Source organism: Chiroxiphia lanceolata, chromosome Z (assembly GCF_009829145.1).
Source record: "Chiroxiphia lanceolata isolate bChiLan1 chromosome Z, bChiLan1.pri, whole genome shotgun sequence".
NCBI classification, from domain to species: Eukaryota; Metazoa; Chordata; class Aves; order Passeriformes; family Pipridae; genus Chiroxiphia; species Chiroxiphia lanceolata.
The window spans coordinates 17,257,691-17,379,586 of record NC_045671.1 but is presented as its reverse complement, the minus strand read 5'-3'; the positions used below and the strand labels follow the sequence as shown (position 1 = coordinate 17,379,586).

At 38.7% G+C, this 121,896-nt stretch overlaps 2 protein-coding genes across 4 annotated transcripts; both read left to right on the top strand.

Moving 5' to 3' along the window:
* Positions 1–4,097: 4,097 nt before the first annotated feature.
* ELOVL7 (ELOVL fatty acid elongase 7) lies at positions 4,098–34,048 on the top strand. 3 transcript variants are annotated; one of them, XM_032676726.1, is made up of 9 exons: positions 4,157–4,172; positions 4,354–4,484; positions 22,795–22,888; positions 24,811–25,001; positions 26,572–26,652; positions 27,206–27,262; positions 28,966–29,071; positions 31,376–31,512; positions 32,926–34,048. In XM_032676726.1, the coding sequence occupies exons 3-9, from the start codon at positions 22,825–22,827 to the stop codon at positions 33,127–33,129; spliced, it is 840 nt and encodes a 279-aa protein (XP_032532617.1). In that variant the 5' UTR covers positions 4,157–4,172; positions 4,354–4,484; positions 22,795–22,824; the 3' UTR covers positions 33,130–34,048. The 3 variants fall into 3 exon arrangements, with proteins under 3 accessions (XP_032532615.1, XP_032532616.1, XP_032532617.1); XM_032676724.1 differs by lacking the exon at positions 4,354–4,484 and having other exon boundaries at positions 4,098–4,172; XM_032676725.1 differs by lacking the exons at positions 4,157–4,172; positions 4,354–4,484 and adding an exon at positions 4,119–4,151.
* A 2,396-nt stretch (positions 34,049–36,444) lies between these two features.
* On the top strand, positions 36,445–55,261 carry DEPDC1B (DEP domain containing 1B). Its single transcript, XM_032676682.1, has 11 exons — positions 36,445–36,533; positions 36,993–37,258; positions 41,890–42,025; positions 43,896–44,023; positions 46,130–46,260; positions 47,337–47,384; positions 47,831–47,971; positions 51,118–51,284; positions 52,695–52,871; positions 53,530–53,715; positions 54,029–55,261. Exons 1-11 carry the CDS (start codon positions 36,486–36,488, stop codon positions 54,188–54,190), a joined length of 1,590 nt encoding a protein of 529 aa, XP_032532573.1. The 5' UTR covers positions 36,445–36,485; the 3' UTR covers positions 54,191–55,261.
* The last annotated feature ends 66,635 nt before the right edge of the window (positions 55,262–121,896 follow it).

The window sequence follows — 121,896 nt, the reverse complement described above, 5'->3', positions numbered from 1 at the left end:
ATATGCACTATACAGAAACTTTAAAATATATACATACATAACAGAAAGTATATATTTATCACATATGTATATCATATATATATATATGACACCATGACACTCTGTTAAACATCCCCTTTAATGACATTTTTCATACACTTCAGATTATTGCTTCTACTTTTGCAATAGACATTTTTCACTCTACTTTTGGGATAGCTTCTTCCTTTACTCCTGCCTAGAACCAGTCTCAGATGCATAACAGTAAAACAATTGTTTTATGGACCTAATGGTTTTAATACTGTTAATCGAGATAGATGAGTTTATATAGAAAGTTCCCTATCTGAAAAGCTTTGTCATACTTCCAAGAGTTTATCAATTTCACTATTATTCAAATGGCAAAACTGGAACTCAACATGCAGGTAAACATGTAGCTATTGAAACAGGCTGACTTGACAATACTGCAGTAGTTTGTGGTGGGCTTGTGGTGTCCAGAAGCCATGCAAAACCAGCAGTGACTACTCACTTCTGTACAGTTACCTCTAGTGTATGTCCATAGAGGGAGGGCGAAACCTCTTTGCAAAACTCAGCTCATCTGTAGAAAGATGAGCAGGACTGAGTCATCTTCTCACCTTGTCCCACAGCAAAATTGATGATACATGTCTTAGGAGGAATTCGTCTGCCATGTGGAAACTGTTTCTGGAAGGTCACTGCCAGCATTACACAAGGGCCCATGCATGTTTTTCTGGAACAGACCCAGGCAGGGAAATGAGCAGAATGCTTCAGCTACACAAAAGGCTCTGTTCTGGCTCAGAGGACTAGGCAGAAAAAGCAAATTTTTCTGCAATAAGCAGTAAGCCAAGTCTGAAAGTAACTCCAACTGGAAAATGAGAAAGGGCCTAGAGGTCCCTTTTGTCACCAGTCCAGCTGCCAAACACAGGAGCCCTCTGTGCTATGGCAGCTATGGGAGACAGGCCACTTGCAGCAGAACCTGTCTGAGACAGGTTTGGCAGTTGTCACAACCAATACTGGTGCACAGGCAAACTGGATGTTCTCCAGAAAATCAAAGCTTGCAAACAAGATTTGGGTTACACTTGCATCTCCTCAAGATTTGTGTGCAGATATCTGTTGGTGTTCTTGGGATGATTACCTTGTACTGTGTAAGCAAAAGAACCCAACACTTTTGCTGGACTAGGGAGTGGCTCCTGTGATTCTCCTGCCAGTCAGTGGTTCAAGGCTTCAAATACAGTCCTAGAGAAGAGTACTTATCTCTCTAAAAGACTCAAAGCATATGAGCTACCTGGATTCTAATAAGGCCACAAAAAAGAAAAGAAAAAGCAGTATTCATGGCAAGCACAGTGCTTTGTAGACCACTAGTTAAGTATTTACCATCTTGTAAAATCCGATGAGCTGTCTTCAGTGTCTATGTTCCTTTATTGCTTGCCCTGTTATTGGATGGGGAATGTAGGGAACTTTAAAGATAACTTAAATTCACAGTAAATATCATATGCAGCTTTCACATGCTAAGCACTGAAAAAACCTGTTTGCTTCTAGCTCTGTCTTTTACAATGTAAATGCCTCTGACTTGCTGTGTGCCTCTGTTTTCTTTGTGTGCAGGGCACAGCTGTCTCCTTCACGCTGCCTTTCCCCTGATGCATATTAATCATTTACCTGCCCTGAACTGGTCAACCATTATTTCTGTTCTCTCCCAACCTTCACAGACTTGCTTGATGATTCAAATTACCTTTGCTCCTGAAGTGCATGGAAAGCAAGGACTCTTACTCTCTTTACAGACTCCAAAGAGAGAAAATCTGTTGATGCAAACGCTGTTGGCATCAAATGTGTTAGAGCTGTTAGCTTGCATCTCATTATTATTGTTTTATTTGGTTATTTTTCTTTTTTTTTTGCCCATTAATGACAACAGTCTTGTATTTTGAAGTGTACAGGTAACCTACTTACTTTTTATTGTTATGCACCCCAGTGTCCCATTTTGTCTCAGCCAAGGCAGCCCTATCAGGTATGGCAAAATAGATTTTGCAACACATGAGGAATATTAGTTGCTGGCTGAGCCACATAGCCACATCCCTGTGGATGACTTATTACTCTTAAGGCTCACAAGGACTCTGCCTGAGCAGGGATGTGCTGGTTCCTAAGGTCTGTTTGTAATTTTTCTTGGCTAATGTTTTGGAAAAAAATGGCTTTGAACTAAGAATTAAAAGAAAATGTTCTCTTCCAAAAGCTGAAGGGAGATGGGGCTGGTTTGATTTTTTTTTTTTTTGGTGATTTTCCCCTCCTACGTGAGACATACAGTATTGCTCAATGGTTTATCATATTTTGACATATCCCTTTTGGCCAAACCCAGTGATCTCATTAAGATGCTCTTTCAAAACCCCCAGGATTTCTTCACCTGTCATATTCCTAGCAATTCCAATAGAAGCATGAAACAAATCCCAAAGGACAAGGTCCTCTTCCTAATCCCCACCCTAATCAAGTGATATATGGAGGTTCTACAGATTCCCTGTTATATACTATGTTTCTGCATCCCACCATCTGTCTGTCAGCCTCTCATAATGTTTCCACACTTATAACAAGCTTTCTATGCTGGTTATGCCTCTTGTAATCTCAAACTTCAAATCTAATCTTCTTGCTGTCCTCCTGTTCAGAAACCCCTTCTGCCCCTCCACATTGACCATGTGTTCATTTTACAGCATCAGTTCACAGTTCTTTCATCTTGTGTCTCTATACATCATTGAGTTTGCCTCTTTTCTTCAATTTGCCTTCATATCCTCTCCCTACTGCTTGTTTTTGCCAATTCTTTTGACTTGAGCTATCCTCTCCATGCTAGCCACCTCAAAAAGCTGTAATTTCTAGCCTTCTGTGGACTACATGGAGCACCTGTTTATACACTAGGAATTCCCCATCACCTTTCTTTGTGCCCCATACTTCTCTAGATGGGAGTCACTGGAGACTGTTACTTTCATCTTAAACATCTTCTAAGAGAGGAGTACGGCTGTCTTTTTGGGGTGGAAGTGTGCCTTAAAGCATTGAGCCAAAGCTGACCAGTTGTGCTTTGTTTTTTAAACAAGGAATTATTAAATTTTTCTGGTGTTGCCTAGAGTGACATTTAGTTGCCACCAATCCTGGAGCAGTGTCAAGAAGCCACATTGCAATTTGTCCTCCTGCAAGCTGGCAGAAAGCACTAGTGAGTTCAAAATCTAGGGTCATCTGGAGGAACCCCTGAACACTACAGCAGGGGGTATTGTAACAGGTAAAAAACAGTTGTCTTTTCCCTAGTCATAGGATCACAGAATGGTTTAGGCTGGGAGGGACCTCGAAGAGCACCTAGTTTCAATCACCCTGCCGTGGACAGGGACACCTTCCACTAAACCAGGTTGCTCAAAGCTCCATCCAACCTGGCCTTGAACACTTCCAGAGATGGGGCATCCACAACTTCTCTGGGCAACCTGCGCCAGTGCCTCACCACCCTCACAGCGGAGAATTTCTTCCTGATATCTAATCTAAACCTTCTGTCTTCCAGTTTAAAGCCATTCCCCCTTGTCGTATCACTACATGTCCTTGCTAAAAGCCCCTCTCCATCTTTCCTGTAGCCCCCTTTAGGCACTGGAATGCACTATAGGGTCTCCTCGAAGCCTTCTCTTCTCCAGGCTTAACAGCCACAACTTTCTCAGCCTTTTCTGATAGAGGGGTGTTCCAGCCCTCGGATCATCCTCGAGGCCTTCTCTGGACTTGCTCACGAAGGTCTGTAACTCTTAGCCCTGACACCCGGCGGCAGGAGAGGACGTTCCAGGCCCCGGGGGCAGTGGCATCCCGCGGAGCAGGAGCGACACGGGCCTCCCGCCACGGACTGCTACGTGTGGTGTCCCGGCGGGCCCGAGCCCCGTCTGATCCTTTCAGGAGGACGGCAGGGCCGGGGCCGGCGACTTGGTGCCTCCGGAGCGTACTCCCCGCGCGGTCGGTGTGCGAGCTGGGCGGCGGCGGTGCGGGACAACCTGGAGAGCAGCCCGGGGCGCGAGCGGGGCGGGGCGGGAGCGGGGCGGGCAGAACGGGGGGCAGTCCGGACTGCGGGGCGGGGCGGTCCGTCCCGCCCCGGTCCGCGCCTTCCCGTCGCCCGGGCGGAGTTGCCGCGCAGTTGGCGCCTGGCGGTGCGGCGATAGGTGCGGTCGCGCGGCTGCCGCGTGAGTGCACCCGGTGGGAGTGGGGAGCGGGAGCGCGGGACGCCACGGGGCGGCGGGGCGCTCTTGGGAAGGGGTGGGATGGGGATGGGGATGGGGCTCGGGGTGCCTCCTTCCCACCTTCCTTTCAAACTCCGTGATTGCGCCCGCTTTCCTTTTGCCCCCTCCCCCTCCCCCCCCGCAGATCCTCCGCTGTGCCGCGCTGAGCTTCTTCCCTCCCCACCTTCGTCTTCTGGCTGCACCTGCATCCCTAGTCCCTGTCCCCGTCTGCGCACTACTGTGCCTTACCTCCAGACCCTGAGGCAGTGCCCTGTGGTGCGTGTCCCCCCAACTCCCCTGAGTGTACCTCACACCCTACAAGTGCCTGGCCTCCAAGCTTTCTGTCTGTGCCGTACACCCCACGGTGTCTGTTTCCCTAAACCCCCTGACTGTATCTGGCACCCCGCGGTACTTTTCCCCCAAACCCTCTGGCTGTGCATCACACCTCATGGTTCCTATCTCTCAAGGCCCTCTGGCTATGCCTCACACGCACTGAGCTTATCTTCCTGTCGTGAAGAGCAAGTCGCACCATGGCATGTGCATGGCCTCACTTCATCATGGACTTTATTGTTGAAAAATGCCTTTTTCCTCCCCCACCCTTTGCTCTCAGAGAGAAGAGTGGTCCCAGGCATCAGGAAATGAAGGCTTCTTTCTCTCCAAGGGTGAAGGCTGGAGACAGCCGGGGGAGAGGTGTGGCCCACGGTGATATTAAAATGTAGGGCTGGAGGGGCAATGTCTAGCCAGGGGTTTTCTGGCAAGTCGTAAGGGTGGCTGTCTGGCTTGCTGCCTTCCTCCTCTTTGGAGACAGGTCACCTCTGCTGCCACATGTGGCAGGTCCATTCTTGAGGGCAGGCTGTATTGCCAGCGAGGCCATGAGCTGAGGAAGCAGGTCAATGCCAGCTTGTGTAGCTGATAAGGCTACATTGCACCAGTCTCTTAGACTTGTCCTTTGCAACTGTAGATGTCATGTAGGTTGTTTGAGAATTGTAAGTATGTTGATATTGAATTTGTAAATATGTTTTAAGTGACTTGAAACTTTGGTTGGGTTTTGGGCATTGCTGCTACCAAGATAGAATTGTGTGATGCTTGAAAAGGCATAATGAAGCTGCAGACCAGCTCTTCCTGATTTCTTTGCTTTTATAGGAAAGCAAGATATGTTAATTGAAGCTGTTCAGACAAACCAGAAAACTTACAGCCATGTATGGATACTCTCTTCCTTACTTCATTCTAATTCACTTCTTCCCAGATCCATGTGTAGGTCTATATTGCACATTGCCATGTGGGAGAAGTTTGAACAAGTTTTTCTAGTTGTTGGGAGCAGCCTGGGAGCAGCGTACTGCCTGATTTATTCTGCTTCTCAACACTTTGGGTGCGTCCCAGGATGAATTCAGGCTGCCTTGGAGCTACCTCAGGTAGAAGTAGAGTGGTGGTATATTGACATGGCATTAAGCAGTGTGGACATACCCTGAAAATGCTTCAGTAAGGAATGGATGCACTTGTACTTACGTGTTTACTTGAAGAAAGTGTACAAAGACCTAGGATTTGAAAACCTAGATAAGCGTAGGCTTAAAGTGAGGCACTGGAACAGGTTGCCCAGAGAAGTTGTGGATGCCCCATCTCTCAAGGTGTTCTAGGCCAGGTTGGATGGAGCTCTGAAAAAGCTGGTCTTGTGAAAGGTGTCCCTGCCTATGCCAGGGCAGTTGAAACTAGATGGTCTTCAAGGTCTCTTCCAATCCAGGCCATTCCTTGATCCTGTGAAAGTCTTCCTAGGCAGCACTTCTGTTGCGAATGTGGGGAATAATGCAAGTTCACGGTGTTTCATTATAATGTGTATATCTTTCTATTAAGTAGTATTTATTTATTGGTAGAGTGAGACAAGTTATGGTACAGGAAGCAATATTCATGGAATGTGTTGGGAAAGATGCCACAGTGTTAATCAAGTAATACATGCCAAATAGAATTTAACTAATTATGAAGCTCACCAAATACCATGAAATACCTGTGAGCTAATTACATACCAGTAAAAGAATTAATCAAGTACGTTTCTATATCCTGACTTAACTTGATAGCTTCTGCTGCATATGCTGTCCTTACCATGCTGTGCCCTTCCTGGCTTTGTTTCCCTCTGCTGCAATAAACTGGGAAACTGTTTTTTATTTTTCCCTGCCTTGGACTCCTGCTCTTCCTCTTGAAGCTGCTTATACTCAATGCATCTGGTTTAATGCTTATCTTATCTCTTTTTCTGGCCTGCCCCTGTCTGGGTACTTAACACACAGATTTCTGGAGGTGTGGGGAAATGTGGAGCAAGGCAGAAGGTCAAGCAGTGCATGAGATGGGCACGGGAGGTGCGTGTGGGGTGAGGAAAGTGGGAAAGTGAGGGAAGTCACCTTTGTGCTGTGTTCAAGGGCAGGAGGTGAAAGGGAGCCAGGATCTCTTCCTGGATCTTCATCAGCTGCTTGTGAAATTGTCTTTGTCGTATTCTGGATCTAACTTGGCAGACTTCATGTGGCATCTCTCCCTGCCTGATGACTCTGCCTCAGCATGGCTGTGAGAGGTTGCTGCCCAGTAATTCTCCTAGTGAAGGCTGGTGTGAGCTCCCTGGTCTACCTCAGCTGAAATGAGATAGTTTAGCTCCCAACTGTGGGTTATGCCAAGCTGCTTCACTCTGAAGTGGATCAAAGTTGATAGGTAGAGCTATAGTACATAGGAAAGTATAAATAGGTGGGGTGTTGTCGTGTTCAGTGGCACAGCATACCTTATAAAAATATTATAGCTCAACACTCATATTCGCTTCAGGCTAATGGATTTCTGAAACTTACTTCTCAAAGCTTGGGTAGCTGGAAAGGAAGAAATACTCATTTCACTCACTATTCTGTCCCTCACTGCAGATCTTCACTATTCTGGTTTTCTTTCCTGAAGCCACAGCAGGTAGGACACACAGGTGCAGTATTTTTATCAGTTTCTCATTACCCAAGTACATATCACGTTCAAGAACTGGCAGATTTGATTATGTTTTTCTCAGCTGCAATTTATGGATGCTCCAAACACAGTTTTGGTAGGCCAGTCCAAGTATTTAGAAGGAAACTGGTCTATACTTCTGCCTCAATGTGAAAAGGGACGGGAGCTAAGCACCAGGAAACTAGAGCAGAGGCTATTCCAACTTTAAGAATAATTGTTTCCATAAAATAGATTTAAAGCATGCCACAAAAGCTTCAGGATTGTCTTAGGTTTTATTTTAGGATCTTTCTTCACGTTTAAAATTGCTTTACATGTTATTTAAAAGTTGGATAGTTACTCTGCATTGTTGTACTGTCCTAGGGAGCAAGTCCCACGTGCTTTCTCAGGGACGGACTCTGTGCAGTACCCAGGCTCAATGTTGCATCTAGAGGGCAAATGCAGCCTAAATGGCGAAAACTAAACTTTTTACTCCATAAAATGTTAGATTATTAGAAAGAGGACAAAGCATTAACAAAACAAATAGTTACTTTTGTAAGCCTGATTGTACTTTTTTTAAACAGTTCCTTTTAAAAGGTTCCTTTAAAAGGCAAGAACATGAAAGCTAAAGGGCCATGCAATAGTGTTAGTTTCTGTAGGCTGTTGTGACGTGTTCAATTTGCTAAAAGTTTTACGAAGTCACAAGTGATGTAGCAGTTAACTTTTTTCAATACGTATGCTACTTAGTTGAAATCCAAAAAGTAAAAAATTATTTCAGCCGAAATTAAATACGTACGTTTACACTGAAGTTTACCAGAACAACTCAAGTGTCTCTTTTCTTTACTTGTCTTTGGTTTCAGTGTTTAATGCTGAGAATTGACATGGAAATACTGAATAAGGTTCTTTTATTTTTAGTCTATTTTTACTGAATTCATATAGTAAAATGCTTTCAACGTGTCTGTCAATGTATATCTTTTTTCTTCTGTGTGTATTTTGCTATTTTTGCTCTATCTTCTTATGATGGTTACACAAAGCAATTTTTCACTGAAGATGTTGACTAGAAAAGACCTTCAAGTAGTTCATGAATACAGTGATATGAGAAGAATACTCAGCTTACAGCAGCACAGATTTAAGTGTCTTGTTGTTCTCTTGGGTCTGAATGAGAGTCTGAGGAACTGGATTTCAGTAGCATTTAACTTCAAAATCCTGAGGTAGCACACAAATCTAGTCTCTTAAAAACTACTTGTAAAGCCTATCCAGCTCAAAGCAAACTCCGAGTTTCACCTGTGGAGAGGCACAGGTGTCACAAGGAAGACACATATAGGTGTCAGCAAACTCTATGAATCATCTTATTTGCTAGGAGCAATTGTATTCAGATTGCCCCTTTTAACTGTCAGGACTATATTACTTGTCACAGTAAAAGCAATGAACATCGACTCTTATCTCCTGTGATACCAGCTTAGGCTGATGTTTTATTTTCACTGGCATTTCTTTTATTCCACATGCTTTTTGTGTCACTTTTCTTTTGTGTTGGCATAAGTCTTGGTGAAGGCTGCTGCTGAAAAGCACTGAGGAACTGATGTAAGTTAAAAAATACCTTAGCATTTCTGTGAGGCTGCCTCTCTCACCCTGTGTTTGTTTCCCAATTTGTTTTATTATGCAGCCAGAAAAGTGGTTGTTTCAGCTGGAGTCAAGGGTGACATAGGAGCAGATATGAGTAGTGGGGAGAGAGGTTGATTAAAATTACATTGCTGCTATTGAAAGTGCTCTTATAATTGCAAACTTACCCTGTAAACAGCCAGACTTGCTCTGCTTGAGCAGGCTATGCTCAAGAGAAGCTGCTTGTAGCAGCTTTATGAAATCCTACCTGCTGCCTGCCTGTGTTTAACTGTATTGTGAATTCTTTTTAATTTGGATTATCTTTTATATTGATACGGTGCCTTGCACATTGGACCTGATGCCTGGAGCCTCTATTCAAAGTCTTTAAAGCAGTGCCTCACTGACTGTGTGAATGTGAGCATGACTTCGTATAGTGCTCTGCAAAACCTTGTGCGAAGAAATAGCATGTAGAGTGCAAAAAGCTGCTAAGTTTCAACAGGCATCTCATGGACTGGAATTCAAGAGAATGCTCCTATCCCAGTGATGGCTTTCAGGGTTTATTACTGTGCCTGAGATAAAAATATAGCTTACTCTATTCCTTTTATTCTTTGTTTTCTAACAAAAGAAGAGAGCGACTCTTGCTGCAGTCTGACTCACAAAGATCAGTTTGTTGATTTGGAAATAATTTGCATTGTATCATCAGTCCTGAAACGACTTAAAGCAAAGTCACAAAAATCTGATTCAGTAGTTCTCTGTAAGCTTTTAGAGTATGGGAATGGTTCACTGTGTTCTTTCTTTCAGGAAAGTTAGTTGAGGTGGAAAGTACATTTTTTTTTCTTAAGTTTGGTTTTGCCTGATCTGTTAGAAATTGATATGCCTGGAAATTGCTTCCAGTAGTTGAAGCTGAATTTTTTGATATGTACCTGAGCAGAGTGTCAGGTGACTGGGAAGGATAAAATTCTTCATTTAGACATTTTGTCACTGGTGGAGGAGAAAAGATTTTTTTTTTTTTCTTTTTTAGTGGGCATTGGGGCATAGGAATTCTTTCTCTTTAGTTAAGTTTCAAAATGCAGTATTTATCAAATGTATCAGATTTTCTTTTTTTAAGATTTCACAGCTAGTATTTTCAACTGTTTCCTTCTGGCAAATTTTTTTGTATTGTTTTTCATGAAAAGGCATTGGCTGAAGCACCAAGATTATCAGGGTTATTGGTCAGGTATACTCACTTATTCTGCTAAGTAAATACTGCAGTATTTGTTTACCATGTGCCATGATTAAATGGGGATGGGCAGCATGGAATGACTGTAGTCTGTTCAGAGGCAGTTGGCAATGTTTCCTTCTGTACGTGTGAAAATGACTTAGATTCAGGTATATTGCAAATGAATAGTATGTTTTACAGTATTTGTGTTTAGAACATCCACTAGAATCCCTTTTGTGTTTGTTTAGACGTACAGTTAAAAAAAATCAGGATTAAATACATTATCACTTTTGTAGTTGGAGTTCTGTGGCTTGTTTGCTTAGTGCTGATATGAAAGATTCACTTTTTAATCTTTACCTGTACATTCTGTACAGGGTCTGACAAACTTAGCGAAATTATTGTGATGAACTTTGGAGGTGCTCTGTCCACCTTTGTCTCTTGTGAATGAGAACTGTAGAACATACTGTCTACAAAAGCCAAGAGGCCAATGGAGTAAACTCAAGTGTTCAATGTCAACTTTGAAATGAAACCTTTCATAAAACTACTTGTGAGGTGCACTATTCAAAAACCTTGTTATAGTTATTAATTCCTTTGGTCTCTTGCATTATTACTGTTGTGCTGACAACATTGTTTCTGTAGCACCTTTTGTTCTGTGCCATGTCAGGTTGTTAAGGAGCTTGCTTGAGTTTCTTTTTACACAAAAAAGGGATAAAACTGTAAAGCAAGGCTGTAAATAGCTTCATGCCTAGCTCTGATGTTTGGGAAATTCACTTATTTTAACTTCACTCTTAGATTTTGTAGAAGAAAGAAGGTCAGGAGGAGGGAATGCAAAACACAGGTGCTGTTGGATCTCTCTGTGCATCTCTTCAGCTAGTCCTTTAGTAACTGCTTGAAATCTTGTGGGGTGAAATATTCCCCAACTGAATTTCAGATTATCCTGAGTCTGCTTATCATAAACTGAACTGGTCCACTTGATCAATTACGGAAGCTTATCAGAAAATTTGCTCTGGAGTTTTCCCCAGTCTTTTGAAATGAGATTGCAACTTTATTTTTAAGCTGAAAAGCTTATATACCCCACTTTAATTCAAGTTAAAAGTATGGGATGGAAAATTGCCTCTTGGCGTGTGGCAATAGTGCATTCCGATGTTCTTGCTTATATCCTGTAGAGGTCCTTGGGAAGTGTGGTGTTTCATTAGTTGCTTTCATGCAAGGTGCTGAAGCATCAGACAAAACTTGATTGAATCTGTACAGACTTTTGTGATAAGCAAGGGAGTCGCTTTTATAAATGGTGAAATTATATGACCCTGGCTCATTCTTTGAGATGACTGCAGTGGGAAGAGATTTGATCTTCCATTCCAGTCACTGGGAAAGCATCACACTTTTTGGATATGGTCAGCTGGATGAACCTGCAGCTGTATAATGTATATGTAAGACAAGGAATGTGGGTGAAAGCGAACTCCTTGGTTTGTGTGAGCAATTAAGTTATCCTGAAGTGAGGTAGAGGCAAGTCATGATACTTGTGAAACATTTTGTGATGAGGGCTCCAGTGTTGCTTTAGGTTCAGAAAAAGGTGTGTGGCCTTCTAGTTTTGCGTGGTAACTGAATATTGAAGTGGCACCGAGCGCTTTGGTTTTGCTCACAACTGTGTTAACTGGTAGAAAACATGCCCCTTTTTCTCTGGGGACTGAGTGCTCCATACAAACACAGTGACCTCTTCTGCAAAGCACTGAAACCTATATATCAAAAATACTGCCTAAGACTGTTTTGATAACTTAAAGGCATAACTATATATGAGTCTAATTTTCTTTTGTCTTAGAGACAGTCCAGTTTTCTTCTGTTTTACTGCTGTTGTATGCTCAGTAGACTATTAGACACTTGTCTGTTTCTAGTATACTGGTGTTTTACAGGAACATTAGTACTGGGCTGAGTACTCTGCTGCTTGCCAAGCTTCTGCGTTGGAAGTATTATTGTCTCCTGTGTTATTCTGATGTTGCATGTCCTTTGCCTAATGCACTTTGTTGTTGCGATTTTTTTTTTTTTTCTTAGCTATTTGTATTTGGCAATCTTTCAGGATCAAAAAAAAGAAAAAGAAAATGCAATTGTCTTGGACAGACATAGCTGGTTTGTCCCTACATGCTGTCTGGATGAACTGTTCTATTTTAAACTGCAGAGATGTCTTGTGGTCTTGGGTGGTCTCTGAATGCTTGGAAAGATGGTAAAAACTACATCCTACTGTAGTAGTGGAAAATACTGATAGAAGATGGAAAATCCTGAAAACACACATATGATTAGAGCTGTGCATGAACGTGTTATTTCATTCTGCTACTATTTGAAGTTACCACTTCGTGTTTTAAGCTGATTTAAAAACGCTCTACTGTCACAAACTCACAGCCTGCATAATACTGCTTTATATGCTATTCTTGAGCTTCCAGAAAATGCAAAATAATGGAGACTTTTAAAAATTCCTATTAGCAAAGGAATTAAAGTCTAGCTAACTAAATCTGGAGCAAAAGTAAACCTTCACAACTGTTTCTTGTAATTAATGTATCTTTGCCCATAATATCAACCTCTACTTTGCATTTTGTTACGCAAACTCCTGCATGTTGATTTCTTGGAATTTGAATGAAAAACTGATATATTTTTAATGTTGGATTTTTATAACAAGATCTGGTTTAAAAAAATCTTGAAAAGCACTTTTGTTAATCAAGACAGTTAATGTTTTTAGGTGATGATGGATAGTTTTGTTTTCATGTGAACTGTTGAGATTACATTGTCCTTTGAATACTGTCCATGCAGCATTGCTCTGCCCAGGCAACCTTTTTCATTAGTCTCCATAGGCCTTTGTCTGCTCTGGGTCACCATGTCCGGATGTTTCCTCGCTCTAATGCTTAGAGGCAGCTATGAATATTCTTTTTTCATACTGTTTGTTGAGTTCTGACCCCCAGACTGTTGCAAGAACTCTTTGAAAGTCCAACACTTCTATAGTCCTTAAAAGGGTATCTGCATACAAGTGGAAAAGAGTATTTTTGGAACTGCTGCTAGTACTGTGCCAAAGCAAAGGTGCTCCCATTCTTGCGTTCATCCTGTGTGCCCAACCTCTGTCAAACTGGATCAGTCTCCAGTGGGTGAGTCATCTCAAAAGGAAATGGTACTGTAGAACCTTCAAACAAGAAGAAGTGTAAGCAACATACAAGATGGCTTGAGTGGTACTCAAAAGCTTACTCAAATTTCAAATAGAATCAAATGGGGTTTTATAATTTACTAATTTCCATGTATTTATCTCTGGATTCAAAGTATAAGCACAATGCAAGTGGCTTTGACTACAAATGACTTCACAAGTGGCTTTAACTACAGGATGAGTCTGCAGGGTCATTTCCTTCAGCTGTTCCTAAACTTCAGATGTCTCTTTGCTGTCCATTTGCCATCCCTTTGGGATTCCTCCATTGAGTACAGAGTACAACAAACACTTACTGAGGAATATCTGGCTTTTCCACCTCTTCTCAATATCTGAAACTGTAGTTCACCTCCACAGTAACTTTGGTCAAGTGTAAACTAATTACTTATAATTTTTTTAAGTGGAGATTTTCTTTGTGATGCAGGACAAAAAACTGTAGTGTCAGGAGGAGTTAGAAATATATACATGCTTTTTCTGCTCTGTTTAGTTGTTCTGACTGAGAGGCCTGAGTCTCCAAACAATGGTATTATGTACCTTTGTGGGTTGCCTAATACTCATGAATGTCTTTCATAGTGATTAACCAGACCTTTCATCATGCTGAAGAATGTTAATTTAAACAACAACAACAACAACAAAACCCCAAAACCTAAGTCCCGCGTATCTCATCGTGTATCCCTCAGTGATTTGAAACTTCCAGCTCCAGCTGTACAAATCACCAGCTCGAGACTGGAAAGATTTAGGATGTGGCAGTGCAGTTGCTTCCTGGAGTGCTCCAAAAAGCATGTGTGCCAAGACTGGACTTCGAAGCAGCAACTTTTTTAATGATATTGTCAGAATGCTTCCATGGGTAGGAGGAGTGTTCTAGGACTTTAGTTTAAAAATGCATAGAACAGATTTCCTCTAAAGTGTTTTTTGTCACCCTGAAGTTCTGCTATCACCTCTCACTGTGTGGCTGCTGCCTGTGTCACGCTTTTCAAAGTTCATGACTGTGGTGTGTGGGTCACTGCAGAAGGTGCTAGCACAGCTGGTTCCTGCTCTCTCTTGGAAGAGCCTCCTAGGGAGGGTGCAGTTGCTGATGCTTACAATACTCAGCAGCATGTCCACTATGCTGCATGGTAGCTTAAAAAGAGGGGGAGGAAGGGGAGGGTGTCAGTTCTAGGTCAGCTGCCTTTAAAATTTATGCCTGCCTACTGCAATGCAAGCAAAATCAGAGCAGAAAGAAATGCATTATTTTGCTGCCTGGGATATCGGCCCAGGACCCAGAGAGTGGGTAGGTTAAGCAAGTGCAAGGCAGTGGGAGACAATGGTAAAGAAAATTAGCTCACATCAGCATGAGAGAATGGTGTGGGAGCAGTTCAGCTATTGTAAATTGCTACATTAAAGTGTGAAGAAATAGTATGTTGCAACTCTGCATGAGTGTTATCAGTGTTACTTCTTACTAGTATTCTGAACCCAGCAAGGTTACAGCTGGTACAATAAAAATTCTATGAAATGGCAGTGACTTTGCAATGTTGTTTTGCTATGGCAACTACAATGACAGTAGCTGTGTATGCTATATACGTACCTGTGGAAAAATACCTCTTCCTTTGATAATTATGAATATTTTTCACTTTACTTACTTATCTCTTTTGTCTTAGGTTGAATAATGTGTTTTTAAGGTAATTATATAATTTTTTTTCCATCTCTTCTTCCTATGAAACTTTTTTTTCATGTATGTTCATGTTACAAAAGATAGCAACATCTACCTGTCTTTGTCTACTGCTGATGGAAATTATGGTCTAATTTTTCTATATTTATTTTTCTCTAGTGTTGAATGGCCACAGGTACATTGCTATTGGTTGTTTGAGATGTCTTGGAAGTTAAAAAGGCTTCTCTGCTTTTTTCCCATTGTTATTGGCTAGATCAGCAAGATGTTACCTATGTAACAAGTCCTGTTCTCCTTTGTTTTAAGGAGTCTTCTCTGGAAGCTGAAGTCTAGCTCTGCATTTCTCTTTAGCTTCCATGGAGTGACCCCCACTGTGACTATTTATCAGCAATTTACATAATTGTTATGCTAAGAGATGTGTAAACACAAACTAAGTCCTTGGTAGCCAAGGTATCATAATTAATTGGATGTATGAGATTCTGATACACAGTTAACTCATATGCATTGACTCTTAACTGTTAATCAGGATAGATGATACAATGGAGCCAACTCGGTGACTCAGCTTGCTGCTAAAGCAGGGAAACAGTCTGGGACATTAGATGTCTTTGATCCCTTTCGTTCAAAGTATTTAGTTAACACTTGTACTCCCTCTCCTTTTTAAGACTGGATATTAAAAATAATGTGCTTCCTAAGCAGCTTTAAAAGCCCAGACTGTGTTACCTTTGCAGTGTACGTAACAGGCCTTACTCTTCTACTTTAGTACAGAATTTTATATTCTGGTTTGCTTGGTTACTAAAAATGTGTATGTATACACTTTAGAAACACCACAGCTGTAAATAATTCTTACATACCCTTATCAGAACTGTCTCTGCCATAGAGGAAAAACAAACAGAATGGATGAAAGCTCAGCATATTATGAAGATGTTGGCTTGTAGATGAGTGAGCAGGGAGCAGTATGAGTTAGCATGACTGTGCAGCATGGCTGAAAGTACTAGAATGTGTTACTGCTGTCTAGGCCTGGTTCTTGTTTTGTGAGAGTCTGTTTAAAGTGATCCGAAGCTAATTGATCTGATCTTTAAAGAAAAACTGAAATGCTGCAGAAAGTTTTCTTATTGCGTAATAAGTGAGGAGGAAAAAGGAAGAGTCCAAGTTCTTTGGGTAAGGAGGATATTAACCTGAGATCATATGGCCCAGTTACTTTGGGCCAAATCAATACTTTGCCAAAGGCCTTTGATAAGGGTAAAATCTAATGGAAGTGAAGTTGCATTAAGAACCATCTAAGTGAAAGTTGTCGTGCCATATGTGCCACAGGACTCACCATGTAGGCAGGAGTAGGTGACTGTGAGCTGATGTCACAGGGTTGGAATGAAACTTAAAGGAGCCAAGTGCAAGTCTTGCACTGGGGAAACAATGAGAAGAGCTTCTGTCCTAAGCTGAGTGCAGGAGACACTCGCTGCAGCAGAGCAGTAGGTAGGTGACACTAGATGGTTGAAGGATGGCTGACATTTAAATGCTCAAGTAAAGAGTTTTTGGTAAAGGCAGAGGAGCACTGATAACACGTTAAAATCCTAGGAACTTCTCTCCTGCATATGTTTTTGCTTTTCTCTGAAATGTTGGAACTATGGGGAGAGAAAACTGAGGAAGATACACTGATGCCCATACTGCTCATTTCGTGAGTGAAACTCAGAACCTTTTCAGGGATCTGCCTGGAGCTTTATAGTTGAGTTAAACAGATAACTGAGTTCAGACTTATAAAGAAACATCCTTCCAGGCTATGATTACAGGGACTATTTGGACTTGATAAGTCTTTCTGTGTGATGTAAGAGATTAGTCCCCAGGATCACTCTCACCTGCATCACTGCAACCTTAAGTGATGCATTTGAGATACTGGTATTGTCAGATCTTTTCCTGCCTTGCTGTAACACATGCAATTTTTGTGGCTTCAGTTATCATCTTATAGAGTGTCCCTTGTGGTTTGTTGTAGATAGACTGGTGATTTGTTGAGGAGGAATGTGTAAGGTTCCTGACTACAGATCTAGTACATGATTGTCTATGAGTAGGCAGGATTGGACATGATGATCTTGTGTCCTCCCTACATGATGATCTTGTGTACTCCCTGCATTTCACTATCAGCTTAAAGGGATCTATGACAGAGCTGTTACTCCCACTTTTCTCTCTGCCTGTGGCATTCCAGTTTGTATGTCTTAATGTTTCCTTTGCAAAGGCCTGTTCAGCCTTTTAAGTCTGAATTGGCTGAGAAATGTTTTTTCTTTTTTTTTTCTTTCTCAAAAGCTTAAGCTTTCATTTGGGTTGGTGAGCTGCTGTGACTTACCCTGCAGCTGTCAGAGGACCAGCCCCATTGGCAGTGATTCTGTGGGATTGTACACTGGGCATTCCTCATTTGGTGACTGGTGATTGGATCAGTGTATGCAATCCAGCAGAATGCCCATATCATTCTGGTTAGGAATTGGGTACAAAACAAGGCTGTACTCCTGAAATAGTTCCCATAAGAAGGGACTTTTCTTTGCCTATTGTTAGTGTTCAGCTTTGCTGTGAAGTCTGCAGTATCTGCTCTATTAACAATTTATAGGCAGCTGTGGAAGAAAATACTAATTGGTCTTTATTTTACACAGTAGCAGAATGGGAAATCCATTAGAAGGGCAGAAAATCATATAAAGTGTGATTGCAATTAAACTTTTTTTCACTAGTTCTTCTACTTAGAGTGCTTTATTCACACAGGTGAATGACAGATTTGATGCTAGTTTAAAAAGCAAAAGATTAAATAGGGAGGTATACTATGTAAAAAATTCAGTAAGGGTGACTACACGAGATAAGTATTAGATCTCTTATTGAATAGTTCCAATGAGGAACTGTATAAGTAGACATTCTAATATAGTTTCTAAGCCTCTCATCTGTTTTTAGGATGTCCACTGCCACCTAAAAGGGTCAGTGTTTACAAGCAATATTATCAAAAAGGGAAGGGCCACCTAATGCTAAGTAGGATGTGGCAAACTTGTGAGATGAACCTTTCCAAAACTGGGCTGGGTGGTTGAGACAAGGCATAAAGGATAGTAAAGGTGACAGAAACTTCTCTCAGCAAAATCCATAACAACAGGTGACACCCACCTAAAGTTTAAAACTTTGTTGCAGAATGTGAGTAATCCATGTATTGTAATAGGCAGTTTGTAGTTGCTTGCCATGTGACATGAGGGAGTAATGTAGTTAAAATAACTGCAATTATGTAACACACAGCCCTGGGAAATAGGAAGGGCAGAGCTGGTATTTCCCAGGTAAAGCTTAAGATACCATCTGTGAAACATCCTAACTTAATTATCTTCTGAACTTCAAGAGAAGAATTAACAACAGTATACAAAGTCATTCTGAAATGTGAAAGTTTCATAATTGTACCTGAATGTGTAAGCCAGTATTATTGCCATTTCTTAAGCTATAATTTTGAAATCAGAGCTGTGTGGGTCAGTGCTTTCTGTATGCTCTCCCCTTCTTCCAGTGGGCTCTGCAGGGTGGAGGATCCCCCTATCACCACTGGCTTGTCAGGCCAGGGGTGATGTTCCAGAACCATTGCTTTTGTGACCTGCCTTGGGTGGAAATTAGACCACTGAAGTCTGTACTCTACTGTCTTAATCTGCAGCCTTTTGCTAAAGGATGCCTGTAAAAGTAGCTTTGCTCTCTAATGTAAAGTCTTAATGCTAAATGTTTTTAAGTTCACACTGAGATAAAATTTGTGTTCTGGAGTGACAGCTTACATTAGATTGTTTAATTTTGCTTGGTTTTTTGTCAAGTTCTTTTGTGTGCTTGTTTTGTTCAGTAGCTGCCAACATAAAACAATTGTAAAATCTTTATATCTGTTTTATTATTAAAAAACTATGTAGGGGGAATAAATGAGCATCAAGAATGGCAAATATCTTTCATGTGGGTTAAGCAAAGGAATGTGAGAAACTTCTTGTTCTCATTTAGAAATAAGAAATGTTTGAAGCATACCAGTAATTCCCATTACAAAAATCACTAATAGTTTTATGAGCTGACTGAACTTGAGCACTTCCAACAACTTCTTTCCTTACCACTTGTCATCATCAAACATTCTCATATAGTTTGCTGTAGTATCTGTGGCATTTCTGGTTGCTGTAAATGATCTAATCTGCCCTTGCCTTCCCAGTAAAGGTAATGGTCTGACTTGAAATTGGTTCTGCCAAGCTGTATGCTTTAACTCAGCTGCAATTAGTGGGCTCTTCCACCTGTCTGCTGAGCTGCAGGGGACCAGAGGACAGCAAGTTACTTTGCTCTTTTAACATAGCCCTTTTTCTCTTTTGCCTCATACCTCCTATTTTTGAAGTGGTGGAGGGCACATTTGTTTAAAGATGTCTTCAGAAATGATGCTAGTACAGCTGGCTGGAACCTAGGTGCACAATACTATTTCCATTGACAAAACCAGAAAAAGCGCTTGTTTCTTTTGAAGAGCTGAGTACCTTGAATATGTTTTTGAGGTGATTTTGGTGCTTGTTTTTCAAATGCACGTGTTTGAGAGGACTGACTGTATGTTATTTAAAACTTTTCAAGGTGGGCAGACTACCTATATGACTGCATTTTTAAGTTTATGTAAGTAGCTTGCAATATGTCATTTAAAATAACCTAATTTTGAAAATGAGTTTGCTAATGTGACTTACCTAATATTGAGAGGGTTTGCTACAAACTAGATACTCAGCTGTGCATTTTATGGCACAATTTTGACATGAGTAGAAAGTGGAACATTGGAAATAAAAGTGCTGATGTGCTGATTCTGTAAGTACTTTAGCAGGTATGTAAACCAAATGTACATTTTCCTGACTGAACTGTGGCTGTACAAACGCTTAATGGGCAGATGAGTTTATAGCATGAAGAACTAAAGCTGTGTATTTAACAAATGGCCTTCTCTGGCCCCAACTCTTTGTCCCTTCAGGCAAACTCTTTCCAGTCTCACATTTAGAAGATAAGTTCTGTAGCCTTCAAAACTGCCAAACTTTTTGGAAGATTGTATTATGGCCAAAGCATTATAAGTTACTTCTTAACAACAGCTGTACTATAAAAAAACAATCTTTCAAAAATGGTTTGTTTTTTCTTGGTGAAGCACAAGCTAGTTGTTTATCTTGTGTGTGGGCATGTGGTTTTCATTTTTTAACTCTTCTATTTAAAAAAAAAACAAAAACCAAGCCTTGATCATGTTATTTTCCAGTATATATGAATTTGTTTGTGAACTACGTGTAAAAGGATAAGACAAAATATCTTCCATGCTGCCATTAACCCGACTTTGGTAGGTTGTAAACAAACAACTTATCCTCAAAACCTAACATTAATGTAAACTATTGTTCACAGAAATGGATTTACAAAGGAAAACTGAGTAGCTAGTTAAGAAAGTAGCTAGTTAAAGCACATTGAAAGCGAAGTAATAATGTCATATATGAAAGTTGGTTTTAAATCTTTTAACCATGGGAAAGTTTTGAACAGCATGGTCTTTCTTGCACACATTATTTCTACTCTTAAAATAATTGGGTTTAACTTACTACATTTTGCTTACTTTTAGGTTCAGATTAATTGTTCAGTCACTGTTGTGTGGCTGATTTCTGCCTGGTACATCCTTCTCTCAAGTATAGTTATTGAACTTACCGAATAACTTTGGCAACTGCAGTTGTATCTTGCTTGGCTATGAACAGAAAATGAATCTTGAAGGCTCAGAGCCTTTGCTGTCTTAGCTCTTGTGGAATGTTCTAAAGGGAGAGGAGCTGCAAGTGGAGTTGCAGGAGAGGTGGGGGCTCAGGAGAGGTGGAACAAGGTAAATGGCAATATTAAATGCTAATTAATTTAGAGCCAACATCTACACTGTATTTTCTGAATTTTTGAGAACATGTTTTTAAGAAGTAGATACTTGTATAACTTTAGTCTTGGTCAGCATGTTGAACTAACCAGTCTGAGTTCCAGTAGTATGAGGGTGGGAAAACTAGCATGAGTGGCAGTAAAATCAGTAAACTATTTTTCTTATTGAAGAACCAGTTAAATATAATGTGATTATTTGTATTCAGTGAATATATTTGTTGAAAAACTGAGCCATACTGTGCACAAGGTGTCTGTGGGCTTTGGTAGAATTTTACTGTAACTGCTGAACAAAATACCTTTAGTTTGCCATGCCTTGTCTCTGGATAGACTGTTCTCATGCATCTGAAATGGAAAGAATACTGGACTAAAAGGATAACTTTTTTAGGTAATCAGTCTAAACATTTAATTACAGTGATTATTTATGAAGTAAAGGTTTTATTAATGCTTCCTCCTCAGCACCAGTTACAACTGAATTGCCTGGCTGTCACAGTTGGGCAGTCTGAAGTACCCAGTGTTCAAGATAGGGTTTAATTTATGCATTTTTGATATCATCAATAGTGTGGCTTATGGAGTAAGATGGCAATAATATTTATAGTTTGCATGTAACCATAAAATCTTTTCGATCATTTGATTGCTAGTGCCAAATGGAAGAGGACCCTTTTGGTTTCCATTAGAAAAGGAAGAGGATGCCCCCTCCTTCCGATCTTGCAGGCATCTTTATAAATGTAGATCTTTTGAAGCAAACATTGTAATATGAGTGTAGGGCATGTGAAAATGGTCAGCACAAAGGCAATGACGTTAAGTTGGGAAATGCTGATACTGGAGGATGATACTTCTAGAAAATGTGAACTTCAAAGAGACTTGCAGAGGGAATATTTTCCAAATGTGAAATTGATAGTGGTTTCAGATATTCAGGGGCATAGGACAGAATTGCAAGCAGGGAAACAAGTGGGTAGCAAAACGAGAATTGGGACAAAGTAGATCAGATAAACTCTAATGAAGGTAGGCTTGTCTGTGTTGGATCTTGTGATGAAGGGTGGGTATAATGGCTAAAAACTCCTGTGAAATGGCAGTGAACAGGAACTTGTAGAAGTGGAGATGTGGGTGAAATTATTTTTCAGAACTGTTGTGGTGAGAACAAATGAGAAGATGATAATGGGAAGACCTGAGGCTGCATTATGATCTTGAGGGCAGAACCAGCTCTCCAAACCTGCAGCTGGTTAGCCTGGAGGAGATGCAGAAGGGCTGCCAGAGGAAGGGAGCTTGTTATCAAGGTGTGGTGCAGCCTGAACTAATAAAGGTGAATATAGTGTGAAGACTGCACAGGGTTATAGAGAGAAATCGTATGGTAAAGTGAGACACTCAGTGGGAATAGGAGAGACACCCTTTAAATGTGCTGGGGTTTCTAAAAGGTATTTTCTAGAGGGGATGAGACAAGGGAAGAGCTGGTGAGTACTTGATGGTGGAGAAAAAAATGAGTATTCATATAAGCATACTTGGAAAAGTTTTACATATGTGGGAGGTGCTGCATGCAGAGTGGATGTCCTGGATAATTTTTGTGAGTTAATGATATTACCACTTGTACTGTGACATTCCACGATCCTGATGTGGAAACAGTTGATTCGTCAGAGTGGGATTTGCACACTAATTATAACATAGCTAATTATTGTATTTAAAAGGAATATGCTGACATATTCCTAGGTTTTCTCCTTCCCACCTACCTTAGAAATTTTCTTAGAAAATTAATATTATTTTTCAATAATAAATGCTGCAAAGCTGAACTCCACATATCAGTGACTTAGACTTTAAGTGGAGATGGTAATAAAAATGAATTTAAGTATCTACTGTTTATTCATATTTGTCCCTTAACTGTAATGGTTAACCACAGCATGGTTTCTCGAGATAAACTTTATGGCACATAAGCACCTGGTTTGTATGTATAGATTGCAAAATCGTATTGTCGTGGATAACAGCTCAGCTATAAATTAGACCCAAGGATAGTGGGATGTGGTCAGCTAACGCTTCCTGATCTGTATTTCACATGTGGTGCTCTGTTAGCCCTCTCTGTTTTTTACTATTCTGTTTCTTGAAAATATTTTCCATAAAGCTTTACTGATATCTATTTTATTGACAGAAATCCATATTTCTGTTTTGGTTTGTTTTCCTGCAGGCAGCATCATAAAATCTTTATCAAGTGAAAATGGCCCTTAGCAATCTGACTTCAAAGGCTGTACTACTCTATGATGAATGGATTAAAGATGCTGGTGAGTAATTTAAATCTGCCAATAATTTTGAATAGCAACGTGCTGTTGACCAACTTAAAAGTAGCTTTGTCATCCTATAAATTTTTGTAAAACTTGCCAGTTACCTTTTGACATTGCAAACTATTTCTGCATTTTAAAATACAAAATAAGCAAAACTTAGGTAGTTTATGGGTATGAGCTCTCAGTAAATAAAGTGCAGACAGTGATTTTTCTGTAAGTGTTATTGGCTTACCTGAATATATAGTTTACCTTTCTCCTGTGCTGCTGAAAGGTTTTAACTCTTTTTCAATATCAAACAATTGGATTTTATTGGTTAATTAATGCAGGCTCATGGTGTTACTGTATTTTGCTTTTGCAAAGTGAAAAAAACTAATAAACTCTGGTAAGTTTCAGTGTTTTGAAATTAATCCTTAGAGTAATTAACTCTGTCACAGCTCTATTTTGAAAAGGAATGTCAGTTCTTGTTGCAGCTAGTAAGGGATATTAAACAAGCCTTGATTTTATATTGTTGTTCTGTATGTTTACCAAAAACTGCAGAATATCTCAATTTTGGAGTTAAGACCCAGTGTTTCTTACTGCAGTAAGCACATAGTGACAGGAATTAGCCGATTCCTGGGAAAAATTTGAGAAGCGGTTGAAGTTTGATAGATAAGATTACTGATTATCTTTTTCAGCATAGCTGAGCACCTTTTCTCTTGTTCTGTAGAAGCACAGCATGCAAGCGAGAAGGGAATTTAATCAGTATGGCTGGTGAGGTGAAATGGATTGGGATGGAGCTGGATGATGAAGGAAGTGTTTCTGCTGCAGTGTCCATGACTTCAGAACATGAGTTCCTTGTCTCCCTGCCCACCAGTGCTTGTATTTGGCATTTGGTAGCACACTGTTAGTGGTGGAACATGGTTTCCTCAGGATCAAGCTGGGAAGTACAATAGGAAAGGTTTGGTAGGAGCAGTGCAAGAGTGGATGTAGAAAGAGCAGTCAGTTGTAAAGAGTTGGTGATTCTCTTGCAGTGTACAGAGGCAGATGCCGAGTGCTGTGGTTCACAGTCTGTGAGCAGCAGCACTGGCACATTACAAACTGTGAGCAGCATTATAATGTGCTTTCCTCCTCAATCTGTTTTTACACTTCCAGTGGCCGTAAACCACATCAGAGAGTCTCATGGGTGATAGGTTGCTTGAATGCTGTGAGTTGAAAATTTGCTGACTTAGTGTTTGCCTATGAATTACACTTGACAAAAATTGCAATAGTGTAATTTCACTCTTAAAATACAGCAGCAAGCCATGAAAACAGCAGTTTACTGAGTCAGTATTTAAGTTTGGGATCATTCTGAAACAAATCTTCCTGAAGTCAGTATATAAAAGTCAAATCACATAAAAATTTAAAAAAATACATGAAGCTTGTATCAGTTCTCCTGCTTATGGAGAAATGTGGAAGTCTCTGGTGAGCTGGGACTTGGTGATGAACACCAGAAGGGTTCAGTGGAGTCATGGTGATGCTTGGATGGAATGCCTGCCAGCCTCAGCTGTAGGGGGAGGGAATGAGGTGTGCATATAAGGAGGTGTCTCTGCAATATATCTCTCTGGGATAACTGGAAAGGAACATGCAATACTTACTTGATATATTACAACTTCCTTCTAATATGAAAGTGTGTTTTTTATGGTACTGTAGAGTCAGAAAATCGCATCACTCATGATTCTGTCTCCTTTTCATTATCTGTGAAGTATTGACGCAGAAAAAAAGCATTGAAACATACAGGTCCTCAATCTTATTATCCAGTCAGTATGGATTTGAGGTGAATAGACTCTGAAACATGATTGGTTTGACAGGAAAACATAAGCCATTAGGAATTAAATACTTTTCTGTAGCTGTTTTAATAAGTACTGTAGACATCCGATTTAATTTTTTCTCTCCTCCCCCTCTAGATCCAAGACTGGAAGGCTGGCCACTCATGTCTTCACCTTTTCCAACAACCTTTATCATTGGAACCTACATTTATTTTGTCACTTCCTTGGGACCCAAACTCATGGAAAATAAAAAACCTTTTGAACTCAGGCAGATAATGACCTTTTATAATTTTAGTGTGGTAGTCCTCTCTTTATATATGACTTATGAAGTAAGTGCTACTTTTGGTTGTAATGTATTTATATATTTCAAGTCTCTATCTACTAACTTTTAATAAGTCTATTAAGATAACTCCCACTCTGCAGTTATCAAAAAAATATTATTCTGATGGTTGTAATTATATTCCTCCAAGCAGTATGCTAAACTAGTGATTCTTGAAAAAATTCAGATTATTGTGCCAAATTGGTAGTACATGTTTCTTGTAGATCAATTTGCATGAATGTCATCAGGAATTACAATGAACAACTTGACATTTCTTCGAACCACTCTAAAGGCAGTGCAGCAACAGCTACTTTGTAATATCATTGCAGTGTGGAAAGTGGTGGGTAAGATGCTTTTGCTATTTAAACATCACTTTGAAAAATTGCCAAACTTCCTTTTAAAATTTGGTTCCCGTTTTGGTTATAATCCTCAAGAAAACCCCCAAAACCCAAAAAAAACCCCCACAAAGAAACAATCAAACAAAAAAATAACCCCGAAAACTTCTGTTAGTGTCTGACATTACCACAGTATTCAATTAGTCTGCTATCAAGACTTCCATGTTACAATTTCCTGAAAGAATCATGGACAGAGTGTAACATTGAATTTCTGCTATTGTCTGGTAGTCACCAAGAAGCTGATTCTTTCCCTCTTTGGAACCAAGTAATTTGGTGGGTGAGTTAGTACTGTGCTGTCTTGGTGGTGTTCCAGAACTTATTTTCTTTAAGCAACCAGTTCTTTTAGGAAGTTAAAAAGACTAAACTCCTGCATCTGTTAAGGGAGTTGAATCTCTTAGCATGCATGAGAGGATAGTGATGATGAGAAGCACTTTATAAACAGATATAAAATACAGTAGTCATAGGGGCTGGCAGTGGAACGAGCCAAGTGTAATATTAATAATGTTGCTCATGTCCAAATAGATTTATTATATTATTATATTATATATATTATTTAATATATTCCAAGAGAAAAGATTAAATGATATTTGGTACATACAGTCCTTTGGTCATGTGTGTGTTCTTATTGTAGCTTCTCATCACTTTTATCAGTGAAAGACCAACTGAATCACTCAGTTTAACTAAGGAAAAATTTTAGAAACTATGATATTAAATATATATTCTGCATATGGATTTGTTCCTTGTCTTTAATGATAATTAGCAATTATAGTTTTTTATAGTGCTAATTTCGTTAGAGTATTAAGATGCTATGTTGGATTCTTTTCAGTATTAAGACGGTTAGCTATGGTTTTGTGGTCTGATTTACACAATAAGTTGTTTTTTAGCATTAGTTTTGAGATGAAGCTGTTTCTCCTCTTCAGTTACTAATGCTGAAATAATGGGTGTAGGAAGAAAATTCCTGTCTACAGGTGTGGTCTTGGAATTAGGAATTCATTAATCTGCAACAGCAAAGGATTTTGTGGTAGTTATCCCATGCAGAGGTAGATGATTGACAAAGTAACTTATTTGACGTTTTTAATATTGTTTTTCCTCTCCTGCTTAGTGATTGCAAAAATAATCCAAAATTAATGACTTTTTCAAAGGAAGTAAAGTAAATTTTTGCCCTTTCCCTTTTCTTTGCTCCAGTTTCTTATGTCGGGTTGGGCCACAGGGTACTCGTTCCGGTGTGATATTGTTGACTACTCGAGGTCACCAACAGCTCTAAGGGTAAGTTGCCAAACACAAAGCTGAATTATTATCAGAGAACCATAGAATGGTTTGGGTTGGAAGTGACCTTGAAGATCCTCTAGTTCCAACCCCCATGCCATGAGCAAGGACATCTTCCACTAGACCAGGTCATTCAAAGTAGTCTTGTTATACACTGATTTATTTTTAGAAATGCTTTTTGAACAGCCTGCTTTTTTTGAATGTACTGCTGTAGAGTGAAATGCACTATGTGGAAATGCCCTTTTACATAATGTAGAGCATGTGAGATAACTGGAGGGGTTGGTTGGTTGGGAAAAAGAAAGAGGCAATGAATTTGTTGCTTGTTCTTCTTGGTTTTAAAATTCCTTTGGGATTTAAAAATGTTTTGTGTTTTTAAAGAAAAACCAAAAAAAACATACACTTAAATATTTCTGTCAACTTTGGGACACCACTTAACGTGATGCTTTCCTTTATATATTTATTTACTTTCCTATATATAATTATGTGTCCTGTAGCTGCTTAATTTTGTTTATGACTATTATGATTTGACAGAGGTTTTTTTGTACTCTTGCAGATGGTGCGAACTTGTTGGCTTTACTTCTTTTCCAAGTTCATTGAATTATTAGATACTGTAAGTACTTTAGCCTAATAAAAGAAATAGTGATGTTTCCACAGTAGAAGAACCAGTGCTGTTGAGCACTGGGGGTATAAATTGCTTTTTAGTTAGTCCTCCAGTCTTCAATCATTAGAATACCATCCAGATGCTTACCCTTATTAACTCATCTGATTGTCCTTTTACACTGTCATTCCTTGATTATCAGGAAAGATGTTAAGGAGAGAACATAGCTTTAAATTTTAGGAAGACCAGATAAATTGCCTGTTTAACAGCTGAATACACTAACCTGTTATGCTATGGCAATACTTGTCTCAACACTGCAGATAAAAAAGACGTGATTATACTGAATATATTTTTTCGTATCATATTCAGATTTTATCTTTCCCGTTCAGAATATTATTATCATCAGCTCTGAATACAGCACAAAATTGCCATACCTACCTTCTCTAAATTTCTAGGATTGCCTTGAGGGTCATGATTATGGAGATGTTTGATGTCAGGCTAACACTTTACCCTTTTGCAAAGAAAGTCTGAACAGCAATGCACTGAAGCAGAATGCAGACCTTGCTTACCCTCAGCAGTCATCTGCCTTTCTCTCTTTCCAAGACTGACGTCAAGTAGGGTTGCCTTAGATATTTTCAAACCAGCTTCTGAGTGCTGAAATCATCTGCCACCAATAGTGGTGGTTCAGGAATTGACTCATGAACAGTGAGGATGTTCTACACTCTTCGAGCAAAGTTAGCCATCTGACTTTCATTCTGCAAATGCTCATGATGCAACACTGGAAGATCTTACTGATTAAACCAAATGGAATGGTAATGGAAGGGTCAGGAATGCTAAAACTGGAAAATCCCGACAAGCTTGTTTCCTCTATTTGCCTTTATTCCCCACAAGTTAGAGTGCTCCTTTTTAATTAGTCTTGAGCCTGAAGGTTTTTTTTTTTTATTTTGCTTTGTTTGAATCCACACAACTAGGTGCCTGTTTCTCATCAGCTTTTTGCTTTTATTGCAAAAGTAATTTCTTAGCTGTATTTAAATCTGCTGATTCCAAATGTTTTCCCCAGCAAACTACACTTCTCTTCTGTGTTTATTTGCTTGCCATCTGATACTACCCTTTGCATGACTTGACTTCTCTTTACAGAGTTTTCTTCCTCTGTCTTCCCTTAACACTTCCCTCAATGTCTGTCCTTTAAAATGTGGCCTGTCAATATCAGTTAAGTGTACCTACATATATTCTGTCCAGTTTTGCTGTTTTCCAAGGGTGGCTTGTTCAATGTTCAGAATAAAGTGCTATTTCTCTATTATTTTCTACTATCTCTATCTGTTGCTAATCCTTCAGTTAATTTTCTCAAATGGCATTTCATTAATAGTTCAGAGGATTTAAAATATGATGCTTCTAAAGACTTCTCAGTCCAACCAAGTCTATCTTACACTGTTGTTGCACATGTAGGTGATGGCTCAGCCTTGAACATTTCGTTTCAAAGCTTGCACTGGCTTTTGAGGCTTCTCAGGTGGATTTTACATACTGGTTTTAATTTTTTTTGAAAACTAATCTGCATATCTAGACTCTCAGTTTTCCTTCTTTTCCCAAGACTGCAATTGCAAAGTACTCTTAAATGTATAGTTGTGAGCAACCAGCACTGATACATACAGTTTTCTTTAAGTATGTTGGGCTTGATTATTTTCTGTAACATCCTGTTCATTAAAAATCTGTTTCAGATATTTTTTGTGCTGCGTAAGAAAAACAACCAAGTTACATTCCTGCATGTCTTTCATCATTCCATCATGCCATGGACCTGGTGGTTTGGAGTCAAATTTGCTGCAGGTAGTGGAGAGAGAGTCGAGTTTGAGTTGAACATATCTTCTGGTAGTAAAAGTTAACTATGGTAGATAAAAAAAGAACAGAATTAAACATCTTGCAAACATCAGTGTTTTTAAATTTCGATTTCTGCAGTATTTTATGGAACAACTAAGATCACCATAATTATTTGAAAGGTTGGGGACTACTCATTTTTCCTATTTGACGGCATTTTGTGCAGTGCTGATTTCTTATGGGGGGAAAAGATGCAGAGGAGAGAGCTGTATATAAGCAAAAAGCATTATTACATGAAAAAGGCAAGTGATTGTAAAATCAGAAGTGCTGGAGGAGATATATGAGGCAAATAACTGTCGAAACTACTTCAAAACCGTTTGTCCTCCTGAAATGTTAGAACTGAGTTGGAGGGGGACTCTGCTTGAAAAATTATTCAGTCTTTGTTGCAGTTACTTTTACTGGCTTTCGGTAGTGTGAATGGGGTTTATTTACATATAATAGTTTGGCTTTCACAAAGCTACAGAAATATTTTTCTAGACTTTCTTTATTAAAGAAACGTATTTGAATTTTACTGAATTAAAATTCTTTGTCCGCTACCAGCCTACCTTCACTTTCTCCTTTTCTGCTCTGTGTATCTCTGCATGCATCTTCCTATGTTATATTATTAGTATGCACCACTAATAAATACAGCTTGCCATGACGATAGTCTGATAAGAACAGAGTGGAGAAATACACAGTCAATTATTAGTCAATTTCTGGGACAGTTTAGGCCTTTTTAGGAGTTTTTACTGAGAAATAGAGGGGGTTATACATGTTTATTCCCTTATGTTTCCTGACAGTGTGTTTTGGATTTTTTTTGTCCCAGAATATTGGTGATGGATTGATGAAGAGAGAATTGCTTATTAATCTGATCTGTTAGAGTCTGTGTTATGAATACAAAACCAAGACCTTGAAGTAGTCCAGAAAATGTGCAGATGGGATCTATTGAATCTGTCCAGTGTGCAGCTTTTACTAGTGTATAACTACTGCATTTGTTGAGTTTCTGTTATTAGGAAACTGGTGAATTGACTATGTAATTCTCAAATATTTCTGAGTAACTGGTATTAAGTTAATGACAAAATTGTGAGTAGTTTTCTCAGCATACACCTCGGTGTGTTAATAGGTTTGCAAAAGAAAACCTGCAGCAAATAGCTGTCCCTCCTCTTCAACCTTGAAAATTTTCCATTTAATAGGTGATTAACTTTCTACCTTTTATCTGGATGTTGGATCAGTATACCAGCTACAGGCTTCTGATTTTGCATAAGATTCAAATTTCCCATATGATAACTTGACAAATACTTTCAGCAAAGTGTGCAAGAATTGTTTTGTCCTCTGCTAGAAATAGTTTCTCATATTCATGCAGAGCTGTGTTTACTCCAAAAACTCTATTGCTTATCTTTACACTTATCTTTCTAAATATTTTTGTGTTTGATAACTTAAAATTTTTTTGAAGAATTTCAGTCCTGCTGATGATTACCTTGTATTCAGTTTCATCAGTGTTTGTCTTTCTAAATAGCAACATCTATCAAGTTTTCAACCTGTTTTTAAAAAAAACAGTAGGTTTGGATGGAGATGCTGATTCTGGGATCAGATATAAATAAAGAATTGTAACGTGGTGCTTAGTATAGTGTTGCTTTTTGGAGCATATTTTTGCACTGTTGATTAGGTTGTTCTTTTCTTTTTTCTCTGCTTTAACTATTTATTTTTTCTTCTGAATATTCACTGTGCAAGCCAAAAAAAGTATGTATGTTTGAACTGTAAGAACATTCAAATTATTTTAGAAAATACAAATAGTTAAGTTTCAAAGAAAGTTTGCAATCACAGCTGGAGGAGTTATGCTCTATCAAGCTGGAAGAGTAGTGTGAGCTACTAAAAACACAAAATGTTTTATTTTTAATTGGAATGATTCTTAATGGGAAAATAGCACTCCTTTCCCTCACTAAATCTCTCCTTTTATGTAATTTTTTCTTTTATGCTCAGTAGTTTCATGTTCATATTTCTCTTAAAAGTACTTTGCTGCCTGCTGCTTCTTGGATCACTTTTAGCTCTAACTTTTTGCATTCATTGACATGCTGAAGCTGTTTCTGAGACAGCAAACTGATATGATCCCTCAGAACTGATATCAACCCAATTCAGGTTAAATACCTTGAGGATTAGTCAAAATCTAGGTTTTTTGGTACATGTTTTTCCTACTCTTACTCAAAATATCTGCTAGGACCTGAGGTGGCTTTTTAAATACCTGATGCAATACTACTGCTATGTTTTGTTTTTCTACAGGCGGTTTGGGAACATTTCATGCTTTGTTGAACTGTATTGTCCATGTTGTCATGTACACTTATTATGGAATCTGTTCTTTGGGACCAGCCTACCATAAATATTTGTGGTGGAAGAAGTACATGACAACTATACAACTTGTGAGTAACTGCTTTTGACAGATACAACTCTCAAAAATGTGATTGTGGCTGACACAGACTTAGTGCAATAAATTTGTACTTTTAGTTATTTATGTTCATGTGTGTAGGTTACAGTTGGTACAAGATTTATGTTTTAATTGAGGAAAACAAAAGGTGTGAGCTCTCCAGTTATATACTTAAATCTGCTGACTTTGGCATTCGCTGTAAGAATGGTGTAGACACATGAGCTTTTCAGTTATGCAATATTTGGTAAATATACTTACAGAACTCATTACTTGTATAAAAATTATTAAAACGTAAGTTTATACCAAGAAAATACAATCAAGGTACAGAATACATATGTATCTAGTAGTGAGGAAAGGGAAAAATATTTCTTTTGAATTTCATGTCTGTTCTTTCATAGAAAGTGTTTATGTTTAGAGAATTTAGTCACAGAATCAAAGAATAATCTGAGTTGGAAGAGACCCACAAGGGTCATGGAGTCCAACTCTTAAATGAATGGCCCATACTGGGATCAAACCCACAATCTTGGTGTTAGTAGCACTATGCTCTAACCAGCTGAGCTAATGTCAGGGTCCTCTCTTCACCCCAGAGCATTACAAAATGCTCCTGTAGTAATTACACTGTGTTTTATCAGTTTTATATCACTTTTGAAAGGTTATGGTTCTGGGTGATTTTTTGATGCCCGTGTTTTTTAACAGCTGGATTTTTGAAATTCAGCTCCTGGCTAAACAATTCGCTTATCATGAGCAAGGATGCTAATGGAGGAGGGAAAGGAGCGCCCTGTCTGCTTGCACCTAGGGCTGATGTTAATAGAATAGTTCATGTAACCATGTGCAACTCTGAACAATGTAGCTTGAATATTTATAACTCAGTCTTTTTGTCTTGGAGGCACTACCAGTGGACTATTAACTTGGAGTTCATGTGGAATACTTTTTTGTCACGTGCTAGTGTGCAGGGAAGGTGGGAATTCATATTCCCGAACCCTGTTATGGTTGCTCTTTCTGCCCACCCCCACCCCCCCCGGCTAATTTCTCTAAAGGAGCCTCCCATTTGTCACTGGTCAAACACTGTTTGCCTCCTTCCTTCTTCTCTGAACTGGCCAGGGTAGAATCCCATTCTCCTGCTATGAGTTTCTCAGTGCTGCTTGTAATTCAATTTGTCCCAGGACTTTTCTGCCTTTTCTCTATAAAACTGTTTTTCAGTGGAGTAAGGTTTTTGGAGAGGGGCTGTAAAGGTGATCTCTGTCATATTAAGAAGTTGTGTTGGTGTCCCTGTTGCTCCCCACTTTACCCTGGGTCCATGCCTCCTATCTGTTTTTCTGCATACAAGTTATGCTGAATTTTTTAAACTTCTATAGTAAGTCTGTCATTTATTTAAAAAGTACTTCTTTTCTTCACCTTTTCCCTCCAGGTCCAGTTTATTATGATTACAGTTCATATAGGACAAATCTACATCATGGATGATTGTCCGTACCAGTATCCAATTTTCATGTTTATTATTTGGCTGTATGGCTCTATGTTTTTAGTCTTGTTTCTCCACTTCTGGTACCACGCTTACACGAAGGGACAAAGACTACCAAAAATGGCAAGAAATGGGATCCACAAAGATCAGTAAAACAAATTCTTGTCTCTAAAACCAAAAAGTATATACGTCAAAGCGGAAACTTGCACTACTTGACAATCAAGATATTTAGGTGCGCACACTACATGGTGTATATTTTGTATGTTTTCTTCCAGAACAGAATTTGTATTTTTACCATAAGTTATTTGGGATTCAGAATATGGGGACTAAGGGGAGCACTGTGGATCTCTGAAAAAAAAAAAAATGAGGATAGATGATATCTATCTAGGAAATGCATGAAAATAAAGATAATAATTAGGAAAATTAAAATGTGCATGAAAAGTACTGAGTACTTTGAACACTGAGGGGGATAAATATCACTTCACCTTAATGTTGTAAGCTGCTGAGACTGTCAGCAGCATTAAAAGAATCTTCAGTAAGTACTGTTTAAAGCTTATTAATATAGTCAATACATAAACATTGTTATATCTGTTTATAAACTGTATTGCTTTAAAAGAAGGATTGTGTGTTGATCTGTCAAGGCATGGTGTTTCATTTGAAGATCAGATTTTTCGATACACTGTCTTTTACTAAGAGAACTTAATTCATTTCATGTTCTACTCAGTTGGACATTATAGTAAATGTTGGAAAGCTACTAATATGGGGATTATCTGAATTGTCTTGTAGCGATCTTGTAGTGATCAAAACATCTTACTGATTTGTTCACTGTAGTAGCCTAATATACTTATTATTCAATGTATCTATGGATATATTTTATATTGGTAGCATATGCTGTTTGCGGGAGGGGTTAAGGGGATTACTGAGTCTTGTAATTCAATAGCCAAAATCTTAGCACTTAAATAAAATTAAAAAAAGGAATTTTTTTGATTGAAGCTTGAATGTTGCCTGACATGATTGTACTATGCTCTACTCTCTCCCATTTCCATTATCTATTGAAATACATGCCTAGAAAGAGTTTGTGTTGGTTTTTTTCATTATTATAATTGCTTGTTCTTATCAACTCAAGGTTGAAGTTATTCCTTTAATAGCATCAGTTACTTTGTCCAGAACCAGGCAAAAAAAAATGTGACATTCTCTGGCTTCTGAGAGTGGGTCAGGCAGTGGTGACTGGGCATGACTCCAGCCTGTGTGGAATTTACCAGTATGTTTTATTTCCATGGCTAGGCAGACCCAGGTTAGGGTCACACATGTATAGAAATTAAAGGAACTAGCTATTGTATGTAAGTTGCATTTGTACTGCATGAACTTATTAAGGGATTGATGCACACAACAGACCTGCAAATGAGGAGTTAAAGGTGTTTAAATTAATGTTACCTTTAAAAGTACTGTTTTCTATTATGTTTAACACTAAAGAAAAGAAGTTTGCAATATTTGCTTTGTGCTTGATCTGGTCTGTGGGATTTTCAAATACCCAAAGCTTTGAGGCAGGTTTTAATAGCCTCCCTGTTGTACAATACCGAGGGAACAACTTTTGTTACCTGAACACTTTTATTTTATTGACTTTTATGGTGCATTATAAATACTAAAAGAATTTAAACTTTATCATAGGCATGAGTTGCAAATGTTTTCTTTTGAGATTACATTGAGTCTTCTTTATAAAACAAATTAAAAAAATAATTTATATTTTTCCACTGTTTAATCCCTGTAGCTGTCAGCTCTCATGACAGTTTGAAAGTAGATCTCAGAAAGTATTTGGATGACTTGAAATCTGTATTGGGACCCCTGAATTTCAGATGCTTGATCCTAGAATCATCAGTGCTGAGTTCTCAGCTCCTTGGCAGTACATGTGGAAAGGTGCTTTGTCACAGAATCCCTCTCATGTGGGCTTAAGTAGTACCTGAGACTGTACATGGTCAAAACTAAGGAGCACTGCATGTGGACAGATGCTGAACAGAAAGGAGTCAGAAAAAACTTCCAATTCTAGCAGTTGTATAGGAGCCAAATTCTTCCAGAGTTAGTTGAGATGACAAACTAATAAGCAGGAGCAGAAACTGGAGATGCTAATTGTTCTGTGGGCTGTCAGTAAGTGCCACATCAGATTCATGCTGCATAATTTCCTGCACAATGGTTTAGTTTTCTGTGAGTTATGAAGCATTTGGAGAAAGAGAATACATTGTTTCAGTGAGTTGTATGGATGTATCCTAAGAGGATGCATAAAGTGTAACTATGCCGATGTCATCTGTACAAACTGTTATTAAATCCTGTCCGCTTACACGCAATGTGAGAATTACAAAAACCCGATCTGGACCTAAAAATTGTGCAGCTTACATGCTTAAGTGTATCATACATTTGAGAAGTGCATGTTACGGTCAATGTTGAGAGGAGAATTTTATTTTCCTTAAACTTGGTGGAGGTGAAACACTAGTGTTAGCAGCCACTCCTCATCTGTGGGAGTCCTAAAAATTGACAGATAGCTCATCTGTAATAGGTATCACAGGAATTTCAGTTATATCCCTGCCCCTGCAGCAGAGCTGACCTCCTATCAGAATTTCATACCTTAAAACAAGTTTCCTATTTATTTTCCAAATCATCCTGTCTTTATAATGTTCACAAAAAGCTAATATAAAACAACTCAATGAGCTCTGTGACACCAACATCAATCCCTGTCTTCTGTATGAATAATATAAAATATAATTGTAAGTAATAATTATCCCACATACAGCCTGAATTCAAAACAAAATTATTCATCAAAAAATATGATTAGAAACAACTTTAAAACATTGAAAAATGTTGGAGGTTTTTTTGTTTGATTTTTTGTTTTTGTTTTGTTTGATTGTTTAGTCAATGCCAAGGTTGTGTTCTCTTTATCTGGGTGGTAATTCAGAGGCCAGTGTTTCACTGACATGGTTTGACCCATTGCCACTCACAGAATGAGTCAGGTTGGAAGGTACCACAGTGGGTCATCTGGTCCAGCAGGGTCATCCTTAGAGCACATGGGACAGGATTGCATCCAGACAATTCTTGGGTATCTCCAGTGAGGAAGACTCCATACCCTCTCTGGTCAATCTGTTCCAGTGCGTGGTCAACCGCATTTTTCCCCATATTCAGGTGGAACTTTCTGTGCATCAGTTTCTGTTAATTGTCTCCTGTCCTATTGCTCAGCACCACGGAGAAGAGCCTGGCTCAATCCTCTAGGCACCCTCCCTTCGAGTACTGCTATACATTGCTAAGGTAAGGCTGGGTTTAAACCCGAGCCCAGCTCCGCAGACCCGCCCTCAGGGCGGTGCCCCCGCCGCTCCCGCCTGGCCTCTCGTCCCGCGCCGTCATCCCGGGATCACCAATCAGAGGTGGCACAGGCGCCTCACTTGACGCCGCCGCCAGCCAATGGGCGGAGGCGACGCAGCCCGGCAAGGATTCAAACGCGGCGCGGAGCCGGCGCGGCCGCCCCCATGGAGCCGCGGCTGGTGGGGCCCGGCCCTTACCGCGCCACACGCCTGGTGAGTGCCCCGCTGCCCCCCGGCAGCTCTGCCCCCGGGACTGCTCTGCCCCCACGGCTGCTCCCTCTCCAGTCTTCTGGGTGCCGGCCTCTGCTACCAGGCTGGCTCCGTGCGGGGCGGGGGTGCCCAGTGCAGGCGCCGCGCAGAGTTCGGCGCTGCGGAGCGGCGCGGCAGGTCCAGCCTTTTGTCCCGCCTAAGGGAGGTTAAAAGGCCGTGTCTGTAGGGCGGCAAATATATGAGGCTCTAAATATTTCAGCTTCCTAGACCTGTGTTTGTTTTCAGGTCTGGAGAGTCTAACTCCTGGATTTATCTTTCAGTGTTCTCGCAAACGCAGATTTGCGAGAAAATGGTGTAGCTCTGCTTTCAGGGTTTCAAGTTTCTGCTTTCTGATCGCGCTTGTAGAGCCAGAATGCTCCTGGGAGCAGAGTTCTCGTAACGAATTTTGTTCTCCTCCTTTAGTGGAACGAGATAATAGAACTCTTCCGTGCCGGGATGCCCGTACGGAAGCACCGCTGTCGTTTCAAAAGCTACGAGCGTTGCTTCAAAGCTTCGGAGGCGGTGGATATTTTGCATGAGCTACTCGGCTCTAATCAAAATTTCGGCCCAGAGGTGACTCGCGATCAAACAGTTAAGCTGCTTAAAAAGTTCCTGAAAAACCATGTTATCGAAGATATTAAAGGAAGGTGGGGCAAAGAGGACTTCCAAGATGATGGCCATTTGTATCGGTAAGTCTGTATATAGTGATGAAAAATTTTGGTTTTTTTGGAAACAAGGTGTAATAACTCTTGTTCATGTCTTACAAGTATTTTTGTAGAATGCCTCTGGAAAACTGTTGATATGTTCCTCCCCTTCCTTTTAAAGACTTTATTTTTCTTAGAAATGGGTAACTGTCAAGATTTAATGTTTGGCTTCAGTTTTCTTGTCTGTTTTTAAATATCTTTGAAGGTCACTTCTATTCAGTTACATTCTGTAAATACTAACAAAATCTTTTACAGTTTCACAAGGTAACAAGTTCTGATTGCTGTCGATAGACATCAAGTTTGTTGGTGTTGGAAGAATACATATCAAGGTGATGTAGATGGAAGTGAGATTGCCATTGTTCATCCAGCTCCAGTTGTCCTCCCTCTCCCCCAACCCCATGAGTATTTTGGTTGCTGTTTCTGCTCCTTCTGAGAGAAAAGTCTTCTCAATCTAAGTAATGTAACCTATTTTATGGTCCTTAGTTTATAGATTGAAATTGTCATAGAAGAGACAAAGCTTTGGTTGCTTACTGTTTAGCCTCTCAACTGGTGGCTTGTTAACAGAGGAAAAGATTTTTCTTTGTACGAAAAACTTAGCGTTACTGGAGTGGATTCTTTGACCTCTTGTGACCTTAGTTAAGGTTTGGATGTCCAGAAGTTGTGGGTTATGAATTTGTACCGTCTTGTAGTGTCTTGTTCAGTGCACAAGTAAGTATAAAAATGACCATTATCTTAAGTACGGATTTGTAACTTAGCGTGGTGAGTCTTCTTTTTAGGAAATGGGAGTTATCTTCATGCAAAGTAATAGGGAAAGTAAGTTAGCAATAAGCCTATACTTCTACTTATTATAGCTTTTACTGTGTAATTAAATTTTACATATTAATTTTTAGATCATGTTTTCTTACTATCCTCTTTGGGAAAATAAATAATACTGAATTCCCACTTGCTATGTATGAAGTTTATTTTTCAGTTTGCTCTATTGCTCTTTTGCTCTAGTTTGTGTGTAGACCGAACCTAAACTTTTTTGCTGTTTGGTCTGTATGCCCATGCTGTAAGTGCAGTTGTTCATTACTCTCACAATTTTATTTATTAATTTGGAAGACTTAAAAAATAAGAGGTTTATACGCTGTAATTTTTTTCCTTGGTTATAAACAAACTTGGGTCAAGGCACTTTTTTCTGAAAGTACTGTGGTTTATGTTAGGCTTGTGCCACTTCAGTTATTTACAGTCAGATTGAATCAGATTTGTGTTAAATTTTAGAATTTGTGACTCAAGTGTGAAGGACACGTGTATCAAAGGTCTTGTTTCTGAAGATACTTTGAGAATCTCACCCAAGAAAATCCCTTGCTAAGTATCTCAAAACAATACAGGCTCTGCAGTCTGTGAGCTGAATGTGACTGAAGGCTGCAAAAGGATGTTGAGGAAGTATCATGTGTGCTTGTTCTTAAATTCTTTGGCCACCTGCTTATGGCTGCTATGGAAGGGCAAGAGATTGTGACAGTTTAGCTAGTCATTGACCAGCTCAGGTTGGGAAACAGGCATGGAAGACAAGAAGAGCTGCAGAGGATCTTAGGTCTTTGACCTTAATAATGTTAAATATAAAGGGGTGGTATCGAGTGGGTTTTTTACCTGTTAGAACCAAGTCAGAAAAGGAGTTAGGTTCTGCTGCAGCACATGGTTCTGGGTGTGTTGTTGGTTTGGTACATTTCTAGCCCAGTCCTGATATGCCTATTCTAAATGAGAGCACTACCTGCACAGATTTTTTTTGCTGGTGTCTCCTTTCTTTCTGGACATGGACTCTTGTCAAAAGATTTAATATGGGTTTTGGTAACTGCTGGTATTACAGTATGTCTCTTTGGTTTGGGTTTGCCATGTTCATGAGGCTGTGGGATTTTTTGTTCATTTGTTTCATGTTAGCATCCTGACACATTCAACTTATTTTTTTCTTTCATTCATTTGTATTTTCAGGCATGACTTGCCTGAGCTGCAGGCTGTGGAAATTGGTTGGGTGAAATATTTCTGTTCTTTTAATTTTCTGTGTGCTCTGCCTAATGGCCTACTATTGAATAAGAGAGCTCTTTTGTTATGTATTTTGTTTTGATATTCTTTCTTCACTTCCCATTGAAAAGATAACTGACTAATTGAACTTTTTAACTAAAACTGCCTTTCATGCATCTTGAACTGGAGCCAGCTTTTCTCTGACTGGACTTAATGCATAAATAAGCTATGTATTTTACTCATGGCTTTAAATATCAAAATGTGGGTTTTTCCCTATTTATGGAACTAAACATTGATTTTCAAGCCCATTTTACTCATGCATTTCATGTCCTGGCGGCTCCCTCTGGTGGACTTTCCTATTGTTATATTGAAATAGTATCTTTTTGTCTTCACTGTGTTGATGCAAGTAGTGGTACGAGTCCATTCCACTGACAGTGCTTACTCTGGAAATATTGACATACTATATGCCTTTTCTGTAAGTTTATCTGTTAATATGCTGTGACTGTATCCTGTGGTGCACAATTGTCATTCATTACTTTCACATATAAGTGTGGCTGTCTGCTCTTCTTCACTTGACAGAGTATGCAAAAGAGATGTTGTCAAATCTTGATTTGCTTGAGGGTATTTGGCAAGTATTAAATATGAAGGTGAGATCTAATGTGACTTCTAAAAATAGAACACACAGACACATAGTTTTTTCTGACCTACTGGCTCAGTTTAGTCTACAACAGTGAGTGAGAGGATACAGTTTTGGAAGCTGCCAGGCTTTACATTTTTTTTGAATTGCAGCAATTCTATTAAAAGCAAAAGGGTTATTACTCTTGCATTGATAGCAAACTTTTGGAATGCAGCTCTAATAATTATGTTGGTTGACCTTGTTCTCTATCCTCTGTTCTGGACACAAAGAGGTATCTCTATTTCCTCTTTGTACAGAGTCCTAAAACTAGTGTTGCTGGCTATAAACCATTTTGATCTTGATGCGTCAAGCTTGGAATGCTCCTCAGCTCCTAGATTTGAGTAATGTTAATCTTTTCATCATAAAATCAGGGGGTTTTCATTGTTCATCCAAAAACTTGTCTTCATCTAGATCTTACTGTAATGCTGTGTGAAAAAGGGGAATGTATACCTCCTTTTCCTGCTTGTAAGAACTCATTCTTTCACTGATTGTTTGTGAATCAGGACAGCAAATGGCACAAAGCTTAAAATTGTGAAGAAATAGAGATGAAACAGGGAACTGCTGAAAATAGTATAAGGCAAAGGAAAAAGGCTGCAGATGGTTAACATCAAACTCTAAGAAACAGTATCTGAAAAATGGTTGAAAACAGTCAACAGCTGAACATCTGCCATCTAATCTGGTTTACTTTCAAAAGGCAGAGTAAATCTTGCAGGATTAATATGAGATGCTCACCACTCCTTCTCAGAGTTTGTCTGATGGAAATGATATCTCTCCGTGTTGCATATACTCTGTTGAAGAGCACTGTGGAAAGTGCCAAATGGTCTCAGTATTCATGGTAAAAACCCTTGTGTGTTTAACCTATGCAGAGTAACACTACTGGACTAACAACACTGTAATACAAAACTAAATAAAAAACTTATGAAACTTAATTAAAACTTATTGGAACTGCGTGAGAGGATGGAGAAACCTGAGGATTTTTTGAGTGTATCTTTCTAGTAGGATACATATGCATGCTATCCAGCAGTATACAAGCTCTTGTTGCAAAATCACAGACATAACTGTCTTTTACATTCAGATTAAAAGAGTGAGTGAGGCTTAAGTAGTTTCTTGAAGCATCAGGAATCTCAGCATCTAAGACCTAGGAGTGATAGTAAACAAGATCAGGTCTGGGCCAGTCTGAAGACATGTTGCCACCTAACTGATTTGTCTTTGTGGTGTGCTGTCATTGATTCCTTTGTGCATGGCTTAACAGTAATTTGATTCTGATCAAGCTGGATAGTTTGTTTTCCTTGTTTTCTACAAGGGCTGGTTTAGGGCTTATTTCTGCTAATTTCTTCAAGGCACTTCTTGAAATGCCTTAAAAAGTGAATTAGTTATCTGCACAGCAGGTGGAAAAAGACTCCAGAGAACTACAGGTTATAGTCTTCGCATAGGAAGCATGTAAATACAAAAGAATGTGGTAATGTTGATAAAATTTTGTGTGGACACTTGCACGCACTTTAATTAAATACAAATATTAGTCATGTGTCTTAGATATGTAGCTTTACTTTAGGATATGCGTGCTAAAAACACACTTGACATGGGGGAAATCCTATCTGCAGCTTTTTCAGCAGAATCCGTGTCTTCTAGTGATGACCTGGGTCAGCTGTCTGTGTACAGGCAGCTGGTGCTATATGAAATGCACTGGAATATCAGACATTTACCCAAGGCTCAGCTATGTCATGGGAGGTTCAAAGGACTTGAACTGTTCAAGAGCAGCAGCTGGAGGCCAAACAAGACACCTCACTGTGTTTTACGTAGCACTTAATACCAGTCTCCAGGGAACACTGAATGTCCAAGGCATTTGTTGTATTTCTGCATGTGACGGCCTACTACAGTTTTACATTAGTAAATATGGATTAGGTTGGTGTTCAGAGGCTTTAAAAATATTCTCTAATTGTAGATTTCCTCCTTCCTCACCACTGAAGTCATATCCAAAGAAACCTTCATGTGGAAAGGAAATAATTAAATTTCCAGACTGGAATGAACCGAAGGCTGGCACTTCTCAAGAATACATCCCAGTGAAATCCGTCACAATGGTAAAACACCCAGTTTTCACTTCCCCAGACATAAGCATATTTGGAAAGCAAAACCAAACTAATGACCTCTTTGTTGTGGCACAAAATACTTGATTATAAAATGAAATGCCAAATACTTTTATTTTAAAAATTTTATCGGCTCCTGGACATGGTAAAAGCCTAGGCTTTTGTAGTTATGTATATTCTAAGTCCTTCCTCCAGTGTATCTTATATGTGTGTGTTCTCCTATTTTGTAAACTCTTGGAACTTCTTCGATAATTTTTGCCTTTTTATTACTGCATTTCAGTGCAGGACACTGGCCTTGGATTTCTTGGTGATCCATAGACTGTTTGGAAAAGTATCTCCTACCATTTTGCTGGACATCTAAAGTTTCTGAATGAATGGTTATTCCATATTTGCAATCCAATTAACTGTGTGCCAATCAAGTACACTTTTTATGTACAGCAAGTTTCTGAAGAGGAAAAACATGGTCCTAAGAACTTCAATACTAGGTAGAAGATTAGAAAAGAAAAGAGAGTGCCAAAGACTAGTCAAGAGAATAGAGTATTTTAATTACTGAGCAAGCTTCTGCTGAAGTTTTAACATGCTACAGCTTCTAATTGTCTGCTCTAAATTTCCATCCAAGCATCCTGCCCTGATAAGAGTTAGGAAAAGACTGCCTCTATGCATCTGACTCAGATCCAACAGCATGCAGTCTGGCATAGCTCAAAATCTCTTTCATTGGCAGCTTGGATTAATACAGTGAACTGGAAGTTGAAGTAACTGAGGCAAAGGTATAAACTCCTTTCTGCTAGCTCATTTATAATAAGGTGTATCTTCCACTGGAATGGTGAAGAAAACAGATACCTGTAAATGGTGGCATCTTGAGTTGCTCCAGTATCAATCTGAGCACTTACTGGCTGTATGTGAATTGATGAGCATGGGTCTGTGTTGTGAAATACTGATGTGGAAGACCAGACTCTTAATTTCAGAGAGTGCTATGGAAGACCAGACTCTTAATTTCAGAGAGTGCTATGGAAGACCAGGCTCCTAATTTCAGAGGGGGCTATTTGTTTCAAAGTAGCTCTAGTCTAGTGTCATGAAATGACAGACAATTAGCACTTGGAGTAATTAAGTGCATTCCTGGAGTGTATTTTGTGGTTTGGTTGTGATCACAAGTAATACTTTTAATGTGCTTTAGCACTGCTCTGTGATAAAAATCGAAGAACTGGGAATGACTAGGAGTTTTGTGTTGAAAAGTATGTTGCTGGTACGAACTATGTTGTATGTCCATCCACTGACACCTTAATGACAATCTTCAAGTGTAAAGCTTGGATTGAAGGTTGGGTAAAGGATAGTAGTTTTCTGCGTTCTCAGCTTTACTTTATTCTGTTGTAATGATGGACTGATGAGTATCTTCAGATGTAGCTATTTGCTTTTAGTTTCTTCATATATAAAACCTGCTAATGAACTTGATGTTTAGTTATGATCAGTATATGCTGAAAAAGGATGAATTGTTTCTAATTCCTTGGTATTTCATCTAATAATTCTCCAAGAACTTTTCCATAAGCAGATGTGTAATCTTAAAATGGTAGATGAACTGATTTTAATCATGGAGACGACCTCCTGAACACAGCATTAAAGGCCACTGACTCCTCAACTTTAATGGTTACCCTGAAACACATAATTTTCTGGCTTTGGACAAGTTAAGGAATTGAGAAGATGTGTGTGTGATCGAGAAAAATGTTTCACACCTGTGAAACACACTCACTTGCATCCTGAAGATTTTACTGGAATTTAGGAATGCTTGAAATGCTGTACCACAATTGTAATATACTGTTTAATACTTGAAAAGGCACCAGTTAATGAGAAGAGTTTTTTCTGATTTCAGAACTCCGAGATGTGGTACAAGCGACACAGTATAGCTATAGGGGAAGTACCGGCATGCAAACTTGTGTTCCGCAGAGAGCTAACACAAACAAATATAGAAGAGATGTGGAAATCCATGACTTTGTCACAGTGAGTATACTTGTGAGTCAACTTATGGTAACACTGTGTAGTAGGTAATAGTCTTGCCTGTCTTCTCTGGCAAAGCTTGTAATTTCACCCACTCACTTTTCATCGCTGCCTTCAAAGCTATAGTGTCTAGATTATACTACTCTCTACTACTCAATTTGTTATTTGGCTAACAAATTCAGCAAATCAAGTCTGCAAAAAAATTTTATTGTGCTTGGTGCCTTTTGACTTTTTCACGTCGTGTTATGCTAGTCCTTTTGTTGTGTGGGCTTTGTCTTATTTGATCACTTTTTTTCTCTCAGTCTTCTTTTTTTTCTCTTGTTTCTATGAAATAGAAGCACTTAAGTAGGAATGCAACACTATGAAACCTTTCAATGTCAAGTACAATACTTTGTATGAGATAAATGGAGTATCTACTTGAGTGCTGAAGGCTTTGCTAATCAGATATTCTTTAGTATATTCAAAAGGAATATCCCATGCAAAGTTCTTTAAGACAATTTATGCAGGGGTAAAAAATAATACACATTAGCTAATATTACAGCACAGTTGAGGCCTTACTAATGATTACTTTAATGTAAACTTAGCACATTATGTGCATGTAATGAACTCGATGCTGAGGCAAGCAGCTTTGGTGACAGCACGATTGGCGGCGTGTACTTTAGTGCATGTGCACTGCCAGGTTTCCTCAAAGATGGAGATTGCAAGGGAGTGGAGGGACCCTCTGGTCTCTGCCTGCAGCTCACATGGTATTGCCTGATGGGACCTGGGCAACAGGACCAGGGACAATGGTGGCCAAGCCCCTCCTTCACACAGAGACCTCTGTGGAGCACTAGCAAACAGGGTTGGCACAGTAGTTTGTGTGAAAGGGTCCTGAAACCCTGCCAGCTTGACTAGGGAGCAATGGTATTAGCCCAGCAAAAAGCTATGGCCTCTCTAAGTCCTGGGACCACCAGAGCTCTGTGTTGCAAGATTATGACTGGGAGAAATGGGAGAATCGCAGTTCACCCTGAACTTGTTTGAAACTTGCTACTCCAGCTGGATGCACTTAAATCCGTGGAGGCCAGTGGGATTCATCCCAGAGTACTGAAAGAGCTGGATGATGTCATTGCAGATCTCTCTCCATTATTTTCAACTGACCTGGGAGCCCAGAGAGGTCCCAATTGATTGAAAGCTGGCAAATATTTTCCCAAGTTTTAAGAAGGCTAAGAGTGAAGATCCTGGTAGTTACAATCCTGTCAGTCTCCCTTCAGTGCTTGGTAAAATGATGGAAAAGGTTATTTTGGGATTTAATGAAAAATGCTTGAGAGACAACACAGTCATTGATCAAAGCCATCACAGTTTCAACAGGGAAAAGTCCTGCTTGATCAATTCAATTTCCTTTTATGACGAGGTCCCCCTTGACCAAGGGACAAAGAGAAAACAATAGATGTGCTGGTTTGGGATTTTGGCAAAGCTTTTGATACTGTCTCTTGCAGTACCCTTCTAGGTAAACTGTCAACATGCATAGAGAATGTACAGAGGACAGCAACTAAGATGGTGAAAGGTCTTGAGGGCAAAATTTAGGAGGAGAGGCTGAGGTCACTTGATTTGTTCAGCTTTGAGAAGGTTGGGGAGCGACCTCATTGTAGTCTACAAATTCAAGGGAGGCAGAGATGCAGATGATCTTTGGTGGCCAGCAGTAGGAAACAAGGAGATGGAATCAGGCTGTGTCAGGGAACTTCAGACTCCACATTAGGAAATGGTTCTTCACTGAGAGGGTGACTGGGCACTGGAACAGGCTCCCCAGGAAAATTTACACGGCACCAACCTGACAAAGTTCAAGTGTTTGGGCAATGCTCTCAGGCACATGGTGTGATTTTTGGGGCTGTGGTACGCAAACCAGGAGTTGGAGTCCTTGTGGGTTCCTTCTTGCTCATGATATTCTGTGAATCTAGGTAGTCCTGTGAGGAGCAGGAGTTGCACTCGATCCTTATGGCTGCCGTCCAACTGGAGATATTCTCTATGAAATGGAGGCCTCCTTTTTTTCAGAATTGTATCTATCCAAATACTTTATGTTTGCTTTTTCCAGATTAGATGATGTGTGAACTATGTGTTTATGTGTTTTTACAGATTACAAAAGGTCTTGGGTTTGGATTCTCTGGATGAAGTGTTAGACGTAAAACTTGTGAATTCAAAACATATAGTTCAAAATGTATACAATGTCAATAAGCAAGGCATTGTCACCTTAGAAGACAAATCAAGTGAGTATTTTAGAAGTTTTCATTTAAATTTTTTATATTGTAGTTTACTAGTATAAAGTATTAGTTCTAATTTATTGATGATGATGATGATGAATTTATACTAGCCTGTAGCATCTTTATACTTGTATGATCACATCTGTACTAGGGTTTTTACAAAGTAGAAGGCCATTGTTCTCCTCTGACATCCTATTTGTAAAAGTCAGTGTTTATTTCATATTTACTCTCTTAAACATATTCCAGCTTTAGGGTTGAAAAATGAAGGTGGAAGCGCAGCAAATTTTTACCATTTATAAAGATAGGGATTTTATTCAGTTCAAGGTGGCTTTCTCAACCCTGCCCTTTCAACTGCCTGAACTGGAGTGTTTACATGAAGAAAAAATGTATTAAAAATTGGGAGAGAGCCAAAATATACACTGAGAGATACTTAAAAAATTTTGAGTTTTCAGTCAATGTGTTGTGAAGATAGTATCATGTTTAGAACTCCGTTCCACATCAGGGAGAAAATAAAGCATCTTTGCTGCTCTGACATATCACACTGTTATTGCCACCATGGTTTTCACAAGTTTTGTAGAGGAATTAAGTATGATGTTGAAACCTGGTTTGATTGTGAATGAAACATCCTTCAGAATGTGCATGTGGGCATTTTAAAGATGGTTGGAGCACTTCAAAGTATTAATATTAACTTCAGCCTCCTAGAAATGACAGAACTGAATATACAAGTGCTTTTCATCATCTTCAGTGCAAAGTAAACACTTCACTGTATTGCACTGGTGAAGGTATAGCTTGAATTAGTTTGTCTGATTTTTTTAGGGTATGTTAAGGATATGATCCATTTTGCTGATTGAGTTGCAAGAGCAGAATGCATACGTGGTTGACAGGGAATACTGAAGATACTGAATTATAGATGTAATTCAAGTTAGATCCTACATTAAGGTATAGCTTGACTCTGGAGTCAGTTCATTTACTACACAGGAGGAACTTGTTATAGTGTTTTCAGCTGTGCTTTTATCTTACAATTAGATATTTTTCTAATTTTTTCCCTCCTTTTAATTTCTGTCTGTTTCTTCCCCATGCAGAGGAACTACCTCACTGGATATTATCTGCAATGAAATGTCTAGCAAATTGTAAGTAATTCAGGAGGGGGAAAAATACCCCACAAACAGCCCACCCCCGTAAAAATCAGTTGAATTGACTGTGCCTTTAACACTTTATCAAATCCTGTTTATATTCACCTTCACTATTTTTTATGAAAATTGCCTAAACAAAGTTGGAAAAGACTTGCCAGCATGTATTCTCCTTCCAGTGCAGCTTATTTCAATGAAGTATATAATGGCTTAACTATTCTGTTCATGTTTTTCCTCCACTATGTGTCTTCACTAGACCTGTTGGGAATAGATCAATTCAGTAGATCAATAAAATTTCACTTATTTTGAAGAATGAGTCTTTTCTTTTTTTTTTCCTCTAATGGTGTATTTGCATGAACTGAATTAGAAAATGCTGATCTGGTTGGTGGCTTAAAATCAATGTTCTCTCTCTCTTTCTTTCCTCCCCTTTTTTTTTTTCTTCGTAGGGCCCAGCTGCTCAGATTTGAAGCAACCTACATATGTAGGCTTTGAAAGAGATGTTTTCAAAACTATAGTCGACTACTTTGACCAGATGAAAGAACCTCTTCTCACATTTCATTTTTTTGACGTTTTTGTTAGTGTGTTAGGTAAGTAGTTTGGGATGCACTGAAAAAATTATTCTTTAGATTTAATTTCCTGGAGTTAATTTACCATACTTAAATAGTATAACAGCTGAATTCTTTAGGATTTGTCCTTTCCATTCTACATAGAAAACAGTTTAATATTTAAATTTATTTTATATCACAAGGTGATCTTTGTATCCTTTTGATCACAATAGTTCAAAAGTCTTCCATTCCTTGTCTTAATTTTTAAATGCCTCTGTTCATTGCTCAGCATCTAACAGATGGATTTTAACAGATTTTTCTTTTTTTACAAATGCTTAAATGTCTTAAAAATTCTCATAAGCTTTTAGAAATTGCTTGACTGAAGTCTAGATTAGAAAGGATTAGGGCTATAAGCACTGTTTTTAACCCTGGAAATATGACATTTGAAGGAAATTGAAATCCTTCATTGCTTAAATTTAGAAATTACAATAACTAATCCACTGCTTCTTTGAAGCAGTGGTTTCATTACTAACTATAACTTTTCAGTAGTTCACACTATATTAAATGCACCTATTCTCATCCTATAGATGGCCTATTGAAAGACAGTAAAAGGGAAAATATTTCATTACATTTTATGGGTGCATTTCAGAAAAAAAAACTGAGTTGAAAAGTAAGCATGCTTTGTATCATGTCAGTTTTTTGAACTTCTTTTCCTGCGAACAACATTGCTTTAATAAAGTGTTGTGATGAAAAACAATTCAGAATAACACTTCTCTTTCTGGAATTTAGTATTTTTATACTTTCTTAGTTCACAATCTTTCTTCATTCTGAATATAGTTCCATGTCTGTCTTCTTTTTCTTAGACAACAAATATTCTTGATAATATTTTTAAAAATTATTCCTCTCCTTTCGTACTCTATTTCTGTTTGCTTTGCCATTGTTTTTTATATCTTTCAGGTTTTAGGAGTTTTATTTCCCATAATTTCTCAGATGGAAAATTGAGAGAACGATTTCATACCAGTGTGCATATGGAAATCAATGAAAACTGTGCACTGTTTCAAAAAGTCAAAAATTAGTATTGTGATCTCTTTCACAAAAAAATGAGATGATAATATGGAATCATATCTTCTAAACATATGCACTAGTATGCTTGTTAAATTTTCTTTGAAATTAGAGAAAGTGTTGCTTTGAAAATTAACTACAGTGAAAATTAACTACCAGTCTGCTTCGAACACTGTCTCTAAGTGCTGCCCTACTAACTACTAAACATTTTTTTTTTAATAACAGTTCCACTTTTACAGTGTGGAATTGACCAAAATGGTCGATGAGGGGATAGCAGTGGTGAATGCTGTTTATGTTGAGAGTAGTAAAGCTTTCAACACTGTCCTTCATCACATCCTTATAGGCAACCTCAGGAAGTACAGGCTGAAAAGGTGGGTAGTGAGGTAAACTCAGAAATCGGTGGAGTTGCTGGGCTCAGAGGGTTGTGATCAGTGGCACAAAATTCAGCTGGCTGTCCCTTAGTGGTGAGTACCCCAGAGCTGATAATGGGCCAGTAATGATTAACACTTCATTTATGACCTGGATGATGGGACATTCTGTCCTAAACAAGAACAGTGTGCCCTAACCAAGTGTGCCAATATTGCAAAATGGGGAAAAGTGGCTAAATGCAGCAGAGGGTTGTACTGCTGTGCAGAGGGACCTTGACTTACTAGAGAAATAGGTAAACAGGGATTTCATAAAGTTAAAAAAAAAAAGGGAATTGCCAAGCCCTTTTCTGGGGAGGAAAAAGTCCATGCACCAGTGAATGCTGGGGATGGGAGGGCCTGATTTGAAAGAAGCTTTGCTGAGAAGTCCTTGGAAGTCCTGGTGGGCACTAATGTGACCATGAGCCAGCAGTGTGTCTTTGAAGCAAAGAATATCAGCAGCATTCATAACTGCATTGAAAGCATTGCCAGCAGGTTAAGGGAGATACTTTCTCAGCACTAGTCAGCAAGTCCAGTAAACACAGCAAAAATTATTAAGTCTTGGAACATGTGCCATATAGGAAAAGCCTGAAAGCAGGGACTATTTAACCTGAAAAGCAGAAGGTCAGAGAGAATCTTATTAATGTGTATAAAAGATTGATATGGGAGGAGAAAAGAAGAAGGAGCCAGATCAGTGATACCCAATGACGGGGCAAGAGACAATGGGCAGGAACAGAAGTACAGGAAACCTCATTTATATAAAGGAAAATAGCATTTTAATTGGGAGGTCGTCAAACAGTGGAAGTGGTTGACCAGAGAGACTGTGGAATCTCCATCTTTGAAGGTATTCAAAACCTGACAGGACATAGTCCTGGGCATCTTGCTGTACATGAAGCTGCTTTGAGCATGGGAAGAGGTCTATATATTCTCCAGAGATCTCTTCCAACCTTCATAATCCTATGGGAAAAAAAAGTCTCTATTTGTTTTCTTCCTTTTTTAATAGAATTTACTGTTAGATGTCAGTCATGCAGGTATTTTGCTTCCTGACTTTTGTTAGTGCTGTTTAGGCAAATTTGTAATAGATGCTTCCTTTGCACAGCCTTGTAAACCCAAAATTGGTGGTGGTCAGACCTCTTTATAGATGAGATCTAAACTATTATCAGATTCTACTGTGCATGTCCAGTCTTCAAATATCTCTACCATGCTCACGGGATTGTTTTCTCAAGAGTCTGTAAGCAGAGTTAGGCACCAGTTTAACCCCTACAGGTGTGAGGGACATGTCGGTATTGTCATAGCTGTCACTGATGTATAAGCACATGTTTATGTTTCTCTGATTGTTGCCCCAGGCTTAACATTTTATTGTGGTTGCTACACCTGTGCATACCATCTCAGTTACATTTAGAGCTGAGGGGAATTAAAGTGCAAAGGATGAATCAAAACATTATAGTTTTTCATGTATCCTACTATCTAGAATTGTTTGTTATGGTTATTAATATTTTCCAGTGCATCAGAAGGAAATCTAAATACTTAAACAAGCCACCCAGTTCTAGTAGTCCAACTCTAGGAATATCTTCCTAGTCTCTTTGGGAACTGAAGTTCTAAGGCAGTCTTGAATGAGTAAGAAAGGAATTTGGGGAGTCTAATATAGAAATGTTGTGTTAAATGTTATGGAAATACTTAACTGAGAAATGTTGCCCTACCTCCTGATCTTGTATAAACCAGGACTGCTGCAAAAACACAGCAAGGCTGTAGAAGCTCTTCAGATATCTTGTCTCCTGCTGCCACCAGAAAATCGAAAAAGACTACAGCTGTTGGTGAGAATGATGGCAAGAATTAGCCTCAACAAAGATTTGCCGCCTCTTTCTGAATCAGTGAGGACCAGAACTTTGGTATGTATAAATGTGAAGCAAAAGGTCGAGGACAAGGCTTTTGGAGTAGCACGGATTGAAGATTCTTACTGGAGAGTGTATACATAATACAGTTTACTGGTTCAAAGAGTGGTTTGTCTATCTATTCCAGCTATGTTGAAAGCTAATCTGAATTTGAATAAATGGAATTTCATGGTAATTTGTGAGCACACAAAGAACTTGCTTAGAATTTTAGAGGTTTCCTTATCTTTCAAAGTTAAATCCCCACTGATTTCTCTATTCAGTAGAAAAACCCAAACAAACAAACTACCCCAAACAAATAAACAAAAAAAAAAACTAGCAGAGGAAGTCTCTGGTCTTCTTTATCATTGCAGTGTGAATGAAAAAGACTTCCTGTTTCAGTCAAGGTTAGAAATAGGTAGATGCATATTTTGATTTACCTGTTTTCAGCCATTTAAAAAAATCCTACCAGTTCATTTCAATAGTAATTTTTTTTCCACCACAAAAGTCTCTGAAAAGAATCTTAATCAGATTTTGACAAAACTCTATTTTTTGCTAATGCTTTTTCTTAACAATTCCAACTGGCTAAGAACATATATTAATTTTGGTTAATTTTAAAGTCTTTGAAAATTAAGTGCCATGCAAAACTAAGCTATAGAGCCATTCTATAAAAATTCTATAGTAATGTGCATAAATCTAAATTTGTTCCACAGCAATTAAGATTTTAATTAACTATGAATAACACTTGATTAAAATAATTATTTTTTTGACTGCTAAGGTTATAATTTAATTAATTGTAAATGGTCTTTTATTTAAATAGTTATGTTATAATCTAAATGTTATTTTTAGAAGTGAATCCTTACAGTCCAAGTATTTCATACTAGGTTTTAATTCCACTGCGTAGTCTGTGGTACATGACAAATCCTTATTACCTTCTGTGCTTTTAACGTTAGAAATGACCAGTGCACAGACATAATGCTTGAGCACAAGACTACATGAAGTGAACTGGATCTGAAATTTGGTTTGATGATTTCAAAATAGTGGTATTCAGTTTTCCCTCTCATACTTAACTTCTGTGAAAGTTCTGTTATATTAAAAAAATCTCTACTTATTCTCTGTTTAACTGTAAATAGCCATGTGAAGTGGCTATTTGACCAAGTATTGAGAATAAAATGGAATTCATCCATTCTAAGTCTAAAGTCAGGACTGGATTATCTATATGAGGCAGGAGTAATCTTCAATCCACCACTAACATAATGTCACTGTACCTAACAAGTTTTTTTTTTATTATACTAGTATGTTGGAAGTACAGTAAGTATTGTGATGTTAAAATATTTATTCTACAAGGTCACTTTTTAAATGCAGCCTGATTTCCTACTCCTCAGTCCCAAACAGAAAAATACATGATAATGATGTTGCTTTTTTTCTCAGATGGTTCAGGCGTTTTCCCGTTGTATCCTCTGCTCAAATGATGAAATAGATTTGGATGAACTGCTTGCTGCCAAATTAGTATCTTTTCTCATGGATAATTATCAAGAGATCTTAAGTGTTCCTTCTGCTTTAAAATCTTCTGTAGAGGATCATGTTGTACATCTCCAGAGAGTCCCAGTAAGTATCTAGTGAAAAAGCCTCTTTTGTCTCTGTGTTTCTAGGTCATTTTTATCCTTTGTTCTCCAAAGTTCAACAGTTCTTAAAACACTTTGTTCTGTCTCTGTTAGCTTCTGAAGAGCTAACTAATTCTGACTACTGATATTCAACCTTAACTATGTGTTCACATGCAACTAAGCAAATCTTGAATGGTTTAGAGACAAGAACTTTAAAATATGTTTTCCTGTTAATCAGCACTATCTTTTCCATAGAATGGGTAAACTACGTAATAGTGAGGAAAACTGAATTATAAAGTGCTTCCATTAATGTTGTAACCTTTTTTTTTTTAGAGCCATCCTTACTTGATCATTTTTTTATAACTCTGTTTCCTGATATCATATTTTGTTTTGTTCAAAGCTGGCTTTTAGTTCCTCTATCTTTATTTTCTAGTGAAAAAGTAACTTTAAACTTATTTCAAGAGTTGAACAGGCTTCCTTTGTGTCACGTTTTTTGACTTACTGGAACTCACTTGATTAGTACAAGAGAGAGAAAGTACAGTTTAGGGTCTGTATGCCATATCTTCTCTACGTAATGTTTCTGGGTGGTCAGTTAATTAAGCCAGTTTTTGTAAATTGTTTGCAGAAAACATAGCACTTTTTTTTTTTTACTATTTCTTCAGATTAAATGTGCTAGAGCTGATACTGATGCAACATTTCCTCCTCCACCATTTTGTCACCAAATCAGTACAGACGAATTTGAATACCAAAGGGCGACTGGCTCTCAAGAACCACTGGCAGCTTTGTTGGATGAAATTGTAATGAATAAAGAAATACCTTTGAAAGATAAAAAGAAGAAGCTCAAGCAAGTAAATAAAAATTGCTCTACAGTCTCTAATTTGAACTTAAAAAGTTTTATCAAGTCTTAGACATGTATTCCTGTACAGAAATACTGAAATTTAAAATGATGTGTACGCTTGGGGGTATCAGCTTTATATCATTAGAACTGGAATACTGTGATGAATCAACCCATATTAGAAAATTAGGTGATATTTTCTATATATGGAGATGTAGAAAGTCCATTAGAGAAATAATTTTCCTGCTCCAGAAGTAGAGGTTGCACTTTAGTAGTTTATTTTACAAGTTGGTCAAATTCTAATTTGAATTAACGTACTTTTCTAGTTTCAGAAATCTTACCCTGAAGTGTATAGAGTACGATTTCCTACACCTGAAACTGAAGCGGTGCTATTTCCTGAAAAAACTAAACAGAAACCACCAATCCTGACATGGGCCTTAAAAAAACCTTTTCAACCATTTCACAGAACCAGAAGCTTTCGGATGTAAATGGTTTGAAATATATCAACGAACTGAGACAGAATATTTTACCAATGGATTTTATGCAAAAGAAGCCTGAGCATCATGTAGCTACTGAAAAAACTACTGGGGATACTACTGAGATGGTAGAAAATGTTGAAAGAAGAAGAGAGTATTGAGGTTGTAGAAATATGAGACATTTTATTGGAATGGGCTGCCCAGGGAGGTGGTGGATTCACTGTCCCTGGAGGTTTTTAAGATGAGACTGGATGTGGCACTTAGTGCCATGGTCTAATAACCATGGTGGTGTTGGATCAAGGGTTGGACTTGATGATCTTGGAGGTCTTTTCCAACGTGCTTGATTCTATGATTTTGTGATTATCAGTATTTTTGTAAGTTATTAGTTTTTTAAATGTCTGTTGTTTTAAAACAAACAAACAAACAAAAACCAGCAGTAAAAACAACAATAACAAAAAAAAACCACAAAAAAACCCACAACACACTCAAGGGGATTATTCTATATGGGTGATAATGTACTCTTGCTGTGGCTTGATTTGCCCATCATTTCAAGGTCTAAATGTATTTGTGTGCAATGTATTGTTGGTAACTAGTCAATGGATTTTCTTTTTTACCTAAAAATGAGTCTCTTGCATAAACTAGGCCATGTTTGTGCACATATAGCTTGAGGAATTAACTTGCTGTACATGCTTGAGTAAATATGGAACACTGGATTTTGGTTTGCTGTTTGTGAGAGACTGAAATATTGAAGGTTAATGACTCAAACAATTGGTCATTTGTAAAAGCAATGTGCTTTGCTGAGGCCAGGTTTGCATGCTCAACCGAGAGGATGTGAAGAGTTTTGAGTGTATGGTGGCAAAACCTCTGATCTGCAGAAGGACAGCCCAGGGTGCAGAGCCAGTGAGCACCCACCACCAGAGGATGACCACAACAAACTGACTTCTGTTTAGCAAAAAGCTGGGGTTTGAGACAGATAAGGGAAGAGTCCTATAAAAAGCAGATCCCGTGAGGTGTGATAATGCTTTCTACAATGCCAGTTTCAACAACTGGCTCAAGTATCAAATTCTCCATCCTGGAAGAGGTGCTGGGTTGTAGGAGGCGTGTCCAAGGCAGGGGGGACGTGCCGGGGCAGAGAAGCCCAAAGGAGCATGAGTCTAAATGGATAACCCTATTGGTTAGAAGGTCACATGATATCAGGGTATAAAGGGAAGTGCTGAATTTGAAATAAACCTCTTTGATTACCACCTCAGAAGAGTGTGCATCCTTCTTTATTACATAAAGGCTTAGTGTCAAGTGGTTCCTACACTGGGACATTCACACATAGGCCTGAGGGTATTAATTCCTTCTGTTAAGGCATAATTGGTTTGAGAAACAGCAGTCATGTCTTAGAAGGGGTCATAAACCATCAAAGACCCCCAAACTGCCCCCAGAACTTTCTACGAGAGGACTGTGCATGATCTACAGTGTTACAACAGACAGTATAAACTCCCCCCTCCAGGAGAGGTACCTGGATGTTGCCACCTGAACCTGAATGTTTATGAACGCATTGAACTTTATGTTTCGTGGGCTTCCCCCACCCCGATGGATCAAGTTTGCAACCATCAGTTTGACCAACAGACATGATAATTGCAATCAAGTCTTGTTAGGTGGTGGTATCTCTCCTTTCCACTATCTACTCTTATCCTTTGTTTCTCTTTCTTGTATATTTTCTTGGGTGTTATTTTTATACCTTTATATTATTGTATTTCTATAGATAAACCCAAAACTGCTACACACCTCGTTTCCATAGCAATCAAATTGTTCCAAAATAAATCTGACATACATACATACATACATACGTGTGTGTGTGTGTGTGTGTGTGTGTGTAAAAATCCACCAGTCATTCTGTTTTGTTTCATGCTAGTCTGCCCCAAGGGATTGGTTATGACCTCAGGGGCAGGTCATAACACTGTTGGACATCTTGGTAACCCTGATATGTCAGATTTATTTTGTAAAAACTAATTCTTAATTTTCTGAATTCATATGATGCATTACAGCATGAGTCAACTCCTGTTGAAATTCCATTAACTTTCTGTAATGCTGACCCATTCTTTTAAGCAACCCAGTCTTTCCCATATGCTTTTACTACACATTGCTGTACAAAACTGGCTGCTTGACAATGGCATATATTTTATCAAAAAATCCACTTCCTCTGGAAGTGGAATTCAAATATTGAAGTGACATTGTAGCATACATGCATTTATTGATTCAATTTGGTTTGTGTTATGGAATCTACTGTACCCATAACTTGACTGTACATATACTTGATTCTGATGGCACTGTTAGCTATTAAAGCATTACCATTTTCCTCTATATACTCTGAGTGATGATTTCATGTTATCCATTAGATATTTAAAGAACAGCATTTTATACCTTATTGAATGTCAGAGTAATCTATGCAGGAGAGAAGACAGCTGAAATCTCAACAAATTTCTATCTGACATTTTAGTAGGCAATGCAACATTGACAGCATTTGCACTTTACTAACCTCCTAACCAGTCAATAAACTTTGCAATGTATTTAGAAGTTAGTTGGTTTAATAGATTGGATTATTTCTTGGACAGTGTGATTTGGAACAGTACACATTTTCATGATGTTGTCATGGTGATACTTAAGCTTCTTATCAGTAATCTTTGAGTTAATAAAATTTAATACTAAAAAGTACACTTCTCAAATAATGAAGAAGCATTAAAATTACTTTTAAAAATGGTCTGAGGCCAGTTCTTACCTTTTGTGCTAAATCTTCAAGGGTGACATAACGTTTCAGAAATGCCATACTATTCTGTGTATTTACATGGTGTCAAACTTTGACTGACTGTACTACTCATATAGAATAATTTAGTTCCATGACTAATCCATGAAGTATAACAAGATTGGTCAGAAAGCAAGTCTTGCATAAAAGTGGAAGTCCTCCTGACCCACTGGTTCCTAGTGACACATCTGTGACAGTTTTGCTACAGCATTTCCTCAAAAGGGAAGAATGGTATATATTTTCCTTTCTTGAGAAGGGAGCTGAGTCTTTGCTTAACATTGCTCTTTTTCCTTACACAAACAGCTTGCTCCAGCTTCTAAATTAACAATCAGTCATCTGGAAAACCCTTTGGTCTAGTCCTCTGCTGTTCCTTGAGTAATAGCTGCCATTCTTAGTTGTTAATACATAAGGATAATTTAATTGCTCGTATTTTATGGTCTGTTTAACTCACCTGATTGATTTACCAGGATCATGGTATCAGCTGTTTGCACTCATGACTTCACAGAATGATTGTTGACTAATGTTACTTTTTGAAACTATTTTCAGATAATACTTCACTTCGTATTGGAGGAACCTTAGGCAAAATGTGGGTGATCATGCCTTCATATTCCATTAAGTGGAAAAAAGTACTAAAGTGGAAAAGGTGGTATGTTAATACCACACTTTTTACTCTACTGCTGTGATATGCCAGAGCTTTTTCCATCTCTTTTCTAAGCAGATATTTTACTTTATAAGAGCATCTCTTTGTTTCACAGAGGCTATTCTAACTCAAATATTGTCTTTATCTCTTGATCACAATTTTTTAAGTCTATTGCCTGAGAGCTTATGATTCGAGCTTTAGATAAGCTCATACTTCTTAGATTTTAAATCCATACACTCATATATATCATTCTGTAGGTATTTTATTAGTTTGGAAATTCTAGTGCACTTTATAATAGCTCTAATGCATTAATATTACTGTTTTCATCAATTAATTAGGCTTGAAGCAAAAGAGTGAGCAGAGACTCTTTTCAGAAAAAGAAAGCCTATAAAGTGGGTTTAGAACTTACATAGTTTTTTAGCTCTGTTTTCAAGTATTTGCTGTATGATATTTCCTAATAAACATCTCTTCCTGTGTTTGGTGTCAGTTTTTTGTTTTTTTTATCCCCACAGAATCTTAGATTATAGGATAGTTATGCATCCAGGATACTATTTATCTCCTCTGTAAATCATGTTTGAGAATTGAGTGTTCCATTCTACTGACTGTAAAAGAAGTTGACCAGTTTAATAATTCTAAAGATATAAAATTATGTGCTATAACTTCTTGTTTGGGTGTTTAACTTCGATTTCATTTTACCAAGATAATTAAATTACATAGAGGAGAAAATCCAGTCTGTGTTTGAAAAGAAGAAAGCTGATACATGTTTTGGAAGCCTTTTTTTAAATGTAATTGAAAGAAGCGGAGTATTTAAACAGTGTTGGTTAGGGACAGTAAATTTCAATTTCACTGCTTCTTTGAACTTTTGGTATTTAAAGCTGTCTGAAACACAATCTCTTGATTGTCCTGACAAAAGCAGAGTAGTACCAGAACAGTGTCAAATACACTGTTATTCAAAAGGATAATTGAGAATGATCCGAACAGCCAATAGTAAATGAGTCTGATGGCAAAGCTGGGCAAAACTGGAAAAACTGATACAGAATTTTAGTGACCAAACCCAAAGCATAGTAATAAAGCTAAAGCCTATTCAATGCATTGTTTAAATTCTATATAGAGAGCATACTCTTGAATGACAAACTTGCTTTTCTTAGTGATTGAGATTACAAGTTTATTTTATAATGTTTGTCAGTTTTTGCTGAAAATTTAAGGATGATAGGATATTTATATAGAACATTTAGTTAAACTGACAATAGACTTAGCTCTTATCTGTTTTTTATACCTTGGAAGTACTGATGGAGCCATGGATATGGCTAAAAATCATGGGTACAATAGGATCATTATGGCATTTCATTTAGTAGCATCTGATACAATTATTCCTGGTTAATGTCAGTAAGTGTTTAAGTGATTAAGAACTGCCTACATGTACAGACAAGGGAATCATGATGGAGATATGCTCTATGGGTTTTTGCATTAGATCAATAGATTTTCCTATCAGTTGGTTCTCTTTGAGGATGTGAAAATAAAAATCTGTTAGCATCATTAGCTAATCTCATTAGTGTTTTCAGAATGTTCAGTAATAACAGAGGCATTAATATGGAACATTGCAGGTTGAAAATACATTCAATATGATCACTTCAAAGTTATGTCTGAGAAAAAGATAAGTAGGTCATGTAAAAATGAAAATAAAGAAGAGAGGATAGACTGTGTTCTGGAAGGCCACAGCTCTGTAAAAAGTTTCTCTTACAGTGAACAAAGCTTCCCAACATAATGCTGAGGCAAAAGGCTGATGTGGTTCTTGAAGGTCTGAATTGGAAGTTGTTATGCAAAACCAGCTGACTCATCTTGTGCAACCTCTACACTCAGTACTGACTGATTGACACTGAAAAATTGCAGTTTTTGTAGCTTTTACAAAACTGTAGATTATGGAAGGTATTTGGAATTGTTTCCTTAAACAGAATTTTCATCACGTCAGTCTTTCCTATTTATTAGAAAAAAAGGGCAGGTGTTCGCTTGATTATCTTATGGAGTACATTCAGATAATGAAATACTTATATTGGTAAGCAGCGAAGACTTAAGAAGGGTGGAAGGTGGAGCTGGATATGTTTGGGGTTTTTTTTTTTTTTTGGTTTTGGTTTGTTTGGGTTTTTTTTTAACCTGAGCACTTATTCATTTGAGGATCTGGCCTTGTGCATGACTAAAATTTAGGCAGGTTCAAAGGTTATATGCAGTGCTAGCTGTTTAAATTTAATCTCATAAAAAAGCAGTAGTTCTGAGTCCTATAGCTAATTTTGTGTTCAAATACTGGTGAGTGAATAAGTAGTGGAATCATTACAGTTTCTTGTTTGTTATAATGACTTGCAGCATATTCACTTCTTTGCTGTGGGAGACTGTGAAGAATAGCATGTCCTTCTTATGTTGAAATCTATGAAAAATATTCTGGGATTCTGTGAAAAATCCCTTCCTTTTCTCGTGCATGATACGTATTTATTTTTTGTGTGTCACTTTAGATGCTTGGTAATTTATGACCCACTAGAGGTCAGTCTTGTGACATTTTTCAAAACATATGCTCAAAGAAAAGAAGTAGACCCGAAGTTCTCGTTATAATAAGCCTTTGGAGTTTTGTTTTATAAAATACATTCCTGCAAATTAGAGTTGATGTGATATTCCTGTGCTGTAGCTCAGTGTGTGGCTGAAATATCTCAGTGAAATTTTTCTTTATGTAATAGGAATGTTAATAGTTTTATAAAATTGTTAGAAACGTTCTCAAATATTAGCCTCCTTGGTATTCTAAAATACCTACTAACACAGCATCTTTTTTTCTTTGTGATGCTTAAAAAAGTGAAAGTTAAGGAGCGGAGGGAAATCAATGTTCCTACCCTACAGCAGCTCAGAAGCGCAAATTATTTGTTCACATTTTAAAATGCTATTCCTACTTTGTACTCGGTGATCAGTAGTGGTTTCTTTGACACTAATAAGGTCTAATTTTAGATCTGAGTTGATGACTCAGATCATAATCTTCATCAGGAACAGAGTCTGTCCTGTCTTAAATTGGATGACTACCTGGTTTGTAACTTCAATTTCTATCGGCAATCTCAGGAATGTCTGATGTAATTGTTTGTTCCTCTGCTTGAACATAATCTTCTCTGTACCTTGAACTAGCTCCAAAGTAATTCTATCCAGTTAGACATTATAACCAAATATGTAATAACAGCATTGTCAAGGCTGCAGCTGAGTATCCTGCAACAGAACATGCTGAAATAGCTTGAGCATGACATTGGGAACTGGGAAAACATATTGCATTTTGTTTAACTGGTTTTCTTTCTGAACTTTGCAAAAGTGTTTTACTCCCTCATTTTTACTGCATTTTTTTTGTGTACTGTGAAGTTGGTTTTCAGTCATTAGAAACACTGTGGTGAGAGAAATATTCTGTGCTTTTGGAGTGGCTAATAAAAACATATTCTGCGGCTGATGCAGCAGCAAGGCTGCATGTGAAAATCGTGAATAGGCATTCTGCTTTTTAATGCCTGCTTTTCTTTAAAACCCTCTTCCCTTCTTTTTTCCTTTTCCTTTTTTTTTTTTCTATTTGCTGTCAGGGAGGTGAGGTCAGCTTGGATCAAGAGCAGCTACTGTGTTTATCTTCTGCAAATGATGGTTACAAACCACTCAACTATCAGTTGGAGCATTATCTTACAAAAATCTTTTCCAATTAGAGAGAAAAAATAAGGATTTTGAAATGGAAACCTTTATCAATCTGTGACCAGAATGCTGTAACACATTCTTTTTTACTATGTTATTTGCTGGAGATTAGGAAAACCAGAGTATTAAGAAAAAGAACCCTATTTAATGTTAATCAGCAACAGTGATGTTGTTCTTGTTTCTGTCCACTCCATTGAAATGAAAATAGTGTTAAATGATTTGGGCAGCCTGTGCACTTAACGGTATGTGCTTATGTAATTAGGCCCTACACTAATGACTATTCAAAGGAAAAGGTATTGTGAAATAATATTACATAGATAACTGTCATTTTGTGTGCTTCCTAGCTCTTGACTCTGCTAGCTTAATATCTCATGTTTTGTCCATAGCACAATGCCTGTTGCCCAGCACTTTAGGTGCTGAACCTAAACCCCAGGTTTGTGAGCAACTCTTCAATTTAATAAGCCTTCCTTTAATAAAAAGAAACAAAACTAGGTAGATGAGCAGGTGCTCTGAATTGAATTAGTGTGGGTCCAGGTGAAGGGAAGCTAATAAACACAACTGAACTTGGACTAAGCAAAAAAGCAGAGACATTTGTATTGTGCTGCCCACCGCACCTTTGCAGAACAAAATGCAGAAATGCCTGATATGTTTTTGAGTGAGGCACCTACTTCTCAAGGTGTCACATCACATGCTTAAGCCTCAGCTAGTAACCTCTTCAGTCTGCAGCCATAAAGAGTGCACAAACTTACCTCATCCCTAAACTTACTTTAAACAAGTAATTTGGGTGAATGGAAATAGACAAATATTCTTAGGTTATTTTGGGTTGCTGTCTACAAAACATGTCCTAAACCTTCAAAAGATCTAAATGCTTTTACCCAGTATGTGTTTCCTGAATTTCTACACTAAGATTAAACAGAAAAAACCTCAGCCTATTTCTCTTCTTAGAAACAGAGCGGATTGTGAGGCAGATAAACAAAAAGGCTGTTTTTCTTGCAAAATTCAGTTTCTTTTTTCCCACACTGGGACAAGGAGGGGTGTAGTGGGTTGACCCTGCCTGGTTGTCAGGCATCCACCAAAGCTGCTCTGTCACTCTCTCTTCTCTACTAGGTAAGGGAGAGAACAAACAACAAAAGGCTCATGGGTCGAGATAAGACCAAGGACAGATCACCCACCAATTGGCATTGTGGGCAAAACAGTCTTGTCTCAAGGAAATTATATTAATTTATTACCAATCAAATCAAAGCATATTACCAATCAAATAAAAGAATGTTACCAATCAAATCAAAGTAGGACAATGAGAAAAAGAAAAAATAAATCTTAAAGCACCTTGCCCCCACCCCCTCCCTTCTTTAAGGGCCAAATTTTAGTCCTGAATTCTCTACCTCCTCTCTCCCAGTGGTGCAAGGGGACAGCCAGTGGCAGTTGTGATCGGTTCATCGCACATTTTCTCTGCCACTCCTTCCTCTTCTCGCTCTTCCCCTGCTCCATCATAGGGTCCCACCCACAAGAGACAGTCCTCCATGAACTTCTCCAGTGTGAGTCTCTCCTACGGGGATTCAGTTCTCCACAAACTGCTCCAGTGTGTGTCCAGAGTTCAGTCCTTCAGGAAAACAGGCTGCTCCAGCATGGATCCACCCAGGTTCTGCCAGCAAACCTGCTGCAGTGTGGGCTCCTCTCACCCTGGGGCTACAAGTCTTGCCAGGAGCCTGTTCCAGCATGGGCTTCCTATTCACATCCTCCTTTGGGCATCTGCCTGCTCTGGTGTGGGATGCAGGTGGACATAAGGTGGTGTTTTTTCTGTAGCCAGGTTCATCTACTGATTTGTGATGATGTGCAAATTATCTGAATGTGAAATAGTACTGTTGTGTTTACCATAACAGTACTCACTTTCTTATGGTTAGGAAAGAAAAAGAAGGGAGTCAAGGTTTGTGCTGGGTATGCTGTTTTACTGTCTGATTTCCTGAAACATTCTGCATATTTGCTTGGTATTGTGTCTGAATATACCGAAAATATTTGCAAACTATTAACTGATTTGAAATAACTAATTATTTATTCTAGGCTCATTTCATAGGTATTTAACAGCATAAATAAAAATTCTGGCAGGTTTTAGTTCCTATAATGCCAGGAAATTGAACAAACTAAAAAGAGTTTTAATCTATTTCAGTGCAAAGTGTGTAAGGAAAGATGAAAATAGGCTTGGTTCATAACATCTGAAGAAGTTCTCTTTACCCATCTATTAAGTTTTATTTAATCAAATTCAAATTTATTCTAATTTTTATTTAAAAAACACTGCAACATGGAAGTAATATTCTTAAGTGGCTTCCACTAAGAAAACATCTTTGTTTAGACGCTTGATTCCATGTTGTAATAAAATACTCTTAGATGCAATATCAGTTTTATAATATTGGTGTAAAATACTACTTTCCCCCCCTCCCTCCCTTTAAATTCAGTTTGAAGCCAAGCTTGCACTCTCAGGTCAAATGCACTACCAAGTACTGCAGTAGTCTTCTGTAGTTTTCACCTGATTTTGTCAACTTTTTTCATATTTCTGTCAATAGGAAAACTGTTCTGTGAAACAATAAAAATGAAATTTAAATTCAAGGTTGGAATGACTGAGAAAGCTTAGCAAGCTAATTAGTCTCACTTAAGCTGGGAATTGTTATAGGGCTGTCTCCTCATCCAGGATATCTGACCAGAAATTTTTGAAGAGCATATTAATCTAAATATAAGTTTCCAAATTATTGTCTTGGATATAATTTTGATGATCGTACTTGTATATTTAACTTGCAAAAAGCTTGGTAAAATTGACCTGTAAACACATGCTTAAAGAAAGGAGGTGATAATCATGCATGACTTATGAGATAAAGATTCTGCTGTCTCTGAAAGAGTGGTATGATGAGTCATAACCTTAGAAAAACACCTGGGGAAAATGAAAGGCTTGAAAAGAAATTTTGTACTCTGAAATTCTCTCTGATTCTCAATGGCATCCTGGCCTGCATCAGGAACAGTGTGGCCAGCAGGAGCAGGGAAGTGATCCTTCCCCTGTACTCTGCATTGGTGAGGCCACACTTTGAGTATTGTGTTCAGCTCTGGGCCCCTCAGTTCAGGAAGGATATTGAGGTGCTGGAGTGGGCCCAGAGAAGAGCAACGAGGCTGGTGAAGGGTCTTGAGCACAAGTCCTATGAGGAGAGGCTGAGGGAGCTGGGGTTGTTTAGTCTGGAGAAGAGAAGGCTTAGAGGTGACCTCATCACTCTCTTCAACTACCTGAAGGGAGGTTATAGCCAGGTGGGGGTTGGTCTCTTCTCCCAGGCAACCAACAACAGGACAAGGGGACATGGGCTCAAGCTCTGCCAGGGGAGGTTTAGGTTACATGTTAGGAAGAAATTCTTTACAGAGAGGGTTATCAGGCATTGGGACGGCCTACCCAGAGAGGTGGTGGATTCACCATCCCTGGAGGTTTTTAAAAAGAGATTGGACGTGGCCCTTAGTGCCATGATATAGTAATTGGAGTTGGATCAGGGGTTGGACTTGATGTTCTTGGAGGTCTTTTCCAACCCAATCTATTCTATGATTCTATGATTTATCTATGCAAAGAGTTCTGTGACCTACAGAAAAAGGTTTTGTTCAAGATAGAGGAAGAACAACTTGACTCAGAAATCATGATAAGAGGGGTACCTAGCTATGAAGTAACTGAAGTTAAAAAAAAAAAAACAAATAATTATTTATATAAAAACTTTAACTCCTTGAGTAGGAGGCATTATTAGTCAAGGAGGCAGGAGAGACACTGGCTTCAAAAGTTTTTGAATGATAAATATAACTTAAAGAAGAAATACTATTTTTTTTCCTTTACTTATTATTTCTGATATACTGGAGGTCAAAGCAGAGACAAGGATAACTTACATGGAGAGGACAGTGAAATAGTAAAGAATTTAAATTTTTTTTGCTCTGTGTAGACGTGAATCAATAAGAAAATGAATGAATAGCGGTTCAAAGTGCACAATCAAAATTTTGTCCTGAAGTCTTGTCTCATGAGGTGCTTTATTGACATCTAAGAGCTGCAAAAACTAGTGTGATGCTGTTTGAGAGCACTGTAGTGTTCTGGAAGGGACAGATGTGTGATGTCATTGATTGCTAAACAAAGAGAGCATGTGGATTTTTCTTTTTTGCATTATCTGTGTTGTGTTACCTGACAAATTGTATCATTCTTTATTTTTATTTTCATTTTGAAAATAAAGAAGAATATTGTCTGGTGCCATCCATCCTGGATGAAGGAATTACTCTTATGTGTGTGAGGCATCTTGATAATGATGCTGCAGTATGTCACAGGTATATCTGGGTACTGCAGCCACCACAATTGGTACAGGTAAGTTGTCTCAATGACTAGATAAAAGCGTGGTTAAGCAATACTACTGACCAGTCTAAAGATAGTACAAGGTAGAAGCTGTCTTGAGACAAGTGTTGAGCAAAGGAGGTTGAATGCTATCCACATGTTCCATTTTGAGGAGAAAGACAAAAACTGGCATTCAGCCCAGGTTTATAAACTTTATGAAAGATTTTAGGTGCTTTTTGAACATGTATCCTCCAAGGTATGGGCTTCTGGTGGGGAAGGTTTTTTAATATATATTACTGTCTTTACTCCACAGCCACTATTAACACGAACTTTTGCCATAAGACTTCTGTCACTGAAAGCTTTAAGATGATGTCTTCAGCTTCTCATACTTTTTTTCTTGCTCTAATATGCTTATCACTTTGCTAGATATTGCCTAACCATAGTATTGCAGAGACTCATCTTTTCTCACATTTTTTTTCTGATGCTGAATTTTTAATGCTGGTGGAATAAGGACCAAACTCTGTGTACGACCTCCAGAATTCCATTTCCTAACTCGATTCACGTGAAGCCTGTTGTCCCAGTATGATTCTGTGTAGCAAGATCTTGTGTTATCCTGAAACATTACAAGACCATAAAGTCAACAAAACTGCTGAAGGGTCTAGAGAGTAAGTCATGTAAGTCATGTGGGGACCGGCTGAGGGAGCTGGGGTTGTTTAGCCTGGACAAAAGAAAGCTCAGGGGTGACCGTATCGCTCTCTACAACTACCTGAAACGAGGCTGTAGCCAGATGGGGGTTGGCCTCTTCTTCCACACAACCAGAGACAGGACAAGAGGAGGTGCCCTTAAGCTGCGCCAGTGCAGGTTCAGGTTGGACATCAGGAAGAATTTCTTCATTGAAAGGGTTGTCAAGCATTGGAAGGGGTTGCCCAGGGAGGTGAAGTGAATGGTGAAGTCACCATTCCTGGAGGTGTTCAAGAAACGTCTGGATGTGGCACTTCTATGATCTAGTTGATGTGATGGTGTTTGGTCAAAGGTTGCACTTGATAATTTTGAAGGTCTTTTCCAACATTAATGATTCTGTGGTTATGTGAATTTGGCAGAATAAGTGAAATTGTTGAGGCTAATACAAAAAGGGGGGGCAAAAACAGTGGGTGGAGAAACATGAACCATGAGATTACATATTGTTTGGACAAAATCAGTGGAGTAATATTAATGGAAGGAGTGGGAACCTTTTCTGGCTGTCAAGATGCCTATTAAAGTCATGTGCGAATCTTTGAAGGCTTGCAGTTGGCTGAGTTGTTTTCTACTGAGGACATGTGTCTGTCTTTGCCAAAATGAAATACAAAACTGTGGGAGGGAAAAGGTGTCCTACAGTTCTCTGGGAACAACTGCTGAAAGCTAACATGTGCTCAGGAGGCAGGAAAGGATCTTTCATGCTACTCCTTAAAAGATTGTTAATTTGCACTAAACAATAAAAGAACCATGTGGTGTTCTGTTACCAGAAAATCCCTTTCGAGTTTACTTGAAGAGAGAAGTAGAAAAACTACTAAGCAACTTCAGGAACAAAGCTGAAACTATGAATGGTTCTATGTTACCTTTTAGGATTAGAGATATATTTCCACTGTTGCAACCTTGCCAGTATCACATGCATTGCTCTATCTAAAGAACCCAAGGGAAGTGGAAATAATAAGATGTTATCAAGAGTGCTTCTAGTCTTGTTAGTATTTGCCTTTCTATTCCAGACAACATTTTCTGTAAGTATGCTTATTTTACAATAGTGTGCTTTAATTTAAATTGTGGTTAACTGCTGTGGGTTTCAAGAATGAGAGTGATGGATAATCTGCATCTGCAATACCTCCATGAGCAGAGATAATCTTCTGCTTTGGATTCCACTTTAGAATTTCATTTCATTTCCATTCAGAGTAGTAGGATGGGTATTTTCTCAGACCGCCTTAAGAGCTTAACAGGTACGAATCGTTATCCTGGTTTTGTGAAGTCTTTTTGTTTATTTTATTTTTGGGAGATACAACTAGTAGGTTAAATTAGGAACCTCGTCACCATTTATTATTCATAGTTGGCTGTTGGTGTCTGTGGGGAACATATTGGCATGTTTTGCTGTTACTCTACAGCTGCCTCAAAATGTATGGAGAATAGGTATGCTATTGTCGAGGACCAAGAATTAGAACGGGAATTATTTCAGAAGTGGAAAAATATGTACAGCGATTGAACAGACTTTATGATGCAGACTTTACAGTTATTATGTATATACGCATTGTCGGTTTCCCCAGAATTTGTATCTCCGGGGCACGTCCCGGCTTGTTCACTTCCCTGTCCCCTGTTTCTCTCCTGATTGGCCGGAGAAGCTGCAGAGAGGACACAGCCTCCATTCACCCTTTCCTTCCCCGGTTCCTCCTGCGCTCCTACCCCTTTTGCCCGTGTCCTTATCCTGGTTTGTCCCCCCGCTTGTCTGTCTCATGCTCCGCCCCATGTTCTGGCCCTTTCCCCCGTGAGCTGATAAAAAACCGCGTGCACGCAGGAATAAAGGATTCTACCGGCACCCTACCTTTGTGTCCCGGACCCGTGCTGTGCCATCGCCCCATCCCCCCTTCGGACCGCGGCATGCTATCATGTAGTTAATACAATGCATGTTCCTGGAGTCTTGACCAGGGCATTATCTTCTTTGTTCAAAAAACTCTAAAGATTTTGACACTTCTAATTGTAACTGCTGATTAAAAATTCTTGTCAACTAACAAAAATCAATCCAGCTTTTAATTACCATTCTTTTGCAGGAAATGTGTGAGAATGGTTTTATTACAGGTAAGAGTTGAAACAATATGACAATAGCAATTTTTGGTTCATTTTTGTATGACAGAAGTATCACTAGGATGATCTGTGTATGAATAACAAACTGCACAGTATTTCTTCATATGTTTTAGTTGTTCTTTAAAGTATCTTATATTATTACTAAAGCTCATAGAATCTTTTGGTATTGTGGATTTTTTTTTCCTTTTTGTGCACCCTATTTCACCTTCTCTTTCCCTCTCAGACCTCCATGATGCTTCTTTCATGACCCTATTTCATTACCTGCACTTTGGGAGAACCTCAGAAAGCTCCTGACCTTTAATGCAGTTCTAGTCTGTTCAGTGCTGATGAAACTTCTCATGTTTGGTATTTTGTTGTATCTTCTTCCTCTAGGGAGCTCTGAAGATATTGTGCCCCTTCTAGAGGGTCAGTATATCTTTGAGGGCTGGCATCTGGATATAGGCCTGTGAAAACAATATTTTTGCTGTAGGCTGTCCTGACTCTGCATGAAGTTCATCAGAGGCATTGCGCTAGATGGTAAAGTAGCATAATGTTTGGGTTTTTTTTTTATCTTACACACGCATACTGCTGGTAGTGCTTGAAAAGCCTTACATTAATCATCCTTTGGGATTTTACTGAGACATTTGTTTTCCTTAGAGCAGTTACCTGCAAATCAAAATGAATTGGCACCATGCAGTATGTTTCAATTGCCTTTGCAGGGCTGCCAACCCTTCAAAATGTGCCAAGCTTGTGCTACGCCTCTTGAAAAGCACAAAAAAAAGTTCTGTTTCCAACTGCATTTCTTTTATTTAATAAGTAAGCTTTTACCCAGAGCCTTATATCAGTGAGATCCATATTCTTCCAGGATAATGTTCAAGCATCAGAACTTGTATCAGCTACAGTTTTCTCTATCATATTGCATCTCTCTCCTTGCAACAAGTCTGCTGTTCTGCTGCCACCCCATGGATTCTTTGTCTCCCCCATCTTAAAAGCCCAGACTGGCTTTGCTTATGTGGCTGCAGTCTCTTGAATTATTTCACCCTTCCTCTTTGCTCTGAACCCTTCTGTCTTTAGTGACTGTATTTCTTTATAACTGTTTCCTAATTGTTGCCTTGGTTAACTCCTTTCTTTGCAAACAAACTTAGAAATCCTAACAAATTGTCACAAGCAAGGGCTGTCAACTTTAAACATTTACAGATTCTTTGACTTCAGTCTGGATTGTCTGAAAGATTTAAGTCTATGTTCTTTGAGTTGAAGTTTCAGAAAAAGGTTTGTCTCCTATATTTTGTTAAAGTTGAGAATTTTCATCTACTATGCCTGAATGTTATGATTTCCTTCAGGACATGTCCTTTTAATTTACTGCTTAGTTTTTAATTATGTCCCTAACAAAAGAACTGCATAACATTCAGAGCTTTTTAAGAGACAACTTCATCATTATGAAGAGAGAAATTTTTACTAATAGTATCTAATTGTCTACGAGATGAAGGATAACAGAATAAATCAACTAGAAGTCAAATCCATACAAATCTGGATTACAATTTAGGAGTTGATTATTTATTATACTAGTAGAAAAAAGGTAACTATTAAAAATGCTTACAAAGTCATTGTAACAGCCTTTTCAGTCAGAATCTTAAAATTAGTGTGAAGCAGTACTTGAAAAGTCTATGAAGTTTTAGACTTTTTTTCCTGAAGCTTATCTTTTTCTTGCTCAGGAGATGGTCGGCCATTATCCTTAATTAAACCAAGAACTGTTTTACTTAGGTTAGGTGTTACTTCTATACTGGAATAACTGGGTTCCTTACTCTAATGAAACATAAGTCTTTTTCCTCTCCTGTTGCATGGCTTGTTAGTATGATTCAATATCAAATGTCTCACATTTGTAGATCCTTCAGCAATAAAGATAGGGACTAATACACTCTCTAAAAGCATTTAAAAGTTTGTCCCTAAAGTTTGTCGACAGTTTTCATACAATTTTTTATTTATAAATAAAATTAGGTATAAATAATTATCTTTTTCTTTAGATCCCCTACAGTATTAATCACTTAGATGTTATTGATCTCACAAACCCTATCTCCAATGCATGCTCACACTGTTTTATCAGGGCAAGACAGGTTTCAGCTGTTAAGTCCTTTTGAGGAAAAAAGTATGTTCAAAAAAGTGATACCTTCTCCAGTTCATTGTCACCCTGGGAGAATGAAGCACTCCTTTGTGCTGATGTTTGCTGGCATTAAGGAGGGACACAGGAAACTCAGTGACTGGAAAGCTACAGTTCAGCCATTGACAAAGTCTACTTTGTAAGGTTATGTGTTTTTTACTTTTTTTTCTTTAGTAGCTCCTGAACTCTATCATACCCATTATGTAAACAGGAATTATGCAAGAATGTGTCTAGTACCAAATCCATACAAATCCATTGAAAATGTTCACTAGTCAAATAAATACACTTTAAAGGTCAATGGGCTACAAGACAAAGTTTCTGTTGTCAAGTGGCTTGAACTATATTCTTTTAAAAGAGGAAAAGATACAGTGCTCTTCCATTGTAACACCTTAGAAGGTTATGATATTAATCTCATTTAAATACGCAGACATATTTCAACACTGATGATTTTGCCTATTTTTTTTAAAGAACAGGTAGTGCCAATGAAAAAAACTAGTGTTCTGTACCAGAAATTAAAGATATCAACAAAGCGACTCCCAATCCAATTTATTACATTGTGGTTAATGTGTAAAGGAAATCTTTTTGTTACCAGGATATAGCTTGAAGGGCCATTTTCTTGAATATGAGAAATGAAAAGTAATTAAAACTTATATGTTGGACATAGAACAACTTCATTGATATTTATACATCTTTGCGTTTGTACAAATTGGGAAACAAGATCATGGAGAGCAGTCCTGTGGAAAGGGACCAGGGGGTCCTGGTTGAGGGCAACTTGAATATGAGTCAGCAGTGCCCTGGCAGCCAGGAGGGCCAACTATGTCCTGGGGGACATCAGGCAAAGCATCACCAGCCAGCTGAGGGTGAAGATTGTCCCGCTCTGCTCTGCACTGGGGTGGCCTCACCTTGAATATTGTGTCCACTTCTGGGCACTGAAATATGAGAAGGATGTAAAGGTAATAGAGCGTCCAAAGTGGGGCAGGGAGTGGATCTCTTCTCTCTGGTGACCACTGACAGGACTCGGAGCAGTGGCATGAAGTTCAGTCAGGGGAGGTTTAGGTTGGATACTAGGAAAAACATTTTTACCAAGGGGGTTGTTGGGTGCTGGAACAGCCTCCCAGAGAACGGGTTACAGCATCAAACCTGACAGAGTTCTAGAATCATTTGTACAACACTCTCAGGCACAGGGTGTGATTTTTGGGGTTGTGCTGTGTAGGGCCATGAGTGTCCTGTGGCCATGCACAGGACAGCCCTAAAAATCATATCATGTACCTGTAAAAGGATCATTGAGTCCAGGAGTTGGACTTAATGATCTTTTTGAGTCCCTTCCAACTCAGGATATTCTATAATTCTAAGCAGTTAACTTTGAATATGTAATAGCAAATCACAAACTAACTTTTTGTGTTTGTTACCTTTTAATTTCAGTACACATCCAGTACAGATCCACTGGCTCTGTTTATTTGTTTTTGGGTTTTTTTGGGGACAAATATATTTTCTGTTTCCCAAAGGGAGATTATGTCATGATTTCTCTAATCACTTTTATATCTAGGTTTCTCAGCACCTCTAAGATTTATGGCAACCCTTTCCCATTTCCAATTTATGCTGTATCTTCTTAATTACTGAGTGACCAGAACTGAAGAGATGAGAAAATTAAGTTGCACTATAACTTTCAGTTCTTACTACGTTCTCTCCTATAAGCAGTTTAACATTCCTTCTGACATTTGACAGGTTGCACATTTTGTGCCAAATTTTTCATTAAGTTGTCACATTGCTAGCTTTTTAGGATAAACAGATGTGACCACAAACTGGTTTTGGCTAATGACTGACTGAGCCTATAGGATACTGTTGGCACAACAACATACTACTCTTCATTTGGATGAAATGATTTGCATACTTTTGTTGCTGGGTGAATATGCTAGGAGGTCCTGGTAGATGCTTTGCAAGCCCTTACCTGTGGCTTGCAATATGCTTTATGGGCAATGTGATCCCCATTGAACCATCAACTGCTTTGAACTCTGATATGAAATTTATCAGATAACTCGGATACTTTTCACAAATTATCATAAAACTTAATATGGTCCAGTAGTTTGCTCTGTAAATATAGCTTTCTTAGAAACATAGAACAGTGAATTAAATTTCTTTTTTTTTGGTAACTATATTTCGAAAGTGGCCACAGTATTTTGGTTTGCAGAAGTACAACTTCATTCACGTAAACTTGAGGGGTTGACACTGGTTGCCTAAGCTACCCATTTGTTACTTCACTGTTTTCCCTTGCTGCTATACAAAACAGACCACAAAAAGATGGTTGAGCATGTCAGTGATGGATGAAATTGATGTTTTGTCATATAAGATAATTAACATTCATGGAATAGTATAAAAATTTCTCCTCATGTTGACTAGAAATTATACTATTCTGTATTATTTCTATGCCTGTGTGTATGTAGTACTATGTTTCCTCTGTTAGGAGGAAAGATAAGGAGTCAGTCAAGGCCATATGGCTGCTGCTCAGCTTATGTGCATCATCTTCATGATAAATTACTCTCTGTTACTTTATATACTTTTCCGGTTTAGTGGGTTGACCCTGGTTGGAAGCCAGGTGCCCAGCAAAGCTGCACTGTTGCACCCTCATTGACTGTACAGAGTATAGGAAATATAACTAAAGTTTTGTGCATTGAGATAAGATCGAGGAGAGATTACTCAGCAATTACTGCCATAGGCAAAACTGACTCAACTCAAGGAAATTAATTTAATTTATTAGCGGTCAAATCAGAGTAGGCTAATGGGAAAAAACCCCAAACTTTAAAACACCTTTCCCCCACTTCTCCCTTCTTCCTGGGTTTGACTTCACAATTGCCTCCCTGGCAGTGATGCATGGGGAACAGGCAATGGGAACGATAGTCAGTTCATCATGTTGTCTCTGCTGCTCCTTTCTCCTCATGCTCTTCTGCTCCATCATGAGTCCCTCCTGTGGGGCTGCAGTTCTTCATGAACTATTCCAGCTTGTGTTCCTCCTACCAGATGGTCCATCAGGAAGAGACTCTTCAACATGTTTTCCCCGTGGGGTCACAAGTCGTGCCAGCAAACCTGCTCCAGAGTGGGCTTCTCTCTGGTGTGGGGCCCTCTGCAGGCTGCAGGTGGATCTCTGCTCCACTGTGGCCCCCCATGGGCTTTTCAGGGCCACATCTGCCTCACTTCAACTCTGGTGCCTGGAGCACCTCCTGCCCCTCATTCTCCACTGACCTTGGTGTCTGCAAAGCTGTTTCTCCCTCATGTCTTGATCCTCTCTTCCAGCTGTTGTTGTGCAGGTTTTTTCCCCCTTCTTAAATTATCCCAGAGGCTGTGGTGGTTTGAAAAACAGCCTTTCCCCAGAGGGTATTGTGTTTTTGTTTGTTTGTTTGTTTTGTTTATGGGTTTTTTGTTTGTTTGTTTTTGTTTTTTTTTTTTAATATCCTCTGAAGAATCCTTAGGGTTCTCCCTCAAGAAGAACAAGGACTGGTTTGACGAAAACAACCAAGAAATCCAAGACTTGTTGAGGAAGAAGAGAGCCACCCACCAAGCACACCTTGCACTGCCATCTTGTCATGCAAGAAAAACAGCCTTTCGTCTCGCATGCAGCAGGCTCCAACAGAAATTCCGTGACATCCAGAACAAGTGGTGGATCGATCTAGCTGAAAAAACTCAACTATGCGCAGATACAGGTGATCACAAAGGTTTCTATGAGGCCTTGAAAACAGCATACGGGCCTACATACCAGGTACAAAGCCCTCTACTCAGCACTGATGGTCAAACGCTTCTAACAGATAAAACCTCCATTCGGAATCGATGGTCTGAACACTTTCAGACTCTTTTCAGTACCAACCATGTAGTCCAAGATTCAGCAATTCAGTCCATCACACAACAACCAGTAAAGTATGAATTGGATACTGCCCCCACTTTAGGAGAAACCCTCAGGACCATACAGCAGGTGAAAATTGGCAAGGCAGCTGGGATTGATGGAATTCCACCTGAAGTCTGGAAACATGGGGGCCTTGCACTCCACACCAAATTTCACGAGTTTGTGGTGCGCTGTTGAACTACCATCAGACCTTCGTGATGCTGTATAAGAAGAAAGGTATTAAATCAGATTGCTCAAACTATCGTGGTATTACTCTGCTCTCCATTGCTGGCAAACTCCTGGCAAGAATACTCTTGAACAGACTAATACCCACTATAGCAGAAAGAATTCTACCTGAAAGTCAGTGTGGTTTCAGAGCCAACAGGAGCACCACAGATATGGTATTTGTCCTCAGACAACTGCAAGAGAAGTGTAGGGAACAGAACAAAGGTCTCTATGTAACCTTTGTCAACCTCACCAAGGCTTTTGATACTGTGAGCAGAAAAGGTCTGTGGCAGATTTTGGAACGTTTAGGTTGTCCCCCCAAGTTCCTTAAAATGATCATCTCACTCCATGAGGATCAGCGTGGCCAAGTCAGACATGGTAACGCACTTTCTGAGCCCTTTCTAATAAAGAATGGTGTGAAACAAGGCTGCGTTCTTGCTCCTACCCTATTCACCGTCTTCTTTAGCAAAGGGCCGCATCAGACCTCGATGATCAGGATGGTATCTACATTCGATACCGTACTGATGGAAGTCTATTCAACCTAAGGCGACTGAAGGCCCACACCAAGACCTTAAACCATCTTGTCCGGGAGCTACTTTATGCTGATGACGCCGCCCTTGTTGCCCACACAGAAGCAGCCCTGCAGCGTTTAACATCCTGCTTTGCAGATGCTGCTGAGCTCTTTGGGCTGGAAGTCAGCTTAAAGAAGACAGAGGTCCTCCATCAACCTGCACCTCAGGAAGTCCCCCATCATCCCCACATCACCATTGGCCAATCAGAGCTCAAATCAGTCCAACAGTTTAATTACCTTGGTAGCCTCATCTCCTCAGATGGTAAGATCGACGGAGAGATAGACAGCAGGTTAGCAAAGGCATACAGTGCTTTTGGAAAACTCCACAAAAGAGTATGGCGTAATAAACACTTAAAGAAAAGCACCAAGATCAGTGTTTACAAAGCCGTAGTGTTGTTTACTCTCTTATATGGTTCCGAATCATGGGTCATCTACCGCCACCACCTGCGTCTCCTGGAACGCTTCCATCAGCGCTGCCTCCGTACAGTCCTTAACATCCGCTGGTCAGATTATGTGACCAATACATCTGTACTAGAGCAAGCAGCAGTCACAAGTATTGAGGCCATGTTACTGAGAATGCAGCTGCGATGGGCAGGGCACGTCTCAAGGATGAAGGACCACTGCCTCCCTAAGATCTTGCTTTATGGTGAACTTGCCACTGGCTACCGCATGAGAGGAGCCCCGAAGAAAAGATACAAGGACTCCCTGAAACAACATCTCAGCCTTGGCCATATTGATCTACATAACTGGTCTACTCTGGCCTCCAATCGGGAGGCCTGGAGATGCACCATCTATAACGCTGCTGTCTCCTTCGAGAACACACGCAGGATCACTCTTGAGGAGAAAAGACAATGCAGAAAGAACCGTGTCTTGCAGAATACACCATCTAAGGAGTCTTTCTGCTGTGCCTTTTGCAATCGGATATGTCTGTCACGTATTGGCCTCATAAACCACCAGCGTGCCTGTAGCAAATGTGGATAGTGCCTTCCCAAATCTTCGTTCGCGAAGCCTAGCCGTGATTGTTTTTAATACTGCACCAATTGAAAGCTCATGTGCCCTGTGGAAATTACATGCTCACCGAATCGGAAGAGGTTTATTTTTTAACTGCATAGCTAGAAGGAGAAGCAGCCATGCCTTGAAGAGCCATGTGTAGTGTTGGGCCAGGGGGCCTCCCACCCCAGCTCCTGACTATTGGGGCTGGGGGCTTCTTTCCTTTCCTGACCCTAAATCGGTGGAACCCGGCACGGATTTGTAGCTGAGCCAGGATGCTGAGTTAAGACTGTGCTGCCTTCCCACTGCTGGGGAGGAAAACGGTAGCGAGGTGCCTGATTGGCCGGCCAGAGGGCTGCAATCGGCGGACAGACACGGCACTGGAGCGGAGTCAGTGCAAGTCGAGGGGTGGCCAGAGAGGGCCAAGCGGAAGAGCCCTGACCTTTGGAGAGGCAGCTGCAGCACACAGTCATGTAAGTACCGAGGGGAGTCTCCCCCACTGGGTTTGGGAGAGCCTCTGGGCCCCCACTGTCCTGGCCCAGCCAGGACTGCGGGAGTTAAACTCCTTGGGAGTTCTCCAGTCAACCTCATCGCCTTTTCCCACCGTGGGGGAGGAGGAGTGGTGAGAAGCTGGCTGGACTCTGCAGCAGCAGCGAATCGGACCAGTGAATCCGAGAACAGAGAGAGAGAGAGAGACAGTCAGGTTGGACTTGGTTCTAGGGTAAGAAATGGAACTAAACTAAAAGCCTTAGTTTAATTGACCACCTCCTTGACCCCGGGAAGGAGGGGTGGAAATCCCTGAGAGCTCGCTCCCAGGGGCCGGAATCTCCGAATGCAAAGCAAGAGCAGGGGATAAGGACTTTAACCCCTTGCATTTTGTGCTGCAGAAGAAAGAAGAATTCTACCTGTGACAAAGCAAAACTGCTGCCTTAAAAATAAGAGACACTTACCAGTGTGGCAGAAAATTAATTTGGAAGAGCTGTGACCTGAAAGTGAAAAGAGGACTTCTCCTTTCTTTCTGGAGTCTTTTTTGAAGGAAAGGAAAGACAATCTATGTATATCTATTGTTTCGCTATAGAAGAGATAGTTAAAATTGTTATATATATTTATATACGTATATGTTAATAATAAATTGTAATATACTCCCTTCCCCCTATACTAAGTTGTGTGTGTCTGAAAACTTCTTCTGTCTCACATTTGAACAAATTGTAGCAAAACTTTTAAAATTAGCTTTTTGAAATTCCTGGTTTTCAGACCACCACAGAGGCACTACCACTGTGGCTGACAGGCTCAGTCTTGACCGCGGCTGGCATTGACTCTGTGGGACATGGGGAGGTTTCTGGCATGTTCTTACAGGAGCCAACCCAGTAGCCTTTTGCTACCAAAACCTGGCCCCACAAACCCAATAAATCTTGAAACTTCAGGTCACCTAAAAGATAATTTTAATGCTTTGACTTGTTTGCAGCTTTACACAGGGTCTAATTTTGCAGTCTATTGCTCTTCCCTGTTTACTGACTAATTATCTCTATATGAATGACAGCTGCAGGATTCTCCTGAACTGCTTTTAAATACTGGGCACTTGATTTGGCTCTTGTAGGAGGTGTGTCCAGAGGTACAGGGGACGTACCGGGGCAAGGAAGCGTGTGCCTAAATAGACAACCCAATTGGTCAAAAGGTCACATGGTTCTAGGGGATAAAAGAGAGTGCGAAATTTGAATAAAGCCTCTTTGATTCCACCTTATCGGAGAGCTGACAGCATTCTTTATCATATGAAGACCTCCACGTGACAGGCTCTGAAATATATTTTCAGCCTGAAGGTCAGGTCATTTTTCTTTACAATCACAAAAATTATCAATTACATAATTCTCAATTCTTTAGATATGTAGTGTGTTTAGAGGAGTTGTCTCAGAATGGAAAGATATTTTAAAAAGTCCAGAATGTTATTAGTATTGTGATAACTTTTCAAAATGAAGATTTCTTCCTCTTCTTCAGCTCCAAGGAGACATTAAATCGCAATGTATATTTTCTCTTCTAGAATGTTGGATCTTTGCTTCAGAGATCCAGCAGAATATAATTAGCAACAATTCCATGGGAATTTATCTTAAGCACTTTTATCACATGAAGCTAAAAAATGTAGAAACAGAAATACATCATAATTTTTTTGAGGAAGAGAAACTATTTACATATGTTTACCTAGAAGAGCGAATTTGCAATGGGGAGATGCAATCTTAAACAATTCAGCTGTATATATGGTCTTAAAGGGCAAAGAACTATTTTAAGTGGCAGCTGATTCTTAACAAACAGCTTAGAATTTTTTAATTAATGTGGGTGACTTTATGGTCTTGAGTTGAATGCCTTGTGTAATTTATGTGAAATTGAAAGGGTTTTCATCACGTCTCCTACCTTGTTTGCTTTTTAATTTCAAGTGACAGAGTCTGAACCAGTAATTCTTGCACTCATCCAGCTCTATAAAGGTCAGAATAGTGCCTGCACTTTCAGTGTCTGCTGTCAAATAACTTACCGTGCTTTTGGATGTGAAATGGGGTTAAAGCTTTAGTATCAGACTTAGACAATGACCTTCCTTACTACTAAAGCTTCAGATTTCATTTAGGGCCTGATTACAGAGATGCCCTGAAGACTAATTTCTCCCACTTGACCTGTGCTCAAATGCAAAGGTCAAGTTCTCATTGTATGTGACAATAAAAACAAAACTAGTCATTATTCTGTCTCTTAAGATGAACAGATTTCAGTTCCAATGATGATGGAACTAAATATCAGGAAATATAATACTTTTCCAACAATTTAGCAACTGCACTGTCTCTAAAAACGAACAACCCTGAATCCAGGAATAACCTTAATAACTTTTGAAGAATTTAATAACTTTTGCAAACAAAGCTGATCACAAGGGTGGTTGAGAAACTGATAGCACAAGGAAGACAACTAGTTAGGCTACTGTCTTGCCTGCCAAAGCAACTTACACTAACAGGGAAAAATAATAAAAGTGCTGAAAATTAATACCTACTAAAAGATCAGATTTAGCAACAAAACTAACAGTAATGAAGTACCTGGTGAAGGGTAAGTCATAGGAGAAGCAGCTGAGGCAGCTGGGGTTGTTTAGCCTGGACAAAAGAAAGCTCAGGAGTGACCGTATCACTCTCTACAACAACCTGAAAGGAGATTGTGTCTGGGTGGGTGTTGACCTCTTCTCCTAGGTAACAAGTGATATGATACGAGGACATAGTCTTAAGCTGTGCCAGGGGAGGTTCAAGTTAGACATTAGGGGTGATTAAATATTAGAATAGACTGCCCAGGGAGGTGGTGGAGTCACTGTCCTTGGAGGTGTTTAAGAAAAGATTGGACATGGCACTTAGTGCCATGGTCTCATTGACATGGTGGTGTTTGATCATAGTGGGACTTGATAATCTCTGAGATCTTTTCGAACCTAAACGATTCTGTGAACAAGCATCTAGTCCAACTGCATGACTGATTCAAGGCTGACCAAAAGCTACAGTATGTTGTTAAGAACATTGTCCAAATGCCTCTTAAACACTCACAGTTTGGAGGCATCAATCAACTCTCTAGGAAGCCTATTCCAGGATTTGACCCATATCTTGCTGATGAAATGCTTACTAATGTACAGTCTAAACCTGTCCTGGCTCAGCTTTGAACCATTACCACATATTACAAAATTACAGAATTGGTAAGATTGGAAGAGACCACTGGATGTCACCTAGTCTTACATCCCTGCTCAGTCAGGGTCCCCCAGAGCACATTACTAGGAATGTGTCCAGACAGCTTTTGAATATCTCCAAAGAGGAAGATTCCACAGCCTCTCTATATACCAGGGAGAAGAGATCAGCACCTGCGTCTACACTTCGTCTCCTCAGGAAGCTGTAGAGAGTAATGGGGTCACACCCAAGGAGTCCTTAGTCTCCTTGTCTCTAAACTAGACAAGCCTGCAGTCCTCAGCTGTTCCTTGTAGGACATTCCTTCTGGCCCTCTCACCAGCTTTGTTGCTCTCCTCTGGATGATTTTGAATGCCTTAACATCCTTAAATTTGGCCCAGAACCACATACAGTACTAAAGGTGGTGATATTCATGAATTTATCAAAACTTATTTATGAAGGCAGAAAGATGTGACGTATGTTTGGGATAAGCATAAGAAGACACAAGATGTTCAAGCGTTCTCTCCAAACTTTTCAACTCATGTAGAGCTGAGAACATCTGACTAGAAAAGGCTGTGGATGATCTATTTCTAGACAGGGAATAGACTGTGATGCCTTTAAAGGAGGATGAATTGGGCAGAAATGTGCCTTAAAACATGACTCAGCTTCCAGGCTATTGCTTGCTATGAGCAGAGCAACAGAAAAGAGAGGCTGAAACGAAAAGCCAGCCTGTCACGGGCTTATACAGTTTGATTGCGGTCTAAACATGACACTGGTAGTTCTTAAAAACTATTTCATATTCTTAAGACAATTAATTTCAGTAGTCATTTTACAGCCAACCATGTGACCTGCTCTGCTTACAACTTGATTGCCTAATATTTCCCGCCAGAAATAAAACTCTTCCTCTTAAATCTCTTCCGCCCTTGATCACAGCAGTTGTTTGAGAAAAAGAATACTATGACTGAAAGAACTGTTTTGTTTAGGGCTTTTTTTTCTCTACTCAGTCAAATATCATCCAGATCTAGCTGAGCTATCCAAAGTATTTAATTGCCAGATTTTTTTTTCTGAGAACAAAGAAAAAGGCCATGTGCTAAAATAACTGCATGTATAAATTCAGCTGAGTTCACACTGCTGCTGCCAGAGTGACAGTTGGTGCTTCACTGAGAACATCTGAGGCTGCCAGAGAGGGCGAGAGGGAAGACTGGGGCAAGACTCCAGCCCCACAAAGATCTGCTGCTACCATTGTGGGGCTTCCAGAAAAGGTAAAGTCCACTCTTTTTTTTTTTTTTTCTCTCGTCTTCTCCTTTGACATTGTAACTTTACTTTCTTCCTTACAGCCTTGCGCTTCTCTCTTCCCTCTCCAAGTGACTTGGTGGGCATCTCAGAAAGTACTTGTTTTTTTTTTTTTTTCTCTGGTGTTAATATCACTCTGCATGAATCTCCTGACTCATGGCACCTCTGGGAATTGCAGTAGGCAGAAAGCATGCTGGTTTTTTTTTTCCCACTCTTTTGTACCTGGTTCTATTTATAGGAGATCAACATAAAACAAGTAGTTTGAATACTTCTGCTTTTCTGAACTAGAAGCAGTGAAAGAAAAGCCTGATGCTCCCAGTTTAAGACAGGGAGAGAGATAATGAGAGGGTTCATTGTTCAGTACTCATTCTCACTTCTTGAGGACCAGTGCTTGGACTCAGTGGTCCATCCATGCCAGCAGGTTACCAAGTTCTTAGGCTTTTCAATAATTTCTTTAAATGGTAACTTTATGCTTCAGTGCTTATACTGTTGTGTAGGCCAACAACTATTGGTTCTTCCCAACCATCACTGAAGATTTAGAGTGGCAGATAGGATGCACAGTGTTTTTCTGAGTATAAAACTGGGAAGGTACATACAAATCACTTTCTTCCCATCAAGAAAAGCCTCCTCTGCAAACCCTGTGCAAAAAACTGTTTCTGAAACCTAGTACTCAGTAGGTGGAAAGGCCAGAATTTATTGTTTTATAGCTAGTTTCTAACACAGTTGTGATCTCTTCTCAGAGGGCTCCAAACTTCCTTACTGCTGGGACTGAATGCATCAATTTTGTGTGCAACTGCAGAGCTCTCATTTCTGAACTTTCTAGTGCCTTGGTGGTTGCCTGGTGGTCTAGTGGTTAGGATGCAGCGCTCTCACCGCCGCAACCCGGGTTCGATTCCCAGTCAGGGAACTTCTGCGGGCAGATGGAGCTCGTCAGCCCTGTAAGGCCATCCATCTAAGAGAAGGTCACTCTAAACAAACCTATGTCCTGAGGACCTCACTGCCACTGTCCAAGCTCGCTCGGCCCTGGCAGATGAACCTTAGGATTAGAGGGTGGGCTCAGCTCAGCGCACACTGTGTCTCACCTAAAAAATCCACTGCGCAGGCTCGAAGGGTAAAGACCTTTCCCAAATCTTCGTTCGCGAAGGCTGGCCATGAATAGTGCCTTGGTTGGTTCTCAAGCAAACAAATTCTAGTACAATCAGATTTTTCTGGGATTAAGGAAATGGAAGCTTTGTAGGGCTTCCCCAGCTGGATATTTACAAGGTTTGTCAACAGGATGGCAAAGAGATTGGGTCTACTAGGTGCTGAACTTAAGTCAGCTGCTTTCTTAGCTTATCTGTGATGCATCTAAGCATAAGACTCAGATTCATTCAGATATCATTCTTTTAAAGTCTGTGACTCTGTCCTCTAAACGTGACTGCTTTCCAGAGGACAAGTGAGATTTAAAAGTCTTTCTTCATTGCTGCTCTGTGATACAGGTAATACAACTATGATAACATAAAGCTGCTTCTACACATGCAGGACTGTCAGTCATACAGTTGCAGTTTAAGTAACCTCATGGCCTCTTGGGTGGTTTATAACCTGTAACTCACTGCAGTACATAGTAATGGAGATGGGTATCTTGTGGCTTAAATTCTGAATTAAGACTTCAAAATGGAATTCCATTACAGTCAGTGATCATGGAAAAAGTTGCCTAATATTATGTCTCCCTCAACATGTGTTAAACTGAGAGGAGTTCTACACTCATTTATTTTTTAATAGGTGCTATATTTGAGTATGGGCGTTTCAGTTCTTTGTATGTGAAATGAGTTATAGATCTCAGTCAAACCCTAGAGGTTTTATTAAAAGGCAAAGGATGCTTATAAAAAACTCTCAATATTTTTATCTCTTTCACAACATTATTCTGTGCCAACTTAAGGTCTGCAAGTAATACAGCCAAACTGTACAACTCCATTCTCCCCTCATGCAGAAATTAAAATTGCTTATATTGCTTTTGTATTGAATTTGCCTGTTGACTGTGCATCTAGTACCAGTAGCTTGTTCATGTGCATCTGAACCAGTGGGGCAGATGAGTTGTTGGGTTCCTAAATGAATATATGAGTATAGGTTTGTTTATTTATTTAGCTATATCCCAAAAAATCTGCTATGCATGCGCTCTGTTCCTTCAGCTTGTTTTTTGTAACCACATAATGTAAACTGAACTAAAGGCTGTTTGTGCTAACTGTAAGCAGGAGTTTCACATTCTTTTACATAGTGTCTTACTAAATCTTCTAAATGTTCCATTCCTTGCATATTTCCCATGTTTCGTTGTGTGCCATTCAAATGATTTCCTTCACAAACTACCGTAAAGAGTGTAATTTTATTTTATGATATGGTATTTGTTGGCATTGTTGCTGTATCAAATAAAATCAGCATGTGGAGACGTGAACAACTTCTTCATTAAACTACTGCATTTTTGTTTATACCTCAACTCAGAATGCAGTGCTTATTTCCAAATAGTGTCAGAGCAACCTTCATGCAATGTTCACTAGCAGCTTATACCTGCTGATTAATCAGATAAGTAAACAGTTACAATTTCTTCTGCAACCTGTCTGCAGATCTCTCTTTCCATTGTTCATATCCGCAATTATTAATCTATCCTATCATGTAGAAAACTTTTGCTGCTGTTTTTAGAGCAGGGTATGATGGCAATATGCCTGTCTGTCCATATATTTTGTGTGTGCATTGCAAGGAGTGACTTTGTAGCTTATACAGTTAGTCCATACAGAGAAACTGGTAACAATCACTTCTGTATGAATTCTGTGGATTTTAGCTAATCCTGGGAGAGCTAAGCATGAATATTTTTGCAGGATCAAGTAAGTCTGCAGATGTTTCAACTTACATACATCTTGTGATCTACAAGACACTTTTGGAACTGCAGGAATAAAGGAGTGTGAAACCTAAGGGATGAGCAGCATAATCCACAAAGGAATTGAAATTGTGTTATTTGAAATATATTGGAATGCAACTGTAATGGTTTAACCCCAGCTGGCAACTAAGCTCACTCATCCCCCACTAGGTTTGGAGAGAGAATCAGAAGAGCAAAACTGAGAAAACCTGTGGATTGAGATAATGGCAGTGTAACAAGGAAAGCCACTTCCCATCAGCAGACAGGCGTTCAGCCATTCTCAGGGGAGCAGGACCCCATCAAGTCTAACAGTGATTTGGGAAGACAAATGCCATCACTCCAAACATCCTCCCCCTTCCTTCTTCTTCGCTCAGCTTTATATGCTAAGCACAGCACCATATGGTCTGGGATATCTCTTGGGTCAGTGAGGGTCAGCCACCCCAGCTGTGTCCCATCCAACTCCTTCTGCCCCCTTAGCCTGCCCACTGGTGGGTTGGGGTGAGTAGTAGAAGCAACCTTGATGTTGTGTGAGCCCTGCTCAGCAACAGCTGATATATGCCTGTGTGTCAACACTGTTTTCAGCACGAATCCAATATATAGGCACATACCAGCTACTATGGAGGAAATTAGGCCTAGTCAAAACCAGCACTTTAACTTAATCCTGCATTCTTCCTTTAGACAACCTAATTGCACTGACAAAAGTAGCTAATTTTTCACATGTCCCAGCTTAGCTAAGAAAAGGTGAAAAATTAGGTGTCTTCCATCATCACTTTCCCATAAAGCCAGCTGCATCTAAAAAGTTGCCTCACTCATATCTAGGCTGTGCCTGCCTCTCCCAACTAGTTCAGGCTACTGTGCCCAGACACTTTAATGTATGAAAATTAGATTCCCCTTCAGTCTGCCAGAAAGACTAACCTTCAGGCAGACAAGTGCTGAAGTTTCTTCTTGATGGTTTCCTTTTAAGCTGTATGCTGTGCTGTGTAATAAAGTTCTTAGCTAACAAAATTATTTCAAATGTTGACAAAGAGAAATCATTTGTGAGTTGAACCATTTAAAAGGAATTGTAACAGGCTGAGGAATACATTACTTTTAAGGTTGCTGACTTTATTAGTAGATGTGAAATTGATATCACTGTGGCAGACTCAGAAACACAATAAATCAGGGATTTCTGAAAGGCAGCCAAGTACAGAAAGAATGAATTACAAGCAGAAAACTCCTATTATGGAGATGAATAATTTAACAAGATAGAAAAAAAAGGATATGTTATCTTAAGTACTGAAGGATTGACTGTATTACTTTACCTGAGACAGTCCAGTTATTCAGTGAAGACTTTTCTGAACTGCAGATATTATTTCAGTAAATTATTTTATTTTAAATTGAACTGCAGTAAACTGGCAGTGTGATACAGTCCAGAGTTATACAGCAAATAAGGGAATGGTACCAATTTATTATGGTACTCTGCAGATTTTGTTTTCAAAACACTGAATGTGGGTGTGAGGCTACATGTATATTCTGCACTGGGGGAAATGGTAGGAGCTAATGCTCTTTATGATTTTGAGAAACAAAATGAGAGATTACCACTCTTTGACGGTGTATCTGAGAGTTCTGGTAGGTTTCTTTGTTGAGAGATCTAGAGCTAAAACCTTCATATTTTGCTTGGGAAAATCATAAAAAGAAGCAAAGGGTGTAAAAAGGATGTTTTTGGTAGGAATAAAGGGAAGGCATTCTCCCTCCTAACTTCAAAGCCTTTCATAGTCTCGATGTATGGTGGGACAGTAGGGACAATTATGAAGCCTTTTTGGGGGGGAAGGGCAGACCACTACTTGAATTCATGGCTTAAGGAAGGCTCTATCGACATTTATTACAGGCACGCTGGTGGCTAATGAGGCCAATACGAGACAGACTACTTGAATTAGTCTGTAAAAAAACCCCACCAAAACTCTTTAGCATGTGTGTATATATATTAACTTACCTCTTTCATTAGCATATGTTCTTCTTTGGAGGAGGCTATTCCTCAGTCATCCTGGAAAGAAACCAGCTGCAAATTGTTTTATTTCCCTTATGTTTTGGAAGCAGGGAGCTGAAACTGAAATTTATAGTGTTTTCTTTTTCAATTCAGAGACATGACTTGCAAAGGTAATGAACTCAAGTTCCCAGTCTGTGAAGCCATTGTGTTTCTAGTATTTGTCAAATAGAATATGAGCTAGTTACACTGTTGCCAGTGAATATAGATAAGCAAAGATTTTGTATGAATCCCATAGATGTGACTAGAATATTTTCAAATTGATTGGTTAAATTGTATAATGTTTAGTATCACGCCCTCAAAAACATATTTTTACTTTTCATTATTTGCATGCTATTTATATGCCTTTTGGTTTACAAATGCTGTTCTTTGGAGGTGGCTGAACTGCAGAATCTCAGAAAAAATTATTCCTTTTACGTGTTGCTCAGAAATCTGTGGACACTGAGGTTTTTTTCTAAGTAACAGAAACATAGCTGTATATCACTTTCAGTATCTGTTACAAACTGTTCCTTCTCAGTATTTTTCTTTTTTGTTTTTGCAAGTTTTCATCAAGGCACTTTTAAAAGAAGGCAACACTGAAATATCTCATGAGTACTACGGTAGGCTGTAAACCTGTGGAAGAGACTGCTTAGGTATGCAAAAAGACTTGATTCATGAGATTAAAGGCTTCTGTCTCTCTAATTAATGATGCCTAGCAGGACAAGGTGGTTCAGATGGTCATCTGCTGCTACCAGATGACGTCTGGGAAAGCACCTAAGGCTGCAAAACACCTCTAGAATCTGTTGAATATGATATTGCAAATACAGGAGCAGGTTTTATCAAATACATTTTGCTAAGGAGATTTCAGAAATTATTAAGGCATGGATTATAAGATTAAGAAGAAAAGGGAAGCCATGTGAGGAATAACCATATATAAAAAGGATTTAAGGATAGAGCAGTCAAACCTATGTGATTTCCATTCTTGTAAAATTCACACTAACTCACCCCAAGTTTATGTTTTCATTTTCATTCAATATTATTAGTATTTCTGTATAAACAGGCCAATGGCTCTTTTAAAAAACTGTAGATTTTTATGTGTTAATTTCTTTATATAATTTCTTTTTTTTTTTTTTTTAGTAAATAGAAATTTATCAACACAGAGAATTCAATGGGCACATTTACAGGAAGATAGTTTGATAAGGTCCAATTTCTTATTTTGACAGATTCCTCTGTATTTTTCACTTGATGAAACTATAAATTTTAATTTACATTATTTATTAAAATAAACCATTGTGATAAACACTCTAATATTATTTAATATTAAATCCCTATTAATATTAATTTTTTAAAAATGATTTTTTGTTACTCTGAAGAACTTCAGAAAAGTTATTTAGCAGAAAACATCACAGTAATGTTAATTTCAAATTGGTCAAACCTACATTTTGAAACCGTGGAATTTCCCAGGAACGACAACTTTGGCTCCATATGCTCTGATATGTAATTTCTGGTCTGTTCATATTGTTTAAAGTGTGTCTTGGTTATTGACTGAAGACACAGTCTCTTGTGCCACTTTTGAAAATGATGGTCTTTTATATCTTAAATCCTAGGACCATGGAGATGGCTTTCCAGGAAGGGCTGCTCATTATTGCACTGAACAGACACCTGTCAACTGCAAAAAAAAAAATCTTACTCAAATCAGTTTTTATGGAAGGATATTTCACACTTAGCAGTAACATTAAATTAAGTGAAGGAGAGCAGTGAAACAACTGTATAGGAAATATAAATTCAGCTTGAATAGGAGGATGGTGGTCTTCTGAAATGTTTTAGCTGATACTACAAATTTTTGACTGCAGTACTAGCCATCTGACTGCAATGGAAGATTTGCATGTTTAATTAGAGGTATTCCATTGTTTTAATAGTACAGCTGTGATTTTTCTTTCATTTTTTTTTCCCTCTTATTATATGCTTCCCTCTCCCTACACAGAAGGCAATCCTAGATAAGCAGATTAATATGTGGGATAGCTCCTCTTCATTGTTCTGTGCAGCACTTCCAGCTTTTCATAGCCAGTTGGACTTGTTAGGAAAAGCAAAGCGATTGGCTGTTTCCTGGGATCCGTTTCATAAATTATAGCCCAGCATGCACGAGCATGATTCCTACAGCTGCGGTAATCCAGAGGCCTGTCAGTTCCTGACTTCATGCATGTTTATTCCCACTTGTTTTATAATATTGCATTGGAATTTCCTGTCTTGGATAGTTTGCTATTGCATCTCCAGGACTTTGTGAGTAATTTTGATTTTTTCTACTCTGTTAATTACATACTGTAAACAAGAATGCTTCTGTTTAGAAAGTAGTTCACAGGCAGCTAACATTTGAGATTCTGTGCTGTATGAGATCAGGTAAGTAAACTTTGTAGATCTTCTCTTGCTAAGTCTAAAATAGCTTCATGATGTTACATGTGGTCAGTGCATTTGAGATTCTTTCATGTCTGAAATAGAATCTGCTTGATCCCATAGGTTTGTTCTTCTGTAATAAAATATAGTGATGTTGCATTACACCTGATTTATGCCTAATTAAGACGTGCAATGTCTTATATGTTCATAGTACATTGTATACTAGCAATTGCAGTAGAACTACTAAAGAAATGTACACAATTCTGAGCTTGCAGTATAAAGCATAAAGAATCCCCACTCCTTTGACACTCCCTCCTTGCATCTCCTCTAAATAAGAATGAACATACAAGTAAAAGGCAAAATAGTGTTAACATCTAGTATTTTAAACAACTGCCAAGCTTAACAGTCTTCCACTCTCCCCATCCCCCACCTTTTTTTTTATATGGTGCTATGATGTTTTCCTTAATTTGTAGAAGGGGTTTTTTTGTAGCAAGCAAAATGACAGCATGTTTGAGTTCAGAGTTTTAAAAGCAAATTCTACCCAGAGTGAATTAGAAACCTGTGGGAAAGGCTGTGCAGAATCTGTGGTTTAATCAGATGGAGTTGTCACGGTGACTCCCTTGTTGGTCTCCTGGGATTGTCAGGTGTTACCTTTGTGCAACTCAGTTTAAAACAATACAGCAGCAGATTGAAATCGGAAATTAGAAGCTACTGACTGTATACTTCTTTTGTAAATGCTACAAGGTATATTCATTGCTATAAATGCATGTTCATGCAAAGAACTTTCCATGTTGCTTGTTTTTCCACATTGCTTGTTTGTGAGTAAATAACTTGGGTTATACCAAGAAACACATATGTTCTGCTAGCAAGATATAAGCCAATGCTGTTTCTTATTAGCTTTCCTTCTTGAAGTCTTAGCTTTTCAGATGGAATTTTGTGAATAAATAATTTTAAAATAGTAAATATTCTTCAGGCAGCAGACTTGCTCTTCTAATGAATATTATAACTTCTGAGGATATCAAATGCCCTTATAAAACTTCTCTAGACATCTTTTTTTGCTAGCAAAGAAATTATTTTTTGACCTGATAATAGAAAATAGGAATGTAGTTTTAGCAATATTACTGCTTGCATGTCTTACATTGTAATGCACAGACTCACGCAACATTAAAGTGACCATCACAAGCTGAAAGTCATTACTGTGGTGATCCTGTCTAAAACATATTTGTTGAATGTCAGTCAGCAAAATTAGCTGCTTAATTCCTCTAAATGCCTTTATGAAGTTTAGCAAAAAGCAATGTTTGGCTCACACAGATAATATTTGAGGTAATTTTTGCCAACTTTACCATAGTGGTCAGGTATAGTAAATAGGTATGTTATTACATATGTAATATAAAACTTAAACCACAGTGAATTCAGTTTGAGATGTCATGCATTAAGTGAGATAGTGAATTATAATATAAACTATTAACTTCTATGATATTTCTGAAATAAGAAATTCAAAGTATTTCTCTTAGATATGAAATCTGGCTTCAGCATAGTTTCTCTGACATACATGAAGCACAAGGCAATAAGCTGGTGAGACATTAAACTTGCAGAATGTGGTATTGTGCTCTGAACAGCTGCATGACTTGTTCGAATGGAAAATTTTTACTCTAGTCAAGTTATTTAGGTTGCACATTGCTACTTTACTTTTTCTGTGCTCAACAAAAAAGAGAGACTATAGAAAAACTTGCAAGTTTGAGTGAGTTTCTCTGTTTCCCATTATCCTAAGGGGAGTGACGTGAAAAATTGGTCCTGTGCTAAGTACATGGACTATTTCAATACTGTTAATATCATGTTTCCAGGAACTGAAACTGTATTGATACAGAATTTCTAGGTGATATTTGAAATCTGGCAGACCACAAGCGGTGCCTTCAGACTAGATCAAAGTCCTATTGTGCTGGATGCTGTTTGAACAAGTAGTAAAAGACAGTCCCTTATTCACAAGGAAGGAAAAATAATTTTGCTCAGCCTAATGTATACTGAAATTTTTCTTTTCCCATTTACAGTAGTCACTTTAAATTTTTAAATTAACTATGCACTATATAAAGACTATTCCAGAGCTCAAAAATAAGTAACTAAGTTAAGATCAACAAAATATGCTTTTTTCTTTTCATTTTTTTAAGTGTGAGATGTTTTGCTTTCTTCCTGGATGATCATAAATCATTTAAACAGTCTTGGAAACAAAGCAAAAAGCTGTAATTATGTCAGAACAATAATATTGTATCTTCTTAAAACAGCATAAACACGTATCTTTGATGTCTGTGTGTTGTGGTAGATCATTCAGCAGACTGAAAAGCGAGCAATGAGGAGGGGGGAGAGAAAGAGAGAGAGAGAGAGAGAGAGAGAGAGAGAGAGAGAGAGAGCGAGAGAGAGAGAGAGGGGAAAGAAAGAAAATTAGAAGGAAGAACAAGTGAATTCCCATCACATTTGGATTTAAGAAGAAACCAAAGTGGAAATATTCTGGGAATATTAAAATGAAAATTGTCTGTTTAAACCAGTATCTTCAAAGTATCATAAAAATGTCAATCTATACTATTAAATAAAGTGCATGGTACAATTTGGCCCGGAGGAGAAAAGAAAAAGGCTCCAAGTCATATCATTAATGAAGCAGCTTTTGGCTTGCTTGTGTGATTTTGTCATTGCAGTCGCTTTCTCTGCAATAGTTGCACAGTGAACTTACTAGTACTAAAATATACTCCAAACGTGAATGTGTGGATGTTGATAGCAGGTGAGAATTTACATTTGTATATAGATGGAAAAGCCTGATTGTTTGCATGTATTTGTATTCTCAAATCAAGGATAGAATTTCTTTGGGTTTTTTGTGTCAGGATTTGAGTTTCGTGCATCTGAAATAGTAATGCTCTGTTCCCGTGTCCCAGCTTGCTCTCCTTGAATGAAAGTATTGTTACTCAAAGTGGAATACAAATGTATTTACTTTTCAGGCAGTAACACAAATATTCTTCCCAAGTAGCATAGCTCCTGGCTCGTGTACAGAGAACATGCTCTTTGCTTAGGGATCCCTGGAACTTGCTGTTCTCTGCATGAGAAATGAGAGTGTCTTTTGCATTAAATAATTTACTAGTAAGTTTCACCTGTCATGGTGATTTGAAGAGCTAGCAAAGCTCAGTCTTCCTATAGCTTGAAATCTGAATTACAGCCTGTGGACAGTCTGTTGTCTTCTTGATGCATCATATCTGAAATAAGATCTCATTTGTATCTCCAGTTCTGACAAAGCAGACCAAAACCTCTTTGAATTTTCATGGTCAGAAGCTCTTGAGTAAGGACTGCAAATATATAATATAGGTTGCCAAACTGAAAAATGGAATTATTCCGGTTCAGTAATGGATTTGAAAAGCTAAAGGGAGATTTTTATGTATTATATTTATGCAATTAGTTGTGTATAAATTTTTTTATTAGGGTGTAGATGTCAAAAATTGCACTTGATGTGTGAGGGTAGCATTATAGCCTGTGACAGAAAAGGGTCTAGATGGAATAAAGGGACTCTGCTGAGCTGACAAAGTTTGAAAGCTGTTTTATACTCTGTTTCACTGGAAAACCAGAATTTTGAGAACATAAGGGATGTGCATGCTGTGAAGTGTGATTAATTGAATCTATGTTTGTCTGTGGTTGTAGTTATCGCAAACAGTTCTCCTGTATCTTTTCTGATTACTATTAAAAAAGTACAGTTGACTCTTATACGTAAATGCCTGACACAATATGGGAGAGTAATACAGCTGATCTTGCTATGCTGAATCTCAATACATGACTCAACCAATATTCAGGGATAGCTACATTTTGCCTGTGGTATAACCTTTTTGTAAATGCAATCAAAAATAAAAAAATGTTTTGCTCATTTTATCTTAGAAATTTGAAAACATAGGCCCTTACTTAACATTAAGCTCCTTAATGTACTTCTTTTTACAACATTTAAAATAGTTGTGGTTTGCATGTGGTATTTATTATGATATACCCCCAAAGCAGAGTTAGTGTGTGGTTGTATAAAAATTTACATGCACAATAAAAAGTTGCATTTTTGTGATGTTAATTTTCCTTGCTATTTTTAAATAATTTATAGAATTTCATTCAGTCTGTATCAAAACATTTTTAATTTTTCTTTAAAATCAACATTTAACAGTTAAGATCCTGAAATGTAGTCTGTCTATTCTTTATCTGATTATCTAGGGTTCTCCTCCTCTCTAAGCTCTTTGGGATCTGGGCATTGATGTGAAGGTCTGTAGTTTCATTAATTTACAGCCAAGGAGTCTGCATTGATTCTTATCCTTCTGTATCTTCTTTCCCGTCTCATGAGTTAAGCGATGTAGAACAAAAGATATATTTGTATGAGAATATGTTTTCTACTCTTTTTACACTCAGTACATATATATACTGATGTAAAAATGGTGTGGTGAGTAGACATTTGTGTGCACAAATCATCATTTGCACAAAGAACATCTATAAAATGCAAATTATACTTGAAACTACTCTTAAAAATTAAATCAAAAGCTGATTTTTTAGTAGTTGCACTTCTCAGGGTTTGCATACTGTATGCAGCTTCCGGACTCAGCTCATACCGAGGTTTGAACATTTGTGACTCATCCACGTAAACAGATGGTAAGATCTGTAATGTCCCAGGCACTTGTGGTGCAATGTGGTGTCTGACAGAAATGTATTTGTTCATCCACCTATCTTTGACCATGCTCCAGCCTTTTGGTATATGAAATTTCTAGAATTGTGCTGTCCTTAGACTTCGGGGATGTACAATCTGTTACTTGCCTCTGTTATCTCCATATGGATGCTTCCTATCAAGACTTTTAGTTATGAAGAGAGAAGTTGTTAATCACTAACCTTTTTTTATAATACATTCCCACTTAGTGGTTGTAGCACAACATGTGTGTATACAGTAAAGGAAACAAATAGCTGAGACTTGAAAAAACCATTTAGCAATATGCTTTGCGTTTAATTAAAACTGGAAGGTATAGGAACATGTACCTAATGCCCTGCTAATTAACTTTGGGCATATTTTCATTTAAACATAAATCTCTCCGTTGGAAAAACATCTGTTGCTCTGAATAATCTCTTCAAGTTTATTTTGTATGGAGCCATCTACTCCCCATGACAAAACAAAGTCTGGAAACGTATACAGTGGTCATTAGAGCCATTACAGCCATTTCCTGAAGCCTTCTCACAGAAATAACACTAAGGTCCTTTATTCAAACATTCAGATTGAATTGCTTTGTCATGTACCTAGCTGTGGGAATACTGTTGTATGAGATAACCCATGGGAAGAGATAGTCGTAATGCTAGTGTTCCCCAAAAAGTGCAATACTGACAGAACAATACTGTCAGTTTTCTAGTAATATTTCTGTGCAAGAGGAATAATGAAAGACAGCATTTAAAATTCAGGGAAAAAAGTAGCACTAGCAAGGAGTTACAGGAGTTACTGTAATCAGACTAATATAGCCTCTTATGTCCAGGTTTGTAGTGCAAAATTAAAATTAAGCAGTAGCAAAAGGGGAAAAAAGGCAGTTTCCTGTAGGCTGTTTAGCAGCTTTTGTTGGTATACTAGGCTGGGTAAGGAAAGAATAGGAAAAAGGTAGAAAATAACCCTTTCAGAAACCATTAGCTGAAATGCAATGCATTGGACTGAGAAATTTGAAGGTGATGGTTATGAGTAAAAGACTTGATTTTTCTGGAGGTCTTACATTAGCTTCTTTCTGAAATGCTACACTTATGTGCTGTCTTAAAGAAGGCAGAATTGCTTACCTTTGGATATTATTTCATCTCGCTTCAGCAACTAATTCTTAATTCTGTCTTTTAGTAAGACTTATTGCAGCTAAGAATAAAATATCACCTTCAAAGTCTGTTACTAACATGTGATAAAATTCTTATAAATACTTTACACTCCTGGCTAAGATTCTAAGGTTTTTGATATAATCCCTGGGTTTAGATACTCTTGATGCATCTAAACTATATGGAGCATTACTTTAAAAATTCCTCTCTTCACTGAGGATGCTGTTCAACCTTAGAAGATTTTCATGGTTCATTGTAGTTTCCACTTTCAGAGATACTAAGCAACATATCATATCTGTTCTATTAGTGTTAGGATACTCTCTTTTGGGAAAAAAACCCATACTTTTCTCTGAAATCTGCTCTTTCATGGTCACAACTTGCTGCAAGTGGGCCACTAGAAGTTATAACTGTAAGTCTGTGTTGCTGTTGGGACCTTTTTTTTTTCAGTTGGTATCTGTTTACAAGACTGCAATGTTAGAATCCTTAATACTTCAGGTATGAAGCTCACTATGAACTTAGGGTCATGCACCCACCCATGTTATGCAGCTCTAGGTCCCATGATCCTAAACCAATTCAGGCTTCATTTGTTCATCTATCTTTCCACTCCCCACACCCAGCTCTCTGGTTGAAAGCATCTAAAATTATGTTGAAATTTTTCTGCCTTGCAGAAAATTTCCTGCAGCTGAAATTTGAGTAGTGATACATCTGATATGCTGTGGAGTCTGGTATGATGAGGGTACTTAAAGGTAAAAAGTCATCTTGGGACAGTGAGGGTGGAGGGAGACAGGCATAGTGAAACTTTGTTCTTCCTAGTGGAATGGCTCCTGCCGTGTCCTACCTTCCAGACCATGCTAGCTGGCACAGCTAGCACCATGCCAAGAAATACATTTGCAGTTCCTGTGGTGGATCAGTAGTCCAGAGTTCAAGCTTGCACCTCAGCCACATTTTGTTTGTTTTTTGGGAGTTCAGGTCTATCCATTGTGTTTACTCGTTGTGCCTTTTGTCTGGGTAACTTCTTAATCTGCTTCCTATACCAACTGACCAGCTTCTTGGTCAGCAGCTCTTTGCTCGTGTGGAAAAGCAGGTCTTCCCTAACCAACAGCCCTACAAGTGTTCAATGAACTGCAGGTCCCCAAAGAAAACCCAACAGGAAAGAGTAAATCTTCTCCCCAGAGCAGGGACTGCATGTGCAGGGTGCATGCTGCTGGGGGAACCCACCGCATCCTTTGTACAGGATTTGTATGCAAGGGTTCACGTGGCTTTGGGCACAGTTTGAAGCTAAAGGAGTGTTCCCAGGGGAGTGGCTCCAGAACAACCTCCTCTCTGCTTCAGTTGCTTTGCTTGCGAGTGCTCTGGGAGTTTTGTGTAAAAAGAAACTTAAGAAAACTGTGAGTTAAAAACATTGAATTGAGACTTTGTCATGGGAAGTTGTATCAGATCTTGTCAAGCTGTTGATATTTTCAATATAACAAGACAGCAAAAAGAAACATTTTAAAGTATACAAGAAGGTAAACTAATGGATTTCAGTGGAAATTCCTTGGAATTAGGTACTAATGTAGTCCCTTGCTGTCTTCAGTTAGTAATGTGCTTCAGATACCAACAGTGAAAAGTCTGCAAAATGCAACTTTCCCTTGCTTTTGTACCTTGAGCTATATTTGTATTAAAACCAGTATGTTTTGTTGTTTATCACAGGGATAATCCATGAACAGCTAATTGCACAGGAATTTTTTAAGCACTTTTTATTTTCTTAGTTTGTTATTGTTTTGCTTTACACCATTATATATCTGACTATTCATTATTACATACGTACCTTGGTTCGGATGAAGTTGCCCTGTCATGTGCACAAAATCAAAATTCAAAAATCTGAATTGGTAATTCCTTAGGACGTCTGAAATGATGTTGCTCAAGAGAGTTAATCCATGAACAGAGAGTTAATCCATGAACAAACAGGCTGTAAAACTACAAATACACATACACACAAAATACCCAGATGTATCACCGGCTGAAATAAGTCTGAACCTGAAGCTGCTATTGAAGAACTGAATTTTACAGGTATCAGTTTGTGTGCTAAGTCTTCCTGACATACACAGAAAATATTTCAAAGTGTACTTTACTCTGTAATGATCAGATATTCACTAGTGACTGAATTAAAGGACAGCTGAATTGGAAGGCAAACCATGTAGTTATGACAGAATGACAATTTATAGTAATTTATAGGTTTTATCATTATTCCTCTTTTTTCACCAGATGCTACTTAAGTGATCAACTGTCAAATAGTAATTTTGGAATTCAATTACACTTTTACTAATAAAATTCAGTGAAATAGCTTATATAAGACTCCATAAATCATCAAATTGCAAATAACCTATTTTAAAAGCAGCATAATGCTACAACCATTTGTAATATTAATTCATTCATGAAATGACATTTTGATTCCATAATTCTAAAAGTTTAAACAAAGCTAGTTCAATTACAAGACTCCTGTGAAACTAGATTTGAAGAAAGCAGAACTATAAACCAGAACTGAATTGTGACGTGTTGTGCAGCCAGTCCCCAGTGATTTCAATTTAGATCTTTGAAAGCAAAAACCAGGTTAAATATGAAACTATAGCAAAATTTTAGGACTCCTACTGCCAGTTACTCTTCTGCAGATAATTCATAAAGGGAAAAGGAACAGATGTGGTTAGTGGTTTCAGCTGCATTTGCCTTGAAACAGTCCCCTTTAGGGACACTGGAATTCTGGCTTTATTTTCAGGTTTTCTGGTGTATATTGTTTCGCCTGGAGAAAAGAAGTCTCTGGGGAGACCTTATTGGGCCTTTCAGTTTACAAAGGTGGTATAAAAGAAAGAAAGAAAGACAGACATTTTACCAGGACCTGTAGTGACAAGACAAGCGGTAGTGGCTTTAAACTTGAAGAGGGTAGACTACATATTAGGAAGAAATTCTTTACTGTGAAGGTGCTGGAACAGGTTACTCAGAGAAGTTGTGGATGTCCCATCCCTGGAAGTGTTCAAGGCCAGGTTGGATGGGACTGATCTAGTAGAAGGTGTCTCTGCTCAGGGCAAGGGGGTTGGAACTAGATGATCTTTGAATGTCGTTTCCAACCCAAACCATTCTCAGATTCTATGATTTTAAGCTGGTGGTTATAGCTGTCTCTGTGTCTCCTTATATCTATTTTTTTTTTGCTGCACACCAGTACAGTCCTTAACTTTGGTAGCCTCTCTTAGAGTTTTCTGTGGTAGCTTTTTCCTTCTCCTAGCTAACTACTCATGGTGATTACTGCTCCTGCTTACTTTCCTCTGGTTTTCCCAACCTTTTATGTCTCTGTCCCACTCTTTCTCTTTGCTGTGCAGATACTTTTCCTCCTGAGGTATTGTCAAGGTAATTTATGCCTTGGTACTACCCTCATGTAAAATTGAAAGCAGTATTGGAATAGTGAGGGGTGTCATGGCAGGTAAGGAAACCTGTACTTGCTCTGTATTTAGGATGCCAGTCCACTATGACTCTCCAGCTGTACACATTAAGTCTTTATCCTTTTTAGTCGTATACTCCAGTATAACACAGATGTGATGTCTGCAGGACTTGAGACATGAGAGAATATGATCAGTTGATATCATCCTTCTGAAAACTTAGCCACTAAAGGCTTCATTTCTCCCATGTAATACATGTGCCGGATAATTTTTTTTTTACTCTTCCTCTCAGAAATTTTTTTACTTAGGAATATTTGTAGAGGTAGTTGAAAGCACATCCCTGTATATTTCACTTATGCAAATTTTCTTCCCATTGGTTTCTGCAGATTCACTGAACTCTATAGCTAACCTGTATCCAAGAATTCAGTTTGATATAAACATCTGTTAAGGGAAATTACACTCCAAACAAATGAAGCTTGGCAAAATTTACCAGCAACTGAGAATAGGTTTCTATGAGAAGAAGAGTAAAGGAATGTTTGTCAAAGAGATGTAGCTGGAGGGTGCTTAGCAGTCCTTTTTCCATGAGCCTTGTGTGGTTGTATCCATAATGATGACAAGGCAGGCGTTGGTCTCTTCAGAGACCAGTGGGGAAGGGGAGCTCCTGATACTGCTCAAAGTCATGATGGTGGCAGGGTAGACAACAGCCAGCTTCACACTGATGAACCATGGCAGCTGTGGCTGTGTCACTATTTGCTGTTTTGCTTCCTTCTGTAGCTGGGAGGTGGTTTACACAGTCACCCCTGAACCAGGACAAGTGTGTGTTGTCGTCTGATGAAGCATTGTGTATCAGCATTAGCCTGCCTTGAGAGGCAACTGAACACTTGGACCCTGAATTTCTAAAGGATTCTTTTGAAATCAGGCTTAGCATTCCCCTCTGCTCCATATTCATCTGGTTTTAATTCTGTTTCTTGGGAAATATGTTGCATATATGCACAGGGCACGTTCTGTACAGCAGGAAGTTTTCACCGTCTTGTTTTAGAGAGCAAATTATAATTATTTTTAATCTAAATGGTTGGGGATTTTTTAAAGATTTGCTAGACAAACTCAAATAAAAACATGATTCTCTAAATTCAGTTGTAAAATAAAAAGCATTTTTAAAAGCTTTGCACAAGCTTTTTAAAGGAAATGGAAGTTTCAAATTCAAGTTTATGGCTTTAATTTCTCACAACAAATTTTTAGAAGTAAATGATTATGTTATATAAACTAAGTACATGTTAACTACTATTATTTTGATAGTTGTACTAGCTTTGTTTAAAAACCCTCTAAGAAAAAGACAAAATAATATTTTCATTTTCCTTCATCAATATGGTGAAAGGAAGCTGTGATAGTTTGATAAGATGAAGACAGATTTGCGAAGACAGTTGCGTAGATCCAACCTCTCCTTTCCAAAGCAAAGTCAGGAATGAACCTTGTTGTTGAAATCTATATCAAAGCTACTGAAAAATAAGAAGTGCATAGCGTTTTTTCAGCTGCTTAAGAGAATAGGTTTTGTTGAACAACTGACCAATGCATATGACACTTTAAAGTTGCATGTGCAACCTAAAATCATACAGTTTTTTGTTATTATATTTTATGCCTAGCAATCTTCTGTTTCCTTTTAGTTACGATAGAGAGAATCACAGAGTGGTGACGTCTGGATGGCACCTCTGGAAATCATTTATCCCAATCCCTTGGGTCACCCAGAACAGGTTGACCAGGTCCATAACCAGACAGGTATCTCCTCATAATTTTTCTGAATACTTTAGGGTCTTTTTGCTATTTTTTTCTACTATGAAGATATTTTTCCATTTAAGTCAAGCACACAGAATTGCCTATTATAATCTGTTTGCCAAGGGTAGACTTCGTTAAGTGGGAAAATAACTTTTCAGATGATTTTCTTCTAAAAAACTTGTCCTTCTTTCACATCAGGAATACAAAAAACTATCAGATTGTGGAAACAGGAAAGTTTGAAAATTCTTTATAAGAAAATTTAAAATAAGGGAATTGCATTGAGGCTCACCCAGTTATCACAAACACAGCATTATGACTACAAAATAATCAAGGTGATCTACAACAAATAACAGGGATCTTGATTTAGGCAGCAAAAACTGACGCAAACAGGAAAGAAAAAGAACCTGTACCCAAGTTTGTACCTGAACAGTTTGTAGATTAAAGATTACTTTCATTAAGGCATGTACCTGTGAAAGGAGTAGACTCGTTATTTGTTGACAGAAATATAGAAGCTCTGCAGGTCTTCTTATGTATTTCTATAGTAAAAATACACATTGCCAAATTGAGAAGAATGGAGCAGTAAATACTTGGATATTTACCTATGGTGGAGTGTAAGCAGTGCCTATCCTAGTTTGTTCTTTACTTGCATTCTTCCTTTATTGAATGTTTGTGTATTGCACAGATGCAGGCATTTCTAACTTTCAGATTAATCTCAATGTGCCCTTTGTCTAACTCTCTGTCTGTGTTATGAAATGGGGTTCTCAAGGTAGAACTGCATGGGATAAAATCTCTTGTACAGTAGAAGGTAATGTAAATAAAATATTCTTTATGTGTTTACATTAAAAGTTACTAATATTTGGAATCTGCTATATAGTAAAATACAAATCAAATAGAAGACTTTACTGAGCACCATGATCTTTCTGGATGTCTTTGACATGAAAACAACTCAATACAGCAAATCAATATCCTGCAAGGATGCCTTATATCATCAGGTAGTCTCCTCTAAAGCCTATGAGTTAATCCATAAATATTTGACATTGTTTGTGCCCCAGCTGTGTTCTGCCAGAAAGTTTTGCAGGAATTTTTTCTTGAATGTAAGGCTCTGTCTCATATTGCCAAAGCAATTTCAGAGAGATTTCTGTGCTGCTGTTGCAATAATAGATAGGATTGCTTTCGTGCTTAGATGGCTGATGTTCTCCTCAATAGAATAGCGTTCACAACCTTTCTGGGCCATCTGTGCTTGTGTACAGTCACCCTCACAGTAATGAAGTGTTTCCTGATGTTCAGAATGAACCACCTGTGTTTCTACTTGAGCCCATTTCCTCTGGTCCTTTCACTGAAAAGAGCCTGGATCCATCCTCTTTGCACCCTCTCCTCATGTATTTGTACACCTTGATGACTCCCCCTCTTGAGCCTTCTTTGGGTTGAACAGTCCCAGATGTCTCAGCCTGCCCTCCTCCTATGGTGAGTGCTCAGGTCTGTGAGACCCCGTCACAGCAAGGCCATATTGCTTGGTTATGTTCAAGTGGGTGGGTGTCCCCCGGGATCCCCCAGGCCCTTTTGTGCAGAGCTGAAGGGCTCTTCTGCAGCATGTTGGGCAGGGGAGTTGGAGGGCCCTGGAGCTATGTTGTCCCACACAGCTTGGTCCTTCATGCTTGCCCCTTTGTCCCAGTGGCAGAGCCAGTGTTGGTGGGCCCCTGGTGCAGGTGGTGGCACCAGTGCTGCTATAGGACTCTGCAGTGCACTTGCACCCTGCCACTGTCCTCTGCTGGCAGGTGGGTGAGCCAACCATCTACTCTTGGTGGTCATTGTTTGCTCTGACCATGTGCAGGACATAGTGGAAAGATTGCCATGGAGTGGGTAGGCAGTTCTCGAGGCTTTCCGTTGCTGGATGCAGACGAAGCAGGAGCAGTGGCTGCAGCTGTAGACATGACCTGCATGTCCACCTTGTCCGGGCAGATGAGGCACAGGCCATTTGCTGCTGCCTCCCACCTCTCTGCCTGCTGTCTCTTGCTGGTGCTGGCTATGGTGACAGAGCTACTCTGCCCCTGAGCCTCCTTGGTGCCCATGGCCATATCCTGCCAAAAGAGAAGTGCAGTGTGCCTACCTGACCTTTCCTGGCACCAGAAACAAAAAACAAAGAAAGTCCATAAGGGCACTGGGAAATGGGAGGTAAGGGCCTCCTGGAAAGTCGTCAACCAGCCCTGAGGACTGTCTCCACCCTGCCTTCCATTCCACTCCCTCCAGGTAGCCAGCATGACTCAAGATAGCACAGGGTACCTGCATGAGGTGGTAAGGGAAGGCAGAAGAACTGGCCAGGGCTGTCAACTGTGCCAGTGCACCAGCACCTTCTCATGCCCACAGCTCTGGGACAATCACTGTGAGGGACCTGCAGCCCTGCTTAGTCACTGTTCTCCCCAAATGCAGCAATCCTGGTGTAGGACCACATCCCTGCTTAAGTGTGTGCCTACCAGGGCTCTGGACCAAATGCTTCAGTGCAGGAGGATGGTGCCATCACAGACACTTTCCAGAGATGCCACAGGGTTTGGGGTGGACAGCAGATACTGCAAAGCTGGAAAACCACTGCTTCAGAGGATGTTGTCTATCTTTTCATGGCCTTTTGAGGATGGTTTAAGCTCAGGCCAAATTCCATGGTGAGAGGCCGGTGCCTGTAAGCACAAGGGCTTGGCATTGGGGCAGTGAGGCAATGCAGGTGGGGAACCCTGATAACCTTCTTGGTGCCAATGGAGAGCCTTGACCCAGCTTCTCTGAGAACTGTCACAAGAGAAGGACACTGTAGATCACAGAATGGTTGAGACTGGAAAGTTACCCCGGAAGTCACCTTGTGCAAACCCCTGTGCAGGCAGGACCATGTCCAGAGGATTTCCAAGTATGTCCAAGGAAGGAGAGAGGCTCCACAACTTCTCTGGGCAATCTGTGCCTGTGCTCTGTCACCCTCCCAGTGTTCTGAGTATTTCAGTTTGTACCTCTTGTCTCTTCCCTTGTCACTGAGTAACACTGGCTGACCAATCTCCCAGCTTTTCCTCCTACATGGGTAGTCCATTCACTGGAGCTCAACCAGTTTGTCTTGCTGACTCTCTGGTGGACTCTTGAGTATTTCCTTGCATTTTTTGCCAAATTAAATACATTTTGACAAATGTATTTAAACCATCCTTTTAAAGATATTTGAAGTTTTTGTTAAGTCTCAAATAACAGGAACAATAAAGGAAATAAAATTTAGATGTCATGAGCTAATAAGATATTTGATAGGAATGAAGTAATGAAGTAAATTTGCTGAGTGGTGTGACTAGGATAACACTATTAAACAAGCAGTGGTGTTTCAGGCTGTGATTATAATTTGAATCATTAGTTCTTCCTCTTCTTTCCTAACCCCTTCCAGCCCTCACCATTAAGTATTCAGGAAAGTGTGTTTCTTTGACCTGTGCTAGCAGTAGATCTCAAACTATTTTTATTAAATTCTTTGAGGAGTCACAACCTACAGGATGCAATAAAGAGCTGTGTAATATTGTGCTCCAGCACAACTCTTACTGCTTCCTCTGAGTCCTCTTGATGTGAAACTATCTTAGCTGGTATTTATTTAGCAACAAAAGCACCATTAGAAACAAAACCAGGGTCTAGCACAACTGAGAGTTAATTTTAAGTTTATATTAATGGTGTCCTTGTAAATTGATTCTCGGTGTTACATTTTGTAAATCCATATAAATGTATCTTAAATATTTTTTGCTATACGTGACAATGTTGATACTGTCAGTGGTTTATTGGTTTTTTTTTTTGCCATTTCATTGTCAGCTTCAAGAAAGAACATGAGTTATAATTTTTCTCTTTTCTCCACGGTCCAGATGAAATCCCATCTCAGTAACTGATGTTGATGCTTTAGGTAAAAAAGATATGCCAGAGAGAAAGAAGAGCATATTTTTCTTCTTCTACTAGTGAGACAGCTCTGAAAAATGCAGGAACCCTTGACTTGGGAGAAATTAGTCTGAGAAGGTTGTTCTGATTTCTGAGGTTACTTGGTGCTAATCACTACAACGAAAGCAAGACCATTTGTAAGAAAACTTTATAGCATTTAAATGACCTAAACTCAGGTCTCAGAGTGGATTGTGAATACCCCTTTTGAGAGTTTGTCCTCAAGATTGTCAAAAGTAGGTTTTGCTGCCTGGCAGATAAAGGGTTCAAAATCTTGCTGATCCTGATAAATGCTTTGAATGGGGTTGAGTGGGATCATCAGCTAAAGCCAAGGACTGTGTTACTCTGAGAATTCTACACATTTCTTCATCTATGCATGATTTCCTCACTTCTTCCTCACTTCCTCACTTCCGAAATCACTCAAGTGCTCTCAGGATTAATTATTTTTTTTCCGCTACTGCCTTCTACTTAAAATGGACTGAGAAGAAAAAACACTGAAAGAATTTGCGTGATAGAATCATTCCTACTTTCTTTTTTTACATGGACTGTCTAGATATTTGGACTTACGTTTTGATATTCCATTCTTAGAGGCAGCATGTCTGAAATTCATCCTTGGTAAATTTCCTAATTACATCCAGCAATCTGGCATTGAAAGCAGCTCATGTACTACAGCCTGAAGAGCAAGGTGAAAGCTAGACAGAGTGTACAATATGTTTGTTACCAGTGGGTGAAGAGCTAATGCTGTAATATGGAAAACAAAACAATGTGTTCTGTGGTGAGGTCAACTCCTTAAAATGAAGAACAGCCTTTTTGTGATGACCATGTGCTAGGCAGTGTTTTGAACCCCAGTATCACAGGGATAAGCAAGAATTGACAGTTGGAAATGTGGATTTGGAGGTGATTCTTCTGTTGACTGAGAAGTGAATATGGCTTTTGGGCTTCTGTAAAACACAGTTAAAATGGCAGTAAATTCAGGAAATAGAACAATGGTCTCTTTCTGAGAATGGGATGGTGTGAGTACACACAACAGGACTGTACATTGAATGTATGTTGTAAACAAGCTATAGATATGTGCATGGGGGCTTCTTCTGATGCTGTCTTTAAAGCCTGTGTACATGTAATTGTGGTAAATGGCCAAAGGTGAGAAATCAGGGTAGATCCACAAGGATGGAGATGCAGGGAGATCCACAAGGATGTGTCAGTAATGGCCCAATTAAATCTTGCAAATAATGTAAATCTAGTAGTAGAAGAATATTCAGTACTGTACATTCAAACTGGATGAGAGTATTTAAGAAGTATATGAGAGGATGAGAGACACGGCATAAAGAAATCTAGGGAGTTTTAGCCTGTAAGCAGTAGTTAATTATACAGAGACTTTCAGAAAACAGTGTCAGTAAGTAAGAAACTTAGTATGCCTTTCCAAAATGCAGAAATGACCCTGTAAATGCAATTCAGACTTCAAGCAGCATGCGTAAATATAATGAAGCTTGTGTAAATATATTTTAGGGAGACAATGTTTCCCTAAAACATGCTCTGATGTAAAAAAGCTTTTATTTGTTTTCCCTTTTTTGACCATTTCAGTATGAGAAAATTAAAGGAAGCAGAGAGCAAAAACCAAAAGTTGCCTCAAACTAATGATGCCGAATTTTGCCCCAAAAGGCATGGAGAAACTGCTCAGAGACAAAGTTTTAGTCTTTAAGCAGCGAGGTATTTATTCAAGGCAACGTTGGAGAGCAGTCAGCTCGCACTGGACAAACTGCTCTGCCTTTTCAGTGAAAAGACAGGATTATATACAATTTCTACGAGTGATTACAACATTTTCATATGTATATTCATGTAATTGCAACATCTAGTTATAATATTCATAATAGGCAGAGTCTGGGTGGAGTCTGGGGCGGAGTTGTCTTTTTGCGGTGATGTTTGGTGGTCATTCCTGTTTCTTCAGCCTCACAGGGTCGCATTTTACTCTTCTTCCTTGGCTGAGCTTTTCAACTTTCTTGGTTTTTTGCTGACTTTATGGTGAATTTTGCAAGACTTTTGGACTCCAGCCCCTATTTCGCCCCTTATCTTTATTTTTGTAGGTGTGTGAGAATTCTTTTAGTGTACAGTACCATCTAATTCTTAAGCTCTGGTTTTTATCTCTAGCTAAGCAGTACATTCTAGCTAAGCATTGCATTCTTCTGAGCAGGAGAATCCTCGGATCAGTATTAAGAGTTAACTCTTCAGGCCCTAGCTCCGTTTCACTAATTGCAAGGTAGAAATCAAAGATGACTCATAAAGTAATAAGGATGATTCAGTTGCCACTTTTAAAGAAAGGGTGACATTTGCACTAAAACATAGCTGTGGCTTTTGTTGACCAAAAATGAGAATAAGGAGGTTTGAGCAGTGGGAACACATGACTTACTGTGTACAGTCTGTGTTCCTTGACTTTATGTTTCTTAGTTTAGCTACACTTCGTCCAGGAAATTTTATTCTGAGAGGACATGTCTGCGAAGATAGTGCCATTTAGGGTTAAACAAGAGAGATTGGTATATGAAGCTGCTCAAGTACACTAATGTTTCATGTTGATTTATTTTCTCAGTGGCGCAAGTTTTCTAAACTTGGCTTTAGCTAAGTACTGAAGGATGATTTTTCAAGTGCCTGAGCATGGGGACCCACATAAGAATATTTTAGGCCATGCTTTGTACACTTTAAGGTATTTGAAGATTAAACCTACAAAGGAAATTTATGCTCCTGTTTCCTTTGAAAAACCTAGTAGTCATGTATTTACACAACTAGGTGACTAGTTAAATTTTAAACGTGTTTTTATTATGACAGACAATATGTCTATGAATGTAAGGAAAAGACTTGCTAGAAACTAAAAGGGAAAGGTGCCCTAAATTGAAGATATTTATCTTCCTGACAGTTCAAGGTTTTTTGTTATGCATCTTTCACAGGAAAATCCCTGGAATTTATTAACAATGCATCTTCAACTGTATCTGGCTTAGCTAGCATTGCTAACCGACTTTAGTATCTCAGAAATTAATAAGAACACTTCAAGTAAACTTGGCATTCTGCAGAGAAAATTTGAAAAATATTCATTTACTTTCATGTGCTATCCTTCATACTCATTACCATATATTAAAGTGAAGGGCAAATATCAATTAAAAAAATTTAAAACAGGTGGCTGGCAAAATTACACTTAATCTTCTGCCTGGCCTCAAGTAACTTAAAATTGGTATTTTTCAGGGAATATGCTCAGGCTATTTATAACCACATACAACAAATCTCACGAATTGATAGAATGTATCTTCCAGCCAACAAAGCATAATCTAACATTTTCAATAGAAAAGTAAAAATTAAACTACTCTTTAGGGGAAAAATTAAAGAAAAATGAAATCTTTCTGAATGAAAGAGGTCTACATTTATGACAAATCCATAAAAACAAGACTGTTCACTCATGTGGTTTATGTCGTTTAAGGTTGTTTTGGAACTTGCAAGCAACTAATCTTCTTTAAAAGTCCTGTCCCTATGCATATTTTATTAGTCCTAAGTTAACAAGCCAAACTGAGGTACATCATGGGTAAAAGATTTTCCTGAGTTAACAAAAACATAACTCTGATTTATATAATAATCACAGATCATGATATATTTTATAGACCGTATATTTTAGGCCTCTTCAGGTTTTCTAGTGAAAGAGTATCTGGGTCCCTTTCTGTCTTTGTATCGGCATCTGAGGCCATATTTGGGAAAATAAGCAGGCACACCATGTGGCATTACTGCTTACACTGATTTCTCTCCTTTCCATCATACCAAGAGTGCAGGTCCTCAAATGGTCACAAGTATAGTCAAGCATCCAACTAGTAGTGCACCCTAAAGGTTCCTTCTTCTCTATGTAATGTGACAGCACCCAGAGGGTACAGTGAAGTAAAGGAGATTGTCCATGCTGAAACTCAGTGGTAGAGATAAATCTGTGATACAAACCTGATGCTCCTAGGAGGACCGCAGTGCTCAATGAAAGAAATAAGAACAAATGCAACCTTCTGATGAAACATAGAAAAGTAGAAATCTGCATTTCTAATCTTAGATACTAGCAAGTTTGTTCTCTCATGCCATCATTGCTTGTGTCAGTAGTGTCCCTTATGCACTGTAAAATGGTCCAGAAAAAATTTTAGATGCTTTGTCAGTCTGATATTATAAAGATATTTATTTGCTTTTTCTAATTCTCCTAAGATTAGTTTTGATCCTTATGATTTAAAATATGTCATGATTAGAGATTTTTTCCTATCTGGAAAGTCCAGTGGAGACATGGCATTTTTAGGCATCTGATAAGAATCAAGGGATGTGCAGGGCAGAGGACTGCTTTATTTAGAAGCTGTACATAAAAGGAAATGCCCGAAGAAAGTTGCTTTTTGGAACAAGATTTGTAAAGGTAAACACATTAACTCATTTAAAAAAGGCACAAACCCTGACAAAATACATGTGTATGCACAGATATCAAAGCATCATTTTCAATTATGGTCTCTCATACTGCCCATTTAAGAAATGGCATAAACTCATTTTTTGCTTTAAACAGCATCTTTTCAGAAGCAAATGTTTAGTAATCACACCTACAAATACCATTGTGAACACCTTTGTTATCGGTATAACCCCATCTGACGCTGGTGGGTAAAAACAGGTTTCTGTTTGAATTTTGACTGATCTACGTGAAGTGACATGGCAGGTATGTATGTATGGGAATGTAATAATGAAATTTCCTGCTTCAATGTGGTTGTGGTTTTGAGGGGTTTCTGGCTTCCTGGTGCAATGTTCTCTTGGCATGAAACAGTCATAGTGCAGAGATCTGCATTAAAAGCTGCAGATATCGAATTTAGCTTTCTAAAGGGGCTGAAGAAAAGGCTTTTTGCTGTCCTTCTCAATGCAGAATTGCAGCTTGGTTTTGTTACAGTCACTTCCTGAGCCTTTTGTTCCACCGTGATAAAACAGTTACCGGGTAAACTTTGCCTGGGTCTATACTGTTTGACCCCTCTACATGAGTTGATACAGTTCAGGCAGAGCTGCAGACCTTTTCTCAGATTCTCACTGTCCATCTCTCAGGAAGGTTATGAGATTCATGAAGCTGGTCATAACATTCTTCCATACACCCCCACAGCATCTACAGGGTAGTAAGGAGCTGTGAAGTTTGACAAATCAGATAAATATATATCTTAAAGCAAAGCAGCTGTTCAACTTCCTCCTTCCTCACTGGGCAGTTCTGGGAGTACAGCATTCCCATTGCTATATTCCCACACTTCAGTTTTCAGTATCATCCTGACCTGCAGTCCTCTCTTCTAAGGATTGGGTTTTACTGTTTATTTCTTTTCTGGGTAAAAACATCAGCTGCTGCCCTACTTCAGAACAGGCTAGAAGGGCAGTTGCCTCCCTTTTCCATGATGAGAGAAGACCCATGATAGACATGGAAAGCAAGCTGAAGTTCTCCAAATCTTAATCATGTGCTTAATGTATTTTATTATGGGAATGTGCTCCATGTGTTCCAGGTCAGCAGGAGACAAGCTGACCCTACTTTGAGAACCTGTGAAACACTGGAGCACATTAGGATGCCCCAGTTGGCAAGTGTCAGGTGAATTTTACTAGCTTAGGCACTGTTCTGCAGGAATTTGCAGCTACCTAATGTCAAAGTTGTTGGCATAGCCTCTGTCAGAGGGAGCAGAGGACAACTTAACATTGAGCAATTTTTACCTCCTTATGGTATACAGTGCCCATCATTCCTCCAGTCTTACTTAGTACGAAAAGTGATCATCTACCTACACAGCTGGTGAAAAAACATTCAGAAACAAAGGCTGTCCAATCAAAACAGGAGTGTTTATAGGAGTCCATAAAGAATAAGTAGTAGGATACTGCGATCTGCTTAGCCATAAATATTAATTATCTCCCCAGTTATCTAGTGATTTAAACACATATGCTTTCTTTCCCATCTCTCCCACCTTGCATTAGTATTCTTTCTATCCTTTCAAGAATGAATTATAGGAAGCAAGTAGTAGTATTTTATCCTGCTACTTGCTTTGTAAAGCAGATTTGTAAAGCAAATGTACTTTTCTTCAGAAAGTGCCAGGAATACATAGTAAGAGGCAGTAGTGTGTGTAGGTATAGAAGTCCAGCACGGACTTTGTTTTGTGCTGCTGTAATTAGCACAGTCATTAGTAAGGCTGTTTGGAGTATCACTTTGTAACACTGTGCACAAGGTCGGTTTAACTAGAGTCTTTGAGCAACACAATGAATCATTTCCTGGCCATTTTTGGTCTCAATTACCTCTGTATGCTCAAGTGTTCCCTAGGGGTTTGGTTCCACAGGCTTTTTTTCCAAGTTCTCTCTTTTCCACCCAAGTTTTTCCCTGGCTGTTGCTTTTGTTCCTTCTTGAATACTAGCTTCCTTTCGGCTTTGCTAGGAGTCAAAGCTCCTTCTTACTAAGAAGCACATGCCTCTATATCTTCCTGATTTTCTTAGAGTTTTAGCTTTTAAAAGATACTTTTGTTAGCTGGATTCTACAATCTACATTGGGAATTTTCCATTCCTTTGACCCTGCTTCTTTCCTTCCTACCAGCAAAATATTTTTCACCAAGATTTGACTTATATTTTACTTTAGGCCAAGGCTCTTAGTGCACTAAAAGTCTTTCACAATTACCTTATTTGGAGTAGATATGCACAGCTTAGCATTCTTGTCTCCTAAACTCTGGGAATGTTTCTGGCAAAACAAAGTCTTAAAAACAAATATGAAGAAATCACTGAGAATGATGACATGAAGCCATCACTTTTTCATAGACTCAATTCATTACTCCCATGCTTTTTGCATCTTTTGCTGCTCTAGGAGTTAAATTCGAGTAAACTAGCATTCTCCAGAGACCTTAAATATTGCAAAAGTGAACCCCTGTAAGAGAAATGTAAGAGAAAATAAAACAACTGTCTTATATGTACATAAGTAAATGATACGACATTTTGCTTCAGCAACTCATGTGAGCCAGAGTTGTTTCATGTGTTCTGCGATATGGTTACTTTACTGTTTTCAATCTGAATTGTGGTTACCCCTACATGTGGCTTTGGGAATGAATGCAAGTGAGTAGCAAGTACTTAGGAACCTTCGTTCTAATATCTGCTGATGCTTGATAAATTAACATTAGATATCTGTTCTTTTTGCATTCTCTGGAGAGCAAGGGGAGATCCTTAATGCTTGGAATAGGGTTATTGGGCATAATGTTTGCAGCTTCCCTCATTAGTGTATTTTGGCGCAATAAAGACTTGTATGGAATCCTGGTTTATATCTGCAAATCCACAGTTAGAAAAAGGTCATATCTGTCGCAAAATCTAATTAAAACAACACATTTCAGTGTTCTCAGTGAAACAAACTCTGGAAACTCTTTCAGGTGACATGAGATGTTCCATTTCCATTTTAATGGTAATACTGTGTTGTCTAAAACTAAAATATTAGGAGTTCTGTTGAATGGCAGATAGAAATGTTCCTTTTCTAAAAAGGTCAAAACCATTCTATCAAAATATATTTTAGCTCTGCAAGTGCCTTTCTGAAGAAAACTGACTTTGAAATGAATGAATTTCCACGTATTTATTTTTCTATGATGAAATATTGAAAAATTTTTTACTAGTTTAGCTAGTACCTGGAGAAATGCCCCAGTAGTAGCTCATACTTCTCAGATCTCCTGGTAGAAGATGTTTTCAGCTCTCCACATGTTCTCCTCAAGTTTGCACTCCTGTTTTTTTCAGTGATGAGAATAAAAATGGTTTCTTTTTTCCAGGTTCATATTTTGATATAGTTGTGTGATATGTTGCCAACAGTTTCATCCAGCTTGGGCTAACACTAAGAGGGATGTCCTCTGTACAAAACAGCCAAGCATCTGTGTCAGATAAGAACAACCATAGGCCACACGGATAGCCAAAAATTTTCCGTACAGCAGCAAACAGAGCCAGAAGTACAGAAACAAGGTTGGCAGGAGTCTTATCCCATTTTGATGAAGTGCAGAAGAAAAGCCAAGAATGGCTGTTGAGCCTGGTGCTAAATCAGCAAAAAGGCTTAACCCCCTGCACAAGAGAAAAGGCTGGAGTTAATTTGTAAGTGGGTTGTCTTTTGATCTTGAGCTCAGGATCTGAGGTGAATTCTGAAGAAGCAAAGAAACTGAGGCATGACAGTTTGGAAAAATATGATTCTTGATATTGAAGTCTCTTGGTGGAAGTACACAATAGGAAATGCAGGGAAAAAAAGAATAGTGAATAAATAAATATGGAATTGAGAGTAGATATACAAAGATTTGGGCGGAAAAAACCCTCAACAAACCTTTAGACAGAATGGTTTATAGTAGTCATTATATTAAGAAATTCCAGAAGAAAATTAACAATCTTCCCATAATATTGCTAGGACTGCCAGGCCTGCATGTCTCTCATTCCCTTATTTCTGAGTGATGGACTCTAATTCTTTTCATCAGCTGGAGTATATCTAGCAGGTGATTCAATTTGCCATAGTATAATGGTAGAAGCAATAACTGTATCTATAAATATTTTTCATATGTAATTGAATTTGGATATTATGGGCATGGCTGTTTAGATTTTTAAATTGGTAGTTTTAAAATGTAGCTGCAGATGTAACCTTAAATGTCTACTCTGAAATTGCTTCATTATAGAACTGAAAGGAACACATGGAGAAATGGCAGATGAAATTAATGCATATGAACAATCACCCACACACATACTGATTCCCTATTTTAATTTCCCTTCTCCTGTGTGCTGATGAGGTAGTTACTTTGTTTTGCTTTTTGAAAGCTCATTAAGAACACTCACTAAGCCTCAGAATACTCAGTGAAGTATAGCTGCTTCTGTTACATGCAGGGTACATTTCAATAACCTTTTCAGATTATAACAATTTGGTGGTAATCAGGAATAGTACCCCAGAGACTGACTTAACGAAACATGATATAGACAAAAACAAACACAGGGATGTCGGGCTGATGTATTGTCTAGGCTTGCAAGACTATCATATTTTAAGATGCTCAGAGTTAAACTTTGTCACACAGAGACTGGAAACAAAATGAAAAGTACTGACACTTTAGTTGTACTTGTGCAGATTGGTTCTTTTAATATCCTTCTCCTTCCTGCTCATTCTTTTCCATTAACTTGAGTTCCTCTAGGCATTTATTCTTTCATCGAGGTCTAAATTTTATTTTGACCATGTTGTTTTCTGGCCTCTTCTTCTCTCCTGGAAGGAAATCTCTCAGGTCCTTGTCTTATTTCTGCAGAAACTTCCTGAATTTTTAGTAACTTTTGCCACATCACTGCTGCCAGCATTCTCGGATCCTTCCTGTGAGACTTTGGGTCTGCTGCTTTTGGACTGAAATGGGATCACATGTTGCATTTAAATGCATTTGAAGCTTGTACAAAATTCCGAAGGGGAATTGCCTTGTTCCTGTGTAGAGGAAAAGCATGGTCATCCTATTTAAATTATTAGTTGAGAATTATCACCTGCAACTTTTCTTGTCCACAAGAGACCCTTTCCTTTTGGCTTAATCTTATCTCTCAGTCCATTGCTGTCAATTGCACATGAGGGATCAGTCTCTTTTTCCCATGATGTTCACTCTACTGTGGGAAATAATCTTCATATGATAGATTTTATTCTTTTTTGGTTTGTTCTGTAATTAAGATGATTCCTGTTTCTGCTATCCTTTCCCCTCCTTCCTTCCTCCCTCCCTTCCCCCAAAATGTGCTCAACAGCTGTTTGCTTTCTCTGTTGCACATTTGAGTCTCTGACTCATATATCAATAAAAAAACCCTGCCACAGATAAATGGGAGCAAAACTGAGATGTCTCTCAACATGATTGCTTTTTAAGTGCTGCTTGCTTCATCACACCTCTCTCATCTGGAGGGTGTGACAAGCCTTGGTAAACTTCTGGAGGTTTGGGCAGGCCAGTGACCTGATGAGGAAGTCAGGAAGAAAAGGTTTTGAGACATTCTCTCTGCTGTAGCCTCTCTGTAGAGAGATTCAGAGGAAGATTGTTCACTTACTGTCCCTAGACTGGACAAGGGAAAAGAAAGTCGCCTCCTCTGTTTGCAATCCTATGTCATCAGAACAGGGAATTCAGTGAAATGGAGCCCTTAAATTAGGGCTGAGTCCTTAGCAGTGTAAGCTAGGCACATGGTTTGCTGAGTCTTCTGGCTAAAATATGAGGCATCTCTCTTCCTGGCAGTATTGAATAGAAGCCTAAAACATCAGTTGAGGTTTTATCTCTGATTTAGCCTTCCAAATCAGCAACTCTATTAATCTGGGGCTGATATAGCTCATGGAATTTTTGGGGGGGCTACATTTCAGCTTTGAGGCAGCAGCACACAGAGCCTGAGGACAAGTGAGTCATCCAAGGAAGAGGGATATGGTGCAGAGCTGGACTTGGGAGAATTAGAAAGAGATCATCCTAGGACATCCCTATGTGAAGGGAGGAAATGGTTTCCTTAACCTTAACCAGAAGACCAGCCAGACTAGTGACATGACGCTGCAAGAATTATCTTGAATATTATCAGACACTATCCAAGGTTACAGTGAATAAAAGGTTCCTGTATAGTTGTGAATCAGTGAATTAGGAAAAATATTTATTTTGATTCCTTTACAAACATAATAATATTTTTGTGAATGTTAGTTACTTTTTAAATTTGGAATGAAAGGCAATTAACTTTTTAAAAATTATGTTCTACCTCAGTTTTAATGGAACTAAGCTCTCTAAATTACCAAAAAAAATAAAATTTTGTTTAGTCAGCATGGGTTTTGAAGGGAATGAGAGATCATTGGAGTAACACAAATTAGAATTACAAATGGAAAAATGAAGGCTTCCTACCTTACAGATAATCCCACTATTCAAGATTTTTATTATTTGGGGATATTCTGTTTCAATTTCAGAACAACCTAAGTCTTCAATATTGGATGAATTCCATATTAAATCAAATTTTCCAGGATATTTGAGTTATTGTGTATGTTTCCAGTTATTAGATTATATTTTAACATGACCTCTACCTTGAGATGGCCATTCCGTAATATAGCATGTCAATATCACAGAAGATTATGTTGCATTGCATTCAGCAGAGAAGTCTGATTCATCCCAGATGGGCTAATCTAGACAAATGAAATATAATTTCAGTAAGCAATTCAGATACCTGAATCTCGGTAGTAGCAAAGGTCAAAGGCCCATCTTGCCCTGTATTAAAGAATCGTAGAATGGGTTTAGTTGCAAGGGACCTTAAGATCATCTAGCTCCAAACACCCTGCCAGGCCCTGGAAGCCTTTCACTAAACCAGGTTACTCAGAACCTCATTCAGCCCACTCTTGAACACTTCCAGGGATGGGGAGTCCACTGCCTCTCTGGACAGCTGGTTGTAGTGCCTCAACACCCTAATAGTAAAGAATTTCTTCCTAATATCTAATCTAAATCTACCCTCCTTCAGCTTAAGGCCATTCTCCCTTGTCTTGTCATTACATGCCCTCTGGAAAATTCCCTCTCCAACCTTTTTGTAAGGCCTGTTTAGGTACTGGAAGGTGCTATAACATCTCCCTTCTCCAGGCTGAACAACTCCAGCTCTTTAAGTCTTTCTTCATAGGAGAGGTGCTCCAGCCCTATGATCAACTTAGTGTCTCTTCTCTTGACTCATTCCGACAGGTCCATATCCGTCTTGTGTTGAGGACCCCAGAGCTGTATGCAGTACTCTCTGTGGGGTACCACCAGAGCACATTAGAAAGAGAGAATCACCTCCCTCAACCTGCTGGCCACACTCCTTTTTATGCAGCCCAGGATGCAGTTGGCTTTCTGGGCTGCAAGTACCCATTGCCAACTCACACTGAGCTTTTTATCCTAAACCACCAATTGTTTCTGGCCTGGGCTAGTCTCAATCCCTTCTCTGCTCAGCCTACAGTTCTGCTTGGGATTTCCCTGATCTAGGTGCATGACCCTACACTTGGCCTTGTTGAACTTCATGAGATTTGCATGGCCCACCTCTCAAGCCTGTCAAGATTTGGATGGTATCTCTTCGGATGGTATCCCTTCCAGTGTGTCAACTGCACCACACAGCTCGGTGTCCTTGGCAAATTGCTGAGACTGCACTCAATCCTACTGTCTGTGTCTCTGGCAGAGATGTTGAAAAGAGCTGTCCCAGTACTGATGCTGTCAAACCTGGCGGTATCCCCCTCTCCCGTCATTTAAAGCCCTATCATTTAAAGCCCTATCAATAACTCTTGACCAAAGACGCTTTTTCCCTTTTGAGAGAAATTAGTCGTAGCTGAAACCAGCAAATCTGGTGCCATTAGGCTATCCCATTATGAAAGAAACAAAAATTTTGGTGGTTACACCAGTCACAGAGCTATGTATTAATAGTCTTGGTCCATCTGTTTCTTTCAATGCCTTTACCTGCACTTGGAAGAATAGAGGAAAAAGTAACCTGCAGTTCTGTTTTCCTCACAAACCATCTCAAGGCCTTGAAGTCTCTTCTGATTACCTTTGGATTATGTGTTGAGTCTTTGTTGACATCTAGTAGTCTGAATCTTGGTTTTCTGTTTCAGTTTTGGTGGGAGAGTGACTGAGAAGGATATAGAACTAGAGCAAGACTAGACAGTGCCTCCCCATAATATTCTCCCAACTTCCAATGCATCCCAGGACATCCCTATGCTGAAATAGATTTGGGATTTCCTGAACTGGATGCAGTTTCTATGTGGGTCAGAGTCATATAGGTCAATGACTTCTGTGAAAACCCACTTGGTACAAGCTTTATCTTACCCACCTCCTTCTGCAAGCACATCTTCTGTGGGAAATGAATGAAAAATTCAATTTAATATTGGACTGTTTTAAAAGAAATGTTGTTCCTCTTTCCGGTTGCTCAAAATATGCTATGTTTATTCAAATCAACCAGAATTAAATACCTGTTTTTTACCTTTTTTTAAATAATAATAATAATAATAATAATAATATTGAGTTTTATGCTGGAGATAGAAATTATGGTTTTGCAGAAATTTGATATTCTGAAATAAAATCTCTCCTAAAGGAAATCTTTTGCTATCTCCCATTCTGCTGTTGAAAACACATCCAAAAAAAGAGATAGTAGTGATTTTTCAATAACTAGCACTGAGTTTCAAATAATAAATCAATAATCCTTTAGCAAGATTGAAGCAGTTTTGTTCTTTATTATGCTGGTTTGTCGCAACTTGTTAAGAGGATTTATTTCCCTGTGGGACTATGACACTGCTGCCATGACAGCAGTAATTCACAAAGCCAGATTATTCCCATGAGAAGTAAAATTATGGACACTGTCTAGGATGTTGCTGAGTATTATGTATTTTCTTTTGTTAGTAATTTAAGTTGGTGGGTGGATAATAACACCACCAGAGTTTGGAAGGTTTCAGATGCCTATTTTGAGACTCTCTGTCCTATATGGAAGCTTTCTTGCAGGAAGTTCCAAATCTAATACAAAAACTGTTTTGCACATGATACGCCCTTGGTAAGATGCAACAGCATTAGCAGACGTTCAGGTAATTCAACCAGATTGGTTTACCTGTGTGGTCTTTATAGCCATTTTTTATGACTCACTTTCTATTACATTTTGGACAGAAATGTCCAAAAGGAATGTCAGCACAACTTATTCACTAGCACATGCTTGTTCTCAGGTGATATGACAAATAGTGTCTATTTCCTATGCATTACAAGCGGTTTTCAGCAGTAGGAAAGCCTGTTTTGAGCTCAGAAAGCATTAAAACAGTTCCCATCCAAGTTTTCTTTCTGTAGGAAAAATACTGCAATTTCCAGTGGAAACCTGATATCAGCTTGATAAGTAATGGTGATTTTGTCAAGTCCTTGCCATCAGATGTCTAATTTAACACAGAATGTGTATGATTGCCTTGCATTTCATCAGTTCTGATTTTCCACTTAATGCTTTCTTTTCCAGTAAAGTATGAGTGAAATTTGGCATTGCTGGCACTTTTTCTTAAGTGATTTTAAAAGTAAAAGAAAGGAAAAAAACCCCTTCTCATTTAAAAAATATTTTATGACAATTAATTTTATTTTCCAGTGACTTGTGCAGGATTGACAAGTGGCAGCAATGGAATCACAGATTTTCGGCTCTCCAATTTCCACATATTGCCTCCCACAGTGATATGGAGCATCTTTTACTTTCTTCTTCCTCTATGCTCTATCCGGCTCCATCAGGCAGCCATGTGTAAGTTTGGGAGTGGTTATTTAGCTGGTGGTAACACACGTTCCTGAGCATCAATTGTTCCTTACTGATGAGAGAAAAGACTAAGCTAAATGACATTTTTTAAGCAAGGTGGATTGACTCATGTGTTGTCAGTTAGACCACATCCAAATCAATCATTTCTGCTCTCTTGCCATTCTGCTCAAAATCTCCCAGTAATACTTTGGCAGGCTGCTGTTGTGTTGGTGTGCTGCATGCCTGGAGGTTTAAATTCTCTTTGGTTCTTGGATCAGCCTCATGGCTATAGAACCTATAGTGGCCACTGACCCCTTGTCTTCTATGAGTGGAGTCTGTGACATCACTTCCTGAGGTTGAACCTTCTGATTCAGTAGCAGTGAGTGCTGTGCTGTTACTGAAAGATGCCTTTATAAGTATGGATGATCCCACTGAGATTCTTCTAGTTTGTGATTTCCAAGAACAGAGGACTCTGAAGTCAAATCAAGACTTTGCACTGAAGAATAGTGGTTTATTTTAGAAATTTTAGATTGATTTTAGACTGGATAAAGCTGTAACATATATGTCTACCATTTCTTGTAGCTAGTTAGTTCATACTCCTGTGCGCCCTTTGGACTTTGAATCAAGATACTTTCAAATTTTCGTGTCTCCTTTGGTGTGCAGAGTATTTCTAAAACACATCATTCTTCTTTGACTTCCTCAGTCTCTGAAATTTTGTCTTCTTTTTCTCCATTTTCCTGGGTCCATTTTCTGTTTTCTAAATAAATAGAAAACATATACTTCAGCCTTACCAGTAAAATTCTACTGCACTCCACCCTCTGCCACTTCCTGTCGTTACAGACAAGGCAGAACAAACGCGGTTTCATAGATTACAGGTTTTCAGTTTTCTCGCATTGTGGCCATCCCAGTGGCCATTAGAATTGAGTCTCCCATGTCTCCCTCTTACTGAAATTTGCAGTCTAGGTACTAGGTAGCAAAATCGTGTGTATCTTGCTATTCAGTATTGCAATAACTTCCTTAAATCAACCAGATAAACTTTTGTGAGATTAATTGCACAATCATTCTGAAGGTGGTATATAGATCAAAAGAAAAAGATTTTGGATTTCATATCCAAGCTTAGAACACACAATTGTTCCCAGTTTTTTCTTAAAGGTTTGCTGTATCCTGACTTCCCTGTATGGGGTCATGCTGACAGTATGGCACCTTTCCTAATGGAGGGCTAGAATGTCTCTCAGTGAGGATCCCCAGTCACATGTAATGTGATCTGTGATTCTACATGGAATCTTGCTTTCATGAAACTGTTCCTGGTACTTGTTCATCTTGAGGAAATATTGTTTTAAATCAGAACATTAGAGTGGTTAGAGTTCCAGGGAACTCTAAGAAGAAGAGGAAAAAACAACAAAATAGTTGTTAATCAACTCATAATTAACACTACCAAGTTGCATGAAAACCTTAGGTTGTATATAAGACATACAGGGCAGCTCACACTGCTGGAGTGGCCACCTTCTTGTGTTTTCATTATTCAGACATGGCATAAGCATTGCTGCAATACCGGATGTCCCCTGAACTACTTGCCAGGTGTTTGATTTTCTTCTCCTTTTCTACCTTCAATGCATCTGTGGCTCACACTCCTCCTGGCATGGTTCTGAGGGTCAGCAGTCAGAGGAACATGAGTACCCAGGACATGCAAAAATTTGCTATTTTGTGCTTCTTGGTCACTAAAGATTACGTGAAATACTTCCATTCTAGTCTGAATGGCTGTGAAGGATCAAGGGTTGAAACATAAGAGCCATGAGATATACACACATATGGGTACAAACACTGTGCGCTAGTATAGGCAAACCCAAACTATTCCTAGATGTATCTGCATTGTGTAACCCTTGAGCATGCATTGTTTGGGCTTCTCTTTCATCTTTCTTCCGCTTGATGAGGAATTGTTACTTGTTCTATGACATTTGATAGAATAATTTCATGGGTGACAAAGGACTGAGCAAAAAATCAAAAGTGACTCTATATAAGGTACTTTATTGTTGAATGAATGTAGTAAAAGTGAAGATAATCCAATTAGGGATAATGAAGATCTATTTTGAAACAGTCCCCATTTATACTCTTAGTTTGTGCAGAATTTATTTGTGACACAAGTGGAAAAAATTCAGCTTTAAACTTGAAATATTTTATAAAGTTTCACCTAGGTGATGATACAGTGACCTTCTGGGGGAGGAAAATTCTTTCTTATATGTTCTCCAGTTTAAGTGATGCAAGTGTATGTTCAGTTTGAGCTCAAGGCAAAAAAATGGTAGTAGTTTACCTGATTCTAAAAGATGATTTTGTGGAATCTATTAGAACTCCAGGACAAAAATAATCAATATTAAATTTCTTTCCCTGTTGTTTCCTTCTTACATTACTTTTTACACATTTGTGCTATTCCTCTTCTCTCCTGCATCAGTGGTGCTACCTGTTAACCGTTAAAGTCTCAGACACCCTAAACTCTGCTGAATGCTGCATCCTGCATTTGACGATGGCTTGAAGCAAATGTTTACAGAAGAATACAGGAGGACATGTATAGGAAAATGCTCTCTCTGACATTGCCTCCCAGCTTCTGACATGGTAATATGCATTGCAAATTAAACTAGAGGTTTGAATTCATATCTGCTTTGTTTTGGGTTCATTCCAGAAAAGCCCAAGCAAGGAAAATAACAAATGATTAGATTTTTCCGATTCTAAACATAAAACCAATCTCCACTTCCTGAAGAGCAAAGGACTGTTGTTTTGCAGGAACTATGAATGCTGCAAATATCCTTTCACTTCATAATGTGTTTCAGTATGAGTCTATCCTCAGGAAAGCAGAGACTTTTCCTGTAAAATGAACAACAAATATAATTTTTTTTTTAAGAATAAAATGTGACATATTACTGCTTCATGGGTTGCAGAATAACTTTCCAGGTGCTTCATGTGATTAGAATTTGGACTGCAATATGGACAACAGGGTCTTTTTTCCTGGTGGATGAAAGTAAAGGGATTTGTTATACTATCCTTATTAAAATATAGAATTTTGTGCTCCTTATTATCTAATATGTGAGCTCAAGTTATTTTTTTGTGCACTCATATTTAGATTACAATTAAACCTACAGTTTTGATTTATAATATATATATTTTTATATATATTCTTCTTTATTATACATATTTCTTCCCGAGACTTACAAGAAAACAGCTAAGATGCACTTGGATTAACAGCTTGATGCAGTAATGTGTTCTGAACATGTATGATAACAGCAACTGCTGAGAAATCCTGCCATAGTATTATGCCTGCAGCACAGAACAGTGTAATTGTTTTCCACGTGTTCTAAAATAGTTCTTATAATATCATCTTTGCTGGCACACTTACTTGAAAATCTGCAAAACCCTCGCTAAGGGCAGGAGCCCTTGTAATTAATACCTACAGGTCTGGGTTTTTTTCCTTGTGAATTTGTTAGTAGCTGTCTTAAAAATTGGTCTTAAAATCCATGTATGTAGTAAAGTGTATGTTCTCATTTTTCATAAAACCTTCAGTGTCTTTGTAACTGCTAGGTTTGTCTGGACAAGTAGCATGGAATATCTAATCTCTGGGGATTTTGATGATCACCTCTAACAAAACATTCTGATGGCTAACCTCATAAGGAAGTGTAAGCTTCGGTGACAAGTTTCCAAGTTCTCTCTTTTTTAATTTCACTTCTAAGTTTCATGGCACACACACACACACACACACACACACACACACACGCACACACAAACACACATACACACATGTACACAGGGTCTTTGACAAAGAAACAGATTTTGAAGAGATTTATAATTCTGATTGGAGTTCAGTCCTTTGCCTTCAGTACTCTTGAATGAAAACCAGTTGGTCTTTGTGTCTGCTAGTTAATTCGTATTGACTATAAAACCAGAGGATGAGGACTGGATTAAGGTATTCTACACACTTCACAGAGGTGTTTTATTTGGTAGTATGAAAGACAGGGAAAACTATGCAGAATTAGACCCCAAGGTCAAGTGATGTTTAACAAAATTGTCTTATTAGGTGACCAAACATTTATCCGTCTAGTTTTGCACAAAAACCTAACAAAACTCCCCTCTTCTCCCCAAAACAGAACGACAATATAATTGTACAAGGAAAGATATACGAGTTAGTTCATCTAGTTTATTTACACATAGCAATATTTAACATTGGTTTGCTTTTAGCTGTCTTGCTATCACTTTTTATGTCAAAGCTATTTTAGTATTTG

Coding starts and splice junctions, on each gene's coding strand:
- DEPDC1B (XM_032676682.1), top strand. CDS start 36,486: ATGGAGCCGCGGCTGGTGGGGCCCGGCCCTTACCGCGCCACACGCCTG. Junction 36,534..36,992: donor CTTACCGCGCCACACGCCTG/GTGAGTGCCCCG, acceptor CTCCTCCTTTAG/TGGAACGAGATAATAGAACT. Junction 37,259..41,889: donor GATGATGGCCATTTGTATCG/GTAAGTCTGTAT, acceptor CTCTAATTGTAG/ATTTCCTCCTTCCTCACCAC.
- ELOVL7 (XM_032676724.1), top strand. CDS start 22,825: ATGGCCCTTAGCAATCTGACTTCAAAGGCTGTACTACTCTATGATGAA. Junction 22,889..24,810: donor TGAATGGATTAAAGATGCTG/GTGAGTAATTTA, acceptor CTCCCCCTCTAG/ATCCAAGACTGGAAGGCTGG. Junction 27,263..28,965: donor TCATTGAATTATTAGATACT/GTAAGTACTTTA, acceptor AATCTGTTTCAG/ATATTTTTTGTGCTGCGTAA.